At 41.8% G+C, this 134254-nt stretch overlaps 3 protein-coding genes across 3 annotated transcripts in view; 2 read left to right on the top strand and 1 right to left on the bottom strand.

The window, feature by feature from the left end:
- LOC135991600 (guanylate cyclase soluble subunit beta-2-like) overlaps positions 1–13316 on the bottom strand; it is a 16180-nt gene extending 2864 nt beyond the window's left edge. Inside the window, exons 1-12 of the mRNA XM_065640339.1 lie at positions 13219–13316; positions 12299–12393; positions 11951–12111; positions 11470–11569; positions 9715–9935; positions 9525–9630; positions 7795–7898; positions 6068–6284; positions 3793–4113; positions 2875–3023; positions 483–629; positions 50–204 (exon numbers count right to left, since the gene is read on the bottom strand). Coding sequence (XP_065496411.1) covers positions 50–204; positions 483–629; positions 2875–3023; positions 3793–4113; positions 6068–6284; positions 7795–7898; positions 9525–9630; positions 9715–9935; positions 11470–11569; positions 11951–12111; positions 12299–12393; positions 13219–13316 — 1874 coding nt within the window. The remainder of the gene's footprint in view (positions 1–49; positions 205–482; positions 630–2874; positions 3024–3792; positions 4114–6067; positions 6285–7794; positions 7899–9524; positions 9631–9714; positions 9936–11469; positions 11570–11950; positions 12112–12298; positions 12394–13218) is intronic.
- Positions 13317–35426: 22110 nt separating this feature from the next.
- CUL3 (cullin 3) lies at positions 35427–92704 on the top strand. The gene is made up of 16 exons (XM_065640254.1): positions 35427–35914; positions 56149–56346; positions 63478–63591; positions 70626–70786; positions 72074–72188; positions 73484–73712; positions 75321–75466; positions 78323–78499; positions 79530–79700; positions 81123–81230; positions 82686–82810; positions 83144–83240; positions 84254–84388; positions 89464–89650; positions 91379–91524; positions 92234–92704. Exons 1-16 carry the CDS (start codon positions 35849–35851, stop codon positions 92363–92365), a joined length of 2307 nt encoding a protein of 768 aa, XP_065496326.1. The 5' UTR covers positions 35427–35848; the 3' UTR covers positions 92366–92704.
- Positions 92705–105067: 12363 nt separating this feature from the next.
- FAM124B (family with sequence similarity 124 member B) lies at positions 105068–111106 on the top strand. Its single transcript, XM_065640248.1, has 2 exons — positions 105068–105948; positions 108965–111106. The coding sequence occupies exons 1-2, from the start codon at positions 105220–105222 to the stop codon at positions 109574–109576; spliced, it is 1341 nt and encodes a 446-aa protein (XP_065496320.1). The 5' UTR covers positions 105068–105219; the 3' UTR covers positions 109577–111106.
- The last annotated feature ends 23148 nt before the right edge of the window (positions 111107–134254 follow it).

Below are 134254 nucleotides of genomic sequence, written 5' to 3'. Positions count from 1 at the left end.
TTTCTTAGCACAGCTTTGAACAGGAAAAGTTTCCATCATAGTTACTCACTGATAGGCACTGGAGCTTAGATGAATTTTATTCGGGACACCATGACTCTCCATCCGGGAAGCTATATTCACCGTGTCTCCAAACAAGCAATAACGAGGCATCTTTTCTCCAACAACTCCAGCCAAGACAGGACCTGTATGGATCCCAACTCTAATCTTTACAAAGACATAAAACACCCCCCAAAAATGTCACTTGTTATTTAACATCTTTCTTAATGCTGTCCAATCACCTAAAAGCTCATTCTAAACCAACACTGGACACCAATGAAATATCAAATATCTACAGGGAGAGGCTCTTCAAGAAAAATGTGCCCGTGTGGACCAAAGTCACAGTGTAGTTCGAGGCAGCTCTTTGATGTCCTACTGCAAAACCTTGAACAGAAGCCCAACCCAAGAAGCAGACAGACACACACATCTTTGTGTTAACAGCTCACCTGGATAGGATTTCCGGAAACCGGGTTCTGTACTCCTTTAGCTGCTATTATAATCCCCAAGGCGAAGTTAGCAACTCGCTCGGCATGGGTGGGAACAGGGACAGGGACGCCACCTACAACCATATAGGCATCTCCAATTGTCTCCACCTTTAAGTGAGAGGGACAAACATATGAGCATGCTATATATATCTGGCTAAGGTTAGTGCTTTGCTGTTCATGGCTCTTCTTAACTGCACTGACTGCCCCTGCGTCCAAAAGATGTTTCCAACCACCAAAAAGCTCTAGCATGTGTGAGTTTCCTTTACACGGAGATCCTTTCTTTGACTCCATATTAAAAACTGCAATGCACTCTGTCCCTGCTTACTTGACCCATTTCAGATATCAGTATGAGACCCTAAGGAGTAAGGGGTGCTGTGAAAGTGTCAGATTTCTTGTCTTCCACTTACTCGGGGCAGACCTATATGCACAAAGAACTATCCCCAGGCACAGATTCCTGTGACAGAAGGTTATCCAATAGCTGGATGAAATTAATTAGCTCTAATTCACAATGGGTGTTAAAAACATGTTTCTTTTTTAAAAGAGATTTATTTTTTGAAGATCCACAATAAAGCAAGGGAGTCTGTTCACTGGTGACTGTTATTAAGGGGTTCACATGAATTTAAGAAACCTCCAGTCTCCAGGATGGCAGAGAATACAAAGTGTGAACTAAGCAGATCGGGAGCATCCTTCCTTACAACCAGCTGTTTTCCCACAACGTGCTGCAGCTTGTGAGACAAATGCTGAAGGGTTTGTCCTTCTTCAGGCATCCAGTCTCCTTGAAGTGCATGTTAAGGTGCCTGAGAAATACTTTGGGGTTTGGCCCCATAACAGAGATTTTGCTGGGAATAGAATAGGCCTATTTGAAACCAAGAATTCTCGAATGTTTAAAATTAACCATAGAAGACTGTTATACAGTAAGGAAATTTTCTAAACTGCTCTCATGAGACTTCTTTGTTACTTTTACCATCAGTAAATAAGACAGTAATTTAAATTAGATTAATCGGATTTCTTAAAAATGAACACCAATAGGAGAGCGGGAACATAATTTCGTCTTTGGGTTTTTTCATTAACATAATGACTTTAAACTGTTCAGCACATTAGTCAAGAAAAATGTGTTCCTGTACACGCCTTCTATCATGATAGTCAACCCCATAGTAATGCCAGTAATTTTCTATAACGAATTTAAAACAACTGTAAAAAGCTATTTATGCAAATAGATACCCTAATTATTTTTCAGCTGTGGTAGGAGATTTAATTTAACAAGATCTTTTTGTAACTTCACATGTTTATAAGCTTGGGCCAAGTTTCTTTGATTGATCTCAATATTTCACTTCCTTCTCAATTCCCTGAAATAGTAATCTCGTCCTCTCTCTCTGTACCCTAGTAACCTCCTTCAATATTAATAGGAGTTATATACAGGCATCAAAAGGAGATTATTATAGTGACAGATAATTTGCTCATGATTTATGATTTAGATAGAATATAATGCTAATTTATCCTAAAATCTATGCGCCATATCTTGAATGCTTCAATTATTGAATACAGTTTCCTTGCCAAGGCAGAAATTCTTCTGATTTCCCAGTACAATTTACTGCTTGCCTTGCCGGAGCAAGGAATGAAGGAGATTTGGATTTCAAACTTTACTATTTCTGCCTTCCTAAATATTTAATGTACAAGGGACAGACAAACTGAGGACTTGTTCTTCAGTTCATCAAATCTGGGTAGCTCTGGAAATGTTGATAATGCTATTATTATATGCTAATCAGGGTTCTGATCTTTCCAGCAGGTTTTGGAGACAACACATACACTACAGTCTAGATCTAATTAATGCTCTTTGGGGTCAGCAGGAGATCTATACCATTACCTAAGATCTCCATGAAGCAAAACAAAGTCTAGGTATTATCCGGGTATTGTTTATAATGTTATTTCCCAACAAAGGAGACAAAGACATAGTGACCAATTTCCAACAGGTTAAATTAAAAGAACTAGGATAATTATTCAAATTGGTCCATAAACTAGGATGTCCTGTCATGTTGGGTAGGCATTTCAGAGTGGAAAGAGAGATGTATGAAAGAACAGCCATTCTGGTGGTAGTGTCGTGAAAAGAGATTCTAGCCCATGCTAGAAGTTACATTCCAGTCAAAAAAATTTAAATATATTTAATCACACCTCCACCTGGTTTTTAGTTTCTCTGTGCGGCCACTACAATTACACAATATTTTACGGTTTATCAAAAATCATGCTGGGCAAGAAGATTTAAGTGCATTTAAAAACAAACAAGCAAACAAACAAAAAACAGCCCAGCAAAATATTTTCTAGAGTATTTCTACAGCCTGTATCAACCAGTACATACCTTGTACACATCATGCACTGTGGTCAGTCTGTCAAATCGTAGGTACATTGAATTTAACATGAGAACTATCTGAATAGGCTCACATTGGGCACAAATGTTGGTAAAGGTCACAACATCGCTGAACAATATGGTGCACTCCTTGAACTCTCCTGTGGGCAGAAAGGCCAGTAGTGAGTACTTGTAATGGCTGGGTAATCACAACATCTGTTTGAGACCTGTTTGCAAAGATTACTTTCTCATCATTGTTTTAGGACATGCAACCTACCAGTTGTAATACTCATATCATACAGGTGCTGATACAAAAGAGAGATATCAATATAAGAGTATATCTAACGTAAGAATCATCACACATCTCAAACAATTCAGACATCTGAATACATCTCTTTGTCCACCCACATTCAGGATATACTTAGCTCTTTAACCCTAACTTCATATATGTTCTTACTAAAGGGAATTTAAGATTATTCTTGCTTGCTATCCCTACTAACAATGGGAATCTTGATGATTCTAGGTTTACAGATAGCACAGAGGAACTGAAAGAATTTTCTAGGAAAGACCAGTTTCTTTATTCCTTTCATTTTTGAGCCCTCATTTCCATATATGCCTCCATTAAAAACAAAATCTCAGTTTACTGCTGAAACACTGACTTTTTTTTCCCTGAACGGGCAGCTGCTGCCACCTTTTACCTCCTAGGGAACAATTTTGGCAAATAGCTTCCAAAGCTTTGTTTGAAAGAATAGTCTACTCCTTATTATCAGTGACATGAAGGGTCTATGGTCCTCCTCCTACCCATGAGTGTCACCAAGCAGAGACTGCACTCCACAACAGGGGTGATGGGGCTGTGCCAGCACCCCGGCCTCTCCATCCACATCACCTGGTGCACAAATCATGCATCACAAATGGTTCCTGTTCATTCACCTGCCTCAACTCGCTTCCCCTCTTTCAGCTGGTTGGCCACATGCTGAGGAAGCATGGCATAGAGCAGAGCTTCAGTCTTCTTCTTCTCATCCTCCAGGTGCTTCGACAGTATCCGCAGCTCTTCCTTCTTCCTCTCCAGCTGGTTAGAGAGCTCCATCTCTGCCAGTCGCTGCTGATTGAGAAGAATCAGATCCCTGGTCACATCGTGAGGTGCAATATCTGCAATATGCATCTGTCGCTCCTCCAGTTCATGCAAAGTGCGAAGCAAAGGTGAACAGAGATAGAGCATGCACTGCAGGGACTCCATCCAGATCATCTGGCCTGTTTGAAACAAGTGTCGGTAAGAGTTTTCAGCAGCTTGGACTTTCACATGATGCTCGGTATTACTGATGTTAATTTTAGGGGTTGATTTCTAAGGACAGTGCCTCTTTGTAGTGTCTGGGTCATCACAGGAATCATCCTGTTTCCTGGAATTAGAGGTGGACTTGTTGGAGGAGGTACACTAGGCAAATAAAAAGAAATTCAGGACCCAGAAAGCAGTCCCTCACTCATTGCAACTGCTAAGCAGAGCCCAACCACGCTTCAGGTCCCTCCTCTTCAAAAGGAACCCCAATGCTCACAACATCTCTCCTCTCCTCTCTTCTCTGTTCTTGAGCTGTTCCTGAATCTAGTCACTCGTGGACAGGGGACCTGAGACTCACAATGATTACGTGAAACATTTAAAATCTAATTTCACAGTGGGTAAAATATGGGCCCAGTAAAGTGAACAGAGCTTCCCTTCTTGGAAGCTGGAGCTCTCAGTCTAAACGCTAGTCTAAATAAGCAGGCACAAAAATGCCTAAAAGGATTTTTGGTGGGGAATTGAGTTTTTGTTTTCTTTGTTGAGATTTGGTTGAGTTTGATTTTTTTTTTAAATGTATTTTATTACTATTATTATTATTCTTTATTTGCTTTGTAAGTATCCTTGGTTTCTGAACAACAACCCAGGAATTTCTCTCTCTCTCTCTCTTTCTCTCTCTCTTTCTCTCTTTCTCCCCATCCCCAGGGCAAATGGATGAACACCTTGAAAACTAACAGGATTGGAGCATCAGAGATACTATGCGAATTAACCCTCATGGCATAATAGAAAGTAAAATGACACCTGTAACTAGTTAAAGTTACTTGTTTTGGTAACATGACTTTTTTCAAGGTCTCCCTAAACTCCTATTTTTTTCCGAATCTCAGGAATACCAGATTTGATGCTCATTAAGTAAAGGTGAAAGAAGAGAAGGGAAAATTAGGTCATATTACATAGTTCAGAGGAGCAAAATTGAGGTCACAGAATACTTAAAACAAATGTTATTATAGTTAATTACACAAAGCAGAGAGTCATTCCATACTCATTCCTCTCAGTAAAAAACAAAACAAATAAAATATCTTTTTTTGCTAAAATAATTTTAACTGGTAAACTCCTGCGTAATGTTGGGGGGTTAAGATAGAACTCAGAATGTAAAAATGCGACTAGGGAAAAAAAAGCACAGCTAACTAATCTATTTTTATCTGCATTTGAAACACAGACAATAGCAAATAACTCCCCTCAGAGGCATAAATTAAGAATGAAACGTATTCACATTTTAGGAATCAAAATGTACAAAGGCACAGGGGAAGGCATTGCTTTCCTCCAGCTGCAGCAATGTTATCGGGATTTCGTCTTGAAGCGCTGCCCGCTGCCCCTTGCCTGGCAGCCGGGACCTGCGCGCAGCAGGAGTCGTGCTCACCTTCTCGTTATCATCTGTGTGTGCCCACGATGCAATCCCTGAGCTGTGAACTGGCATTGCCTCTGCTGGGCAACTGCGTTTAAAATGTCGTTGCACGTACAAAGCCGTAATTTTCTTTGGCAAAGAAAACTCTTAGCAGTGCAGAGCGATTCTGTGTCAGGTGCACAGGCTGATGTGTAGAGCTATGGGGAGGTGGGGCACGGACATTGCTTGTACACAGCTCAGTGCATCCCTGTGCTGAGCCCGGTGGCTTCCGCCAGCAGAAGCTGAAGGCTGGCACTGTGTCCCTGCCACCACATGTCCCCAGTGAAGCAGAAGGTACTAGCAGAATTTGTCTATAAGAATCTTAAAGTACTCTTTCTCTAAACAGAACCACCTAATCCTCTCCTCACTGCACAAAGACAAGGCCATTTATAGGACTTGTGTGAAACCAGGAGTCCACAGAAAGGCATTAGTTCAACTCCAGCATAATTCCTGATTTAATATGAGCACTTATGCTATTGAAAACAGAGAAGTACCTCTCAGCTCTAGCATTGGCCGTTGTTTCCATGATTCTGGCATCATCTCTCTTCTAGTCTGGAAAACAAATTGGCTGTTGATGAATTTCTGAATGCTAGAGATTGTGAAGGGTACCTCTGGATGAACGATACTGAAATAGTGATCCAAGCAGATGCCCATGGTCTGAAGGCCAGGTACAATCTTCTGAATGCTCACCCCAGCTTGCTTCACTCTGAGCTTAAAAAGAACATATGGACAATGTGTTAAAATTCATATCCTGTTTGGGTTCAGGCCAAGCTACAGCTGATGACTGTTCATACATTTACGCACACTTAGCTTTGCTACACTACATTACTTATTTCTGAGCAAAGTTTCTATCTTATTAGTGTATTACTGCAAAACTCTGAATGTCCTTCATGGCAAGACAAAACCCCCAGAAAGGAATGTTTCTATCCAAATGCTCCTCCATATCAATTGTTACAATCAAATCAGAACAAAACTATCTGCTATTACCCTTGCTTGCATTTGCATAGGCATGACAGCCTTACAGGTAGCTGGAGGAGAAAATTAGAGATACCAGAGTGTGTCCTGCATTCCAAAAAGAAAACAGCTGTAGCACAAAATGTCTTGGCAAATATTAATTTTGTAATGGATGCCATGGGTTACCTTCTCTTAACCATTGCTGTGTAAAGGTTTAGTCATTCTCTTTTAGCCTTATAACCACATATAAGCTCTTAAGTCCTGTAGAAATGTCCCCCATGCCTTCACTGCTTGTCATCAGAGCTATTGAAGCTCTGACCTAGCTACCAATAATGGGTGCAGGGCTTGCCCTTTTTCCACACTAGTAATTTTATCACATTATGCTGGCTGTATCTCTTGAAAGGTTTAAAACTCTGAACTTCGGTTAATGTGGACAGTGGCACAAAGCAGATTGTGGTCTAGAATCTCATCAGTGTGATGCCAAAACACATTCCCTGAGTGGCTGTGTACAGCTTTCTTCCGCTGTCCCTTTCTCAGCTTCTCTTTTCTTTGCTCCTGTCTTAAGCCAATATTCTCTGCCTGGAATTAGGAGCAAGAGGAACTGTAGCTTGGTGGGAGCCCAGGCTAGTTGGAGAGCAGCCACAGAGCAGTCCCTGCGAAGGAAAAGGCAATTCTATTGCTGCAGAGTATGTGTGCACAGCAGAGGCGACTCAATCCTCCCCTGGAAGATAAAGAGATTTTGGGGTCCTGTTCCTACTAAATGGGGTCACATGCTGCCCGATTGAGTAGGTAGCTATGTTTTTGAAGCAGAAGCTTGTAGGAGCAGACTCAGGATACACAGAGAGCCCCAGCTCCAGCAAAGCTGGGTTGGGGACTGAGAGGGTGGCTAGCAATCAGTACAAGAGCAGCTTAAAGGATGGGTTGTGTCTCTGGCACATCCAAGGATAGGAAGGTGGCCAGAAGCCTCGGAAAATTATGTTCCATGTTTGGCAATGGATAGACTGCTGCAATAAACCTTATTGGCATATCTGCAGCTGTTTCAGATGTGGTAATCTCAATAAATTCAAAGGAGTTTCCTATCTGAAATAATCCAGATCCAGTTGTTACAAGTGACTTTTATTGCATATCTTTGTACAGAGCACTTCTGTAAATGAGGGTGCTCTGCATACAGAGCACATGCAGCAATGAAGTGTAGGACAGTCAAAACAGAAGAAAATTATTATATGGCTTATGCAAACAAAATGCCCTTATCACATGCTTGTCCTACCTCTTTGTCAAAAACCATATGAAAAGGAAGTCCATTGCAAAATGTTTTTGTGTCAATCCAGAGGCTCTTAGGATAAACAGGATCAAATCCTCTCAGGAGCTTACCTATGGGAAGATAAAAGTCTACTTTTCAATCCTGTTGCACCCCATAAAATCAGTCAGCACTACTTTTTAGCACTCAGTGAGACAAGACCATACATCATAACGAGCAAAGACAAATTAAACAGTGTCTGGGTCCAGAAATGTGCATACGTCTGTGCTAAATGTTCTATAGTTTAAGACACAGCTTATTAGCAACTAATCTGACTTGGCTGAGCCTTTAAAACTTCACCACACAAAAAGCACAGAGCATTAGATGCATGAAATTATGTGGAAAGAATAAGAATAGATGAACAACTGTGCATGCTTCTGCTCTATGCATTTGCAGATGTCACAGCAAAATAACACAGCTATATCCCACAAAAATGTACCCAGAAGTGGTTTTAATATACTCTGCTAGCTACTAAGTAACACAGAGAAAAACCCAGCATGATCTGGGTTTGAGTCTCCTATAGTCAGTCTGTAGCACAGAGACCAAACTACTGTTTGGTTCCTATTTTACTTACCCCGAATTTTTTTTCAGGATGGTCACAAATCTACAGAGAAGGTTTTGCTTGCTAGAGAACAGGTATTCTTGTAAAATGAATAGAATGGGTAAAACAGTCAAAAGCGCCCATCTGACTGAAGCACCCAAAGCCTTTGATCTTTGCACTATAAACGTGGATTCTCCAGTAACCCACAATAATCAAAAGGATGATTATTTCAAGTGATCTCTCTCCACTGGACAGTGGCTATGACAGGCTAGTAAATCAGTAAATCCCGCTTGATAACAAATGCTTGAGTCACTTTGGAGACTGGTGAAAAAGATTACAAATTTAGGACCCAACTTTTAGACCTCTTACTGCTTCAGAAGTCGAAGTAGGTTTTTCATCTTTCAAAGTCTGGCTCTTGATAACCACTGCATTTATTGTTAAAGGATTTTTTTTAAGTAATAATGCTACTCTATAATTTTATTTTGAATAGATATTAATTTCTTACTCAATATATCTGCTCTTGTAATGCATGTGGCATTGCACCAGTAGATATCAGTTTTTCACTCTTCTGAGAATTCAGGCATCTTGGCAGAGGAATGAGAAGACCCTAACTGCAAAAATCCTTCCATTTTATAAACATATATAAACAAGAGATTATAAACGTATAATATATAAAGATATAAAAGGAGATTGCTAGATTAGGATGGGATTTTTGGTAGTGGAGAGTGTGATTTGGCTTTCAGAATTTACTACCGTTGATAACTTTGGAAAGGAGTAGCAGCTATCAAGTTAAAAAATATTCTTTCAAAATCATAATCTTAGACCAAGTGACATGCAAAGGAAGTATCAAATGTACCACACAATGACATTTTATAGAATAATACTTTTCAGAAGAAAACCCTGTTTAAGAGACAAAAGTGACAGGTCATATTCCATTTAAGTATCTGTCATTACTAAGCATGCTTATTATCTGCAATTTTTCTTTTGATTACCAATGTCTAAACAAAAGAAATTTTACCAGAAACATTTCGAAAAGACACAGAGGAAATATGAATGGTAACTTCAAAATGGATGGGTGGGTGGAGATAGGGAAGCTTACTGACTTTCTTATTGTGGAGACTCAGAAATGATGACAAGCTCTCCCTGAATGATCTCTCACCTTTTCCTAATGTGATTATTCCTCTTATTGTTTTCCAGTGACTTTTCTTGACAGGACAAACAGAGCTTCCTCTGTCTCTAATTGTATTCTTGGCTTTTTCAAGGTCCTGTTGAAATAAAAAATCCAAAGGGAAATTAAAGAGTGTTTTTATTTTAATCGTATTTGAATAATATAGTAATAATGAACATACCTCTGTATTCAGTGGGTTTTCAATTTGTTTTTCACAGTCAGCAAGATATTGAGGAGAGGAAGAAAATGTCTTTCTTTCCTTGTATGAAAATACAGGGTTTTGAGTGACAAGAAAAACAATATGTTCTTTTTTACCAGTTCTTTCTTCTTCCTCTGTTTCATTGACTATTTCCATTGAAATCTCAATGTTAAAAAAATCCAGGGCTGCTGCACCGATGATTCCTGAAGGGGAAACAAGAGACGACATTGCCAAGAACAAATCCTTTCAATTTTCACTTTTAGAGGGCCCACAGTGGAATTTCACTATTTCAGAAATCACTTTTCTAAAGGACTACAGAAGAAAAAATCAACCTGCTGTTACCTGTGTTGTTGCTACCATTGGCATGGTAAGAATATGTGCATAGGAGATAAGCTTTAAAGTTACTGTTTCTTTTGTTTTGTCTGATGACAAATGCTTATTTTCACTAGAAAAAGCTCAGCAGGATATCTGAAGAATGTGTCCAAGTAGTCATACATAGCAATAATATGAATTTCCATTAACCCAAAAATGCAGGGGGTCTAAAGAGATCCTGCTATAACAATCTATTTCATAGAATCATAGAATCATTTTGGTTGGAAGAGACCCTCAGGATCATCGAGTCCAACCATAACCTAACTCTAGCACTAAACCATGTCCCTAAGAACCTAAACCATGTCCCTAAGAACCTCATCTATATGTCTTTTAAACCCCTCCAGGGATGGTGACTCCACCACTGCCCTGGGCAGCCTGTTCCAATGCCTGACAACCTTAATGTGAAGAATTTTTTCCTGATATCCAATCTAAACCTCCCCTGGTACAACTTGAGGCCATTTCCTCTTGTCCTCTCATTTGCTACCTGGGAGAAGGGACCAACACCCTCCATGCTCCAACCTCCTTTCAGGTAGTTGTAGACAGCGATAAGGTCTCCTCTCAGCCTCCTTTTCTCCAGGCTAAACAGCCTTTCAGTCATTCAAGGATATTTTCTTTTGAAAGGAAGGAAATATCTTTCGTGAAGCTGCACAATCAGTCCTCTGAATTCTGCATAGTTATTAGGCAAAATACTGGACAATGACATGAAAAGCTCTGTCTGAAATTCCAAGTAGTTCTGTGCTTCAATAGGAATACGAAATGAGGTTTGACAAAGGGGGAAGTTTTGATAAATTTCTAAATTCAGCAGCATCTATCAAAGAAAGGAATGTGATCATCTTTTACAGACTTGCAGCTATTTAACCCTTGCATGAGTACAACCGTGGTGATTCCTATAAATGCTGGAAAAAGATTAAGTTTTGAGCAGGGTTCACAGACTGCATGTACTGCAGGAGTATTTATTACTTGATGGATATATGTCTTCAAATCGACTATAAATGGTACTTCACTGTAATTTAAGGGGCATGAGTTACCGAGAACTAATAAACAGGTAGACACAATACGCACCAAGAACTTTAATTTTTCTTCCAGGAAAGGACTTATATAAGAATTCTATAGGTGGAACAGACACTTAGTATCGTAAATCTTGATGAAGCCACCGAGGGCTAGGAGTGATCTGGCGGTCAGGGAAACACCAAGGTCAGATGTCTGGTAACTCAACTCTACTAGGTTTCAATTCCATGGCCAGTCCTCATCTGAAAAAAATACTCTAAAATGGGAGCAAAGTATATCTACAAATATATTATTATCCTGTATAGATATATATATAGTATTACCAGCTGATCTGTACTCTGTATTCTATCTGATTACCTGGCACAATATGGCACAGACCTCTTCTATCTGAATAGTAATGTAAATGCATTGACCCGTCTTCATTCTTTTCTACTCTAAAAGATGGGGCATTCATCTCCTGAGGAAAAACAAACAGAAACAAAACTTCAATATCTTTTGGTGGTGAATCCCACTTGTACAAAAGCATTCCATGTCTTAATAAAATAAGCAGTAATCTGAATAAGCTGAAATAATCTTAAAAAAATGTTAATTTGTGAAGGAAAAACTACTATGCTTTAGAGAAAATGTACTAAATAATATCTAATATTGAAGAATACTCAGAAAAAAAACATTATAAAAATTGTGGTAACATTTTAAAGTAATCCATCTCAGGACATATGAGAGCCTGTTATAGCATCTTTTTCCATTATTCGTTCACACATATGAGATGCTGTTCCTCCTGTTGCAACGTCTGGTGGAGCCCACCCATACCTGCTCAGTAATTACTACTGAAACTTGCCTGGTAAGAAAGGGACAAGTAGCTGTGCAATGAATCCAGGTTCTCTATGAACTCGTAGAGATTTCCACCCAGTGTCCTCAGCATGTGGTCATAGCCTGAGCGTTTACAGAATTCAAAGAAATATGCTCCAAACTCTCTCAGAACCATGTCAGCAGGAACACCTAGCAAAATAAAGATACCTTAATGAATAAGAAAGTTTTGGAAGTTCTTGAAATTATGTCAGGAGGATTAAGAGTGAATGCAGAAAATTTGCACCACAGGGAGGGCATTCCAAACAACACAGGTGACTAAAATCTGGGCTGCAGTCTCAGGCTTGACCCAGGATGGTTCATTTTTGAGGCCTAATACCTAATATTTTGCAGGCTTTGTCGACCAGCTGCATTGTGATCTCGTCTTTGTAAACCTCAAAAGTCAAGAAAGAATCCTGGACTCCGGCCTGCAGTCTGCAACAGAGAAGACGATATTCTTGTCTCAGCAGTGCTGTAAATATAATATGCTTGGGTGACCCAACCAACATTCATTAAACACGGTTTGTTGTTAACCCACTCCTTCACCTCCTTCAGGCATTATGTTAGAACATGCTACTTCCCCTAACGGTTTGTGTTGTTTTAACATGGCTGAATGGTGGTATCCACCCTTCCATTTCTGCTATTTCATGTTGTGGTATTATGGTAAACTCTTTCAAGAGCTGTGGGGAGCTAGAGCAAGTGGAGTTTTAGTTTGTCTTCTGGTCTACTGGCTTGTTCAGTGTGGCTAAAATATCAAGCTCTTTGGTCTCCAGACTTGACCAAAAACTTGCTGAATATTTATACTGGCTTCAATGGCTACTATATGTATGTATATAAGTACCATTTTTATATCTTTATCTCTTAGCAAATGCCACAAATCTCATAAAGTAAAAACAGAAGTTATATATTTAGCTGCTTTTCTGAAAGTACTGTAATTAAACTGACTTCATATCAAGGATGACATCTTTTCAGTGTAGTTACTTTTCAATATTGTCACAGTGAGACAGTGAGTCTATTGCACAGTTATCTATAAGACTGTCATCCTTAATTATCTGAGATAACACATTAATTGGGACAAATGAGTATCAGAGCATGAAGTGTTCCAAGGTAAGAAACTCTTGCTTTTGCCCTGTTAGTTACTTCTAATAATTACTTGAGATACACATCAGCTGTCACTTACCAGTGAGAAATTCTAATCCTCTGCTGCTAAATTTCTGAGCATTTTCTTTCAGTACTCTACATTTATTGGGAACACATTACCTTAATTTTTCCCATGTTTCTTCACCATACTTTTCAACCACCAAAGACTTCAGGCATGTATTTATAAATCCATACTGCAAAAGCAAATACATGAACATGGAAAAGACATACTGATTTTCAAAATGCAGCCCAAATGCCACCTCTTTGTATTTAAAATTCCACTGCTAATTTTATATTGCAAAAGATAATCATATTTGACAGCCATTATATCTTTCAGTAAACAGCATGGCCCTTTATCTCAGCATCTCACAGGCCTCCAGCGAAACAGAGCAAACAGACTCGATCCTGTTCCGCAGACAAGGACCCGAGGCGCCGGGTCCGGAGCCGGTGTGCCGTGCGTGCCGCCTGGAGCGCGGCCCCGCGGCGGCCGGAGCAGCGGCCGTGCCCGGCTGCGGCACCGGGCGGGGAGTTCGGCTGTGCCGTGACTGTTGTTGTTGGCGTTAGTGCCGGCAAACCGTCCACCGGAGATGGCGGAAAATAGGTTAAAAGAATAAGCGTGAGTAGCACCATCGCAGCAGCCTAAGAACGGTGCGGTCCAAACCCCCCAAAGCAATGCGGGGCGGTGAGGCTGGCGGGGCAGGCAGGTCTCTCTGCCGGCTGGTCTCTCGGGCCGGGAGTGAACGGCACGAGCTGTCTATACGTCCGTCCCCGGCAGGAGCTGTCTGTACGTCTGTCCCCGGCAGGAGCTGTCTGTCCCCGACACCAGCTGTCTGTCTGCACCCGCCAGCAGCCGTCTGTCCCGACTCGCCCCCGCTCCCTTCCCGGGGCTGGAGGAGGGTCCCAGGTGCCCGCCTGACCCTGCAGGTCCCCGCAGCCCGGCCCGGGAGCCCCCGCGCCCGCCCCCGCCGCTCTCTCACCATCCTGCCGCCGCCTCGGGCCCCGCAGCCGCCCCGGCTGCCGCCGCCGGCTCCCGCCGCGCCGCCCCGCTGCCTGCCCGGGGGCGGCGGCGCGGCCAGGCCCGGCCCCGCTGCTCTCGCCCCCCGCTGCCAGGGCGGTCGCAGCCGGTGGCCGCAGGCAGGAACGCGGAACACAGGGAGCTGCCCGGGCAGGCGCGCTTCAAGGCTCCTTCTCCCGCCTGCCTGGTGTTCAGCAGAGAACGCGCTTTTTCTGTAGCTGCCTGTGCGGCAGGAATTTGGAGTGATGCTGAACAGCATCTCAGCAAAGTGGCATCGTTGCCACGTTTGCAGGTTATGGCAGTTTCCTAATCCCAGGTCCCTGTTGCTGGAGCCTGTGGCATGGCCAGGTGGGACGTGGTGTGGTCAGATCCAGCTGGACGCGGCATGGTGCTGGCAGGCTCACCAGGTCCTGAGCGTCCGAGGCCCCACTGGGGCGAGCAGCCGGGAGGGTGACAGGAGAGGATGGTGTCTCTTGCCAAGTTTTCCTTAAAACAGCTCTTAGCAGAGCAGGAGCAGTAACGGTGGAGTCAACAACTACACTTGCCCAAGGACAGGAGGTTTGTAGGGAGAAGCAGCATCTTTTGTTCAGCTGCTGAGCCCTGCATTGCTGTCGTAGGCCTGATGAGAAGCAGGAGCTGAAGCCAATTGCACTCAACTGCCCATCGTCCAGGCTGCATCTCCAACTGCCTGGCCTGTCTGAGAGGAACGGACAGCAGTAGGGATGTCAGCAGGAATACAGTGATTGGTTTTGGATGCAATGAATTAATGAGGTTTGGTGCCGGGCAGAGTTATCTCATTTCCCAGGCTTATTTTTGAAAGAATTACTTGTAGGTCACTTTGGAAAGTGAATCCTGAGAGGACATGATGGAGGACTGTTTTGGGAAAAACGCTCTTCCTTGATAGGATGAGTTTCTGCCCTCTGTTGGCCAAACACACATAGGCAGCCCTGGGGGTGGTGACAGCCCCGTGTCACCCACCTGGTTGCTGCGGTTTGGCACAGGGGGTGTGGGACGCTGCAGGGGACCATGTGCTGAGCCAGCACTCTGTCCATCTGGCAGCGAGGGGTTTGCTTGTGCTGTCGCAATCCCGCACTATTGTGCCCATTGATCTGTCTCATCATTTAGTCCTCTTCACAGGTGCTATACATATTCAGCAAGCACATCAAAACTTGGTGGTAGCCCTACACTGGCAATAGGTGCTGCTTTTTTAATGAACACAGCCCTCTCACCAGCCCTGTGCTGTCCCTGTCTTGCTAGAGCCACCCCTGTACTCCCCTCTTCTATGCCACAGACACTGGTGACACTCGACCTCACTGATCAATAAAGCAGCTTTCTTTTCAAAGGCTGGTCAGAGCCAGGCTCAGGAGAGGACTAATGAAAGTCCATGGCAAAAGGGTGAAGATACCCTTATTTCAGTTGCCTTAAAAACCATGTGTCAGTTTCACACCCTGGCTCACTGCTTTATCACAGCCTGCAAAAAACCTAAAAATAATTGGCTTAGGAGTTCATGACTGTCAGTGCATACATACAAATGTAACTCACTACAAGGTTACTTGTTTTTTTCTTAATTTTAGCCACATAAATCTCCTGTTGATATGAATGCAAATAATTTGACACTAGAAATGATAAACCAGGAAGATAAAACTAAAGGAAATGGAAGAGGAATAAACACACCATCATCTACGAATTGTATGGGTTTGCCTATTGCCTTCAATTTATAAATTAATTTTTATTTTATATAAATAAAACTAATTTTCAGGTTTATAAAACCTCAGTCACTGGAGAGATTTGCAAATAAAGTAAGTAGTATCTTCAAGTACTTTAGTATCTTTCATTTTTCTTATTGTATGCGTAACACCTAAGTAAGCAATCCAATGATTTTTAGTAACAAAGACTAGCAGCTATCAAAAAGGTTTGGAGATGCAAGCCAGATAAGCTATCCAAAATTCAAATTAATACCTGTATACTAAATCTATATTGAACAAGGCAATTCATACTGGAATCGAATTTATCATTATTGCTGTAGCCCTTTTTTGGTTAGTGAATTGATCCTACTATTTTTTCAGGTGTGTTTGTTGTCATGAGAGAAAACTGGATAAAGAATCAAGTCAAGATTGTTTGTGTGCAGGTCGCTGGACTGCTCGTCCTTCGCAGTCCACGGCCCATGATGGGCCCTTGGCCACCTCTGTCATCTCCAGCTGGATAACAAAAGCCTTCCAAGTAAGAGAACAGAAAGCAAGAGAGAAAAGTTTATAATACACTTCTGATGTGACTATTTTAAAGATGTAATCAGTGCTTCCTAGAATTTTGACCAGCAGCTATTTCCGTGTATAATCACATCTTTAATGAAAGACAGAACAGCCGACATGTTTCTGTACCTCAGCCCACCCTGTGTAAAATGAAGACAACAACACTCCCCTTCCCAATCTGTTGTTGTGCTCCTGTGACAGTGATTATGGTCTCTCTTGGTGCAGCGTGTCTGGGTCTCTCAGTCTATGCTGGACTCCGTTGCAGATGTCTGGCGCTGACACAAATTGTCACCTGCTGCAGGGGCAGCAGAGCAGGTGTATTCAGGTGTGGAAAGGCGAGGTTGGAGCAGGATGTTTTTAGTTTCAGAGAGTTTCTTCCTTCCCAGAACACATCGGGTGGATGGGGACAGGTTGGGACAGAGTTGTGCGCTGGAATTCTCCTGGTCTCTGTCCTGCGAGGCTGAGTCTCGCCGCGAGGGCACAGGATACCTGCAGTTGAAGTAAGTCTGAAAAGTCCTCCAAGGGCTTCGCCTGTGCCCAGCCTGTTCTTCCTCCCATGACCAGGTCAGTGTCCCGTGCTGAGGATGGGGTCAGCTACTGATCAGGTGTATCCGTTCCTTATAAATTGCTAAAAGCCATCTGTCTGGAAGCCGAACAAGCAGCCTAAGGACTGTGCTGTTAACCCTGTAAAATTTTGCAACCTTCCTGGCAGTTTGTGAGACTGTTTTATATTTCTTCCCCCTCTGTGGCAAAAGATCCATTAATTCAGAAAGGGGCTGCTTTGGCCTTGCAAAAAAGGTACTCATTCATACCTGACAAAAATAATTGTAGCAAGACCCAATTTCCCCTGGCCTTTTGTGGTGCTCGTACCCAGCTAGTACTGAACAGCACTCCTGAGCTCTATGTAGTTAAGCAAAAGAAAAGGGCTATCTGTAAAAAACGTATACGCTATTTTTTCAACTAGATGAGAAGTGAAAATATACAATATTTATAGCTTCTGCTTACAGCCTTGGAGAATGCAGCCATAGGCTTTCATAGTCTGTGTATGCAAGGACATCTTCCTTTTTACTTACTTTTTTCTTCTGTTGTGTGATTATTAGCAACAATGCAAAGCCATATGTTAGTTGCCATGGTGGAGGGGCTGCTCCCATAACTGTCTGAGCAGAGCACATTCTAAACATTGCAGTCTGGAGCCCAAAATACCCCAGCAGTAACTGAATCCTTTCTCCTAGTGGTTGCCAGCACTCTTTCCTACTGAAGACCCCTAGGACGCAGTCCTTTTTAGCATACTTCCTTCAAATGCAGCCTCACATCCGCTGTTCATATATCATGTATTTACATTTGTCTTGAATTAGTCTGCACAGTGGCTTTTTAGTGACTTTTTAGTGAAGAGAAAAATAATCTGTTGTTCTACCAATGGGAAGAAAAAAGGAAGTTTTATATATATATGTATGTACTGGTAGGCTTCCAGTACTTCACGCTACCAAACCAGGAGGACAGCTGATGTAGAGTCTAGATTAGGAATAAAAATAAACACAGAAGATGTGCTGCCCTGCATAGTTTGAATGGCTCCAGGTTTTGAAATATGCACTGTAAAACCCCAACAGTTGTATTTGAATTCTTATGAAAGACCCTGGCCAAAATTTCAATGTAATTAATGTAGTCTAACTCAACAACAGTGAAATTGTACTAGTGCAGGCTCTACTCTCACGAAAACTTTCAAACCCCCAACTCCTCTGGTTATCTGTTAAGCAGGAGATGGGAGGCTGGGTCAATAGTATTTAAATTGGCTTTGCAAAACTGTCAGCAAAAGTTACCGGCTGGGGTCTACAACTGATGCACAAATGCCCTTTACCACACTGACAGGGAGGGAATTGAAGAAACTAAGTATTTGCTCCAAGAGCTGGATGGGCTTTGGTGTCATCTCCCCTCCCTGGCTTTCCACCTGTGCTGCCGTGGACCTCCTCTCGCCCGGTGTGGGACCTGCCCTGGGCTTCCCTTCCCGGGCACTCAACAACTCTGAGCTGGGGAAGCTGGGGCTGCAGCCATGAAAATATGTCATGCAAAGGAGAAACAGGCCCTGTGGGTACCTTTGCTGTGTGAAACTTTCTGGTTCAAGTCTTTGTGCATGTTCCTCTGGGTATTTTCTTTAGCTTGCCTCTTGTATCGCTACTTAGATTCAAGAGCTATCATCCAATATCTTTTCTAAATAGAAAATAGCTCATTGCTTGTATCTTTTGCCTCCGATTGCTAGTTAATGAAATTTGTTCCAGCTTTAACATCACTGCAATGAGCTACAAAGAATCATTTGTCTCCATTGCCTGGTCCAGGCTGGCTTCTGCTGCAGCTCACAGACGGCACAGTTATCCAGGAGACTGGAAGAATGCAGTCAAGACTAATGCAAAAATGGGTAAAAGCCAAGGCTCATCAATCTTTGATGCTGTGCTATTACTCCAAGCCACATAGCTCGAACATATTAGCATATGGAGCTGTTTGCTTGTTTTCTGGCATCTTGTTCCTTTGGAAAGTACCTACAAACTTTCAGGTGCTTGTGTTAAATGAAGAAATAGTGTACTACCAGCCTATACAGGCTGTGCTGTTAAACAAGGTTGTATCTGAGGTGGTCTGTGATAGATTTCTCTTCCAGCATCCCTTCCCTGTGCTTTGGTCTTTCAGGTACTATTCTTGTAATCTATCATCTGCTGTGCAACTCAAAGAACTCCAAGGGCCCAGTTCAAGAACCCAAAGCAATTTAGCAGCACATCCCAAATAATGTCAAATGACTAACTCGTAAATGCTGGCACTAGCTTTATTTGGCTTTAATATTGTGAGAAATTGCTGCTTTACCTTTGGAAATGACAATCCAGCTATCCTCCATTGTGACATATTTAGTATCTGGTGTTTTGGTCTTAAGAAGTGGACCCAGGTTTCCTGTGGCTGTGGGTCTTAATTAGACTTGTAACTGTTAAACTGCAACTCTTATTGTATATGCTGATGGTTTTGCTTTCTTCTTCTCTGAGTTCTGCCCCAGCCTCCATCATATCCAGCCTTGTTCAAATCAAACAGCTCTTCTAGTGAGCTTTCTCCTTGGCTACCCTTTCTTACCAAAATACCTATCACAGGTGCTCTCTTGACGCTTTAGATGTAACATTCAGCTGCCTTGCTGCTTTTACTCCTCCAAGTAATATTTTGCAACAGTATTAATAATACAGCATGCTTAGGTTTCTCATACCATTATTAGCAAATACATGTTTACTCTAGCTTTCCTCATTTGAACTGACTCTGTGAACTATATCCCGTGTTATATTAATACCTGTGACTGAAAAATACTTGGATCCCTTCTGCGCAAAGGTGAAGTTTAACATACTTGTCGATGGGTACAGTGTGTTCTACAGATATAGGAGGGGCACAGGCCCAGCACAGTCTCACTTTTCAGAGGACTACAGCTCTCATAGTCCCTGAGAAGAATTGGACCTGAGCTTTGATTGCAGCACACTTTGGGAAAAGGAAGAAGTATACAAAAAATTACCGTTGCTTAAGCAAGAGAAGTATAGTTTGTAAGTAATTAGCGAGTGCTAAATAGGGAGAAGCAAATTCTTCTGGAAAATCCAGGTGGAAATCTGTGATGGTAATATGAGAGAGGTCCAAAGGGCTGAGAGAAGCAGCTAAGGAGCTCTAAGGAAACTCTGTAGATTTGTTAAGTAGAAAGGCTATTAAACAGGAGGTTTTAAATGTCCAAGCAAGGATGGCTAATGAGTTAAAAGAATTTAAGTTCTGAGGGAGGAATTTAGATTCTAGTGAAGTGCAAGGAAGAGGAAGACTGAAATAATGAAGTGTGACCGTGGGTCTCTAAAGGCACAGTGGGATGAAAGCTCCTGTTCCTGCCGCACAGGGAGAAATGCATGATCGCGAGTGAAGAAGGCGATAGGTGGGTTGGTAGAGCAGCTTTATTTTTGGTAATGGGCTTTACGAGGGGTAAGGGCTAAACTGGAGAATTAAAGTGACCTGTCTGTCTGTGGCAGGGTGCGTCGGTGAGGTAAGAAACTCAGACAGCTGATAGCAAGTAGTAAGAGGTAGTTGAAGGTGGCTTTGTGTTTTCTGCTTCTCCACCTACAACTGTAATCTCCTTTTGATCTCTCCTTTCAAAACAGGAGTTGTTGGTGATGATCTAACCAGCACCTGACTCAACAGCCACTTGTCCTCAGAGGGCTGGGCAGGGATGAGGGCAGTGGCATCGTGTGATGGGGGAGTGGCTGTCACCCTGGCAAATCCCTTTGGAGGATTGCCCCAAAGATCTCCATAATTTTTCTTTCAGCCTTAAACCACGTCCTCCATCCAATCAATGATGAACAAATTTGAAAGGCACAGTCTGTTGAGATTATGTGCAGCGCGGAGCAGAACTAAGCTCTACACTACCAAGAAAACCTGAGGAATGATCCCTCTGATGCACTTTATGCTGTTTATTGTGTATTTTGTCTTCCCCTGTATCTCCATACAATTAATTTCTATTGTAATGCAGGAAGCTCCTTCCCCGACAAATCAGAACAAGATAGCTAAAACAGCTAGCATTAGATGTTTAAAAATATTCACCCCAAAGTTTAAATTGTTGGTCTGACTTCTGCTGTGGCTGATTTCACTAATCCTTGGGAATGCAAAGTATCTTTCTGTAAACTAGCAAGAGCAATAAAAGGCCTTACTAGCCCAGGCTAGCTACTGAAAATGCACTGCACCTTTTTAGTCTGTTTATAATGTACTGCGGCTATCCAATAGCTCTTACAGGTTAATTTGGGGACAATAGCAGTCCTTGGTCTGGTTTTATATTTGTGCATGGTTTTGCACTGATACGAATACTAGGTATAATGCAACTGAGATTTTGATGTTTTTAGTATCGAATGTAGAGCTATGTATATTTGAGATTTCCAGCAATTCCCTTTGAGATTGATTTTTCCTTTGACAATTTGTTTTGCTAAACACAGTGTTTTCCATTCTTGATTTGGACCATCTTGGTTTAATAAAAATGGTCTAATATAGTGTGTCTTTGAGTGGGGCTAGGGAATAAACATATCTAATTTTAAGATGAATTATTCTGTTGAAAGGCTATTTTGTTTAGAATAAGAATATGTATCTGTGTCCCTCTCTAGTTCACTTGAACCAGTTTTGCCCCAGAGGGATGAAGCAGTTTAGTTGTAGCTACAAAGAACTTGACAAAGTCTGTAAAAGCTGTCCAAGAAGTAGGATAAATACTTTGAGCTCAGTTCTAGGCCACAAATAGGATCCAAACTGGGCAGTTAGTGTGTGTCTGTCCCACGCCCCAGTGTAGATTTGTCATATACTTGGAAGCTGGCATTGTCCTCACCACGGACACAGCATAAAGCTGCCCAAATCTGCACGTTGTTGGCCTTTTAAATAATTGTTTGCAACTGCAGCTAACCCCTTACTGCTGCGTGAGTGCCAGCTTTGCACCTTTTTTTCCTGACCAAGACTGCTGCATTCACTGCTGAAAGCAAGGGAAATCCAAGTTCTGGTCTTCCATGGAGGGAGGAGACGAGAGCTAGGGTGGGACATGGCTGTGGAATTAGTGAAGTGGGATGATATGTATATCACATGTGAAACAGAACCTGTACTGCAATATGAACTACAGCTCAGCGGCGCAATGCTAACTTTGGCTGCATGGAATAATATGGAGACAGCAAACTCACTGGGTTCGGTTTGCGTGGCCAGCAAGCACGCTGTACTTTGTTCGTGTGCATGTGAGTGTTTCAAAGTGTGCAGAACCACACTGCTGCTGGAGCGGTCTGTCCTCTCTGCTGCATGCACGGCAGTGCTGCAGCCCCTCACAGAGCATGCTGTGCCTTTGCTCGCCTCCTTTGGTGCTGCTTGGAAAGTTTCCCCCTTTCTCTCCTCCCTTCTTTTTCCTCCTCTGACAGAATAGCCCTCTGGCAAAGGGAAAGCTGAGTCTTTCTGAAGCACTGCAGTGCAAACAAACCAGCTCCAAATGAAGCTTGACTGGGAAAATCTGTGCCACCCAGCACAGTGACCGGAGCATGCAGCGTGTGTGAGCTGCTAGAACGGGCTGCCAGGCTGGGGAGGGGCCGAAGGACCAGGCATCCTCACAGTCCTTTGCCAGTAGCAGCATTTGTGCGAAATAGATTAAAACTGATTTGTGAATTAGTTTTAAAATATTAATTTCTTTTTGCCTGATGGGCCTGTATGCTGTATAAAGTAAACATCAGTTACCAGAGCACGCAGTACCACCTCTTCAAACCTCATACAAGTGACACTTGTAATGCAGGTGAATGGTTGTGTCCACATTTTCCTCAGGGAGAACAGAAAAACAGTGCAATGTGCAACAGGGTATAGGGGAGATGATCCAGCATATAACTCCAGAGCTGCTGGCCATCAGGTCTGTACTCTGGACTTCCTTTTGTTAGCTGAAATAAGCAAGTAGAAACGTAAAACTGGAGAGGTGTGACTTTCTAACTGAGAAGCAGAACCACCAAGCAGCTAACTGGGAGGAGACTAGCTCCAACTTGTCCGGCTGTTCTCTCCCAACAGCTTGCCTGATGGTGTAATACATTAAAAACAACAGTAATCCTGCTGTCCAGTAACATGTATAGGCTAGTCACTATAATCTTAACTACAGCTGAAAGCAGAGATGCAGGAAGCAATATCACAGGCAAAGCCAACCCAAATCTATATCCAACAAGTCTTTCAAAGGATTGGCCATTGAGATGACAGACTCTAAGTTATATTGACTTCCACTGCTTACCAGACTTCTGTTTGCTGCCCCAGAGCCAACAGCTTCATTCCTTGTTTTGTCCTGTGGCAACATCCAGATACCAAAAATTGTAATGCAGTTTTATGTATGGAACTTGCTTAGGTCTTCTAGGGCAACACATCTTCTCTCGCCTCACCTGTAAGTATGGGCATTAAAGAGAAGATATCATTGCCTGCTTCCACAGCTAAAGTGAGAGAATCGTTTGAGAGCTGTTTGAACAGCCATCCAGCACCAGAGCACTTTGTGGTCAAAGGAATCCTGAAGAATCTTTCAAATCCACAGATGTCACCAAAATATAATGAAGACGCAGGATCACCCAACAGAGCTCTTGATTCATAGGACTAGAAATGATGAGCACCAGGAAAGTAATAGATTTTACTGGGTAATCTATGTGTTTGAATGCACAGTCCTTCAAGCCAAGTCATTCTCGTAAACCTGAGAAATCCTTGAATGACAATTTCTGCCATTGCCCCAGGTCTTCCTTAAAACACAGAGCAAAATGCTCTGCATTCTACCCATGATGTAATACCAAGGAAAAAACACGACGAGCGAAAATCTCGCTGTAATAGTTAAATTCCTGCCAACCTAAAGTAGACATATTTTTTTTCCTTATGGCTGCAGAAATGAGACCTTGGATGAAGCTTCTCTCAGCAATGAGTCTGATCCAGCACTGTGTACATCTGACAGCCAGCTCGGCACCGCCTCGCCACGGGCAGCAGCTGGGCTCCAATGGATTTCACGTGTAAGTAGGCCTGAAAGGCATATTAATTTTTAATTAAACATTTAAGTTTCAAGTTTAAAAGGCCTCCTTAAGATATGTGTCAGTAATATGTATGCTACTATGAATGAGGAGGTAGGTCTTAAGCTATGTATTGTTGGTAAGCAAACTAAAACTCTCTACTGAGAATAAAAATATGTATGTGTGTATATATAAAAGTATATTTTTAAAGCTAGACATCTGGCACAAATGAGGCTTTTGCGGCACTGAGAGCCTCCTGCCTTGCTCTGGTTTGCATTCAGCACTGCGGCAATTTCGAAGCCCTGGCTGGGGCAGCTGTGCAGGGGAGGAGAAGTCACAGACACTGGTGCAAAGAGTTTTGATCAGAAGGGAAAAACCTAAAAATAGTGTCATAAGAAAATGCTGACAGGCATGGAAAGAGCTTGGCAGAGTTATGTAAAGGATTGGTTGGTATGGCATAGATTTCTATGCAGGGAAGGCTGACTTGCATTTTTTTTTTGGTGGCAAATATCCTGGAAAGAGAGGAGAAGTAGAAGAGGACATGAAGAGACAGAGTGTTAATGGTTTGGGCTCCGGAGAGATATGACTAGAAAATTAATTTTCCCTGTGGAAAAAATTGCGTCTATTTCACCACGTTTTTTTCAGCTATTTAGCCCTTTTCAGAACATTCTGGCCTCCTAGCAAGATTTTTAGGAGTTTGGCAGAAGGTATGCAGAGCCAGACTCTCTTCTTTCTGGATGCTTTCCTTCAAATACTAAAAGGCAACTCTGGAATATCATAGCATTTCTTCTTATAGGCATCTATACAAGTTTTCTTGTTAGTAAGCACCATATGTCACTCTTTAAACAGCCCAGTACTGTATCTGTTGGGACCTGAGTGTACGTGGTAACACCACAGCTCCTGTAAATGATGTATCAGCTACACATTACACAAAACTTCGGTAAACAAGTCACTTCTTCTAATAATTTCTCTCCCTTTCAGAAATGCATTTATATATGTGTTCTCTTAACCATGGTGAAGAAGTGTTTGGAATATGTTATTAAGGGTAACAGATGTATTTGAATAAGGGCTTCTTCGGATGTCTGACTGTTCAGTGGATAAGTCCTTGAAGTCAGGGCAATTCTGAAATGTGAAAACAGCATTAAATATATATTAAAAAAACCAAACCAAACCAACAACAAAAAAGCCACTCTCCTTGAGTGAAAATCTACAATGAAATGAATCGCCCTTTTAATTCTTCACACTTCTCTCCTACAGCAACTGGGCCAACATTAGGCTGATTTATGGGGCTTGTGAAATGATCTTTAGAGCTTTTCACTCTGATCAAAAATCTTCCCAACTCCTAATAGTCCAGCTGGCCCAGAGGCAAAGCGAGGGATGTCTTCATAGATCCTTGGGATGTGTCCAAAAATGCAGACTTTCTTTTAGCAATGTAAGTGTGTACAACTCTTTGGCACTTCTCCAGCCACTCACTTAAACTTGACCATGTATTGAGCTCTTGGTGTGAAAGAAATATACGTCTTTAAAAGTTAACATGAAAAGGATTTCTGTTTGTTTAATTTAGATGCTGGCATTCTGCCACATGCTTTTTCTAGTCGGTAGTAGCAGGGAACCTCAATCTCCAGCAGGTCCTGAGAACAGCTAGGGGCACTGAGTACACAAGAGGACAGGATTTACACCTTTCCATTTGGCTCGGTCTGCCTAATTTGGCAGAAGGAAAATCTTTGGCATTCCTGGTTTTAAGAAATTTGCAAACTAAGTGACATTTGCTGAACCGTTGCCTGATGTCTAAGAGATGCTGACTGTGATAACATTTCAGCAATGAAAGGGCTAAAATAGCACAAGTGTTGCTCCTGTTATTTTAAAACACCTCGGGACTATCCTAGAATTTACTTGCTTTTATCTCCCTGAACAATCTGGTACTAGAGACAAGGTTCGCAGTTAACATTCATCCCACATGTATTTCATTAATGCACACATTTGTTAAATTCTTGTTCTGCTAAGATGCCCACTTGATTTAAAACATAAAATAAAATTGGAAATATTTGAGGAGGAGGATTCTTGAAGATCTTTATCTAAGATGAACCCAAACCCTTGCAAGTTGATTAAGAGCCTTTTTAAAGGCAGCCGGATTGATGGCACAGTCACAAAAGGACACTGGCCTTCTTTGGGGGAACTCTGGGTGCCTAGATCAAAGATTATGTTCTAGGAAATGAAAGGAAAAAAGAAGGGAAGTGGGCTCCAGGGCGAGAGGGGTGTCAGGAGAGGCAGCGACCACGGGTGCTGCAGTCCCGGTGCTCCTCCGATGCCCCAGAAGGGAGCCAGTCCTGCTGCTGCACCTCGTGAACTTGAAGGAAATGTTTGCCCAGTGACTCAGGGAACAGGGGCTGGACCTTAGTGATAAACAGGTAAACAAATGGGAAGTGTTTCTAATGTATGTGCATACGGACAGTTGTCCTGCATACTGGAAATGTCAGACATATCCCTTGCAACGGCCTTTAAAGTAAAATCGAAGGAAAAGTTAAGTAATATTGATAAAAAAATGAAATCATATAATTTTGAAAATGCCAGAATATGGTGATTATTTTGTATTTGCATCTCCTTTTTTTTTATACTGCAGTCCTGAAACCAACAGACAGTAATGAAGCATGTAACTGAATCCATATTACCAGTTGAAAAGGGTTTCTGATGATAGTACGTGCCTATCCCTAGCTGTTACAACTCCTCACTTAGAAGAAACAGAATAGTGGGAAAGGGAGATTATAGTTAAGCAATTTGCAGGATTTTTTTTAATTCCTCCACTCCCAGCTGGTCATGGCAGGATTCCTTTGAACTGAGCAGAAGAAAATTATATTCCAGAGAGAATTCTTATTGCCTGACTTAAATTTACTACTAGTATTCTCTTTCCATACTAAGCCAGAAGTGTTTTACAGATTCAGATCTTCTTTACAGTGGTGCCAAACTTCCTGTTTGCTCAAATTAAGGAATATAATGGGTATGTGCAATAAAAAATTATTTTCAAGAATGCTAGGCGCAACATAGCTCATTTGAGGAATATAGCTTGCCTTATGTTATACGGCAAAATCTGCAGACTCTCTGACAGCATTTTAAATTGAAGAAGTGATTTTAGTCATGACATGAATAAAACATCCCCTGGACAGGTTGCTGGAGCCAAATATGCCTTGAGATCTGGCCACAACTGATTTCAATCCCTAGAAAGAACTTGGGTCAGAAATAGATGCTAAGAAATGTGATTGCCAACCTGAGTACCACCTGGAAAAGCTGTTACTGTTTGTTCGGATATCTATTTTTTTTTTCAGCACAGCAGGCTTGTGTAAAGTACATCAGTAACAATGAACTTTTGTTAATATACACTGCATTTATGTTGGGAAGATTTTGCCACACCTCTGATACACCTAACCTGAGAAAAATGCTCTTGCATATAGATCTTTTTTCTAGTATACATAGCTCTTAATCCATTATGATCTTGGTTTTTTTGTCGTTGTGTGTGGTGTTTGTGGTGTTTTGTTTGTTTGTTTTTCCCTGCATTTTGTCTTTTAATGTCTTGAGAAACTGCAGCCATTTCATGACAGTGGGTCTGTGCTACCCAGTATTAACATACCATGCCCTCTCACCAGGACACTATTTATTTAGGCATTTCCTGAAGGTAAAAAAACCCCAACTCATTGGCATCAAAAGCTTATCCTTACCTTGCATTTGTGTCATGTCGATTCAAAAAGCCAGGCTCAGTACACGTGGGCCTGATTGACCAAGCCCACTGGACTCTCGGCACAAGAGACATATGCATACATAGGTGATCTCGTGCATGTCCACAGCAGGTTCGAGATATCAAGTATGTGATTATTTTTTTTTTCTCTTTTGCTTTAGGCCTCCTTTCAGACTGAAAGTCCAAGAACCATCGTCTCATTCCTGAAAATACACTTTCCTTCCCACCAATACACCTTCCTGACCGCCACAGCGTCCTCACAACCTGCCTTATCTATGTCATTTGCAAGCTTTTTTGTAGAAGACTGTGGTTTTTTGTGTGCTTGTCTGGTGCTGGATGAGTCTTGTTTGTTGACTGTTAGATAAGAGTGTAGTAAAGATAGCAGCAATAATCTTACCCTTTAAGGAGGCATCTTGTCTGAATGTAGTGTCATGCTACAAAATCTGTTAAAAGATCACTTTCTGCATTGAACTCAATCTTGTGAGTTGAAAGCTGTTTAACGGCCAAAGGACAGTTGTGTTTTTCATGGATGTTTCACATTTTTTATGCACAACTAAAGAGATAGACAGTTGTACTGTGTAACGTGCTTAAATATTTGGTGGTCATGGGCCACTACCACTTCGCAAACACCTTTAACTCCTGAAAGTCTTGCTCCTTCTACCTCCAGTTTTGCATTTTCACCATAGCCAGGAGTTACCACTGGCTCAACTCTGCCAAAAAGTTGTAGCCAGGGGAATAAATGCATCAGACAAATTCTGCTGGGTTAGTTCAAACAGCTTTGTCTCGGGCAGACTAGGAAAACAGCAGCACAATTCCAATTCATGGAGCTACAGGAAGAGCCCTGTTTTCCAAGAATGCCCATTTCAGCTGCCTGGCATCTTTAGCCTGCAGAACCAGGGCTGGAAGAGGATGTTTACCAGAAGCCTCTAAAATAACGACTGTTTTCTGAGGCTACAGTCACGCAGTCATTGTAGAAATGGCTTTGTGACACTTGAAGATGTCCATTCCCACCCATAAACTGGAAATTACCCTCTTCCTCATACAGCTCAGATGTCAGAATAAATCATCTGGGCACTCCTCATGTGTTTCAGTGCAAAGGCAGCAGGTTAGTAAGTGTTGCTAGGAGTGATGTAGATTTACCCACCTGACTTTCCACTGGAATTTAAACACTGATTTTTTTTTTTTTAATTTTTTTTTTATACAGTCTTCTCCACTATGCAATAGGGCTGACTGTACAGCTGCTGTGGAGTGATGACAAACATCTGGATGTCAGTCACATGTTAAACTGGCACAGCTGCTTCTCCCATAAGCACCTGACTCGATACTGAAGGTTAGTCAGTGTGCTGCCCAAGGCTTTCTCTGGCATTGTAAAGGACCTGGGAACTATGCAGCTACAGCTGGCTAGACAATTCTCCTGTGCAGAAGTAACATTTAAAATTATGCATATTTTTTAGGAGGAGGAAATTCCCACATGGGAAACCCAGAATTTTTACCTGAATGTGAAAAGGCCACAAATGTACAGGCATTTTAAGTATGTAAGCTGACCAATTCTTCGTCACTTAGCCAACAGGAAACGTCAAAATAGCTGAGGCATGAAAGTCAGTAACAGCCACAAATAAAGTAACCTCTGGTAAGTGTAACTGTGAAAGCTTTGAAATGTGTTTCTCTCTCAGCTTTCAAAGCAACTTCCTCCAGTCCCAAAGAAACCGAATTGGTGCTAAGAAATTAGATCTCATAAAAATAAAAAATTGTCAGCCATCTCAGAGCGTACATTCTCCACCAGCATCGTGTGCCACAGTAAAGCAGTGGGTGAGTGCCACCAAACAGCTGTATTACCTGCCCCCAGCTGTGCACAGTGCTGAGAGCTGCCAACAGTATCTGTATGGAAGTGAGCGACTCAGTAAATCCAGAGCTTCTCTTTTGGAAGAAAGTGGCGTTAGCTAGTCCTGACAAAACTCACCCTGTTTGGACTCTGACTTGGTCTTTAGCAAGTTACTGAGCTTCATTTGACAAGTCGAATAATGAAGGATCTGTCGCATCTGTAGGTAAATAGTATTAAGGAATAATTACCTTTGGTGTTGCATTGTTTTTGATCTTGCTTCGCTCTCCAACCATTTTGTTGAGCTGTCTTTTCCTACTTGATTTAAATGCCAGTACTCTCAGAATGCACTTTCCCACATGGGTGCTTTACACACCAAGATCAGGTCACCCCTAACCTTTTGGTAGGTGTTTGTGTAGCATGACGGTACTAGCGCAAACCTTTTAACTTTCATTTGGGTTTGTGCACAGTATTTTCTTCCGTGGTTTGTAACAGAAACTTTTTTTTTTTTTTTCTGAAAATTTGCCTTGAATGTTTTGAAGTGTCTGGCTCTTTCAGGCCATCTTCTGACACACTATGTACATGCTTGTTCCCCTCTAAGAGCAGATTGTTGTGACGCGGTAGGAAAAATTTCTGAACCTGAAACATTTGTCTAACCGCACCATTGCAGATTTCACTGTTGGTTGCAGCTGCTGTGGCATGGATTTTTTTTTTTGTAATGTGAGTGTTGCACCAAAGTTTTGCTCTGACCCAATCTCCTGTCACACTACTGAAAGCCTGTAAAAACTCTCAACTTGACAGTGAGGCAGTGGTCTCATGGCTGGAAAATGGGGCTGGAACATAAGAGTCTGCCTTTTCTCAATTTGACAGCGTTATCTGTTCTAGCAGTAGCGGTTTAGTGAGGACACGGGAACTGACGCTGTCGCCTTGTGCTGCTGAGGTCCTTGTTGGACAGAGACCAAGGCAGGGTGTGAAAGAGGCTGCTGGTGCAGTAGTTACAGCAATTCTGCCATAAGAAAAGCAGCAGCGCAGGTGAATTTCAGGCCATCAGTTTGTTGGTGTATTTTGCAGTCATATTGTGCAAGATGACTGTCAAAGGCATCCATTAGAGATGTGAGTTTGCACTTGAATTGAGACTTGGCTTCGTCTGTTAAGGACTTCAGTATTATTCCAGCAACCCTGAAATGGGTCAGGTACTGAAAGGGAAGCCAGTGCTGGTTGGACAGCATTAATTTGGGTTATTATGTGCATTGTCTGGTTAGACCTGTTTTTAAAATGTGCCACTACATGATGCGCTCATTACAGCAACCTCCCCATCTGCTGCCCGTCCCCAGCTTGCAGCCAGGAAACAGTCCCCTCGCGTCCGCCTGCGCAACAGGTTAATATTGGCAGGAGAGTCGGCTGCTGGGATGGACAGTGACACACACAGCCCTAAGGGAGAGCAGGGGTTAAGCTGTGCACATCAGCAAGGGTTTTGTCTGTTAAGTTAGGTCAGTAATAGTGAAAAAAACAGGGTTGAGATAGTACCTCAACATCTCTTTTTCTTCCTGCTTGCAAGAATATTTAAAAGTACTGTAGTCTGTTTTAATTGTGAAACTGTTGGGCTGTTTAGGCTGCCATATTTTAGCATTTACTCTATTTGTGGTGGCATTTAAATGCAACAGAAATTAAATTTAAACACAACCCAGCCAAATGTTCTAAGCAATGAGTTTCCATGAGGGAACAAGCAAATAACTTTACGCTGCCTGTTTTCCTTCTTGCTTTTTAACTCCACAGCCTCTCACTTCACCCCTGGCCTCTCAACCACCCCCACTGCCTCCACCGTGTCAAAAATCCCCCAAACAACCAACAATAAAACCCAACTGTGCTCCTTTTTAAAGAAAATAGTATTTACATTATTTCTGTAGAAGGAAGAAAGGAGAGTAAAAGCAGCCTCCTAAATTACAGATCTATCTGATACGTAGGTAGCTTTATTATGTTGAATTATACCTCTCCCTAAAGTCCTCTGAAGCAGTGATGGAGGAAGATAAAACTAAAACTTTTCTTCATCCAGGACATGCAGGAAAGTCTCAAAGTGAACAGAAATAATGTGAAACAGTTTGCCTTGAAATGGTTCTGCTTCTTTGAAATGTAATAGTGCCCTGGTAAATTATGTTTCTGAATATTTATCATGTTTTTACAGGACCCTATTGTCCCTATTCCTATTGCAATCTATGAACTTTGTACATAAATCAGTCAGTTACTCTTCTGATTTGCAGGGGAGGGATTAAAACCCTAAAAGTATACATATGTCTGGTGGTCCTGAGCTTTGTCGTTCTTTCAGTGATTTAATCTGTTTTTGGCAGAAATACTTTTGGCAGAATCCTCAATACGATTTATTCGAAACACCCTATGGTTCATTCATTGGATGCTTGTTTTGCTGGTGCATATCTCTGTGGTGTTACCAAAACAAATATACATTTTTTTCCTCAGGTTGTAGAAATGGTGTTGAAAAGAATTATTTGTTTACTGTATCTCCCAAAACAGTAACATGGGAAAGTGAGGGAACTGTCTTATACATACGGTTACTGTGTCAAATATCATTCATGCAAATCTGAAAGCAACCGTCACATGCAAAGTGATGCAGGCACTTAATGGGGAAAAAAATAAGAAAAAAAGAAAAAAAAGTAAAGCTCTCCCCTGATATTTGTCTTTAAAGGGAGAGAACTTACTGTTTTTCCCACCACAATATGCAAATGCCTTTTTTTTTTCCTGCCTGTGTTTGCAGTCAGGCATTTAGGTGCTCCGCAGACCAGGATGCGGTCGTTCTGTTTCCTGTGCGGTAGAGATTTTTTTTTTTCTTTGTGCTTGTGTATTTCAATGGTCAAATATCACTGACGGTTGCAGGAGTGAGGGAATATGTAAAGAAGACCTGAAAATATCTGTGTATAAGTCCTTGGAAGTGGTGCTTACTTAAAAAAAACCCCAAACCTTTGTTCCTGGCTTTGGTGGAGCACAATCAAACCTTGCCAAGGAAAAAGTCGCAATTTGAAATAAAGAAATCATATTATCATAGGTACATAGAGAATATTTTTCTGTACGTTAAACTAGAGCCACATTCTGCTTTTAAAGGCCCAATGACAGAAATGTAAATTTAGATTCATTCTAATGTAATGTACTCTTCACATTCTTCTAAAATTTCTGCCACCCTTCACATGATTAAGGTAAGTGCTAAATCAGATTATAAAATCAGTGTTTAAATAATTAAAGATTTGTTGCCGCCTTCAAGATACATGTCAATAAAGACAGTCATCCTTGTGCTGACAGAAAGATGGCAAAACGTCATTCAGGTGGAAATATTCTGTGTGGATTAGCAGGCACCTGAGCAACTTCCACTATTAGTTAGTGATATCATCAATGTCTTAAGTCAGAGGACTGATAGGACCTCAGAAAAAAACAACCAGTAAATGACAGTTTTGGATAATCCTGAACTCCTCTCTGCACAGCGTAAGCAATGTTGGGGGCCTTCATACCTCTGCATGTTGTTGTGGTTGGTGTGAGATGTGTTTATGGCTGCTGCAATGCACAGATGTGAACTTTCCAACAAGGGCGACCATTCTTCTGCACAAAAACCGCTTCTTCACTGCCGAACTAACAGAAGATACACGAGATAAGTATGGGAGAGAGCCGAGATGACCTAATTAAACAATACGGTGGCCTACTCTTCCTATGCTAATCTGTCTTTCTCCACCTGCCTGTCCTCTTTCTGGTTTTGACCCATTATAAGCATTCAACAAACCTCTAAGTCAGTTCTTTGTGTAAGCTCAAAGGCTAATTTTTAGCAAAAAAATTAATTTTGTACATTATGTATGGAAATAGAAAATTCGCGCTGATAATAATTGTCTCCACCTTGGACAGTCACAGAACAGACCTCAGACATGCAGGGAGGAGCTACTGGTCAATTTCCATATAGCAAATGTCCCCACTGGGTCATAAATCTGCACAAAAAGAAGGCTCAGACTGCAAATTCAGCTTTTAGTAATAAAGCTAGAACTAGCAATATACTTACGTTAGTGTGTTAAAGCTATAAACTCATAGTGTAAAATAAAGCTACTTGACATGTGAATTGAGATGACTTGGTAGGAGAGCAGTTTTACTTTTTGTTGAGCAGACTGTGCCTGACTGAACAGTGTCTGAGGGTGAGTCAGCACTTTCCCAACTTTTAGATAAAGATGTGCATTAGTCGCAACTTAGATGAAGAGAATGCAAGAGTCTGGTGGTTCAGGGCAGTAATGGATAAAGTAAAAGTTGTTCTTTTTCTTCTTTCTTGAAAGAAGAAATGCCAGTTCCTCAAAAACAGCTTGGGAGGAAAGTTTTGGTTTTTGAAAACCCGCACTAAATTTGTCGAAAAGTATTCCTGTAACATTTTAAAAACTAAAACCTCTCTGTTTCACTACAAATTTGCTTATTACTTTAGAGTCAAAACTAAACCTTTTCAAATGACTTGATCTTAACTGTCAGGAATGGAAAAACACCCCAACATATTAACATAAGAGGCTGTCCTTATTTGCCAAAGGAAGTACTTAGGAGGAGAATGAAGATTGAAATGATATTGAAACAATGTGGAAGCCATACTCTTCATATTATAATAACAAATGGCAATGTTTCCCTTCTCACCTCACCTTTGTTTCATCTGCAATTTGACTACACTGTAATTTTGAAAAGGACAGGTTCATATTGCATAGTCATGTTGCAATCATTGTTTATTGTGTTGCTGTTATATAGTATCTTCTCTAGGCGTATATGCTTCAGCCTGATCAGGAGATTAAAAAAATATGTCATATAGGAACATGCACGGTCCCAATGGGAGGTGGTTGTAGAACTTAAAAAGAGACAAAACTGGTGAAATTACTGTCACAGAAGGTAAGCCAGCTCAGAGAAGGTAAGTTGCTTCTGCGCCCCGAGGGCATGTGCTGCGTGTAGAAGACAGTGATGACAGAGGGCAGTGGAGCTGGGTGCAAGAGCTCCATCAGTCACCTGGTGCCCCGGTGTTTTGAGTCCAGTTTAAGAGTCACCTAAAAGAAATTCTCTTCCTGGCCATGCCACGTCCTTCCTCTGGGGGATCTTGAGCAAGGCGTGTTTTCACCCAGATTTCAATTTCATCCACAAACTTTTCAGTCGGTCCCCTGGTGACCGGGACACAGATTTTTTTCATCTGGCTGACGAGCCCAGCTTTCAGAGGTTCTGTGCAGGTACTGACTCCCAGCATCTGCCATTTTCGAAGCGTTCTTCCCTTGTACAGCGCCTGCCCCTGAATGACCCACATTAAACTCCGCGCTCAGGCCGGCATAGCCCCAGGTACCACCCTCGCTCCCGGGCACGCACTGCGACCAGACCAGCACAGATGCGCAACTGCCCGGCGCCGCGCCCGCCGGTAACCCCGGCGGTGCCGTGATGCAGACGGGCGGAACGGGCACCCGGGAGACTTCGAAGCGGGAGGGACAGGGCCGGAACGAGCTGTCTTCGCTTCGGCAGCCGTGCGCAGCAGGTGGCCGCCGGCACCCGGCGGGCGCTGTCGCGGGGGTCCCTGCCCGCTGTCCCCGAGCGGCTCCCGCTACGGGCGCTAAAACCTGCGCCGTACCCCAGGTGAAACATGTGCCACAAGCGCAGGTGCGGGATATCGGAGCGTGGTAAAATGCCAAAAAAAACCCCCACACCCCACCAACGCAAAGGAAACCCGAAGCGCCCCAAATAAAGGCAGCTGCGCCCGCGCCGAGCGCCGCCTCCGCCCGCCGCGCCGCCCGCTGCGCTTCGCCCCGCCCCGCCTCCCCGCGGCGTCGCTCTCCGCCAATCAGCGCCGCCCTTTCCTCCCGCGCGCCTTCCCCGCTCTCCCCTCTCCGCGGCGGTGACAGCTCGGGGCCGCCCGGCCCCGCCCGCCGGAGGGGGCCCGACCGGCCGTCTCGCGAGAGCGGCGGAAGCCTCGCGAGAGCGGCGAGGCCCCCTCCCCTCGCCCCCCGCAGGCGGCGCTCCGCCCCGCGGCCCTCCCGCCGCCCCCGCCCGCCGCCGCGGCCGGATCTGTGTCTCGCTGCTGGCTGGGCGGTGGGAAGGGAAGGCACAGGAAGGGGGGGTGGGGGGGCGCTCGGCCCTGCGCACTGAGCGATGTTTGTCCGCCATCGCGGCGGAGGAGGAGGGTGAAGGAAGCGCCGCCGCCGGAGCGAGGGGCCTGCGCCGCCGCCTCGCCCCTCGCCGCCGCCTCCCCCGCCGCTCCCCCGCCTCGGCCCGGCCCGGCCCGGCCCTCCCGCCCTCCGCGCAGCCCCGGGGGCCGCAGCCCGGAGTGAAGGTCGCCAGCGGCCTCCCCCGGCCCCGCTCCCGCGGTCCGCCGCCCCGCCGCGCGTCCCCCGGCGCTCCTCCGCACGGGAGGCGCCGCCGCCGCCGGGCCCGAAGATGTCGAACCTGAGCAAGGGGACGGGCAGCCGGAAGGACACCAAGATGCGGATCCGAGCCTTCCCTGTGAGTACCGGGCCTAGGCCGGCCTGAGCGGCTGCGCCAGGCCCCGGCCTCCGCCTGCCCGCAGGCCCCGCGGCCTCGCTGCCCCGGCAGCCGCGCCGTGTGCCCGGGGCTGCGGGGCGGCGAGCCGGGCCGGCCTCGGGCTTCGGCGGGGGCCGCGGGTGCGAGCGGTGCGCGGTGAGCTGTCAGCCGGCCGGCGGCCTCGGGCACCCCCCGTGCGAGCTGTGGCGGGAGGAACGTGCGGGAACCGAGGCTCGCGGAGCGGGGCTGCCTGCCGCACGGCCGGCGAGAGGAACGGGCCCCGCGGTTATCGCCCCCCTCATCAGTCAAGCAGTCAGTTTTGAAAATCCACGGACAGCACTGGGGGGAAGGGGGGGCTGGTTTCTTTGTTTTCAAGGAAGAGGCCTCAGAGAAGCAGTCGGAGGTTATAAGCCGACATCAACAAAATCAGTCAGCCTCGGCAGGGAGGGGGGGTATTTATTTATGTCTTCTGGAGAGTTTCCTGTTGGTGGATTTATTTCACTCTCTGCTCCGTAAAAGAGGCTGTAAGTCATATGATTATAAGATTTAGGTGGCACAATGCCAGCTGTTCAGAAGATGTTACTATAAACATCTAGGTATAGGTAACTTTCATGCGTGTTTGGTAAAGCCATGAGCGTGCTATCCCTTTGAGTTTCCGAGGGGAATGAGCCAGTTTATTAATTTATACTGCCATAAAGCTTGCTGTGTTTTGACATTTGGTTCAATTAAAGCCTACAACAGAATAACAACTGCAATACTATTAATGGTGCTGAGAACGAGAGAAGTAGAAAAGCTTCAGTCTGCCAGAGGATGGCCAGGAAGCGTGTATGTGTTCATCAGTGTGTACGTTAAAAAAGATACTTAGTTGAGTCACTGGCTTTTAAGGCTTAGCGTTAACTTTTTGATGCTGTGTCTGATCCCAGTAGGTAGTAGTGTAGAACTAGTGCACCTTCCTTTATAGAGAAACTGGACATACCTGTTTATCTTATGTCCCTGGCAAGGAATATGTCAATATATTTGCTTCATCAAAACTCTCTGATGAAATTAGAGAATTCTTTATACTCTGAGCAGTAGACTTAACCATAGCAATCTGATTTATACACCTTTTCTCTTACTTTTTCATGTACTTTTAGTAATTGACAGTTGCATTTAATTGCAAAAGTCAACAGCAAAAAACCAGGCTGTGAAATTATAAATTTTAGCTGATGAAAGGGTTTTGGTCTCCAAATGGCATTTATTTCTTTGAACAGCCTTTTCCAAGATTGTCAGCTTTGTTGGAATGTGTTGCATTATAGGAATAAAGAAAACAACTTACTGCAACATGGCCTGGGCTTTAGTAACAAGTGCTGGAAGAACTTGTACAAAAACAAACCATGACAAATTCAATATGTATGTTTTATAACAAACTACACCAAAAAATAGCAGTCTTTTAATTTGATAAATAGATTAATGTATCCAAAGTGTGAATAAGTAGATATTGGTCAGCTGACAAAGGCAGACTTAACAGGTGGATAAACTTTAGTTTGTATTTTACTTTTTTCACCACTTTTGTAAATGAACATGTGAAATTGGTTTGGCAGATCAAGAATGCTTGTACAGGAGCCTGTTCTTACATAAAGTTAAACAGTGTCATTAGGTTGTTTTCTCCCGAAACGGTTTTTGCTATCATTGTCTTTCTTCTCGGTTGCTTAAAGAACGTCTAGGTTAAAAGCAAGTTTGTTTGCTTGGTTTTTAATTGTCTTCTCCCTAAAATAATTCAGTAAGTAAGGAGGCTTCAAGGCCTACAGATCTTAAATGTTTGATGATATCTACTGATGGCTTTTTTTTTTTTTTGACGGTGTTCCCTTCAATAGATTGTATTTTTGAAGACAATTTGTTGATAAAGTGTTTATAGAAAAGAAGCCTGTACTTGGTTGAGAGATTTGGAGGAGTTTCTCTTTCGTAATTGCAGAAGGCAGTAGCCATGGTTCATGTAAAAACCACAAATTTTGTGGAGGCCTAAGTGGTTGTATAGCTTTAGTCCTGCAAATAGTGCCAGTGACTGCAGTGGGATTATTCACGTCAATGAAGTTACATTTGTGTGTTGGATAGAGTCTATATTTAGAAAGTATAGTATTTGTACTTCAACTTCTGATCTTCACTCTTCAATCTCAAATTTGATGGTTTTGCACTTCAGTTCTGAATTAAGAGTCCTTCCAGAGGTGACTTTGTAGGCTGCTTCGATTTATCTTCTTATTCATCATCTTTCCTCCGCAGGTCTGCCTGTTCTAGATTAGTTTGCTTCTTGCATAGAGGTAGCTATTTACTATTATATTAAACTAAAAGTAGCCAAGTCGGAGAGGTAAGGTTCCTGGAACATAGCAATGTTAGGGTAACTTTCTCCACGTATGTTCTGTCTCTTTAATACTTTCTACTTTTCATAGTATTTTTGATATTTCTGTTGTTATATTTTAGACTAGCTAAAGAAGAGAGAGAAATTTACAAGATATTACTACTCCCAAGTTTTCTTTTTCTACCTTACTAGAAATTAACTAGAAATTGATGAAAACATTTTAAAACCACCAGGGTTGCACCTAGAGATCTTAACGTTTTGGAATTAATTTTATTCTAGATTTCTTTATTATTTCTTGTAATTGGTGGCAGATTATCTGTTACCCCAAGTGTCCGTTAATATTTGCTAGCTCCTGGTATGTGCTCTGATGTGCTTTTTCTTACCTCAAGGGCAATAACTTGGAGTATTGGCCATACTGTTTTGCTGAAGTTGGTTGTAGAGCAATCAAAAATAGTTGAGAGAAGTAGTTTTCTGTACATTTAACTCATTTTTCTGTTCATAATAGAAAAAATGCATTTATTTTCCTAATTTAAAAACCGACTTATTTTTAATAAGTTTCTTGTGTTCTCCTGTTGGGCTTGACTTAAAGACAGTGATAATCTTTGCATCAGAAGTGGTCCAGATGAGAATGCATTCTTTTTTGAGACTTCAGACTTGGGCATTTTTTTTTAAATCTAGAAAGAATACTAGAAAGAATTTTTTACGAAAGTTTACTGTATGGTCAGTAGAGCAAACTGATGAGGTTAGGCTTATACACTTAAGTAACCTTGGGTACCAGCGTAGATTTCCACTGTGCTACTTTTAACACCTTTGTAAGTATATGGCTGTTCTTTATCTGTATGAGGTCTATCCAAATAGTGTTCGGAGTCACGTTAGAGTTAAAACAAGAGATGGAATACTGTAAGAGGGCTTTTGCATGAGTGTACGTTCTTTTTTTTTTAAGCAATCTTTAAACTTTTTTATTTCAAATTCATATACACTGCAACGAATAGGAATGTTGTGGTTGGGCATTAAAAATAACGAAATAATTTTTGAAATCTTGAGTAAATGTCAGTGATTTAAGTTGGATATAGTTTATAAGTTTGGGGGTTTTTTATTATTTGGAGGAGTGCAGTAGTATTTTTGCTGAATACACAGTATGTGCATTATGTGAAAATGCAGGTTTAATACTCTTACAAAACATGAATCAGTTTTGCCTGGAGAAGTGTTGGGAGTTGTTTTCTTCCCTTCCCTGGTTTAGTTTAAAGTACTCTCAGGGTCTCAAATTGGCTCTCCTTGTTTAACTCAGTGAGCCTGTTACTGCTGGCTAAAGGAACACTTCAAAAGCTCTCAAATAAGCTTGCACCCAATATAATTTTAACATTATTTAATTGATCTGTGAAAAGTGGTCCCAAAGAATGCTAGATTTACACTTCACTTTTGCAGAGATGTGATGTCTATAATGGAGATAGAGCGTGTATAAATTATGTTTCCCGCAAGTGTCTTTGAACTTATTTGCTGTAACAGTTTATCTAATGGAAAATAGTAGCCTTAAGTGTGTTTCAATGGAAAAGTTGTGCAAAGTAAAAAATATGCATTTCTTATCTAAACAAAGAGTATGTGAGAATTCAGAAAGCATTATGGGAATTCATTTTCAAAATACATACAAGTAATGTTAAGCCGTGTCGAATGAACTTTTTTGGAAGAACTCATTCTTATCTCAGTGCAATATGTCAGTTGTCACCATAGAATTGGTTGGACAGATGTTTCTGAAAACCAGCATGACCTGATGTAGGTTATTTGGTTTGATCTTTATAGTTGGGTTTGGGGGGTTTTTTTGATTGCTTTTAATCATTTTCATTTCCTGCAGAGCTATCTTTCCTCTCTAGAGCAGGCTACAAAATAGTGTTTTGCCAGTTCTCAGAACTATTCCTGTGGATCAGTATTACATGGTTACATGATGAGTTCTGGAAAGCATTTAGAGAGATCCCGTGCATACACTTGGGATAGAATGAGTCTTTCAAGTATGTATATATATGTGTGTGTGTATATATTTAAGCTTCACTGATTCATTTTATTTGAAATACTTGCGCCCAAGAAAATTCTCACTTCATCCGATCTGCAGAAAGGCAGACAGCCTTGAGTTTCTTTCAACCCCATTTATCAGTTGATGTTGCTTCTTCCTCAAGTAAAGTTCTGTAAACTTAGAAGTAAATGGCTTCAACTCTACCATGAGAAAGTGTTAGTGCTCATATTTTCATTACCACTGCTCATTCTCGTCAGATCTAACAGCCACTTGTTTTAGGCTTTGTGTAGGCAGAAGACATATTTTTTCTTTTTTTCTCAGGGAATGCTGACTGCTTCTGTGGTTTGTTTTGAATCTTGGGGAATTGATGATGCAAGTTGAGATGAGGTTTGTTAAATTTATGCTTCAACCTATAATGCGTAGATATGTCAATTGAAGTTGATAATAAATTTTGTGTCTTGAACATCTTACAACAGATAGACCATATAAAACAGTGGAACTATGGCTAAATTTTTACATGTTCAGATTATGTAAGCGATACGTGTATTTCTGCTCTGGCTTATAACCTGTAGTGCACGTGTGCTGTATTGGTGGGTGAGCGGAGAGGCACGGAGGATGGGAAGAGGATAGAGCTGGAGGGTGGTTTACTGCAGGCTCTTCTAGCTTTGATTAAAATAGTGCAAACCCACTGAGTTTAAGATCACTTAGTTAACTTAATGTTTTACCTGCTTCGCTTTGTGAGTCTTGATTACTTTATATTCTCAAACATATTTATAAGAGCATCTTAGCTATTAATCCATACAGTTTATACAGTAGTAATAAATCAATGTTCACAACTTAGAATTCTGGTAGCTTTAAAACCTAGGAAAAAACAACAATAACAACAAAACCAAACCAACCAAACAAGAGACCAACAAACTAAACCACTGTTTATTTTATTCTAAGGAAAAAGGGGGTGTTTTAGTGTAAATTACACAAAAATACAGATATACTTGCTGTTTACTGGGCAGTTAATCTTATGAAGACCTTCCAGTCTTCACAATTTTTTTTTTTTTTTTAAATCAAGTACTGTGAGCAGACTGAATGCCATAATGTTACATGTAGAATTTTTAAGAGATAACAGTAATTCCAGAGTAGACTTTAAATAGTTGTAGGTGGTTGGTTTTCTTTGACACCCTGTACATATTATCTTTTAGTTGTGGTCTAACCTAATCTCATTAGAATTCCTGAGTTCTGTAGATGTTTGGGGTTCAGTTGCAAATTTTCTTACTTCTCCTTGTTAGTTGGGTCTTAAGTTCTGAGCAATGATTGTTCCGGTTGGTCTGAGTTTTGAGCCGGTGCCTCTGCATGGTACTGGAAAGACAGCTGCTCGTTATGGATCTTGCCTGTATTTGAAACTTTCTTGATTTTCATGCAAGAATATAAACTAACAGCATTAGTATTCTGTTAAGACTTTTATACTGGCTAATTCAATCTGAGTTTTTTCAAGTGGCTTGGTAGTTTTCTCCACCTCCTCATTCTTGTGCTGTATAGTAGTGTGTTATTAAACAGGAATTACTATTTTTCCCTGGTAGTGGTAGGTAAAAGAGCTTTATGAGAGCTGCTATAAAACTGACCAAGTGTTTCTGGTATTCTATATTAAGAGTTACAATAATAGTAAGTAACATGAAAGTAGAAGTGTTTTCTAGAAAAAAAGTTACAATTTTTCCAAATGTTTCTTTTGAATTTTTTTTCTAGACAGGTGTACACAGCATAGGTGGCAACATTTATCAGAATTTCGGATATGTATTCTGAAGTCTTGGGCTTTGATCTGTAGGACAGGTAGTCTTACTGCAGGTGCTTTTTCATTTTCATCACCAGGACTGATCTGCAGTGTCTCATAATCTCATTATATGTGGCGAAAACATTTTGTGATAGACTAGGGCAGATTTTCTTAAGATAGTTTGATTCAGCCCATTCATAAAAAGCACAGTGATTCTGTTACAGTCTTGTTCTTGACCTTGTCTGTCACTGGATATTATCTTTGGTTTCTAGTAGCTATACATGTGGAAAAACAACTCTTGAGAAGAAGTGAGCTTGTATTTCTCATTCTGAGCCAGTTTTTGTGGAAACAGGGCGTAGAAAATACTGTAGTGGAATTTTTTTTTTTGTCATATGATTTTATTTTTCTGAAGTTCAATTAAAGCCAGTAGAATTTTTAAATCACTAATGGTTCTTTTGTGAGGGTGCAAGTACTGGTATATCAGCAGAAGTAAATACTGTTAGATGACTTAACAAAAGAACTTCCATATCAACATTTTTAACATAAGCATTTGAGGGAAGGAAAAAAGTGCATTTAATACCTGAGTACAGCAAGGAGGACAGCACTATAATAAACATTTACATTTGAATGGTGCTTGCTGTGGAGCTGCCTAGATTCTTTAATTAGTTGCGCACAAAATTAGTGTTTGAGGGCTGGAGACTGTCTTGCCTGTAGTTTAAATAAGGTGTAATAGTATGCAAAATGTAGGCAGGTAACTTGCTTTGTTTGTTTATGCTTGTGGATGAGGTGCATTTGTGGAAATGCCAATTTTTGGTTTAATATTAATGAGAATAAACATAAATGAAGACAGTAATAATTTAAATTATACATGGGAATGATATAAAGTAGGAGTAGCTTGTATCATCAAAAATTCATAATATTCATTTCATGTACAGCATGTAGTCTGAGTGGGTCTGTTTCTTATGTTTTGTCTGTGAAGAATCTTTATTGAGATACTTTTTACTTTCACACTACATTTGTTTTTAAAGTGTTGGTAGCATCTGAGTAGACCTATTTTTTTATATTATATACATGGATATAATTTCCATGTGTAGCTCTGGGTTTGTTTTTCTGTTGCACTCATTTCAGTGTTAGTCTTGCTCTTCCAGGCACTGCTGCTTTGTGCATCTGATCATGGTGTGTGCACTATCTGGTGCAAAAATGCCCCAGGGAAAGGTTATTGTCAGCATGCAGGGGTATTGATTATCTGTAAATGTGTAAGTGATTTATTACATGTATCTTCTTTCCCTTCCCTAAGCAAGCTGAGAAAAAAATTACCTTGTGTTGGCCTCCATCTACCATAAAATTTTATCTTTTATTTATGATAAAAGTTCTCAAATTGTTATGCTGTTATCATTATGGAGAAGTTTTCATCAAGCCCAAAAAGCCTCTAAAGGCCCTTGTCCTCCCCCGCGCTTTTCTCCTTTCATCCCCCTCAAATCGTTCATTGAGTTCCTTATTTTGAAATGGCTTCAGGAAATCTGTCTACAACCTGTATAAATTGGTGTGTATTTCACAGCTTTCCTCTTTAAATAGTGTTGATTTTTTTAACAATTGTAAAATATTGAACTACTTGTAGATTAACTGGAAAAAAAAAAACCAAACCGCAGAAGCGATTCTTGTGGGGTTTGCATTGAAGTTGAGTGCGCAAGGAGCAGGCCATTTGTGGTTCAGAGAAGCTTCCTGAATCCAGGTCACTGAGGCTGGGAAGTTAATGAGGTGATGGATTTTTTTCACTTGGAGAGGTGATACCCTGAGGCGACTCAGTGCCGTCCGCAGAAGGTACAGATGTGCAGAACAGCATTGCTCTTTTGCCTGGCAGGTACCTGGGATGGCAGCACGCAGCATCTCTGATATGCTTTAAAGTCATTATAATGTTAATAGCATACAAATCATCAATATAAAAGATTTTCCAAAAAAACCCCACAAATTTGCCTCTTTCAAAATTAATACTGTTATTTCTACTTTGTAGTGTTGAAATGTTGGTCTTAAAGCTAACAGAAGTACAATCACTTACTGAATCAAAGCTTTAAATGGTTTTGACTTAGGAGCAGTGTGAATAGCAGGCTGGAGTGTAGTTGTGCTGCTTCTGCGGACAGTGACCCCTCGTCTGTTATGACAGTTTCAAAACAACGTTACCTGGAATGTTGCAGCCCTGTGCGCCTGGATTTTAGAAGGAGATGAAGAGAGTCAGGGACCTAATTACCATTGAAATTTGAGAGTTCCAGCAATTTTTAATGTTTGCTAGTAAATCTTGTTCTCCTTTCTGCTCTTAAGTAAATTGACAGTAATTCCAGTGGAAGAGGAATGAGCCACATTCCTCCTACTGCAGAGTAAGGAACCAGCTATCCCAAGTAGGCTGCTTTGAGGAAATTTGCAGTCAAAATTACTTTGTGGTAGTTTGCTCATAGTCCTCAGATTTTGAAAAGTGTTCCCTTGGCTGTTCTGAGATTTTATTGCAGTGGAATGCTAAATGACTTTAATGATATTTTTAGGATCTGACCCTTTTTTGTAAATGGGGAAAGGCATGCCCAGTAGTTTATAAAATTTTGTGCCACCGTTTCCACTATATTTTTACCTTTGACAAGAGCCTGTTTGACAGTGACAGACACACAGCTGAGCTACTGAAGTGCAGAACTATGTGTTTCTCCATACACCTACTAGACCTCCAGGATCCTGCTGGCAGATGAGAGGGATAATTCACTCCCAGAAATTCAGCTCTTCCTCATGCCACTTCTGCTGTTATAATTAGGTTCAAATATTTTAACACCAACTTTAAGATAAAAACCTTAAAGCTATTGTACTTCTTTCAGGAACGTATTTCTTGCTGTTACACAAGCCTTACAGATATTTTTTTTTCCATAACTTTAATTTAAGGAAACTTGTCTTACGGTTGCTATTTCTGAAGCGAGTTGAGAAGGCTCTGCTACTTCTCATTAGTCTTCAAAATATTGATATTCATTTTTAGTCCTTTGGGCAGGAGAGAGCAAGTATGCAGATTTTTGGTGTCAAAGCTGCGTATTTATTGCTCTGTTTCATTCAGAATGGATTTTTCTTGAGTTAAGCAGTTCTGACCTGATATACTTTTTTTTCTGCCGCCCCCCCCCCCCCCCGAGGTGTTGTTTGCACCTTAAGGAATCAATGCAACTACTAAAACAAATCCAAAACTTACTCTGTTACCTTGCAGAGTTAAACATGAAAGATCAGACTTTCTGAAGTGTAGATTTAGATCTAGACTTCAGCTCTAACAGTTTGCAAATTAGTAAGAGAATTTTCAGGAGTATAGATAGTTGTTCCTTACTATTGGTGGGTTGGAATGTTCTTAGGAAATAAGTAGTTTCATTATAGGTGTTTTATAATCCTCCTCCATTTTCAGGCACTATAGTAATGAGTGCTGTAGAAATGTCATTGAATGTTTTTAAAAGAACCTTGGCTAATAATACAGGCAATGTTGCTATTTTGGCTGTATAAGCACTTCCATTCTATAGCAGTAACAACTATCTTTTGAACTAGAACTTCCTATATTTAGCCTCTTACCAATTCAGTTCTTCTAGAAGCTTGAACAACACTAGTTAATTGTTATCTTTTCAATACAACCTTTTTTAAAAAATGTTTCATAACCTGATGGCAGGAGGGCAGAAGCTTGCACTATGACAGGGGGAGATTTAATCATTTACAGATAATGCCTTCTGGTATTTGAAAAGACATATTTGTCTGCAGATGCTAGGGGGAAAAAAAAGGTAACTTAAAAAGGTGGATTTCTGTATTTTTAATTAAATACTATTCTGCTATCCTATTTGGGCAAAGCATGTTTTTTACAATGACGGTGGTGAAACACTGGCCCAGGTTGCCCAGAGAGGTGGTGGATGCCCCATCCCTGGAGACATCCCAGGCCAGGCTGGTTGGGGCTCTGAGCAGCCTGATCTGGGTGAAGATGTCCCTGCTCATGGCAGGGCTTGGGACTAGATGCCCTTGGAAGGTCCCTTCCAACCCAAAGTATTCTACGATTCTGTGTAATTCTAGTGTAATCAGTAGCATCTTTGAAAGCTTATGTTGCAAAGAAGTTAATTTGGGGCTGTTTTCTTTGGTTTTCCCCAGTATCCAGCTCTGTGAGAGGGCAACATCCTTCAGTCCTTGCTGACTAAAGCATATGTGTATTTCAAGGGGTTTGGGTCTTGTGGAAAACAAATAGTAAGACAGATGAGTGTATAAGAGGCAAAGCTAAGCTTTGTATAAGTGATCTCAGATACAGTATTTACTGACTTTTGATTATCCAGTGTTGTTACTTAACTTACTGATACAGTTTTAATACAGAACCTTGCAGACTGGTCTGTGTGAATCCATAAATACCAATAAGCGAATGAAAAATGAGGCTGGTGAGCTATCATTCAGTTTTCATTGCCCCTCATAGACAAGTAATAGTCTACTTTTATCTGTGTTTGTGAGAGTTCTGGTTTTGTCTGTATTGAGAGTGACTTTGAAGGTACGTTTTGTGAGTTGAGCATCTTAAATTGCAAATTGAACTCATAAGTTGATTTTTAGACAGTATAACATAGTTTGTGGATTAACCTTAGTGGACTTGTGGGAGAGGAAGGTAGGTGAGTCTTGTCCACGGACTTAAATGTGTTGTGCAAGAGTCTGCATCTCTAATAGAAAAATTGAAAGAATTGGCAAATCAAGAGAGTCTCAGTGGTATTACAGAGTAGTGAATACACATGGACCTTGCTTTGAGTGAAATAGCTGCTGTTCCATACTATGGTTCTGCTATTTCCTACTGACTAGATATGTTGTCTCGTACAGGTTGGGATATGCTCTGAAACCGTTTTATGAAAGGCTGTTGACCTTAGTCTTTGTGTATATGATGCATTCTTTAAGTTGCTCATTAGTAGTTATGAACACTTAGCATGAGTTAGTGTTGAGAAAGTGTACAAAGGTCTGTAAATGAAAAGATGTCTATGTCCACAGAATCAGCACTGTGTAATTTTGTGTTTCAGTGTATGTTCAGTTGTCTGCCTCTCCAGATTGTCTCCATTGTTTTGGCATTTTATAAAGTAATTAAACAAAGTTTTAGATTATCTTTTGCCTTGTGTTTATTCAGTAACTGGCTGCGCAAATTTACATAGTTCATAGTCACAGTTTAGATGAAACAGGTGTTTGGGAGGAGTTGTTTTGCTCATGTTTTGCCCTTTCCTCCAGGATATTATGTTCCACAGATTTGCAAGACTGAAATTGAGGAGGGGCATTTGGGAAAAATGAAGAAATGGCATTAAATAAAAGCTGAAATCTAGAATGACCGAGAGATGCTGGCAGTTCAGGATTAGTCTCATTCTTCTGAACTGGTTCCTAAAATATGAAAGAGAAATGAGTCTCTGATCTTTCTTTAAATTTGTTCAGTCTCCTAAACATGTCAAAACTGTTGCTGTGGTACGACATTTTCTATTAAAGACTTGTTTTAAATTTTCTATGTAGAGCGTTAAATTGCTATTATGTGGTGAAGCTCCTGTCAGGTCTACCTATAATGCAAACAAATTTTACCTTTTGAGAGGAGGAGCAAATCTTTTTTTCCTGGGCTTTAGGTTTACTAGAAAAGTACAATACCCACCAACTAAACCCCTTCCTCTTCCAGCCCCTACCCCAAAGCAGCAATTGCTTTGTGATGAGACCAGCAGTGCTGAGGCAATGCCTTGGAGGTAGATGCAATCTGTCAATCACTGCGCAGGAGGTATGACCCTATCTTTTAAGGAACAATCACTTTTTAATCTACTTACCTCTTCCGCTCCGTGCTGGCAGAATAGCATTTCATTGTTGCAGAACCCATTTAAGCAAAGTGGAGAAGGAAAGAGTTTTACCTAAAATCCTGCAGCCCTTGGTTGTTTCAGTTGACAAAGAGGATTCCCATTTTTTGACTTAATTGCATGTTCTACGTCCTTCTGCTGTGTAAAGCCTGACAGAGCTGAGAAGCGGAGGTGGATATTGTGATTCCTGCATTTCTACTACTAACTGGGTATTGTCATGGAGCCCTGTCTATTCTACAGAGGCTTGAGCCTGTTTTGGAGTCAGACTGGAGTTGATTTTTCTCTTGGCCTTTATGGGATTACTGTCAGCACTGGTTACTCAGCTCATCTTCTGAGCCTGGAATGGAACGTGATACAGACCATGAAAATTCCTTGCAGGAGCAATCTGGAGAAGTTTAGTGTAGAGATTACTCATGCAAGCAAGGGTAAGGCTTGAATGTCAAAGAATGAGTGAAGAACAAAACACAGATATTAAAAACCGTGTCGATATTTAACGTTGCAAATGATAACTGGCAGATGCCATAAGCAAACTATAGCCATAGATTCCCCACCACCCCACACACCCTCTGAGGGAGTGTAATAGTGTAGTAGGCATTTCCTGGCACTCCTAGGATCATCATCTCCAGTTGTTGTTGTAGGTCACCTAGGAGCAAAAGTATAGTTATTAGGACAAGTTTTGGTAGCACATTGCTATGACTTTCCTGTGACTTTTTCAGCAGATGGCCGAAGTGGAGTATTAGCCTGGATGCAGAACAGCAGTAGGTCAGAGTGTCCCTTACTTTCTTCATGCTCCTTCTCTTAGCTTCCAGTCATGTTTTTTGGTGTGCAACAGTCAACCTATTCAGATAACACTACTGAGGAATTTGTGCCTGGTGGTTTTAGTTGTTCAGAGATTAGTTGTTTTTATTTGTGAGTGTGTGTTACGGAGTTGTTTGCATGTTGACATACAGATGTTTCTTAGGCAATGAGGTGTTGCCAATATATCCTCTTCCAGATATGCTCATTGCTACACAGTGACGAAAACTTCAGAATTCAGAAAAGTACAAATATTGAGCTCTCCATTTGTCGTTAATAGGAGTACATTTTATCTGCTCTGTAGTTGAAGAATATGTAGTTCCATATCTTAATATGCCATTTTTCAGAGATATTCTTGGAACAAACACTAGACAATATATCTCTGTCATTGTCTTTTAAATTAATAATATTCGAAGAGTTTGTAAAAATTCAAGTAGTGATTAGGTTCTGAGGCAGGAAGTGTTCTGCTCTTGCCCTTTTCTGGATAACCTCAGCCAAGCTTCATCCAAAAAGAAGGATCCAGGCTAAGGATGCTGAATTATTGTGTAACGGACTATTTAATACCATCTTGATGAATGCCCCGTCTTGAAATGAAAGTGCCTGTTAGTTCTGACAGCCTCCCTTGCCTGTTGGACTGTGGGTCAGGACCCCTGTGGCAGCAGTTTTCGATGGCAGTAGTCAGCCCCTGCTCCTTTTGTCTGCCAAGGGGTAGGAACTGAGGGAGTGAGAACATGCTGCAATTACTAGGTGTAAATGTTTACTCCCAGAGTTGCTAGCCAACTTTAATTGTCAGTATCGACTCACTTCCTTCAAGGTAGACAGCATAAACACTTGCATTCTGTAATTTCAGTTGATTCTCACTGCAGTGCTCTGGGGTATTAGACCTAAAGGATGTCATGGAAAGGAATGAGGCAGGTGATGGTTGTGTTTTTGGAAAATTTTGAGAAACATTGCTCTGCAGTAATCATTTCCAAATTGATCTGTTTCACCTGGTAGCGTGCAGAATTGTGACAGACACTCTGCAGCTAGTCTGTAGAAAAATTGAGTAGTAACGCTTGCAACTCTTTTTACTAAAAAACTCCTGCAAGTGCGTTTACAGTCTGTTAAAACTTCTGAGAATTAACAATGACCTGTTTGGTCTGAGATCTTTATGATAACTTTATAGAACTTTTTCAGAAACAATTTCTGCAAGAAGGTATGAGAAGCTGTGTCTAGCTATTAGTCTTGCAAGTACTAGTTTATGTGTTTCTGCTGATTGGTGAATCTCTGTGGATACTCCTACCGAGGTTCTGTAGGACATCTGTTCCCTCTTCCTCACTTCTTTCTTAAACACCTCTTGTTTATGAAGACTGAGTAGCTACTTCCAGTAAAAGTACGCTGGTGTAAACCATCAAGAATTCAGCAGGTTCTTAGCAGTTTACTCCTGTAACTGCCTTTGCTTACAATTCACAGCACTTCAAGCATGGTTATTTAAGTAAGAGGGGCAAGTTCTGTACTGTTAAGGGCAAAATGACCAACTGACAAGAATGTGAAATGAAATTACATTCAAAGGAAACAGTGTTGTGAAAGCTGAATTGTATAGAATGGAAATTACACCCCAAAGCATTTTTTTCTGTGCAAAGTAATCTGGATTTCTATCACTAGATGTTTGATCTGCCATGAATCTGGGAGTTTTAGGGTTGTTCTTTGACTGTAGTTGCTATAATCTAGGGAACAAATGCCTGGTCCCACTGGTGACCGCAAGTATTTTGTTACTCATCTTTGTTATCCTGCAATGCATTTCGGTTGGAAGACTGGCGCTGCCAGTTTTAATAGGTCATTCTTACTCAGGGAGCCCTGGTTTCCTGGCTTCCTTTGTGTACACCAAACCACAGGATGGTTGAAGTCAGAAGGCACCTCTGGAGGTCATCTTGTCCAACCCCCCTGCTCAAGCAGGATCACCTAGAGCTGGTTGCTCAAGTCTATATCCAGGTGGCCTTTGATTATCTCCAAGGACAGAGTCTCCACAATCTCTATGGGCAACCTGTGCCAGTGCTTGGTCATGCTCACAGTGGGGAAAAAAAAAAAATCCCGATGTTCAGAGGGAATATCCTGTGTTTCAGTTTGTGCTCATTGGCACTGGTCCTGTCACTGGGCACCACTGAAAAAAACTGGCTCCCTCTTCTGTTCACCCTTTAAGTATTTATATACATTGATTTGATCTCCCCAAGGCTGCTTTAAACTGAACAGACCTGACTCTCTAAGCCTTTCCTCATATGAGGTGTGCTCCACTCAGTTATTTATCTTAGTGGTCCTTCACTGCATTCTCTCCAGTATGTCCATGTCTCTCTTGTACTGGGGAGCCCAGAGCTGGACGCAGTACTCCACATGTGTTTTGGCAATGCTATGCAGAGTCCCAACCTGCTGGCAACACTCCTCGAAATGCAGCCCACGATATCATTAACGTTCTTTGCTTCAAGGTCCCATTGGCTGCTCATCATCTTGATGTCCACCGAGAGCCCCGGGTTCTTTACTGCCAAGCTGCTTTCCAGCCAGTCAGCCCCAGCGTGTGTTAGTGCAGAGGGTTATTCCTCCACAGGAACAGGATGTTTCTCTTGCCTTTGAACTACATGGCTGGGAGATTATAATATTTGGTATTAAGTTATGTATCAATACCACAACTACTGGAGTTTAGCCGTTTGCCCCTTTTGATTTAAAGAATGCTGATAACGTTACTTGAAAGAGGTAGTGTCTGTAGTGTGAGTTTCTAGGGGGGAGACACCGAGAAGTATATTGAGGACTGTTACTAGCTTTACCTGCTGGTGTTGTGCTCTTCAGGTGATAATAGCAATAGATTGCTGACAGCGATTGTTTATTTGGTCTTGGAGATTTTAGTCAGATAGACAAACATTGTTAAAGAGTTTGTATGTATCTGATCCTGCACTGTGGCAGCACTGTGGAATGAAAGGCATTTTCAGTCCTCTGCAGACTTTTTTTTTTTTTTGTGAAACGACTGCGCTCTCATGTGCACTGATACTTTAGTGTAATTTCCTCAAGATGTACTTCTGCTACACTGAGAGTTCAGATGTTTGTGTTCAAGTTGCATCTTTGAATCATTAGCATTTGGGCAGCGGTTTGTGGAAGTTTTCCAGCTAGCAGCTCTTATGAACAGCTTTCCTGCCAATAACAGACTTGACCTCTCTCCCATTCCCCAAGAAAGGTAATGTTCAGATGAACTGGAGCACATTAACGTATTTCCTCTCTTTGGACACTGGCTTCTTACTATCTTGGTGAATCCGGGTGTGAACACTACTGAAATTACTGGGATTTTGCTTCTGAAAGCTTTCTGAACCTAAGTGGGTTTTTTTCAAAGCCCCAGCAGAAGCAATAGTGTAGCTTCTGCTTAAATCTGCAAGAATAGAAGGCACAAGCAAGGCAGCTGTATTGCAACTGTGGAGTTTACTTTTAAAATATAACCATTAGAAGAAATCTGGGACTGAGCATGGAAAAACACTTGGACTCTGATCCTGTGTTCATATTTGTGGAAGCTGAACACTTACAGGCTTTGTTGTTGATAGGGATGTAGAGAGTTGCATAAATCTTCACTGTTGGGTCAGACTGGGGAATTAGGATCACAGTTCTCTAATAGTGTTTTTAGAGTTGCTTTTGTACAGAATTCTGAAAGATTTCAAAATGTTCTAGTAGCATCACAAACTTATTTATTGCTTAGTTGGTTGGTGTGATGTGGGGGTTTTTTTGTTTGTTTTTTAATCTGCATGCGAACTTGACTTAAGGAAGGGGGATGAAAAGAGATGAACCTGTGAGTTAAATAATCCAAGGGTAGATTTAGTTATTGCAATTCTTACATAACTTTGAGGGTAATGATACAGGAAGATCTATTCAAAAGCTAAACAGCTAAACAGCTTTTCAGCAGTGGAGAGGAAATAATAAATTCTTGCTAAAGCTTTATTGCAGTGACTTACTGTTTGATAGAGTGGAGTTATTTAAAGTATTAGGAGTCTTTTTTAGAAAACACTGCTGCAAACAAGCTAGCTATGCTAGATGTTTTTTGGAAGACAGTACTCTTCTAACTTAATATCCTAGAACTTTAGCAACCTTGTTCCCACAAAACCTCACAGATATTAATCTAAAGTAAGTCAGTAGCAAAATAGGAAGCTGCACTGAGAAGCAGAGTCCTTCATGCTTAGTCTTAAAAGGTCGTAAGTTTATAACACTGTTTCAAATAATTCTGTATATTTATCCCATGGAGATATGTACTCCTTAAAATTACCTTTTATGGATCTTTCTTGTGCTTCCAGAGCAGCTTGTGGTGTGTCAATTGTTTAGTGGCAGAAAACTCTGTGTTCATGTTTGTATTTAGTGAGTTTGGAGCAAATAATGCTACAATCGTGCCTTCATTTTTTATAGCGTTTGAATTAAAAGTAAAATTAAACAGTTCACTTTTACCTTTTCTTGAACAGATCCAAATTATTTGATGTACTGATAATCTGTAACATACAGAAATGTTTACCAGCTGGCCAACCCAGAAACAGTGATGCTGTCATACCTCTTCAAACTAGGGGCTGCTGATCTACCTGTGTTGTGATTTAACCCCAGCTCACAATCTAGACCTAGGTAGCCACTTGATCATCCCCCAAGTGGGACAGGGGAGAGAACAGAAAGAGAAGGTAGAAACTTGTGGATTGAGATAGAAAGAGTTTAATAAAACAAGAAAATAACAATAATATACTGCTATTATAAATTAAATAAAAATAAAATAAGTGATACTCAGTGGAATTTCTCATGAACTCCATCTGCACCAAACAGCCAGTCCTGGGAAGAGGGAGCACCTTGGTCCCGAACAGCTGATCCCAGGGAGACAGCGAGCAAAAAGGCAGAAAGGCCCTGAGGCCACTGCAAAACGGCAAAAGGGTGAACTAACCCTGAACTCCCAATGGAACACAACTAACGAACTGTAAAACCGTAACGGAACTAACTAGCTGGGAAAGCAGTCTCCAATTATATACTGAGCGTGATGCTAATGGTAGGGAATATTTTATTGATCAAGTGGGATGTCAGTCTAGGTGCTGTCCTATCTGTGCTCTCTTCTACAAGTTTGCTCCTGCAGCTGAATGGCAAAAAAAGTCCTTGGATCACTTGACAACAGCTGAGAAATCAGTGAGATCTTACATCCTTCTCATACCAAATCCCAAACACTGGAGAAGCTACTGGAAGAAAATATTAACTCTGTCCCAGGGAAGAAGCAGTATTATCTCATTATTCTCATAGTAAATCTAGACAAAAACTGTGCTAGCTATGAAGGAGGAAAGATTGTAACAGCATGAAGAAAAATTAACTTGATTTCAGTTAAATCAGCACAATCTGTTTCACACAGCTCATACGTGTTTTGTTTTTTAATACAATGAACAAATAAATTTCAGTTGAGATAAAAAGGTTGTCATGTTGGCTGGGAGATTGTTCATTAGCAAGGCTTTGTTTGAAAATAAAACTTTTTTTTTTTTGAGGAAAACTGGAAGGCTTTTACATGGATTGCTCTCTGCAATTCTAAGTGGTTGCCTGCATTATCAGTACTTGTAAGATTGCTTCTTCAGGAAGGCTTTAAAAAATAATTTCCCTGAAGAGGTACCAATGTAGCAAATGCAAATTAAAGAGAAAATAACTGACCTTTCAATATTATACATAGCAGAATAAGCAAAAAGCAGGGGGAGACAATGTTCCACCATTTCTCTGTTACTTTGAGGTTTTGGGAGATAGGGAGCTAAGTATTTTTTAATGTGTTTCTGATTTTTGTTTTGTTTTGTCTTAGATATACAATGATATGTCTCTCTAAGTTTTAGGTACATACAGATTAGTAGGCTAGTGGATCTGGTATTAGGAGAGTGGAAAAATGTAGTGATAGGATTATTTTTATCATGAAAGTCTTTGTATTTAACCAAAACTCCAACAGACAAGGGGGATGGAGGAGTACGCATCTTGTTTTGATTTTGTTCAGCAGCATGTTACCTCCCAAGGCAGTGAATGGTTTATCCTTATTATGAGCTGTAGTTTTGTTTATAATGCCTAGAAAACTTAATATTTTGAAATTGCATGTAAAAAATGTACCTTTAATTTTAAGAAATTCTGCTAATCATTGTGTTTGATTACACATACAGGCAAATCTAGTCTTCCATGTGTTTTTTGGGTGGAAGGGGAGGGAGAAGAGAGGTAGACCAGGGCTGGTCATGATTTTCCTCTATAATGTCATACTGTTATTCTTTAGTCTTTTATTACTTTCAGCTCTTATTTTCAAGGTTGCTTTGACAGTATTGGTAGACTCAGGAACGTTTTCATTTGCCACAGTATCTCTGGGAATAGTGGCTTTTTTCCTCTCTTCAGCCTTTTTATTTAGATGTTTTTGTAAACTAAACCCAAGTTCACTTTAAACGTTGCATTTTAAATTTCTTTCAATTAAAAAGTTTTTTTCAGTTGGGTGATGAAACTTGCTAAATCACAAACTTCAGGCTATGTTGACATCTGATATTTTGTTGTTACACTAATTTGCCATCCTAGATACTGCTTTATCTATAAAGCATCATATTTTGAAGCACCTATGCATTGATAAAGCGCAGTTGTAAACTGATCTACACTAAGCACTGGATAGTAGAAGACAAAAGTTGATTTGCTGTTCTATTGAGACTATTTCTTATAAGAGTTTCTCCCTCTGAATTTTTCTTTATTGCTGTATTTTTATTTGCTGTATTTAGTGAAGTATATAGTATCTGAATAACAGATCAAGCAGATGCATATTCTGCGCAGTGCTTGATGCATATCCTGTAGCAAGTTATTAAACCGTATTTGTGCAATGGAAATATGTTCAATACAGATGTTAATTTTGGACATGTGTGGGGTTTTTCGACAACACCTGTAAGTATTTAAAGTTTAGGCACAATATTGTAGGCACATAATTCTTTAGCCATTAATACATTGCTGTAAATAAAGAATACCTAGTTAGCTCAAGCAGATGACTGAGTAAGTTTTCTAACTCTGCGCAGACATTGTTATCTTTTATTGTACAAGTTGTTTTGGGATCTAGTTAAGCAGGTCAGTGTTGCAGTATGATTTGTGAGGTGCCAAGTAGCATGTTAGTGTGGGAGGGAAATGAACTCACTATCATTGTGAACACTGGGGAGGAAGCGCAGGGAAGAGACTCGTGTTGACGATTACCTGCCTTCCCACCTGCACAGTCTCTGGAGTTCTGTGGATTTGCAGCTCTGAAGGAGAAAAGCATTAAACTTTTGCAAATAATGATTTTCATAACTATTTCTTGAAATCCTTACTAGTTTCATAAATACTTTTTTTTTTTATGAAGTCTGAGAAATCTTGTGATAATGGAATCAACAAAATGTGGCAGAAGCAATTAACTGCTCTTGGAGTTACAACTTCTTAAGATAACTTTCTGTAGTGATCTTTCTTGATTCTAAGCAATAACATGTTGTTTTATTTTTACAGATGACTATGGATGAGAAATATGTGAACAGCATTTGGGATCTCCTAAAAAATGCAATTCAAGAGATCCAGCGTAAGAACAATAGCGGTCTCAGTTTTGAGGAGCTGTATAGGAATGCATATACAATGGTGTTGCATAAACATGGCGAAAAACTCTACACTGGATTAAGAGAAGTGGTCACTGAGCATCTAATAAACAAGGTATGTCATTTTTTGAATTAAAATTCAAATGTTTTATATGAAAGAATTCTGAAGAGTTACTTAAATGACAAAAAAAAAATCTAACTTTATTATATTGCCTTGTGTTGAAATTGTATTGCTGACCTCAAAAATGGTACCTTAGAGCTAACATCAAGTTGAAATGATTTCATATTGCAGATACTGTTTGTTGTAAGTTACTGATGTGGACCATAAGAAGTATTTGAAATTGTATAAAAGGAAACAACTTTAGCTGAGGCATAACTGTTGACAGATGGGAATTTTAAAAAAATGTTTGTGGCCTTTTGGTGACATTTTCTGACCTTCTCAGAACAAATTTTGGTTTGTTTTCCAGTCAGTTTTGTCATCTGTGGAACAAAATAAATACCAGTGTAAGAACCTGTTTGTTATGGGTTGATGAACTAATTCACAAGTTAATGAGAGAGTTCTGCTAGGATTATGTTATTTAAAGAGGCGGTAGGCAATGTATAAAAACATCAGCTCAGCAACAACAAAAGTTCCGAGTAGTCTGCATTCTATCATTTCAGCCTTTTCAAAACCATGTAATTCATTCAAAATAACAGACAGAAACGTGTTTCTGAAGATGTAGCATCTGAGAAAAGGGTTCTTCACATCTCATGTTAAACCATGCAACCACCTCTTCAGTCTTTGTGAAGAAAGTTTAGGGTTGGTTAATAAGTAATTGAAAAAAAAGTTAAAATTCACTCTTTTATGAATCCAGATTGTATTTAGTGGTAGTAGCATCCTAAGTCTAGGGAAGATGCCTTATTCCTTGCAATAACATCCATAACTGCCTGTCTTTGAAAAGAGACACATATCTACTTTGATCCTATATACATGGCTGTGGGTCCAGGTGGACTATCACTTTTTTTTGGCCTGTTATTACAGCATTTCTAGAGGAAAGTTGCACACAGTCGTGTGTCTTAGATGATTACTTCTGGCTGAATTACAGAGAGTGGATGGGAGGTTTATGTGTAAATAGTGCATAATGTTTGGGGGGCTTTTTATGCTTTCTAACTGGAGTTATTGCTGTGGCACAGAAGTGTTGTTATTTCTTTTCTAAAATCTTAGTTTTCAAAGGTATGATCCAGACAAGTATAGCCTAAAACTGCTTTGAATATGGGGCTTTTTTACTGTTTGCACGAGAAGAAACATCTTGTATGAAGTGGCTAAATAATTTATGGTAGTATTCTATAATTGTAGCACATCTGTGACTCTCAAACACTTCTGTTTTCATAATCTGTGCATTTGTAATCTGTACTGTTCATAAAAAATGTGGAAAATGGCTGAAGCTTTTTGTGCTTTCTTGTATTTTGCTATGTTTACAGTCTATACTTATAATAATCATGACACAAAACATTTTATTCTTCCTAGGCTTCAGTTTAACCTGGCTTAATTTGAGGAAAGCTGCTTATCTTTGTTCCTAGATATTCTGCATATTAAAAATTATCCATATGCAAAATTAATTATTCTGAAGTGCTGGTTGTGGCAAACTGACAAAAGAGCAGAAGATCCTGTGGGTTTGTACTGTCACTGTGCTGGCTGAGAGGGTTGCACAGATACCACTGTAGAGAAGTACCTTTCTGACACTTAATGCTATTGTATCTAATGCTATAAAAAAAATTCTCCTCCAATGATCCAGTATTCTGATTTTTAATGTGATTAATCAAATTATACTTATCTGTATGGGTAACATAAAAATAGATGACCAAAAGTTTTTTTTAAAGAAAAAGGCTAACTACTGAGTTTTAGTAGTTAAATACTGTAAAGTTTAAAAAGGCTAAATAATTCAGATGCCTGATGATGCTGTCCTGTAAGTTAAATAATCACAGGAAAATATTAAAAAAATAAAAAGTGACTTATGTTAAAAAGTTCTAAACAATAAAGAAAATTTCTGTAGGCTCAAAGCTGCTACTTCTCCTTTTGGTGGTTTGCTTAAGGATGTTATGTTGAGGCAGTTATAGATGGAAGAATGGAAAAAATAGTGCATTGTTTATTAAGAATAGGATCAGTTTTGTAATGGCATCTTATGATTGTGCCATTAGTACTTGTTGTGAGATAGATAAAAAGAAGTTTTTGTTTAACCTCATACTTTATGTAGTGGAAATTGTAGAAGAATCTTGTATTTTCGGTTTCTCTTTCCAAGAGCAGTTCTCTGTTAAATGTTAAGTAGCTGACTGACAATAAATGCTCTCATCACAAGTCTTTGCAAACTTGGATTCAGAGAATCAGTGGTCGATGCTAGAGTTTAGAAGAAGGGGATTTTTCCAGCTGAATTGTTGTTCATGGAATCTGTTAACTTTTACCAAAATGAAATGTACCGAAATGCATATATTTTAGTAAAGGACTACACTCAATTCAGGGAGTGCTTCTGAGCAGCCAAACCCAAATTTTGGATTGCTGGAGTCCTGGAAACGTAATTCTCACTCGCTGTCAGCATCTGCTAGTTATCTTTCTACAAAAAAGTTACATTCCTGTAGTATTCCAGTCATGCTGGTTAATTAGGAATAGATCGGGAGACTAGGTAGAAGCAATGTATTTGTTTAGATGTTTTTACAAATAGTTTTCAAGCTTGGAAAAGGAAGTTTTTATTTTTGGTGTGGCACCGTTAAGAGCTGTATTTATACATTTGCTTATTTATTTGCTAGATAAAAGTTGTGCTTACTCAGCATTTTTATTAGAAAGAAGTCAAACACTTTAGAGAAGAAAATTATTTAATTTCTTGACAAGAAAACATAATATCATGTGTCGTCTTTGCAGCCTGTTTAATTGTAAATAAAATGATAGGTGCAAACATGATCAATACAGAATACAACCATGCCAGCAAGTTCCTATCAAGTGTGCTCGGTTTGGAACTTGCAGACCCTGATGGTTTGCAGTGACAGTCGCCAGGTTCTGGCTACTGATGAAGGCAGCAGTAAGCCAGGAGTCAGCTGTTGTCAACCACCTCGTTTTTACTGCAGGGTAAGGACATGCTAAAACTTGTCTTTGCCTGTGTATTGACATCATTATTAAAGTATAGTACTTGTAGAGTTGAATTTTAAAATACTGTTGAATAAGAAGTACTGAAACCTTTCATCTTAATTCAAGCATTTAATTCCTGTGCATCTGGTATTTCATTGATTTCTGCCTTTCTTGTTCTTTGGCAATCTTGTAGCTTGATGTGGTGGTTCTTTCTTCACACTTCTCAAGCCTGGTCTGTTACTTCTTCAAACAAATGTTGTAAAAGTGTTTTTAAAAAAGAAATACACAAAGTTTAATTTACAGCACTCTAAACCACTTGATGATAAGCAACAGCACTTGTGTTGGAATAAAGGAATCTTAAGTTAAAGTTTAAAATTTTGCAGGATAATATTTTTTTAAGTTTCCATCATTTTAATGAATGCTTCGTAGTCTAGTGAAATCTAAAGCCATGACATGCAATATAGCATCTATATTCTGCAAATTGTGTGTGTGTGATAAAGGAATTGATTGATTTGTTGACTAAGATCAATACAGTTTTGTTGTTTTTTCTGTGCGGTGTACGTCAGAGATTCAGAGATGTGAAGGACTGTCCTAAACTTAAAAGGACTGAAACATGCTGGTTTGGGGAGATCCTGGAACATTGCTGAAGGAAGAGATGCTTGGGGTGTTCTCATGTCCTATAAGAATTTTTGATCTCACCAAACATTTCTGTTGCTGGCATGCCAGGATGCCTTGCGACATGGTGGGTTTTGCTGCACAACTGGTGGAGTTTGGTAGCAGCAGTACATGCTATTTCAGTAGAATAATAAAGGCAGGCAGGCAGGAAAGCCTGCGGTGGGGGGGCACAGAGCCAGTCGTTGAGTGCAGAAGGAATTGTATGGGGTACCTGTGCAGAAGGAGTGGGGTGAAGGGAGCATCTCTGCTTTGGGGCTTGTAAAGGTATATCTGGAATCCTTGGCAAGCTTTAAAATTTGCTGTTGTGGTGTTACAGGAGGAAGGGGAGAGAGAAGATGGGAATCTCCTACAAGGAGTTTGAAATAATTTCCATGACATCTATGAAATAGGGAGGAATGACATGAGGAGTCATGTAGGAGATGAATTAATTAGTGAACATTAGGGTACTGTAAGACTGATTGACAATGGATAAAGTGTTATCTGCCTTTATCTTTCCTTAATCTTTCCTTATCCTTTTCCAAAAGGATAGCAGCTGCAGTGGTGAGCAGACATTTCTGCTAAAGTAATAGTTAATCTGTTAACTTAGTTGGAACTCTAAGATTTTGGAAAACTTATCTTTTGGACTACTTAGACTTCCGTAGAAGATAAACTCGGTAATAAAATTTCTGAGACCTTGATGCCTTAGTTTAGAAAGTGCTGTCTATGCTGCTGCTCCCCACAGAAGGTTCTGGCTGTCCTTACAGTAGTGGAAATCACATAACTGAACTATTTGTGTTGCTGTGTCAGGCCAGGCACTGTAAGAGAGAAAATACTAGGCCATAAGTCTGCTTTGTGTATACTTTATAATAGAGTTATTTAAAGAAACTGAAAGCTTATGCCAACAAACTATTCCTAAGAGATTGGCAGTGGAGGGTGCTATATTTCCTTAAGAGCTATATCCAGTATAAAATACAGTTGAGCCTGAAGTTATATACAGGATTTCATTCTTGCGAATATAAGAAGACTTTACCTAGTTTATGAAGCTGTTAATTTATTTTTGAGACTGTATGTAGACAGTCCTATTTAAGTTGGATATGCCTGCCAATTTACTGCATAACTGCAAAGATTGCCATAGAAATCACTGCAAGCTCAGTTAATTGGAAGTAGCGTTCTGCTGATAAAAATGTTTGAAATTTTCTTAAGGCTTTGGAACAGCAGCAGCCACGTCTCTGAAGGGCTTTCTTATCTGTAGAGGAGTGTGGATATCCAGGGTTTTTTACTACAAGTCACTTATTCCACTAGAGTGGTTCAACTCTGCACCTTTGCATGGCTAAGATGTTTTGTGCATTACAGTAGTTTTTCTGTAATGTTTTTGTATTCATGGCCCATGCAAAAAATATGTTCAATGCTGATTAACTGGACAGATGTTATAAGCAATAATTTGGTTGGCTTTAGTAGTAACTAGAAGAACAGCTTCCCGAACCTGTCTGCAGCTTAAAATAAACCTAGAAGAATGTCATTGAGAGGCTTCACAGAGAGACTCTTAGAGTAGTTTTGTTGTACAGCAGCCACTCCTGGATTTATGGCACGTTTCCAAAAAGCCACGCATCATACTGTGTGGAGCAGAGGTGGCACAGATCTGAGCATCCCTGTGTCTGCTCGCAAGCATGTTGTCATCGCTACCTGGTGGTAGCACCGCCTTTTGCTACCAGTTGGTGTGTGATTTGGCACTGACTGGTCTAGTGGGATTATTGTGCCGGATGTGTGTAATTATAAAGGCACAGTGCCCCTGTGTTATTAAAAAAAAATAAAAGAAAATAAAATTCTAGTCCCTGAAGAGTTCTGTGTTGGCCTGGTGCACTTAGGTAAAATTGATCAGTCCTTGCCCTGGTTATCAGTGCTTGTAAACTAATCATGCTTTTAGTTTTGCTTTCATAAATTTTACTGGTGTGGGTAATCTACCAAATAACGTTCCCAATATTTTTCCATGTTGACTAAAGAAGTGAAAGCAACCATGTTATATTTGTCTCTCTTGTTCTGGGAGATTCTGAGCATTCTTTACAAGTATGGCTGGTGAAGTTTTTAATGCATATTTACATTCTTAGCTAAGAACCTCATAGATTGGGTTATGACGGGGCACGTGTTTGGGAGACCAAAGGGTAAGTGGTGATCACTATCCGAAAGAATGAGGCAGCTAAGCAGTGCTGGTTGTGACTTCTAACTGCAGATTGCGTTTTCCAAAAGCAAGGAGGAGAGGCCTTGCTTGGGTCTGGGGAGTAAGTGTTGGAAGATTTCAGAAAGCTTTAAACAACCTCCAAGACTACCTGTGTTACCTAGATTCAATAACAAGGTGAATATTACAGGGATAAGTTTCCACAGCTTCTTGTTAGGAGACCGTTGTGTTTGCATGATCTGCTATGCTGTATTTCTGGTTTGTTCATCTAAGTTTATGGAGTATATATAGTAGTGTGGCAGACTGAATTTTTTGTTATGCTGGTTTTGCCTAATAACTTGATAAAACTTAAATGACAGACTGAAGTCTGTCAGGTGGTTGCATCTGATGTTGGTGCAGCTTGTGGCTGCTGGTGACCTGTATTTTGTTTTCCTGTTTGAACTCTCTGCTGAAACTTACGCTATCGCACAGGTATAGATGCAGATCTATACATGTAAAAATACATTCTGTTCGGTTACAACAGAGGGCAGAATGTATTCTGCATGTTATGTCAGAAGTCAATTCGCATGTTTTGTTAACTGGAATTTTTTTTTTTTTTTAATGCTCCCTCAGGTTTCTCTTTTACATGAGTTTAAAGCTTGAGCACTGTAGTACTAATATCTGCCCACTGCATGAAAATTGTAATATGAAACTGGATGTTCTTTTTTTATTGGTAGGGAATAGTGTCATGAGACAAATGAATCAACTAGCAAATATGTTCGTAAAAACAATGACAACTTTCTTTTGTTCTCCAAAGTCGTCTTATTGGCAATTATGGACTATCCATATAAGAGTCTGGTCTTTACCAATTGATTGTTTCCTTTCAGAACTGTCGTTTGCTGTAACTTTATGCTATCTCAGCATGTCTTTCTACATGTTGTCATGGCCAACTTTCCACTTGTTCCTGTTCATAACATTTACTGGTACTACCCAATATTCTGACATTACTTGTGATAGTAAAGTTATCATCAATTGAAACACTATAGCATAGGAAATTAAACCTTTGAGGAGTTGTAAAAAATATTTGAGATTTCAGGTTCCTTTGAAATTCCATGTTTCATTTCTTACTTGGTTTTAGCCTGATTTTTCTTACTTGTATGAAGTGAAATATAAGATAGGGATGATCAGCACCCTTGGAAAAGCAAGAACTTCTTTGTAATATTCAAGTTTATAGAGGAGCAAGATTTATTTTATTTTATTTTTGCGTAAAGCTTGTTAAGATTTAAATTATGCAGGAGCAACTGACTTGTGTTCATGGCAATATATTTTTCTTTTTCCTTCAGGTGCGAGAAGATGTGTTAAACTCCTTGAATAACAACTTTCTACAAACACTAAACCAAGCATGGAATGATCATCAAACAGCGATGGTGATGATTAGGGACATTCTGATGTATATGGTGGGTATTCTGCTTTTTCACACATTTAACTTCATGAAGTACGTTGTCTTTAAATAAATGTGAACCAGAGAGCCGGAGGGGTAAAAAGCAAGACATGCTTATCAGTCTTCTTCCTAAGACAGCTGTCTGTCCCTTGTTTTGAATTCCCTGTATGCATGCCAGACTATTATGGGTGTGTGACAAATTATAATTGGATTCTTCTTTCAGGTCATCTCATTATCACTTGAAAAATGCATCTGAAAAATGGTTGAATTTTGCAATTCTTAAAAAAGAAGCTAAGCAGACCCGTTCTGTCAGGTTCTAGGTGTTACTTGCTGGTCTTAGTTCAGGTAGTGGTGGTTTCTTACTGTGGAAAGCATGATGGTGTAAAGCCTCTTCAGACTTCCAATGTAGTTGTTGTTCTTTAAGGGTTTGAAGAAGATAACTCGGCTTAGGTATAGTCTATGTCCTTAAATGTTAAATTCTAATTGAATCCTTTGCTGTTCATATAGAGCTTGGGTACAAGATAAAGCAATGTATGTAAATGAGAATGTGATCTTTGGTTGCATGGCTGTAATTTTTTAAAAAAAGCATTCCTTACGTGACAGCTAACGGAAAAGGCCTTTTTTGAAGAGATAGGGCTTTACATTTTTGTGTCTGGATTGTGTTATGCTCTAGGGAGTTGGTATATGTTTAAATTCTCTGAGCGGTGGGCATGCTCTGAGGATGCAGGAGCATCTATTTTTGCATAGCTTCTAGCCAGAGGCTTGAACTTCAGAAGGAAAAAAAAAAGTTACACTGGTTTTTGTTTTGGTTGGTGTTTGGGTTGGTGGTGTTTTTTGTTTGGTTGTTTTCTTTTTTAAATGTAAAATCTTTTTTTTTTCCAAAATATCACACTGAAGATAGTACTTCATGCAGTATTAGACAGTGAAGGACAGATAATGGTAGCACCTTTTTTGGCAAAAAAGGTGGTTAACTGAGGTTGTATTCTTATCTGCTGAACAACTGGGTTTAAGCTCTTGTAGCTGATAAAGATCTCATGCTATGAAATTGAACCTGTGTATATTAGCTGTGAAAGAAATCCCACTTGGTTAATAAGCTACAAAATGTTAAATAATTTAGAGGAATTATTGCAACCACATAACTTACTTTTTAAAATTTATTTACTCTTGTGGGTTTTGTGGGAGTTGGGTTTTTTTGTTTAGTTTTGTGGGGTTTTTTTGTTCAGTTGGCTTTGTGTGGGTGTGGGTTTTTTTAAGTTGGGAAAAGCCCACATATCTGAAAATAGAGACCTGGATAAAATACCTTTAGGGGCACTTAGTGATCTGTGTAACTTCTCAAAAGGAAGGCTGAGAGATTATTTTGAAGATTTACAATCTTCTCTATGAGAAATCCTGGAATTTCAAATCTGTTTGTGAAGGACAAATACAAGTCAGTTGCTGCTGGCTGCATCTGGAGAAACTCAAGAATAGGTAACAATTAGAATAATCTACCAAAACTAGTGATGAATTTTCAGAAACGTTAAAAGATGGAATCTAGAGCTTTCTAGGAGACCAGCTGTTGTGTTTTAGCCTGATGCTATGTATTATTTCAGTATAGGATGTGCTGGATGCTCCGAGCTACCAGGTGGTCAGAGTGGATAATGCAATGTTACTGGCTGCTCTTCAGTTTGGTAAATCTTTGATTCCTTACACAGTGTCAGAGAGAGCTGGCTTATCAGCTGTTCCTGCTTTAGTGTATTAACCAGTACATTGAGGACCAAGCAGTCTCCTCTTTGAGGAGGAGATACATGCTTCAATTAGCACTTTTGGAGAGAGATGAGAGCTGTTTCCAAAGTATTTTTTTGTGCTCAGGAAAGGAGTGCCTTGACTTTTGTTTGAAGTTTGCAAATGCTGTTAGAAGAGCCAGACAGTTTTCTCTTTTCCACCAAAACTCCAGAAGATGGAGACCTGCAGCATTCTGACAAGTGCAAATTGGACTTCATTGGGTTATATTTTAGATTCAGAACAGAATAACAGATAAACTTGAATGCCTCTGTAATATACAGTCTTTCATGTACTGCGTGACAGTTCTCTAATTTTTTCAAGTGGGTGTTCAGTCGAGACCTCCACTTGAATAATTATTTGCCTCCCATAGACTTTTTTCCTCCTACCAAAATGAGACCCAAGGAAACAGAAAAGACACATCCACAATAAAAAGTATTCATAATATAATAGCAAAAACATAATCATTTTTTATTTCAAAATGTGTATATAAACTTCTGAACCCTTAGGAGCACTGCCTGTTAAACACCTTTAAGGTAACATGGTTTTTATCCTGAATTTTATCTTTATTAGATAGAACCATCTGAACAAGGAGCTGATACAGTGGGCAGACTCCTTCCTTTTCTTTGACTTGGAGGGGTCAAGACAAATTGTCATTAGAAAACAGATGCTTTGATTACAAATTACAGTATAAGCCATGGTTAAAAACATGACTAGTCTCAAATTTGCAGTTTCATCTTTGTCATTGGGATGTTCGGTTGAGTCAAACATAATTCTGTTCTTGGAAAGAGACTAAGAGCAGGAAACTTCTAGCCTTGAGTATGTGTTCATTCAAAAAGCTTGAAAAAGCTGCTAGTACCACAAAATTATAAAGCAGAGGAACAGCTGTCAAAGATGAGGCCTGGCTGCTCTTCAAGAACTTCATGAAATAAGGAATTATTTCTGCTTTTATCATGTTGGGTCTGAATGAAATGTAGTTTTACAGTGATATGCTTATGTCAGTAGTTGTTTATACCTTTTATCCAAGCACAGCTAACGTAATTTACACACAAAATATTTTATCTTTAAAAAAAAAGCAAGCAAGAAAACAAAAAAAGGAAAACAAACAAAACAACACTGTATAAACTCAATCACAAGGCATTGTTAATTGCTCTGCTTGTGTTCCACCAGAGGAAGCACATGCAATTATACCAGGTTTATAAATAAAGGATAACCCAGTCCTTCTCCTCTTACCTTGTAGGCTGTGCCAGTTACTTACCCATCACTTTCAGGAAATGTACCTCTTGATACCCAACAAGCCACAGTCTGATATCAGTGAAAGTAAAACATTTAACATCCTCTTGAATTCTGATCTTACTCTCTTCAATTCTTGCTTAAGCCTAGTGATTTTACATCTTAAACTAAACTATATCTGGTTTAATGCCATGTTTATTTTCCAGCTTATTTTTACCCATTAGCTCCAATATGAGCTAAGTTGAAACAAACACCTCTCCAACCCACCTTAATCTCTTTTGTCTGTTTAATTTTGCCACATGTAAAATAAAAATTATTTCAAATAATCTTTTTTATAAAGGTATATGTTTTGTACAATGGGCTTTGTGCATTATTATGATACTTAATGACTAGAATACTTCAAGGTTTATGGTAGGATTTCATTTTGCTTGCAGAGCCTCTTCCACAAGACACTCATAAAACTTGCCATATAGTTCAATTTTAAAAAAGGTTATTACCTTGTCTCTTGTGTCATGGCTGTTTTCTGGAAAAAGTCCACTTGGTTTCAGGTCTGCTGTATAATGTAGTTCTAGTGTGAGGTTTTGCAACCTGGACTTGCACAACAAAGGCAAATCTTAACTTACTTGAGATATTCTAGATTCCACGATTGAGTTTCAAGTTTACATAGTTCCACTGTATTTTGTAGTATATGTGCACTAGCTCTTCTCCTTTTGTTTTACATGTTCAGGCTACAGTGATCAGTGTCAGAATAGCTATAATGCTCTCTGTAAATTCATGGCACTGTCTGCAGCAAGTACCGAAGCAGTGCAGTCATGTCGTAAGTGGCGCCTTCACAAAGTGAAGTCATGTGCTGCACTGGGCATATCTGGAAGTCAGTCGCACATGTGGCTCCAGTGTAGGTAAACGTACCCACAGTAGCTTTTATTTAACTACGGTATGTGACAGTAGCAGCGGAGGTGCAGTTGTTTGGTCTTCTCTTCAAGCTACATGAGCGTGAGTATTCTTAGAATGTCTTACGGAAACTGGGCTAAACTGGATTCTGTGGTGTCCCTTCTTTACTACTGACGCTTGCTAAATTTGAAGCAGTTTCAGGTATGCAAGCGCCGCAGTCACACCCCTGGCTACATTATAGGCGCATGGGTAGTGCCAGTGAAACACTGTCAGAAGTGAACTATTACTCTTGGGAATACAGCTGTGTGTTTTGCAGAGGGCAGAGCATTCCCTCCGTGTCTGTGCCGTGCACGAAGCTGGTGTCTTGATGTAGGCCAACACTGACAGATTGGCTGTGTGCGTTTTGACCTTGGGGCGTATGACTGTCATTGTTCATGGCTTACACACAAGGTAGTAGGGAAAAGTGTTTTTATTTTCAGTACTCAGATCAAAGGCACTTGCTATATAGATACACAACAGTGTCTGAAAGCTGTATCATCCAGGCAGTGCATCTATACAGAGATGGGCAAAATGCAGCTGGTGGTATTTTACACTAGGTAACTTGCTTTAGTTGAGACCAGAATTATTCTGCAATGTAAGCAGCATTGTAGTTGGTGAATAATTGCTGTCTTGAAACTCCACCCTTGTCTCCTGAGAGTTACTCTTACCTTTTAAGCGCCTGCTGCTTCTCCCCATGGGAAGTGATTGCAGTTGAGTAGCATGCAGCCTTGTCAGTCAAACCTGTTCCCAAATGGGGCTTCCTGTCTCTAAGATTATTTTCTTTTAGGCTGGGAGAGCTTCCAGTAAACAATAAAAGTGATCTGTTACCAAGGGTTAGCAAATCAGTATCAGAAACAGAAATGCTGCTACTCTAATTTGGGTATTGTAGAGTGGTCTGGCTTACTAAAGAGGCGTTGCTGTCACTTTGAGAAGAGTTTCTGGTGCAGTTACTATTTCATTTCATAATGGCAGTGTTTAGCACTGCCACAGCAGAAGCTATGCAGATGAGTCATGACCATGGCTTTAATTCATTTTGATACCCTGCTGCCTGTGCTTCAGAGGCCCAATTATTCTTTGGGAATAATATATATTTTTTTTTTTTTCTCCTCAAGTTTTGTAATATATCAGACACCACTTTTTTTTCTTTCATCTCTTTGAAAGTGTATTTTAAGCTTACATTACTTTAAAGTCACATTTATTTCTGTTCTTGATGCAAGTGTGTAAATAAGAGAGGGAAATAAATAACCCTTTTTCTAAATAACAAAAGAAAATAGAGTAATATATTCCTAAGATCTAGACCACCACATGTCACTAGACTGACTTCATGAGACCAGTTAGTAAACTTCTTGCTTTGTGGCAGAGCTGAGCTCGCTTCATGAGCCACGGAATAGGCACAGCTGACCTATTGCCATCTTGTTTTTCCATTCAATTTAAGTGCTGCCTCTGTGGAGGGAGTGGGAAATCATTCATGAGTTGTGGAACCCGGTGTTTTGCTTTCCTCTGGTCATCAAGTGGCAATCCAGCATATAATTAGTATGTGAATAAATTTGCCATGTAAATTCAACTGCTAAAATACTAAAGGGTGTGGTGTCTGTTCCTTCTCATTTTTTCTAATTGTGGAATTTATATAAACTTACAGTTTTGTAATATTTTTCCGTAGTCTGAAGCATGATTTTTTTTTTAAGTAGTTTTGTTTTCTAGGTGTTTGAGTAACTTTACATTTCAATTCTGAGTGTGGTAAAGCACTTCAGATAATAGATGGAACCAATGGAGAAGCTAATCTTTGTACTCAGTTCCAAGCATTGACCTTCATCCTGTACAGAATTTGTGGGTTTTATCATTATTATTTTGTTATAACTATCTAAATTCTCAGAAAACCTTTGTCACAGATTTCTGAGTGGGTACAAAACTCTTTTTCTAATATCATCATCCTGAGGCTTAATTGGTAGTAAAGCAGGATTTTTAGTTGTTACCCTACAATTATATTAGAGGAATGGATTGTGCCCTGAGAGAAATGAAAAAAATAATCATTGCTCATCTCAGAAATAGTTTGTAAAATCTTACAATTTTCCTGTTTTTAATGTTGTGAATACACTCATTTTCTGTCTGCTAGTAACTTTATTAGTAGTCTTCCTTTTCTAGAGAGTTGGTAAGTTGGGAGAAAGGAATAGAAAAGGGGAGACAAATGTTTGGAGCGTTTCTGCGGGCAGCAGTGAGGGGCTCAGAAGGCTGCTCAGCAGTGTCTCAACTCTGGGGTGGTGTTGGGGTTACATGGACTTACATTATATGGGCTATACTGTCTGAGGATCAGCCTCTATTTGTTAAATATAGGTAGAACAAGGCTAGTGGATGGTTAAGGAGCTTGATCCTTCCTACAGACGTATGATGTAGGGAGATAGAATTTAAATCTATATGGAAACATAAAAATTATTCTTTCTTCTGTTCCCCTTGGCGGGGATCAGGCAGTGTGTGTGCGTGTGTGATTTTAATGATATATAATGTTCAGGTTGAATGGAAGTGGTTTGGGGGGATGCCAGAGGGTGTTCAACACAAGTTCTTAGGTACAATTTTGCAGTACCAAGCCATAAATATTTGGTTGTAACTATTCTCATTTTGGCTTTACTTTTTCTTCTGTTCATCTAATGATGCTATTTCAGGAAATTTCACTGAATATTGAGGTGGCACTGTCTGCCTAAGAGGAGTGATAGGAAGATGCGTGGGAGATGGGGAAAAATTAATTCTTCTGAAAGAACAAAAAGGGGTGGATGGAAGGGGTTTGGGTAGATAAGTAAAACCTCTTTCAGATTATTCCATGAATTGTGTCAGTATTTGGAGATTCCCTGACCCCAAACAAAGAACTGTCAAGGCTGTAGATTTGTTCTGGCATGCTTTAGTCATTAATGCTGTGCTTACAGTCTTGTGCAAAGTAGTCTTTCTATGCAAATGGAGTTTTGGAAAATGGGACTGATTTTTAATTTTTAGGGTATTCACAATTTCATTTTATGAAGAAAGGAGAGAAGATTAGTTTGGTTATTTCTGTACAGTACAAATATGACAATCTCCTGCAATTTCGAGTAGCATGGGCGTACTGAATTTGAAATGTCATTGCTGCATATGCCTTCATTGTAGGACCGTGTGTATGTGCAACAAAATAATGTGGAGAATGTCTACAATTTGGGCTTGATTATTTTTCGAGATCAAGTTGTACGCTATGGCTGCATTAGGGATCACCTGCGGCAAACTCTGCTGGATATGATTGCAAGAGAAAGGAAAGGAGAAGTTGTAGACAGGTAAGATGTTTGTGAGTGATTGTCTTTTGTTGTACATATTATAATACCTGTCAGTTTTTAAGAGTGAATCAAGAACATACACAAATCATTACTTAAGGTACATTTCAGATCAAAAGTATAATTTCTCTATAATCTCGAATAACACATTTCTTTGTACATTAAGGGTTAGCCTAATGGTAAATGGGGAAGCTCATTAATATATTTTTTTTAATATTTATCTTGTGGTTTTTAATAAAACTTCTGTGAAATCTCTGCATTTCTACTTGTGCCAGAGCATTTGGTTATAAAGCGGAGTTTTGACAATTCTCTGCCTCTTGCTACTCTGTATTTCCTCCGTACTGAGAGGTGGTTTGATTTTTCTTGTACCTGTTTTTTTTTTTTAAATTTATTTTTGAAGTTTTCTTTTGTAATTCTATTTCCCTTCCTCATGTTTTGATCCCTCTGTTTCTTGGTAGTTTAGTTGTATCTCTGAGCTTTTAAATCTATTCTTGTGTTCTCCAGCCGGTTTAGTAGATGTGGAGTTTTGTGCCACATGCTGCAGATACTGCAGCTGCAGTAACTTCAAATTTGCAAATTTTCTCATGCACCTCCAGTTTCAGAGCAGCTGTTGGGTGTGGAGATATGTAAACTCCATGCTACCTTGGCTGCAGTTCTGTGACTGAGATTGCCCAACACATAATTTATGAAGAGAAAAATACTCCCTGGCAACAGCTGTGTATTGTCTCCTACTGCCAGCAAGTGGAATTTTTTTCCTGGATGCAGTTCTTTTGTTTTCGCATTTTATTGATCTGTTTCTAAGCCTAGCTAAATGCTTAGCTTGCTGATACATTTTCTTTTTTTTTTTTTTTTTTTTAACCAAACAAAAACCCAGCCAACCAAAAAACACAGAACTTTACACAGCAACTTCCATCTGTGCAATTGTTTTGAATTGCTCAATTCCAACCTACATATGCAGTTTTCAGTTTTTCTTTGAAGGAGGATTTTTTGTTATTTTCTTGTATGTCGAAATATATTATTAATAGTTTTCCCAGTTAGTACAATTTGAGACTGCTTTGCTGTCATTGTATTTAAAATATTTAATAAGTATTGTCTGCTCCTTAGTTTAGAACAAAAACAATCTTGCTCCTATAATCTTCCCGAAAACCTGTCATATACGAAACAGATTTAGGAAGGACTTTGTGTTACTATATTTTAAGTTGATACTGTGTTCTGAGTTGTTTTCTGCTATGTACTCTGTTTTACAAGCATGTGGATTTCTCAAGTTGTTAACAACTTACTTTTTGGCAGAGGCGCAATAAGAAATGCTTGCCAGATGTTAATGATTCTAGGTCTTGAAGGAAGGTCAGTCTATGAAGAAGACTTCGAGGCTCCATTTTTGGAGATGTCTGCAGAATTTTTTCAGGTACAGCAATGTTGTAATATCTTATTTAAAATGTTGTTACAACTGCTTGGAATTGTGAGAGTTTATAGTACTTTTAAGTAGTTGTTGCTTATTTGCTGAGTATGTCCATCTCAGTAAAATAAAATAAGAAAAAAAATACTAACTTTGTGGAGAAACTAATAAATTTTACAAAATTACCATCATTTGAATGTAGTTTTGAGCTATGGGTGCCAATAACATGTAAAGTAATCACCATGCTAATCTTGTGCTTGCTTTGAGCTATTTCATGCAACTTAGTCTGTTCCTGTGTTGCAGCCACAATCTTTTTGAAATACCAGTAGCATGAAAGATTCAAACTGTTGCAGGTTTTGTTTCCTTCATAGTTTCTATATTTTTGAGTTGTCATTAATAAAATGAACAGAGTAAAGGAATTAAGTGTATCCAAGTGGCTATACAGTTGTTGACCAGCCACTGAATAACCCACTTCAAATATTTCCTGAGTTGTTTTTGTGAAATAGTTTCAGGAAAAAAGCCAGTCGAATGGTGGTTGATTATAATCATGCTCATCTATTTTGGGGAGTTGATAGAAATTGTAAAAATATGTTAAAAGATATCTAGAGAAGATAATTTGTCAGTCTCCCAATTCTTATGCAGAATTGACTGTCTGTCATATCCTCTGGTCTCCAAACTTCTTTGAAAATCAGAAGCCTATATTACACAACCATTTAAAAGTCATTGCATTCTGGTTTTTACTGGTGCTACAGAAAATTAAGAAAAATAATTACTTTCATTTATGTTTTAGTTCTTATTCCTACCTTGAAAAAATAGAATCTTTCCTCCAAAAGACTATGCTGAGCAATATGGATAAAAAAAGTTTGATGTGAAATAATGTGTTCAGCATTTTCAGTAATGAGAATAATGAGAACAGATGATCTTCACAACTCATAAGTATTACATAAGCTGGTATTTGAAAGCATTTTATGCCTCTTCGCTCTCCCCATCGTTCTGTTCTCTTTGGACCTGTGGCTAAAACTCTAGTTGGTAACTGGAAATTAAATTGTCTTAGGTTGTTTTACTATGACAAGTACCATGTCCATGTTGCATGTACCTGCTTACATATGTAACACAATTAGGGTAGTAGAACCTTTATTTTGTGTTTAGCATGTATGTAAATCTTGGAGGTATAATGATCTTACTTCTTGGACATGTTGGGTTTGGTTCGAACTTGCTTATAAATGCTAATCTGAAATAACAAGTGCATTTCCTTTCCCCCCATTAAAAAAAAAGTCTAAAGTATTAATTTCTGTTAATCACAGATGGAAAGTCAGAAATTTTTAGCTGAAAACAGTGCTTCTGTATATATAAAGAAAGTAGAAGCTAGAATTAATGAAGAAATAGAACGGGTGATGCATTGTCTGGATAAGTCAACGGAAGAACCAATTGTGAAAGTTGTTGAGAGAGAGCTTATTTCCAAGCACATGAAAACAATAGTGGAAATGGAGAACTCTGGGCTAGTCCATATGCTGAAAAATGGGAAGACGGAAGGTAAGACTGCATCATATGGGAGACAGAAATGCTTATGGTACTGCTTATTGTTTTTAAACATAGGATAAGTCAAGCTTAATGTTTGTGTTCCAATGTAATTGTAAAAACAACTTGGTGGCTCTGTTTTGAAAATATCTGAGAATATTACTTCAGAGATTTATAGAGGGCTCCTAGAGTCCATTTGTATAACTTGTTTCTATCTAGTAGGAGATTCAAGTACTTTTTTGGTAAGCCAAGTATCTGTTAAGAAGAGTACAAATCTATTGGAGTGGTCTTTGTTACCTGTTTTCCATGAGCCAGTTTGTTATTTTCATTCCTCTAGTACATAGCTGTCAAAAATCCATCGAAGCGTTTGGGCCCACAGGCAGTTATTTAAAAAGTGCTACTGTAAATGACTTACTTAACAGAAATATTGTAGGACCAATTCTTGGGGAGAGAACTTTGCAGAAACAAAATTGGCTGTTTTTAAGGGATAAGAAGCAGCTTATTGAAGTGGTTGAAAAAGAAGAGCTTGGCTTGATTTGATTTTTCCCTAATAGAGGTTAATGCGGGACAGAATGACTGAATGAAAGTTACTATGCAAAGAAATAGAACATAAGTTTCTAGAATGGCATAATGAAGAGAGTGACTGTAGTATCTATATTTAGAAATCGGTGCTCATGCTAAAGCTGTGAGAACGGCGAACAGACTTGCTGCTTAGATTAATGGCCTTTGTTCGTTAAAGCAGCTTCGCAATTACTAAGTGATGGAGTGACAAAGTGAGCAAATTTCTTAGCTGTAAGAAAAGAGAATTACTGTATTGAAAAGGAAAGTGATGATACTATACTTAACATTGTTTCTTTAATATCCATTTAGGATGGCCTTCAGGCTGAGGGTACAAGGATATTGAAGAGTATTTAGAAGATACAGGGATCAGTTTAACTTTTATAGGCATTGGTTTGATTTAGTTAAATACTAGAGAGGAAATACTTGCTGCATTGTGAAGATAAGATTTCACATAAATGTACAGGAATGGATTGGAAAGCAGTGTTCAACCTAAGCCACTTACCATGATTTTAGATGGATAAAATAAAATACTATAAAATTATATGGTGGACTTTAAGACAAAAATGAACTAAACTCCAATTTTTACCAGTTTTTGCTTTGAATACAGAAACAAGCATCTCATTAGTGTTGTCGTATTTGTTTTAGCTTAGATTTTTCTTAACTTTTAAAACTGTATTTGATTTTTTGGGATGATAATCTTGGAAGCTACATTTTTAAATACCACTAGAAAACATAGTCTCACTGAAGCTTTAAGTGTACTATCCTTTCGCGCAAGCATCAACTTTTGCTGGCCTGGGGATCAGCAATAACAGATTCCATGCTACAGGCAACCTAGAATAACTGAATACAATCTTTGTTTTTAATTTTGTGGCTGCTGCAGTCAGCATGCTGGCAGGGGCAAAGGGGACATCAGAGGATTCTAGTGCCTGAGCTGTTACAGGGGATGGTTTTTGTGCCTCAAATGGCTGAACTTTTACTGTTGTCATTTGCTATGAAATGAATTAGATACAGAAGTGTAACAGACAGAGAGTGCCCTGCATAACTTCTTATTCTTGTTTCCAGACCTTGCTTGCATGTACAAGTTGTTCAGCCGTGTGCCAAATGGTCTGAAGACAATGTGCGAGTGCATGAGCTCATACCTGAGAGAGCAAGGCAAAGCACTAGTTTCTGAAGAGGGAGAAGGAAAGAATCCAGTTGACTACATTCAGGTAGTTAAAATATTTTAACTTTCTTTTCTTCCATCTTTCCCACTTTCCTCAGAGTAGCAGTTAACTACATGATTAATAAGGTGAACCTTAATATTGATTCAAAAGGGATTATTATTGAGAAGCTACCTTTATAATGTTGTTTAAAATGTACATTTTCTGAATTTTCAGACAGGCTTAGAACTCTTCTTTCACCTAAGTTGATTGGAAATTACATGCTCAGTTTTTGTGCTTTCAGTAGCTGCTTTTACTAAATAACATATTCAGGCTAATTATCCAACTGCTGGGAACTTTTTGGATTATCTTAAATGATATTTGCCTCCAGAGTGAGTTGTACATCTGCTGGCAAATAGCTTTATGGTGTCTACTTTGTTTAATTTTATGTAATGTTATTGAGACAAAAATCACATGACAGTATTTCATGGCAAGATTAACTATGATGGAGAGGTGAATGTGTTATAAATCATAACAAATGAATTCATTCTCAGTCCCCCAAGAAACAGAACACTTCCGCATGTTCAAAGATGTAAGTGTTCTTTCTTGTTCTCTGTTTCTCACTGAGAAGTGATGTGTACCATTAATTTATCAATATCACAAAATATGCTTCAGGATTGTGTGTCATCTTTTATCTCCTATTGTCTCTGAGAAGATGGCTTTAAATTTGCACATAAAATCTTTACAGAGTTCATTGAACTTTAAGGAAATATTTTTATAGATGGGAGATGTTTTATACTTAATGTGAAAAATGTGTATTCATTAAACATTAAGGTTTTTTTAAAATGTGTAGTTGTAGTCCTTGTGTCTGGTCTTTCTTGTGTATATCTATCTCTGCTGTTTTGTTTGAAATCATTAACTTTGCTAGAACTGGTTACTATTAGAAGAAGCCATTTGAGTATAAAGCCATTTTTTATTATTAATTTTCTGGCAATGCTGAAGCAAACTTCATACCAGGCTCTGACAAGAATCACCTCTCCAAGTATTGTTAAGAAGAACAAAATGCCCTTCGAAATTTATTAGGTTTCATGATTAAGTGCTGTTATGATTTAAAAAAAAAAAAGGGAGGGAGGTGTCAAATGATGTGCAAAATAAGTGTCTGGATTACTTTGAAGTAATTTTCACTCCTTTTAAATCTTGAAGGACCTGAAGAACTATCATAAAAATATACCTGAGAACGAGTTAAAAACTTGATTATAAAATTGCTATCGATGTTTTCGGCTGCAAAGGCAAGTAGCATATGAAGCTGAAGGAGACTTACAGCCACACTGCATGTTCTTTGGCAGAGCTTGTCCTCAGCCCATTAGGATGTACCCAGCCATCTCATGGCGATGTCCTAGGGAAGGGATTGATATTTGATTACTGATATACTCTCAAACAGATTTATCCTCCTCCACTTCCATTGACACGATGGAAGAAGATAAAAATACTTGAGAAACCACCTCACTTTTCTAATCTCAGCCATGTTCACCTGAATCTTTCAAGGACTTAAATGACAGTAAGAAGACAGACAAGGAAGTCATGTTAGACCATCACCAAAAATCTTCATCATAGTGCAGCACTGCTTCTGCAACATGCCATCATCAAACCCTGAGCATAGTTGGCGAGATGATTGCAAAAGCATTGCCAGGGGATTAGATTTAAAACTACTTCTAATAGTTTGAAGGGATGTTGAAATGCTCTTGTAATTTAAGGTATTAGCAGTTTCTCCTGTTTGACACCAGGTTGTTCAGGTGGTGAACTCCTGGAGAGGAGACAGAAGCTAACCTGCGTAAACAGAAAGATAGTGGGATTTACTTTGAATTTAAAATTTCTTATATGCATTAATTAGCCTGTCTAAAAGACCATTCCTTTAAGTGAGATGGTGAGCTCCTAGGAAACATTACTGCTTCTTTGAGTAATTCTTGAATGACTTCATTAAGTAACCACATATAAATAATTTCTTAAGAAACTGAGGACTTTAGTTTCATTTAACCTGGACAGTTTTTGTGGGCAGTTGTTATCCATCATAAGTTTCCCTCCCCCATGGAAAGCTGTCTTAGTTATGTCTAAATCCTGGGTGTATTTTGTATGCTTAGCAAGGTGCTTGGGTGATTTTAAGATGCTTTCCACCTTCTGCACTCAGTTATTTTAACTCTGGGTGAAGGTGGTGCAAACCCTAAAAACGATGTGAAGAATCTGATGATTTAGCTCAGAGGAAATGGTTCAGTTCAGGCTTTTGAACTTCACACAGTGTGATAACTGGAGACCTATTGCTTGTATCTGACGTTCATATGTTCACAGCAACTCTTGCAGATCATTAAGAAACCTGCAACTAAGCAACACAGAACATGTCCCTGGATTGAAATTAGAGAGGGGAGAAAAACACCTGACAGGATTAGGCCTGTCGTTGCATTGCGGTTCCTCCTCAAACTTGTTTAGTAGCTCTAGGGATGCAGTTAATGGGTGCTTAGCCTCATCTTTCATATCCTGTTTTCATGATGGTGACTTTGTCAAAATTATTTGAAATAGCAAAGGCTTAACAAGTACAACAAATACCTCCTTTAAGTTGTGGATTTAAAAATGCAGTAATCAGGCGGTTTAACAATTAAAAAACTTTCTTAATCTTTTGAGTAGCCTATTACAGCAAACTGCACCAGCATTTGACACCAACATTCTAGCCAGTTCATCTGAAAATTGCTTCTATAAGAGATTTATGGCAGCTATAGGTATTTTAAAATGGAAATGAAATTTCAGACACAATGCCAAATATAGAGACCTTTGCAGAACCTCCGACTGAAGATGTGGTCTTCTCTGCAACTTCATATATTTTTACTGTTCTACAGCTTACAACTTCAGTGAAAATGTTTTTGCTTTGTTTTAAAGGGTTTACTGGATTTGAAGAGTAGGTTTGACCGCTTTCTTCAAGAATCTTTCAATAATGATCGACTCTTCAAACAGACCATTGCGGGTGACTTCGAGTATTTCCTCAACCTCAACTCTAGGTCTCCAGAGTACCTCTCATTATTTATTGATGATAAGCTGAAAAAGGGAGTCAAGGGAGTAAGTATAAATTAAATGATCATGCTCTTTGCTGTGTAAACTTGGATGAAATGAAACTAAGCTACTGTTTCAAGAATGATTATTTTTATATTTAGATAAATGGCAATGCTGCCTTAAAAATGTATTTGTAACACATCTGAACTCACAACACTTTAGATATGAACTTACAGAAATATAAGGCACAAGGAGATCTCCAGATGTTGTGAAGCAGTGTACCTGGATTGCTTCTGGCAGATAGCCCCTCAAAAAAAGAAAAAAGGTTGGAGCAGATTCTGCAGCTCCCTTCCTTTGAAACCTAAATATAATTTTCTTGAATATAGTTTGGCACTATTCTCAATATCTAATAATTTATTTTGAAAATTAATTCACTTGGGTAGGGGAAACAGTTTGCTTCTTTTTCTATGTATCAGAGGACTAGTACCATATCTGTCTCTTCTAGCTTACATACAACCGTTTCTGCCAGTCTTAACCTCATAGCTGCTTTCATGAAGTTTTTTTATGTATAGCACCCAGAACTGGACAGGGTGGTTCAGCTGAGCCTTCAGTGGCTCTAAATAAGGCTGAATATTATTGCATGCATCTTAGGCTTTGGGAATCAAATAGTAAATTCTACTTATTTATAAAATAAGTAATCATTTTATTGGTTGTGGCACTAGACAGGCTTTGCAAAATGAATCTTAACATGTAAAAGCTTTCATTCCAAGCTAACTTTTCATACTTCTAATGCTGGTTTTCATCTATGCTTTCAAAAAATAAACTTATACAGGAACTTCTGCTATATTTATCCAGGCATTCTACCCATCCATCATCTCCTTTCTCCTTCACAATTGCTTTTCCCTTCATTTTACATCTTTCTTTCACCATTCTATTGAGTTTGTGCACTGTTCTCTTGGCTCTATCATTCACATGTTGGACCTGTTTTGTTGGCTGCTTTATAGACCATATGCTTGCTGTGAATTACTTTAAGTATTTAGATTGCTGGTTTTATCCTTCCAGCACAAGTGTCTTATACAATTTATTTCTTTTACAGCTAACAGAGCAAGAAGTAGAAACTATATTGGATAAGGCAATGGTTTTATTTAGGTTTATGCAAGAGAAGGATGTTTTCGAACGTTACTACAAGCAGCACTTGGCAAGACGACTTCTCACAAACAAGAGTGTTTCAGATGACTCTGAGAAAAATATGATATCTAAATTAAAGGTAAGACAGTATCTGCATTATTCTTACTTAATTTTTTTCATAAATATATTTTATTCTGTTTTTACATGAGGGATATATAGATAACATACATCTCGATTGCTGTTAAATACAGATTTTATTTTAAAGCCCCAACAGAAAATAAGAAAGCCTTTTCTGAATCATTTTGTGGAAACAAAAGGAAATACTGGGAAGCACCTGTGATGAGAGAGCAATATAGAAAACAAAACAGTTTGGGTTTTTTTTTTTAAATCTGATAAGACTTTCCAAATTAGAAGACAACTCCTGTTATCTAGTGACTGGATTTGAAGACAAGACTCTGTTTTATCCTAAATTTTCTGTCATTCACAGTAGAATTTTTATTGCATGAGTTATCATGTTTTAGTTTCCTCCATCTGCAGACTGGTGATAATGCTCAATTTGCTTTTGCTTAAGTAGTTTGAGATAGGAAGATTTTTTTTTTTTTTTTTTTCCCCAAATCTATCAGTATCTGGAAGGTGAAGAGTCCTTGAAGCAAGTTCTAATGCAGCTTCTTCCGAAGTGGTGCAGTAAATGGTTTGGGAACTTCAAACCAGAGTGATTTGATCCTAAATCAAACTTTACTGATCTTTATTTTTGACCTTCTTATTCTGTCAGTGAGTGCAGCCTGTTTGCATGAGATTTCTCCAAATTATCAGTATTAATTCCAAATTATTGATATTAATTCCTTCCCAATTACCTCTCCACCTCTTTTACCCTCGTGGTTTAGAAGGCACAGGGCATAAACATTTGCAAGGTGAGTCAGTGCCCTCTTTTCTTATGGATTTGCACAGTGATTAGGATGCTGAAGCTAACATGCTTGCCTTCACCATATACGTCAAAATATGTGTTAGAAATAGGTACAAAGTCCTGTATGTGCAACTGAAATGCTTGTGTTTGTGCATATGTATCTATAGACCCATATGTCTCTGATTCTCAAAAGGTCTGGTAATCTCACTTGGTAATCTGCAGGAAACCTTCAAAATTACACATTCTTAGGACAACAGGGTTTGTTGGTTTAGGGGTTTTTTTGTTTATTTTTTTAATACAAATAATGTTTATTTCCCTTTACAGTATCATGCTAAAAAGCAGGTGAAAGTGTGTGCCTTGGTCTGATAAGCTTTCACAGATACTTTTTTCTTAAGATAGGAAGATAAAAAATAAGAAAAAATACAATAATGGAGAAAAGAGAAGGAAAACAAGTTTTGGTATGTGTAGGATTAGATCCTTATATGGAATATGAAACTTACTGTAAGTTTTGAAGGTAATGCAAATGGGAATCCCAGTACCAAATGGACAGAAATATCATTTTTATGACATTTATAAATTAACTTAGTCTTGCAGTTCACATATCAGAAGCTCTGTTTTCATAATGCTGGCACAACAGGTTATTTTGTGTGTTTTTAGACTGAATGTGGATGTCAGTTCACATCTAAACTGGAAGGAATGTTCAGGGACATGAGCATCTCAAACACGACGATGGATGAATTCAGGCAACATCTTCAAGCAACCGGGGTAAGAGCATTAGGGGTCTGTGTGCTTGTCCTTTTACTGCAGTACAAACCCTAGGCCTGTATTAAGGTAGGTTTGTGGGTTTAAATTTGTTAGTACACGCCTGTGGAAGGAAGGATTTTGTTAGCATGCTCAAATTAGATCTATTTTACTGTGTTACTTATCGTATGAAATTTGCGAGCATTTCCCAAAATAGAGAAGTCAGGTGGAAGCTCGATCTGCAGTTTTGAGTGGTGCCAACTTCATTCCCTGAAATCCTGGATCAGCTGCTCCAGTATCCGCACTCTGCCCAGAGGGCCCGGCTGCCGCCTCGCCCGCCCGCGGCCGCCAGGGGGCGCGCTGCCGCCGCAGGGCCCTGCCCTGCCGTGCCCGGCCGTAGTATTTGCTACGGAATAACCTTTCTTTGGGTCTTTACATACCTTAATGAATTGCTCCTCTTAAACCTTAATGAAATTCAACCAAAGGGATTTCTGTACAAGTAGCCTGCCACGGGTCTGTCTAGATTTTTCAGAAGTTTCACAGACCCGAGTTTATTGACGTCCGCAGGCATTCAATACGCACGATACAAAAACACTTCCATAGTGCATGGAATGCTACTCTGCTATTTAGCAGTGGAAGTTTCTGAGTTCATGTGACAGGTTTTGACCTTCTAAAATATAATGTGCTCTATTTCTATGTAAGAGGTTTATGACAAGTTGGATATGGTATGCTTTGTTTTTTTGTGTCCATAACGTGTGTTCTTTGAAGGTGTTAGTTATACCTCCTAGAGCTGAAAGGAGTTCAGTTTTAAGTCTAATAATATCCAGCTTAGTTGAGATACCTAGTAAGGATTATGCCTCACTGGTAGCAAGATGTTTATCACCTAGTAACACAATTACTTTATAGATCAACACTTCAGTTGCGGAATGTTTCCTAATCAATGCTGAATATTTATAGTAATGGCGATCTTTAGGGGAACTGGCTTGGTTGTGTGTGTAAAAGCAACTGCTTACATTGCAGTCCAGAGGTAAATTGCGGGACAAGTTCCTTATGATTTAACATTAGATATTCAGTATTTACTCTCTGCTTTCAGAGAGTAAATTTTTAAACAGTTATTTTGAAAGTGATACATTTAGCAACCCAGCTTTACTGTATGTTGTCAAAAACCCATTTAGAAAGAATTGTTACGTGTATTATGAGTTCTGTTTATGATCAGACTTTTCATTCTTGGCTAAGAATTTATTTTGTTAAATTCTCTGTACTATTAAATGCCAGAGGGGAGTAATGTGGAGGATTTTTGCCATACCATCTACTCTGATAGTGATGAATTAATTTGTCTGCCTTTGTTGCAATAATGTTTATAGATATGTCTCTCTTTTTAGCCTGTGAAAATTCTGTATATTCTACACCGATATTAAAAAAATGGTGAAACACAGTCCTGTTTTAAAATAACGTATGTTTTCTTGCAATTGTCCTTAGGTCTCATTAGGTGGTGTTGATCTTACAGTGCGGGTCCTCACAACAGGTTACTGGCCTACTCAGTCAGCCACGCCAAAGTGCAACATCCCTCCAGCTCCCAGACATGCTTTTGAAATATTTAGAAGGTATGTATTAAAGCAGATTTTTAGGTAGGGGTTTTAAGAAGAAACTTTCTAAACTTACAGAGGTGTTTTACTGTTAAAGACATGCTGGCATACTGTGCTTCAGCAGTTCATGTGAAAATTAGAGAATACAATCGTCATGTTGTGAGGCTTGAGTTTTTGGGAGCTTTTAGGTGGAATTCTAACAAGAGTTAACGTTTTCAAAAAGCAAAAGTTAGAAGTTTCTTAAGAGTATCCTCAATGGCTATGCAAAGTCTATGTAACTGTTTAAAGGAGTTTCCTCTTAGCTACATAATGTGAACTATGTATTAAGTTTTCAATTCAACTGTATTACAGATTTTATTTAGCCAAACATAGTGGGCGACAGCTGACACTCCAGCATCATATGGGTTCGGCAGATCTCAATGCCACTTTCTACGGACCTGTTAAAAAGGTAAAGTATCAAGATTGTGAAAATACTGCATTGGTTTTTTTTAAAGTAAGAAAATGCGTGTTTTTAATAACTCCAGAATTTTGTAAAATAAAAGCTTACCCATTGATAGTATGAGAATAAGATGCTTTCCGTTGGTTTTATAGTCTGATTCTTCCTTTGTAGCAGTTTTGGTTTGACTTCTTTTCCCCCTCTAAATCTAATCTGAATGCATTACTCAGCATCATCTCTTTGTTACCTTGTAGAAAAGCAGTAATTTTGATCTCGAAGCGATCTCAGTGGTTTGAGTGTTTTGGGGCTTTTTTGACTGTGAATCCATCAAAAGTGAAATGAAACTTTGGAATAATTTTTGTTACTGTGAAAAAGTATTGTTAAGCCAAGTTTAGCCTGCTTTTCATGTGCAGAGTGCTAGCAGTATAGACATTGAGGATTTTAGTAGTTTATAGAAGTACAATGCTTAATGTTTATGTGTACAAGAAAACAGTTTGCTAATGATTTAGACCAGTTCTAAAATGCTAAACTAGAGGTAGTAATGGCATGATGCTTGGGAACATAGAAGGAAACGCCAAATTAAAACTCTTCATAACACAAAGTATAAATAACGTGCACTTGTGAGGATATTAAAATTGTATTACTGTAGGATAAATATTTTGGTGATTTTAAAATAAGAAAACCAGAGGGTGGGCAAGTAGTGGAACAGGTGCTGGAGAAATGGTGGAGTCTCCACCCATGGAAATGCTCAGTGTGGAGTGGACCCAGCCCTGAGCATCCTGTGATGCAGTGACCCGCTGTGAGCGGGTGCTGCGCCGTGGGACCTGCAGAGGTGCCTCCAACCTCAGCCGCCCTGTGACTCTGGGGCAGACACTGGAGAGACAATTCTGTGTATGCCACCAGGTGTGTGCTGTTCTATTGGTTGTGTAGACTGATCTGCTAGATACATATAACTTTAGTCTTGCCGAGGTAAAATATTTTGCAGTGGAAAATAATCTAATAGTAGTTTTGGAATTTTAAAATAGGAAGATGGCTCAGAGGTTGGCGTAGGAGGTGCCCAAGTAACTGGCTTAAATACACGGAAGCACATATTGCAAGTCTCCACTTTCCAGATGACGATATTAATGCTCTTTAACAACAGAGAAAAATACACATTTGAGGTAAGTGTTGTGGTTTTCTCATCTGACTTCAAATAACTGCTTCAGGCACTTAATTGCCCGCTTGAATAAACCTTCAATGATCAGGTGCCTCTCATTCTATTTGAGTGTGGATCAGGCCAATAATACTGGAAGTAGATCATTAGCAATGCACCTGGGAAGCAATCTTTGGGGAGGAAATTATTTGGGAACAGAAGTTTTCAGAAATATTGAAGAGTTATGAGTGTGGTTATTCCTAGGCCATAGAGCTATAGAAAAGCTGAAGCTGGAATGCAGCAGGTGGCTCCATTTGCTCATTTTATCTTTGGGACACTGGATTTAGAGTCCAAAGGGTGGAGAAGTGTTTGTATCCTGGCTTCTTAAATGCTGAAGTCCTTAAATTGGCAGGCTGGAGTGAGCTGTGGGAATCAAAGAACTTTTGTCCTTTGTCTGAGCTGGTGAGCCAGAAAGGACAATGAAGAAGGACCAGACAAATTATTAACAAGGCAACTACATGGACATTGCTGCGAAAGGTCGAAGTGGTGAGCTGACAGGCGATGAGGAAGGCTTTAGGAGTGGAGGAGGACTGTGCTAGGAGGTTTGAACACTGTATTGTTATTGTCAATTAAGTTTCATTTTAGACATTATCTTCTGTTTGAAAGAGCATTGGCAGCCTTGAAAAGCAGAATGGGTGCAGTTTGAAACTGAGCGTATTTCCAGGTTTTCTCATCTACTTTTGACTGTGCTTTGTATAGTAATCATTTGCCTTTTTGTTTGGATTTTGTTTTCGACTTATTTGGCTTACATCTAGCCTGTTAATAAAGAATGTTTCTTTGAAATGGTCTCAGTTGGAGTTAAGGAAGGCAGGGTTTGATAAGAGGATCTTAATAAACTATTCACAGTTCAAAAAAATATTTTAGAGCACAGAAAGTCCTGTGTGTTGTGAAATCTATTGCAGGAGCATTACGGCTTTGAGTGCTTTATCTGCAGAACACTCGAAGCGGGGGGGAAAAGGGAACTTAACAGCTCATTTTTTCTAGAAGTTGGTGATGAAATTGGGCTGGTGGCTGCCTTATTCCACAAAATTGTAGGCTTTATGAGTAGTACAGCCTCACTCGTATATGAATAAATAATACTCGGTAGAGCAGTGAAAAATATAATTTTTAATGCAGGCTCTAAGTTACAGTTTGTTTTACCAAGACCAGATGATAAATATGTCTGTGTGCTTTTAGGTTGTGTATGTTTTGTTTATTTCTGGTTGGGAGTTCTTAAACTCTGACTTTGTGTCCCACTGTAACTAAAACATGGAGAAGGCATATTTGTTTTGTTTGGTTTCTTTGGTGAAGTGTGTGGGAGTTGTATTTGACTCCAGCCAGGAAAGCTTGTGAAAACTTAAGAGTAGAATGAATTTTATCTTTGTTCATTGATTACTGGATATCATGATTAATTGCTGAGTGCTGGGCAACTGTTACTTCTCTGTCACATCGAGTTAGTACTTCTGCTGCAATATAGCATGAGCGAGGACTTGCGGTGTGTGTTTGTGTAGGCATAAAACTGTCTGGTATACAAGCGTTCCTACAGATTCACAGCTGAACAGATTAAATTGAAGTTGCCTTCACAGTTGAACAGACTTCGCTGTTTTGTGTTGTGTTTAGTGTGATTATTAATTCTAAACTTGACAAGATCTTCACAATAATCTTGCTAGCCATTAAGCCATGATATTGAGAGAAAAATGGGATAATGATGATGCAAAAGTTATGCATAAGATGCTACAGAAGCTTAAAGGATTATTGCATAGCAAAATTCCTTCACAAAAACAAATGAATTTATTGTATCCCTATACAGCAACATTTTATTTACATATGCAGAAGTACTGTTGGCCATATAGGTCTAGGTTACTTCTACTTGAATCTAAGAGGAAGGATCTTCATACAAGCCTTCAAAGAATGCTAAGTTTTACAAAGAATTAAATTTCTTCTAATCAAGTCTCATCTAATACTCAGCATATTTTTTGGTTAGTTTACAGTACATCTCGCTATTTTAAAAGGTGAAATGTACAATATTTTAAAGATTACATCAAAAATAAAGGGAAAATTTTTGGTTCTTTCTATAGATTTAACAAACAGGAAATACAAATGTGGCTCTAGTAGAAGTTATTGAATAATGCCACAAAAATGAGAGATTAGAACTTAAAACTGGTTTACCTGTGTTCTGTTTCACTGATCTCTGCTTTGGAAGACATACCAGTCGAAGTTTATAAGTAAAAATCCTTTTTTTTTTTTTCTTATCATTTCAACAAAATGACGTTTTTCCTTCTAATTTCATTCTGTACATTTTCCTTCTAATAAACTTTTCCTTGTACAGAACTGGATAGAGACAGTTCCATGACTAGAATAATCTGTTTTGTAGCCTCCAGGTAGAGGTCACTTGGTAATATTTTTAGAACTAAGATTGTGTAATTGGTACTGCTCTTGTGCACAACTAGTATGGTCTTTAAAATAAGTCATTTTTGGAGATGGGGGAAAAAACATATACGTTTTTCACTGTTACATCAAATGCCTATATAAAAATATGCTTAGAAAAATGATATGCCACAGACTGAAGGAAAAAGAGCACAGGAACATCTGTTATTCCCCATTTACATTCATAGCTACACTTTTATATCCAACTTGAAGTTTTTGCATTTTTCTGAGGCAGCACAGTGCAGTGCAGCTCTTTCTGTGGTTCTTATTTTAATGTTGGCTTATAAAATTCTGAAACCCAAATGGTTCACATACGTTAGTGGCTGAGTTGGAATCCTACAGAGTGAGGTAAAATAAACACAGGAATACATAGTGGTTAGTATAAGGATGTTTAGCTTTAAAAAAAAAATCTGATTCCATTTTAGCTCTTTGTTTTACTTTCATCAGAAGGAGAGTATATTTATTTCCTTGTAGAAGTGATTTATTTTTGAAAGGATTAACTTTAGGTGCTGGACAAAAATCAGAGTTTGGGAACCTGCATGTCACAGGCATTACATCATTCATAAGCTGGATTTGGTTTGTAGCTTTCAGGCTTTACATTTACCCAAGCCCTACAATCTTAAGTGTCACCTTCTTTTGGTTTGTTCAATTTATGCTGAATAATCCATTTCAGTAAGACTTTTCATTGTGACCATGTAAAGGATTATAGTGGTTTTGTTTTGTTGTTTGTTTTTGGTGTGGTGTTTTTTTTAATCTTGCTCTGTGCTGGGTTTGGGAAAAAAAAAATGTGTGAAGGTGACATCTGTGTCTAAATAAAGCAACAAATGAAGAAATGGTAACTTTCTGTGAGCTGCTGGGAAGAAGCTTTTTGGTACTAGCAAATAGTTAAAGTATGTGGATACACAGCTTCAAATAGGATGAATATTTCTGAATGTATTATGCTAAGAATACTCCGTAGTTTAAGAGTGCTTTATTATTTCCCTGTCGTCCGTAAGCAGTAGGTACCAAAAAAATACTGATTTTTTTTTAATATTTTAGACTTATATTTTTTTAGAAAACTTTACCTCATTCAAATGAGTTTAAACTTGTGTGAAAAACACAATTTCACATGGTTTCATATAAAGTAGACATTGTAGGTGTAATGTTGGGTCTGTAGTTGAAAAGTAAGGCATATTCTGACTGAGTCCTGCCAGAGAGATCTTATGTATGAGATGCACTCAATGACAGAGCCTGAATAGAGACCAGTACAGCCAAATTATGGCTATTGCATGTTGTCAGTGTTGGATGACCACAGAAGAGTGGCATTTTTTTCTGGATTGATTTTTAAGAACTTGAGTACACTCAAGAAATAACATCATTTAATAGAACTTTGTTGTACTCTGAAGTTTAATTTTTCTGATCAGTGTTTTAAAAAACTTTTAGCAAGTTCTTTATAGTTCTTTACAGATCTCAGCATTTCGATCACTGGGAGTTGTTACTGCTGCTTTTAGCTTGAAGGTTGTCAGTTCGACTTGTGTGCCTGGAGAATTAGGAATTTATGTGAACAGTGTTAAGAGCTTGATACTGCTCTTGGAACCAAAGGTGGGGAAGCTGAGAAAGTGGCAGCTCTTATGGACAGTTACTGTCTGAGGTTTATTTTTTCTATTCGGTAGTTTTAATCTTTAGCTGCTAGAGGTCCCTCAAGAGTCTAAATGGGAACGTGAAATCAGAGATGTCTGCAGTTTCCTCAAACTATTAATAGAAAAGGGAAGAAAATAGAGATACGACTTACGTATAGATACAAATAGAGATGAACTTACAATGAATGGGAGCTCAATAAACAAGTTAGGTTTGAGAAAACGGCGGTAGTTGGCCTACTCCTAGAGCATCTTGAGATATCGTTCTGCATCCAGTATAATTTGCTTTATTAACTGATGATCACTGGTGGCTCACCTAACGCACAGCTCTCAGCTGAACTCTGCAAGTGCTGATAGAGTTGTAACAAGTTATGTATGTTTTTACAAACGTTCTTCTTCAAAGTTCATACCTTTGCATGATGATTTTTTTTTTTTGGTATTTCCCTTGGAGAAGTCCTCGCCAATAGTAAATAGTTTCAGGTGTTTGAGGAAGGAGGTGTAATTAATCTAGAGTCTTGCTGTGTTATGGTGAAACTAGACCTTGTTTGTTCCAATTTGTAAAAATTTTATTTTCAGCAGTACTGCTGAATGCAAAAGCATTTATGCAGTTTTTCATCAGGAATGCTCACGGACATCATGGATGTTTTCTATCACTGAGTTGCTCAGAAGGTTTGGTTTCACTCTATTCAGCAAACATTGGAAACGGTGAACAAATCCTTTCAGCCTTCTCAAAAATAGCAGTGAAATGAAACAGCTGGTTATTCATTCTTCTGTTTTGAGATCATGGTGACTATATACTTGACAGAATTCACTGTCTGTACATGGACCCAGGTGGATCATTTTGCATAGTATATATTGAAACTTAGCTGCTGAATGAATTTGAACCTTTCGAGCCCCACAGCTCTCAGAGTAGTGGTATTTTGTATGCTTGAAGGACATTTAAGCAAACAGTGCTGTTGTTTGCAAAACATGATACTTACTTCTGCCATAGCCATAAACTAAGCAAGATATTTTTCTTTAGGAAATTCAACAAGAAACTGATATCCCTGAAAGAGAACTGGTTAGAGCCCTACAGTCCCTTGCATGTGGCAAACCGACACAGCGTGTTCTCACAAAAGAACCTAAATCAAAAGAAATAGATAATGGTCATATATTTACAGTGAATGATCAGTTCACATCTAAACTACACAGAGTCAAGATTCAGACAGGTAAGTGAGCTTTATATTTTACTATCTTGCAGTCCTAAAGCCGCCTTAAAATGTCAAATTATCTTTTGCATGATTTATGTCCATACAAGTAAAAGGAAGGGAGTAACACATCTTTTGTTGGTGATTAGTTGCATCAAAATGAAAACTTAAATACTGAGAAAAGTTTGGAAGTCATAGTTAAGTCTTTTACTTTACAAAAATTATCATATCTTAAAAGGAGACGTGGAAAGAGAAATAAAATTCAGATTAAATAGTAAAACTAAAAATACGCTATTGATTGACTGAGAAATAGGAAAATTGCCTTACAAGTTGCTGTACTGCTGTGAAATTGAGCGTTGTTTGTAGCTGATGATACAACAGCCTCTTCCAAGTGCCAGCTAGCTATAATGGTTTTGGGCAATGATTTGGGTTTAACAAAGAAGAGAAGCTGATGGGTGCAATACCACTTCACTAGCTCATAGCTGGTTTGTGTTATGCAGAAGTAACATTGACACCTTTTGTCTAGAAAGCTCTCTGGAAATAATTTCTGAGTTGTAGCATTGCTGTGGATGCACTTTTTTGAAAGATAAGTTCGTAGAACATCTGAAAATATTTTCTGACTTTGCAGATCTCAGTAAGTAAAATACACAGCATCACTGGCAGGGTTTTAAGTGCAATGTTGGTAATTCACGTGCTCTTTGCACATAATATAACTCGTTGGGCTTCTGCGCAGCACGCTGTGTCCTGGGATGTCAGCGTGTAAAACCCAGTGGTACGTACAGATGCAACATGGTGTGTGTCCGTCTGCACATGGGCTGGCCGCGCTGTTCTGTGCCCGTGCAGGGCGCTGCCATGGCCACACATTTCCCATGTTTGGAGAATGTTTCTAGTGAGCAGGAGCACAGCAGCCAAGTGAGGGTGTTGAGAACCCTCTGATCAGGGCACAAGGCACTTCCCTGGTGTAATGAAAAGTAAATCTTGTGACAGCTGTGTGAGGCTTAGTGGAATTCTGCTCTTTCGTTTCCACTCAACAGATGTCTGTGAATAGGGAATATGATTTGGGGTTTAAGATGAATTTAGAGCAAATTTGGTACTTGTGGTTTTATGTTGATATCTTACCCAGCAAACTTCTTACACATATCTCTTTAAAACTGATAAAAACTTGGGGCTTTTGAGTGAAGTGGGGGAAGTGGCATAGCAGTGTGGGAGATGGGCTTGGTTATAATGATGCTTGGGTGAAAGGGCAAGAAGAGCTAGACATAAGTGCAGAATAAAGCATAAACAGGAGAACCGAATACAAAGAATGTAATTGGTTTGGAGAGGATAAAGTTGGCCTATTTCTTCTGACTGGTGAATTTTTAAAGTATTTAGCTAGTTTGTGAAGTGAATTTTCAATTGTTTTTCTAATTTAATTAATGGATTATTTGCTATAATAAAGAGAAAAATGTTTAACAGGAGTGTGGGGGTTGGTGGTGCCCGTAAGCAGATTTGAGTACTGTTCAAATTTGAACATGGCAATAATTAAATAACAGATTGTTACCTTGTCAGTTGCTATGAAAATATGCCAAAAAGTGTTAATATGTTCTTGTGGTTCCTTTTCACTAAAAAAAAAAAAGAATCAAGTTTGAGAATGTCAAAACTCAGTAAAATATAACTTGATGTCTAGATGAAGTAAGCAGTGGAACTGACTCTTACACAATGAAATTAATTTTAATTTTGCTAACATACTTTACCTTTTCTTTCTTTAAGTTGCTGCCAAACAAGGAGAATCTGATCCAGAAAGGAAAGAAACAAGGCAGAAAGTAGATGATGACAGAAAACATGAGATAGAAGCTGCTATAGTTCGGATAATGAAATCTAGGAAGAAGATGCAACACAATGTGCTAGTAGCAGAGGTATACTCGTACACAGTTTTGATATGGGCTTGAGGATTCTTTTTGCTTTTTCTTTTGATAATGAAAGTTACACAGTTCTCACTAACACGATTCTGAAAGGCTTTTGAGAGATGCTGTATTTAATCCATCCCTTTTTTTTTTTTCTCCCTGTGTATCTGAAGACTTCTAAATCCTTACCCTTCAGTTTAGAATGTACTCATGGGTATATCTAATTTTCCTTCCTCCTTTTAGTGCTATTATGGTATTATCACATTCCTTAAAATAACAGTTGGCAACAAAAACCACTGTACTTAACATGAATTATTTTGTGCTTTGATCGTGCTACTGACTCTTGGGTCCAGGTTCGAGAGATTTGAGCTTTTAGCAGAGAGAGAGAGAGTCCTGCTGCTCTTAACCCCTGAGTTGTGACAGCATCAGGACTAGTACAAGTTTTCTGCTCTGTAACTCCCTCAGGGCTGTGAAATGGAGAGGATTGTCAGGTTGTGGCCGTGCCTCTGTGGAGGGTCGGTACTTTGAATCCTACCCAAAAATGAGCAAGCAATCGCTGGTGGGGGGGAACTGTCAGAAGTCTGCAGCCTGCTTCTTGGGCTTCATGCTTATAGCCAGCCCTGTCTAAATATATTTTTCTGGTTATTTGGGTCAGTTAGGATACTCAGTGACCTTACTTGCCCTGTGATCTTATATCGTTGGTTTTGATCCTATGTTTTAGGTAACTCAGCAGCTGAAGGCCCGATTCTTACCAAGTCCAGTTGTTATTAAAAAACGTATTGAAGGACTTATTGAGAGAGAATATTTGGCACGAACGCCTGAGGATCGCAAAGTATACACTTACGTAGCATAAAATGCGTTCAGAAAATTTGATTTATTCTTGGACTATACTCTTCGCATGAACTGGGAAGTTCTTTTAAATCATTAATATTAAGACGACCATCTCTTCTATTCAATTACAATACATGTTCTAGACCATTCAGATCAAGCCTTTTACTCCTTTTGAGAGTTTTCAACATCAATTGATTGAGCTTCAGGCTTTTCAACGTTATTCCTGTAGAGATCATCCTTACAATTCTTCGGGAAAATGTGAATGTGCCGCGTTTGTTTTCAATACTGTATGAAAACAGAAAAATAAAAACAAATTTAGAAAATACAGCTCATTTAAAAAAATAAAATTGTTGGAATTTCATTTCCCCAGATCTTCAGTGTTGATGTAAATGTGTTTCTGTAGTGTTGCTTAGCACTTCGCGCATTGTATAAGTTGGGTTTAAAAGAAACCACAACTGGTAAGGCAAAATTCCCAGTTATATTACTCTGCTTCAAATGTTTCTTTAACTAGCCATGTTTAATTTAAATATTTGGTAATTTTTTGAAGACCCAAGAAGACAACTTGAGCATGTTTCATTCTTCCAGCTGCACTCACTGTTCCAGCAACATGAATCAGAAACTTCTGGGGGCTCAGGAAAGACCGTAATAATTTTGGCTTTCCCTTCTGTAATTCAAGTTCTTCTCAGTTAAACTCTATATTGATTAGGTTTGTTCTGGTTTCTTTATAGGAAAAAGGAGAAGATTTTAGTGTGTATAAACTGTATAATATTTTTTGCTGTTGTACTCACTGCTGATGGTGGATTGTACAGGGCGATGTTTTTATTTCACTAAATGTAGACAAAATAAATTTAAAATAAATGGATTTAGTGTACACAAACTAATTCAAGTGTGTTAGAGTACAGGGTTGACAATCTTTTGGAATTAAATATTGTCCCCTGGGGAAATGTACTGGGATTATATTTTGTTAATAAACATCATAGATGGATCCATAGCTCCAGGGCTTCCCATCATAAGTGCATATTTCAGGAGATTAAAGTGAAGCCAGCGTGCACTATTTGTTTTTAAAAAGGCATTTAAACATGCAATAAAAAATTGTTATTGTAATGAAATGTTTAGTTCTTACCTGGAAATTTTTTCTTCTTGTCAGCATGCTGCAAAAATAGATTAAAAATAGCAGTTTAGTGGCATCATTATTCTCATAGTTAGAAATTGTTTGAGGTGTGCATTGTACTGCAGAGTTTTTATTAAACAATATTTCTCACATTCCAGTGCACATATTAGATGGTTTCTCTGCAGTAGCTATTTTTCTGTTTAAATTCAAAACAATATTTTTTTTTTTCTTGGTTCACATTAATTGCATGCATAAATACTAAAAAATACAGTTTGGCTGGGCTACCTGATATATAGAGCTGGAGCTGAAACAACAAAAAAACTTTGGTTGTAGACTATTAAGATACTGCCAGAGCATTTCTTGATGGGCTCTATGAAACAAATATGTGGTGGTGCTGTAATGTGGTGATGCCACTGGAGAGTATTTTTCATAATGGGTCCCCGGTTTCTCCCCTCTCCAGCCTGGTGAGATACAAATCCTGGCTGTTGTTCAGTAGTAGGATGTTTCATCTAAAGAGAGGGACTGGAATTGGGGTGATATTTCAGCTTGACTATTCTGAAGCTTTTTTTTAAGCAGCTATATACTGAAGTTTACTGCACAGCCCCAACATACACAGAGTAACTTGAAAGTCATTAGAGACGAGGTGGCTGAGGGACTTTCCTGACATAGTTCATCAACATTTGGCCCCAAAAGAAAAGAGCTTGGCCATCAGCCATTCTAAAAACGTATTTGCTGACTGCTATTAAAACACTTGTGTGTCTCTGTCCAGTATACCCAAAACTTTATTCAATAGAAGTGTAATCGTTTGGCCAGTGAACAATGCCAACTACAGGTTGCATGACATCTGGGGTTTGAATTGTGTCTTAAGTCAGCAGAAACATCTTCGTCAGATTGTAACTCTTTCTTCTATGTGTCAGTATGAAGGCTTTCTTTTATGCATATCTTATTCTTTAATAGCATGAATGTTGTGATAATTGCATGTTAATGCTTTCCCATGTGCTTTTCAGGGAGAAATAGATTCACAGCCTTTTTCCCAGGGAAGCTTATAGCAATATTAATGTTGCTGTCCATGACAGGGGGACTTTGTCCTTAGTGTTGAGATTGTACTTTTGCTGAGCGTTGGCCAAAGCTTTCTACCTCTGGTGGCTTTTGGAAGTGCTGAGGCTGAATGTTACATGAACGACTGCATAATTAGGTGTTTAAGGGTTTGGTGTTTTTTTTTTTTTTTACAAGCTGTGTGGGCAAGAGTGCTTGCTAAAAGAATAACAGGTGGTGATGGCTATCTTCAGTAACAAATACTAAGAGTATAGATTCCATTTTAAATTTGATAGAATTTTGAAGACCCTAATTAGGAAGGGACTTTTGATGAAGTCACCTTTTGGAAATGTGCCCTTTACCATTGAATGACAGGACCATGATACTGAGGATTTAAAGGCAGAGAATGTGAAAGCTGGTCAGAGAGAACAAGACATCACTAGGACTCTGCTTGAGGTGAGTTTGCTCGTGCCTTTACACTGTTTGTGTGCATCAGTGAGATTTCTTTTACAGTCCATAGTAGAATTCTGCTATGCCCTATCTAATCTTAATTTTGCTGACTTTCCTAGTTTTCACTTCTTTGTAATTTTGTTAAAATTTCATCAGTAGGATTGTAGTTACTTATATGAGTGTAATTATTAGTTTGATTTCTTCACGTTAATGTGCCATTAAATGCAGTAACGACATAATAAACGTGGAGTTTAATTATTTAGAACGTTTAAAAGTAGGTTTTGAGACTTATAGCTATTTAAAGATACATAGGCATGTACTTTCCTTGTAGACAAGTTTATTTTAAAGGGTTGAGAGTACTCTTCATTTACCATCATAACAAATGAGTTTATCCTATCTATCCCTGACTTAGTTCTTGCTTTTTGCAATGTTAGCTACCTTTACAGCTTTGATTTGCTCTTTCTTTCTCCTAGAATTAATCCATACAACTTCCCCATTTGCAACAGAACAAATGAACGTTAAGCATGTCTGTGAAGTGGTCTGAATCTTGGATGTGAAGATATTCCTCCCTGAAATGTCTTTCCTCGCCTCCTTTCTGAAACATAAACTTTGCCCTGTTGTCCCTGAAGCTTTCGATGTAATACTGCCTGTTCTCGTTACCTTTGCTCATTGAGCATTGGCAGCTGCCATAAGATTTTACTTTTCTGAACCTGTAAAACCAAAAGAATTGCACTGAATATTCTGGATGACTGAAGTATTTTATTCGTGTGTATTGTAAACAAATTGTTCTGTACCTGATAGGTGGTGCATATATATATATATTTATATATATATTTTTTATATATATATACATATTTTTATATATATTTATATAAATAAATATATATTTTTATATATTTATATATAAATATATATTTTATATATAAATATTTTATCGATATTTTTATATATGTAAATATATTTTTATATATGTAAATATATATTTATATATTTTTATATATTTTATATTTATATATTTTTATATATATATATGGTAATAGAGCATGTCATGATGCATGGTTTAGGCGATAAGCTTGCACAGAGGTGTGGTTCCTATTTTGTCTAAGGTAGCAAAAACTGGAACTATTGGTGGCCTCCAGTGTTATGTCCAAAACTGGCCAGAACCTTTACAGCTTAATCTAAAACTGCTCAACTCTGCTTTGTTCACCATGGTGGTTAGAGGCGAGCTGGGCTCTGATCATTAGCTCCCTGTTCCTCGGAGCCCCTGTGGTTTAGAGCGAGGATTAACAGTCTAGAACTGGGCTCCCAGAGTGGAGAGCTGGTGAGAGGCATCTTGTTTATCTCTGCACCCGGTTCCAATGTCTCTGAATATTCATTTTGATACCTTGAATAATAGTACATGGAATAACCAATGTGCTCAGTCTGAAGTATGAGTTTAATGGCTCCTCTGTCTTCTGGAATGTGTTACGTGAAAAGTTTGTAAAATGCAGAACTTTATATATATCCAACTGAAAGCTGGATAAAAGAACAGGAGAATAATTTACCTAATTTTCTGTCTTTCAGTATGTAGGGAAGTGTTCATAGAGTGTGCCCACAAACTGGATTGAGTATTTGGAATCTTTTATATGGCTTTATCCATGTTTTAACCCTGTGTCTGGCATTGCAGAAGTGAATGTTAATGTAAAGATGCTGTTTCAATTTGAAACAGTGGCACACCTTTACTTGCCTAACAAACAGCTGTGATAAACAGGCAGCGTGTGGCCCCACCACCCGTGGCAGCGCAAGCTGGCTCACGTTCTGGGGGCATGGTGTTCTCCTTCAGAGCAGCAGGTCCCCCAGGTGTACTGCGGTCCGTACATTTGGTGTGACCTTGCTGGTGCGACCAGACCCCTTAGTGCAGTCAGCTGCTGCTGTGTTTGCATCAGGATGTGCCAAGTTCATAGAACAGCTTCACGCTGTCAGGGTCTTGCTCCTTTCTTCCTTTCTCCTCCAAAACTGGAACTTTGGGGAGAGAGTCCATGAGACGTAATGCGTTTAATATAATTGAGATTAACATGAAGTTTACGGATAGGTAAAGAAATTACCTTTGAACTCACAGCAGTGATGTTTTATTAATTATTCTTTCTCCTGCTGTTCAAAACTTAGCTTTAATTCTAGGTACAACAAAGGCTGAGGAACCCTCCAACCTTAATGACTACTATACTGTTCCTCCTCTTTGAACAACAGATCTCTGCAATTCACTTAATTTGTATGCCTTATCCTTCACATGCTGGCCAAGTGTTGACGTTTGACCTGTCAGAAACCGGAGCTAGAGCGAAGGTGGTGCAGTGTATTGTGCACGCTGAGGAAATAAATGTTTAGGCAGCAGAGTGGCGGCTGCCGTGCAGGGAGGCACATCGCTGGGGAGAACAAGGGAACTGCGCGGAGCAAAACGTGTTCTGAGATTGTGGCGCGTGTTGTGGGGCCGGTGGTCAAACCTTGTGCAAAATAGGGGTTTAGTAACTTGTATTCATCGTGTATTAAGACAGTAAGAGGTGGCGGTAGGTTTGTGGCATCCTGGATGACTTCCAGCAGGAAATGAGTATTACCAGAGATACCTTTTAACAACAACAGATCAGAGTCTGCAGTACAAAACTGCTTTGAACTTCAGAAGTTGTGATACTGTGATTGTGCCCACAACACAGACGAGGCTCTGCCCGTGCTCTTGTCACAGATGTGTGAATCCGTGGGGGTCCGCGGCACGTCCCGAAGGCACTGCTGCCAAACCGCAGGGCTGTGCTGAGCCTTTGTTACTCTCATGAGGTTAGTACCTGGAGCCTCAGTGCTGATCACATTGTATTAATATTTATCCTGTATGTGGAAAAACACAGCATTGGTTCTTGCTTTAAGGAGCTTATCATTGTATTTACGTCTAAGGTGAATTTCTTTATTTTTACAACCTTTGAAATTAAGCCAGGTTTTTCAAGGACAGCCCGGCTGTTTTAGGGGAGTACACTCACACACTGTGGTTCTGCAGCATAATATTTCTGCCTCATGCCAGACTTAAGGCCATGAGGTCCAGGCAGATACTTCTGGTCCTTGGGTCTTCTGATACCAAACACAATCTGACCTTTGTTCTCATGGGTTTTGTTTGCAAAGAAGATCTTTCAAGTGTGATGGGACTGTAACTGATGCAGCAATATCTGTCTGGGTCTCCAGGCAGCCCAACGTGGCCTGCCTGCTCTCGGCAGCTGTTCATCCTGAAGCAAGAAGGCTTGTTGCTGTTTAGGAGAGACAGACCTGGTTCACCTCTTTTTTTTTGGTACTGTGGACCACAATTAGCTGCAGCCAAGATGAGGAAATTTTCTGGATAGATGATGGTCTGGGAGCCATTTGCCCCTGTTTGCCTGAGGAGGGAAGGGGGATCCACCAGTAGGTGCAACTTCCATTCACTGTTTAGGAATAGCTTTTAGCATCCCTGTTCTTGGGAGAAAAATATCACAATGGGAAGTCCTGAAGACCTCAAAGTGAGCCCCCTTTAGAGCCAGATGGTGCCTTACCATGGCCTTTGAGTTCATGTGCAGCTGCTGCTTTGCAAAGTTTGCCAGGGCATGGCCCAAACCCCAGTACCGCCTGAGTTGCTGAGACCTTGTGAGCCACTTCTGCTAATACTTATTTGATGTTTGGATATTGCTGCTTTTGGAATTCTGTTAAAGATGAAGCTAATAATCTCCTGCAGCTTGTCTGTCATAGCATTCATTATCAACTTAATTATGTAAATCTGTAATTCCAACATAATGTGGGATCCAGGCCAAGACTTTTTTTTTTTATTAGAATTTGGGGTGTATTACTTTGTATCTCAGGAGGGTTGTCCTCAGGAAAGGGAGTAATTAGAAGCCTTCACACCGCGTAAGTCTGACTTGTTCCTTAAGCTGGAGCTTGGAGTCCTTGGCGAGCTCACCATCTCCTGGTGACTTGCTCTTATTAATGCTCAGTAGGGTGTAGTTTTTCTCAGCATCTGCTGCTGACCTTCCAAGAATTTTGCCTTAAGTTGTCTTCAACAAAACAGAAAGTAAGCTGATTAAATAAACACTTCACGGGGCCCTGCGAGTGTTTTGCTTAGATGTGCCTGTTTTCTTTTTCTGGTGGGTTTTTAATTGAAGCCTATTGGCTTCTGATGTTTAGTGGATCTTGGTTTGTATATATGGAGTGCTTTGGGGTTTTTTGGAAATATTTTGACTAAACTGAAAAGTGAGGAAGAATCTATATCTGTCTAGAAGTGCCCCATAACTTGCTGAGTACACATAGCCCAGGTTTGGTTAGAGCTGAATGCAAAAGCTGCCTCAGTCAGGCTGTATAAATCCACATCTCACAAACTTTGTGTGGCTGCTGTGGGATGTCTGTAGCCAGGCAAGGATGTGCTGTGCCTTTTTAATGACCTATTTGTTACTGATAGGAAGCTATAAAGGGCAAAGCATATTTCACAGCTTTTGAGGCACGCAGTGTGCGCCCATCGCAGCCAGCCAAGGCCACCAGCCGGTAGCCATCAGTGTGGGAACCTGACTGCCGAGGCCTGAACCGTGTAGGAGTTTCTGCAAAGATGTCGTATCAGCCTGGTTTGTATCGCTGCAATGACTCCAGTGTAACAGGAGGTTTCCAAGATCCTGTTGCAAGTTGGTATGTATTTGAAAACGCAGTCCTCAGTCTAGGCTCTCCTTTTCCTGAGAGATTACTCAGCTACCAATGGTAAAAGCTTGGTTGCCTCAAAGTCTACAGCAGTTTTAGTATGGGTCTTGGTTTGGTCCGTTGCCAGTGATCTCCCTCATCTCTGTGTCTCAGTGCTGCTTGCCCAGCCTTGCACTTCCACCAAAGTCTGTGTTGCTTGAGGATAACTTACTTGCTTTACTTTCATAAATAGAGTCACTCAGTGTACACGGAAAATGTGGTTTGACCCCAGTTGTCCCTGTGATGCTGTGCTGTGCTGCTGTGAGGATGCCTGTTTCCCCAGCCGCTTCAGATGAGTGGAACCTCTCTCGGTTTAGTTTGCATTTTCTCTCCCATGAGTCCTGAAACCCCATCTTGCCTGCGCGTCTCCCAGCACAGTGTTCCTCGCAGCTGGAGTCTCAAGTCACCGTGTCCCATCGCTGGGAGAGGTTGCAGCCGCTGCTGCTGCCAGGTCGGGGCTGTGGGTCCCTGCAGCAGCCGAGGGTCAGCCCCACGGGTGGCTCTCCCAGCTGAGACAGCCTGCAGCCTCGTATTTCTTTTTTTGTGTGTGTGTGTATGTGCTTGTATGCTGATTTGCTGTGTGTGGTGGAGCTCTCTGTATTTCTGTGTCTGCTGACAGATCCTTGCTGGATTCCTACTCTTTGTTAGCTGGTTAAAAAGAAGAAACAAGAACCATTCAGGAGAGAAGTCTGCTTAAATAAACGCAACCAGGTTAGATGATTCTTTTTCCTCTTTTGGTTATTGGGGTTTTGCTTTCCTCCAAAGTGATGATGAACTGGAGTCACAAGGTTCGGAGCAAGAGACAAACTGAAAAGTTTATTGTATTCAAGACCTTCATCCTGATTTTTTTTTTTTTGGTCTAAGTACTGTCTATCTTGTAGATAATTGTCATCTAGCAGGTTAATTTAGTATTTTTGTCCTTGTTATAGGAAAATCTTGAGATTGACATAAAACAACAACCAAAAAAAAGTCTTTTAAAAGTTAGTATGCCCAAGACATTGTGTGGATTTAATGAGGCCTGCTCCTGAGATGCTGAGGTAATTCATACCCAGTCTCTCTGAAGTTAATTATGTGCTAGTATAGAAAGCCTAAATCCTTATAATGCAACTTCCTTACATAAGTTATTATGAACTTATTAAATCCTGTGATGCATCATCAGTCTTGTTGGTGTCAGCTAGACTGAAGGGCTCTAAGCACCGTGGAGGACTAGGCACATCTTAAGGCTTCATTATGAAAAGGAATTTTTAATTATTTTGCTGTGCCTTTCCTCCATAAGATTTTAAACATACAGCACATAATATTCTCTGAGGCTTCACGCAATAAAATGTTTGTTAGTTGTTTATGTTTAGACTTTATGCAGTGTTTGCTCTAGTGTATATATTGGTGGTAGATACAAATGTTTGTATTTCAGGTGAACTTACACAAAGCTGGACTGCCCCAGCAGCCCCAGGTCACTATCATGTGGGAATGGTGCTCTGACACTTTTTTTTGAGTACCATATCAGATTGGGTTTTTTTCTCCCTCCTCTCAGCAGAGTGACTTTTCACTTAAGATTGAACTGCTTTTTCTAATCTCTTAAGGAAATCTTTCTTGGCGTGTTCAGTAGGTCACTATGAATAATGTGCTTTTCCGTTTGGCAGCCAGGCTGGAAAGCTGGGGGAAGGGGAAGCGGAGAGGAAGGCAAGGACTCATTGCATTTGGGGATTGGAGTGAAACCAGCACATCCCTTTTCCTTACAAGATCCAGCAAAAGCCAGCAGTTTGTTCTGGTGACAGCCATCCCTTTCCGAGCCGAGAGCTTCCTGGCGTGTCTGAGAAAAGCCATGGATCAGGAGGTCTGAACTCACCAGGCTCGGCAGTGAGGGGAGGGATGGCCATGGCATCCTGGCTTTTACCCCGAGGCCTTGGGGGGCAAGAGACAGGAGACAAAGTGAAGGCATGAGAATACCCTTGTCGGAGGTTGGGGAGCCTGGGTTTGAGCCCTTCCCTGTCGACATTTATATGTCAAAATGAAGTGGAAGAGGAGCAGAGTGCTTCTCGGCTGGGCGGTGCTCAGCCAGGGTGGTGGGGCTGCCCCCCGAAGAGGGGTTGACGTAAGGCTGATGTTCAGTTCATCTCATGCACCTTGTGGTAGGAGCGGTGGGTACCCCTGACCTGGAGCTGCTGGAGAGTTTACAGGTCCAAGAACCGGGCCTAACGCTGTTCTGCAGGCAGCTCCTTCAGACAGAGCTCACGGGTGAGGCTCCTTCCCTGTCCCACCCCAGCAAGTGTGCTGCTCACAGAGGAGTCACAGCATGATGGCAGGGTTTGGGATTTGGCTGGTTTTGTGCATAGGCTCAGTTTCTTAGCTGTTGTAAAACCTGGTGACACTTGAAATGTATGGCAGCTGTGTCAGACCCCAGCTCTGCGCAGGAGGTGCTGGTCACCTTCAGCAGTCTGTGGGAGGCACCTGACCATCCGGAAACCAGTCCGGCTCCCGCTCCCCACAGTGGGAGCTGGAGGGAGACGTGGTGTCTGCGTCGTTTCCTAACCCGCACTCCTCCCAGCCCGCCAGCCCTCACTCTCTACAGCTGCTTTTCAAGAGTTCTCATTACTGGTACTTTATCTTCTTCACTATGATGCTGCTGCCCCCATGGGATCTGAAACAGCCAGGCTGATGTGATTCGGGTGGGAATGGGGGGCGAGAGCTGCAAGCCTGTGGTGATGGATGGGACTGCATGGGGAAAGCAGCACTCGCCAGCGCTCACTCCCTCTTCGCGCCCGTGAGAATGAGAGGTTTGCCGGTGGAGGAGTGACGGGGTCCTCAGCTCCGTGGGAGAAGGGGAGATGGAGGGCAGGTACTGGGGTGCAGGAGCAGCCCAAGGGTGATCACCGGGGAGGGAGGAAGGGTGCAGGTGGGGTGAGCCTGCTCGTGGGAGGGGAGGCCAAGTGCTCTGTGACTGAGCAGACAGACGCTCTGGGTTTTCAGAGGCATTGCAGCGTGCCCCTGAACGCGTGGCTTGGCTCCTAGCAATGCGGTAAATCCTACATCCGTGCCTGTGCTCAGTCACCTGCCGAATCCCGAAAAACTTCTGGTGTCACATTACCTTGTGGGAGGCTTAGCGACGTGTGGAGTGTTTCCTCACTTGCCTGGAAATGGGTGTTGCTATCTGCAGCTGATTCACTTGCTGCTTTTTGGGAGGGTACTTCAACCTATGGCTGCCCTTTTAGCTTCCTCATGCCATTCATAACCTTATGTATCTGTAGTGTACCCTGCTATGGTTCCTTCTCCAGGCTGGAGGTCCTCAGCTGCTTGCTCCTCTCACCAAAGTTGCTTCTTCCATTACTCCTGTCTTCCTCCTCCTGCTTTCTCCCTAAATACGCATATCCATCTTACTAAAGGGCAGCTGGAACAACACATACTATTCAAGATACAGATGTGCTGTGGATTTATAGGTTGCTGTACGATGTTTTCCATTTCCCTCCCTATTCCTTCCCTAGTAACACCGTTGTTTCGGGCTGCTGTTTTCACCTAGCTGCCTGCTTAGCCCCTGCCCACCAGCCCATGGTCCCACCGCTGTGTGCACAGGGTGAGGATGCTTTTCCCCCGCTCCATGTTCGTGTTCACTCATGTTTACCCGCTTTGACTCTCACCGGTCTCTGCTCCTTTCCCTGACCCTGAGGCGGTACGGCAGGGGCTGTGTTGTCCCAGCACGCTGCCCCCATGGCTGTGCCAGCAGCATTGCCTCTTGCCACAACAGGGACCCTGAAATGCAGCTCATGCTTCCAGCTACAAACCCAGCCACCGTGAACTTCCTTAGGTTCGGCGTTACCCTGTGCAGGCAAAATTCCCCTTTTCCTCACGTGCAGGAAGGCAGATGACTGCTTGCCCCTGCCCTGTCACAAAGAGATGAAGAACCATTTCCTTTTCCATATTTTAGTAAGATTGTGTTGTTCAGAGCTCATCTAGAGCATTTTAGTGTTTTGAGCACTTGCCCTCCTCTCTTCGTTCTCTTCCTGCAATTGTCCAAATGCTGGATTTTTTTGTCTCCCTCCCAACAGTTGTTGCTTGCTTGGAAGTGGTGTGGGTGGGTTTGCCTCTATCAGTGCAAATTATTTTTTTTTCCTCATTTTCTAGTCAGCTTTTAAATTTTTATTGCACATTGGTGTCAGTGCGGTTTTAAAGCATGAATGCATGTTTCTACAAGGGAGATTGATCTTCCGCATAAAGGAAACCAAGGCACTGCTACTTGTACCTTTAGACCTTGGAGATTTTGCTCAATTGAATATAAAGCTATATTTCAGAGTTTCGAATAACAGATTCTTATTAATGCTGGGATTTCTGCATGGTGAACCACTCCTTTGTGTGCTTGGCTGTTTGAGAGGGAAATTCGTATGTCAGCAGAGAGAGATGTGCTGCTCTGAATTAGAGCTGGATACATCGTCAGAGGCCCCAGTCTTGATTTAACTACTGGCAGCAGTAGGGACAGTTCTGTACAGAAAATGGGGGTTAACTTGACTTGTATGTATTGCTCCTGGGTTGGCAAAATAAGGAGACGAAGGGACAGTGTGATTTATTGTCTACATACTAGAAGAGGCCTGGAAAGAGGTGTATTTTTTGGCATTCCTATAGTAGTCTACACAATAAGTTAATTTAAGTATCAATATGTAAACTCAAGGAGCAAGGAAAAAAAAACCTGGAGCATTTAAGGGTGCTTATGACATGGGTATCTCAGCATTTAAAACCAAACAAACAGAAAGGTAGAGGAAAAAGAGGCTAACAGGGCACTGAAAGGGGAAGCCTGCTACCCAGCTTTTCTGCGCTGTTTGTAATAACCCAGGACCTGGTTTCCAGTGAGGCAGCGAGCTACCTGTGTAGTGCAGTGCATAACTATAATAGGAGTCAAGCTTTTTTCCCAAAGCTCCTCTTTCCTGAGACTGATTCATATCTGCCCTTATCTGTTGTGTTCACATGTGTTTGGGTTTTTTTTCTTTTGTTAGTCTGTTTTCCTTCCTCGTTTTTAAAGACTGGCTTATCTGTATGCCCCAGAAGGGTGTGACTTGCAAAGATCACAAGCTTTTTAAATGAGCTAAAGCCCAGCCTGCTGACTACAAGAAAATATGCTGAGATTTTCAAGCACGAGTGCCACATCGCATTCACAAAAGGCAGCGACTGCACCGAGATGCACACCGTGGGGCTCAGCTGGATCCTGGGTGTTCGTTTCCACCGCTGACAGGCAAGTGCACTGACACCATCATCCCATCGCGGAGAGTTACCGCCTCTGTGTTTCTGTGCTCTCCATCTCCCCTGCCCTGCGCGGTGAAGGGCAGGAGCAGCAGGACACAGAGGTGTTTCTGGACATGTGGGCTGCGTGGACACAGTGGCCAGAGTTCAAGGCTTGTAGCTGAAAAATGAGCTTTCAGCTGAGCTCTGCTGAGATGTGAGTGCCCTGGGACCTGTCACAGAATGCCTTGTCACCCCTTGTTCTGTCGCAGTCCTGGAGTGCACCCCTTGATGTTACTGAGGCTCCAGTAGCAGGAGAAGGAGAGGGAAGGCACCAATTTGTCTGGTTTTACTTTTTATCAGGAACCTTTGCAATGGATGACAGAGCAGACTCTCTGATGACTGTGCATCTTCTTGCCAATTCAGGACACTCATTGCTTCTGCAGCAAACTCTGGATCGGCTTTTGGAGTGGGTCTGCCTGGACATTCGCCTTTTCCTGGTGTCTGAGCGAGTTACCCCACTGAAATACTACGAGGGGTATCGTAAGAGAAGCTGTGGCTTTCCTGGAATATCTGTTCTCCTTTTCCTACACGAGTCCTTGGGAGAAGAACGGATTTTCCAGGTCCATGAGCAATTCCAGCGTCCGCCGTGGTGCTACCAGTGTGCCCAGATCGCCAATGGGCAGCGCCACCCCAGTGTCCCAGCTCACCAGGACTTCTACAGCCTAGACGACCACATGCCTGTGTGGGGCATCCGGCGGGTGCACTGTGGCCCCGAAATCCTGCGGGTCACCCTCTACTGCAGTTTTGATAACTATGAGGATGCAGTGAGGCTCTATGAGACAATCCTACAAAAAGAAGCAACCATGCAGAAAAGTAACTTCTGTGTCTTCGTGCTGTACGAAACCCCAAATACTGCCGTGCAGCTCTGCCTGAAGCAGCTGCCCGTCGGGGTGGCTGCCGAGCTGAAGGGGTCGTCAGCCTTGCAGTTCAAGGTGCAAGAAATGGGGCAGCTGGTGCCTCTCCTGCCTAACCCATGTGTTCCGATCAGTAACACCAGGTGGCAAACACAAGACTACGAAGGAAATATAATTCTGCTTCAGGTATGATGTTGCTTGGCTGGTTTTTTGTTTGTTTGTTGTTGGTTTTTGTTTGGTGTTTGTTTGGTTTTTTTTCTCCCAAGGAGAGCAGGACTGGTTCAAAGTGGAAATTTGCTTGTTCATGTTTTCTTTCGAATTTGTGAGTGCAGTAATTGGTATCCGCCAGTCCTGTGATGCTGTTGATAAATATAAACGCAGATCCTTGGGATGCTTTTATATCATTAAATTAATATCATTACTGCTTGCCTGAAATTGAAAGTATTAATTCTTTCTTGAACAGGCTTGTTTAACATCTTCCTTTCCCTGCCTGAATCAAATGATCATAGCAGCCTATTCTTTTTCTGATAAGCCATTATGTTATAAATGTTCTTGAACACAAGTTTGTAGCATCCAATACCAGATGTGTTGTAAGTATAGCATTGATACAACATTGCCTGCCATAGATTTTGTGAGCTCTTGAGTGAGGTGCAGTTAGGCAAAAGTGCTGAAGAAATGTGTCATAGGAAATCTCTGCCTTTTCTGTAACTGTGCAGTCCAGGGGTTGTATGAATAAAATTAATTAAAAAATTACAAAAAAGACTGTGCTGAGACAATACATAGTGGGAATTATACATCTGAGCAGGACGGTTTAGCCCAGTGTGCTTTCTTTCCATTTTAACAACTCTTCCCACCTCTGATTACCTTTTTCTTGTAATTTGGGTATTTCGATGTTTGTCCATCCTGTGTTTTCTGTTTTCCCTTCCAGAGCTCATTTGTTATAAATCAAGTTAATTATTCTGTATGGCGTATTTTTATGCTGCTCTGAACACTAATCCTCAGGGCAGCCTTTGTGTGCTTCTCATTCGGTATCACTTGATAAACTGCTTTGCCACCCACTTGGACTGGCCAAGGCCCTGAGCATCTTCACGTAGCTTCAAAGTTGGTCCTGCCTTGAGCAGGGGACCAGGCCAGGTGACCTCCAGAGGTCCCTTCCTAAATCACTCTGTGGTTCTTCCTCTGCGTATACAAGGTCTTTAAGCTGACAGATGTACATGAATTCAATGGCAGGAAATTCAGAAGCTGCTTTGGGGGCATATCTGTGCTGCACTCTGCTCCTGGCATAGGAAGCTGGGGTCCACTTGAACCTGGGGATGTGTATCTGTGTCTGTGCCCCACGTGCTTTATTCTGTAGCTCTTTGGTTTATATTGTAGACATTTATTCTAAGTACCTTGAAACGATTTATTTCCCCCTCCTGACTTTCTACCTTATTGCAAACCAGATTGAAGGGTTTGCTCATGGACTGCCACCCACATAGAGTTGTCATTCTTCCCTGAGCCTACAAGAATTCTTTTTTTGGTTTTATTGGGGAGGAGATAAACCAAGCCACCTAGGTTGGTGAAGAAGTAAATAAACCACATCCTCTCCCTTTTTTTTTTTTTTTTTTTCTGAAGTTGCTCACTGCTTACTATTCTATTCCCTGTCCTTTCTCTGAGTGTTTACAGGAGATTCCTGTTGTTCCAATTATATAAGTTTAGCCTTAAGACTTAAGTAGGAGTCTTAAATAGGAGAGCAGGACCACCTCCATGTGCTGTTTTGTAAATAAGGACATGAAAACCATCTCCAGCCTTGCAGAGGGTTAGTGAGGTGGGTACCTTGCCCTGTGCTGGTGTCCCCAGGGGCACATGCTCCACAGGTACGAGTGGGACATGCATGCAGGTCCTGATCCCATTGGCCTTGCTGGTCTGATGAGTACCTCCTCCCCGGATTAGTGTTGCTCCATGTGTTGTCTAGCTATCTAAGGAATGCCATTCAATCCAGAGCTTCCTCAACGTGTTTCTTTCCAAAAGCAGCTGGTCAGGATTTGTAGATGTGGAGGAAGTGCAGTAGATCTGATGTCTCCAAGAAGGTTTTGGGACAGGCACAGCTATTTGTGTGTGCTGTGTTTAGATTACCTGTAGCAAATCTGTTGTGTGTGTGCACTAGTCCTGAAAGCCCTCTGAGAGCTGCCCACAAGCACCACAGCATGTACATGCTGCCATCAGGAACGTCCTGAAGAGCTTGATAGGTACTATGTGGTGATTCAGGCTTTTTGTCTGGACCAGGTTTTAGCCACAGCTGTCTGTCCACAGCTGGCCAAAGATGAGTGACTGCCTCGGCAGGAGCAGCAAGAGGACATGTGTATGTGTTACACCTCACCAATACACTCCTGAGCTGCCCGTTTTAAACTCGAGGATCTTCTGAAGGCAGCCGTGGTAACTCGCAGTGACTCCTGAAGTGTTTATCTGGTCTCCACTTGACTCCATGGGAACTTTTTGTATCCACAACATACTTGGGCAGGGACACCGCCAGGTCTGCTGCCACATTCCTTTAACTGACACTGGCTCCAGCTGCCTTCACGTGATGGCTCTGCCTCTTGCATTGCACATGGCAGGGAATGGACAATACCTGTCTGTTTCTCCAGGTGGCTCAAGGTGTTTTAGCGTTTTATCCTTTCCCTCCCAAACTGTTTTTTTTTCCCAGGCTTAAAATTCCCGGCATATGTGATCGTTCCTGTACTGTACTTGCAATTATCCTTGCTGTCCATTTCAGAGCATTTGCAGCTCCATGATCCTCTGTGTCCTGCAGGTGAGGGACAGGCACCACGGTCCAGCTTTGGGACCACAGCTGCACCATGCATAACAATGTTCTCCATTTGGTTTGGAATAATTCTTAAGATTTCATTTGCTTTCTAGACCACTGTCAAGCACTGAACTGAAGCTAACATAGAGCTGTCTGTCACAGAAATTAGACTTTGGGTTATGGTCAAGTTACAACCTTCATTTTGTATGTGAAGCCGGGGTTGTGTTTCTCCACGTGCATCACTTTATCTACATTAAGTTTCATCTGCCATCACTCAGGCTTGTGTGACCCTTCTGCTGTTCTCCAGCGGGGCTCTGACTGACTCATGCTGCAGGTGATTTCAGCGCAGCGAGGCTGTTGAGAGCATCATCACTTGGTCAAGCTATGTTAATGGTGTTCTTTCCAAATTTTCTTCAACAGGTTCAAGACAGCTCTAAGGGCCATGAAAGAAATACTGGGCTTCTCCATCTGCATAGTGATGCAGGCAATGAAAAAATCCTGCAGGACTCTGTCCCAGCCCCTCTTCCTGTAAGGCGAAATAATCCTGGGCGGAGAAGCCAGGAGGTCAGAGCCACGAAGGGTAAAACGAAATCTGACCAAAGCGAAGCCCTTACTCCTGAGCAAGCCGGCGGTGACCTCCACAGGCGCTTCTGCTCTTCTCACAGTGCTCCAGCAGCCCGGTCGTGGTGGGATGTCACCTCTCTCCGCAGGCGGGCGAGCAGCAAGCTGCAGGCTTCTTTCCAGGAGAACCGGGTCCATCGACAGGCACTGGAGACCAACGTCGACACCGGGCTCACCGTGGTGAATCCTGCGAGTGGCCGCTGCCCCCTGGACCGCTTCCCCAGGGAGCTGCGGAGCTGCCTCCTCCAGCCGCCAGCGCCCAGGGACGGGGCCGGCAGGACCCAGCTGCCCTTCGCTGCAGCCAAAAGCACTAAAGGAGCAGGACAAAGAGCTCCAGGCTTCCCCTTGCAAACACCGTGGCCCAGCCCCACAGACAGAGCAGAGGAGAATGAGGAGGAGTTCTTTATATGACCGAAAACAAAGTGTGCCAGATGGACTCACCTTTTCCAAACAACAGCAGAGTGCTTTTGTGTATATCATACCTCTTTGTGCTGTGGCCACCAACACTTAACTTCCCATGCAGCGATGCTAAGGAGGCTGAGGGCAAAGCAGAAAAAATACCACTATATTTCCAGAAAGGCTTATTTTTTTTTTTTTAAATGCAGAATAGATTAGGAGTTTCTTATGCAATGAACAGGAATAAGCCGTATGACTCTTAGAGCTGTTCTAAGGTGTTAAAGTTAATAGCCAGTGACGTGTTCAGATGGGGTTAGAAGGTGCCCAAATGGCAGGATGCCCCAGCCCTGGGGCTCACCCATCCCTCGCTGGATGTGTTGGCACAAGGTAGTGGCACAGTCACGGTGGCAGTGCTGAATTTACTCTATGCTCCTTCTCGTTTCCCCTATTGTTAGTATTTTATAGAGCTATCAATGTTGTCAATTTAATGCAAGATGTGAAACATAAGAATGTTCTTTCAAAATATTTTTGAAGAAAACAATTTCTGGAGAGGCCTTTTCCCCAAATTAGCACAGCACATGCAAAAGCAAACATTTGCAGAGAATAGTTTGAGCTGTGTTTATACTCTAGTAAGACCTGCTGTTGTCTATTCATACAACACTTAGCAAAATAAGCCCAGCAACAGGCCAGGCTTTGTTAAACCAGTGTGCAGTTATCAGCAGGCAATCCTAATTGGGTTTTAATTAACAGAAGACAAGAGAAGATAAATGTCTTGAATGATAATGAAGAAGATAAATGTCTCCAGCTGAATGCTGGAGAGTAAAAAGGATATCAGAAATGAATTAATGTTTCAGCAACAGCTGCTGAAAGAACTCCCATCTTGATCAGCCGTTTTCTTTTCTCAAGTAGGAGTAATTAAATCTTGAAGGGAAAGAGACAGGAAGGGCATGACAGAAGAATGAAATTATTAAAAGAAAAGCCAAATCTGACCATATTTACCTTCCAAGCAGCAGAAACAAAGAAGTATTCTCTCCTTAAGTATATCTGAACTCTGCTTTACACAACAGTATGAATTTGTTTGGAGAGTGCCCTCTCTTTGCCTCTTCTTAGCCCATAACTCAGGTGTGTCAGGCGATGGCTTCGTGCACCCCAAGGAGAGGCAGAGGGCGATGGGTGGCAGCAGAGCTTTCCTGCAGGGGCGGTTCTGCGCACCTTTCTGGGTGTTCAGCAGGTGTACGTGTGCCCGCTGAGCACAGCCCGTGCTGCAGCCGCGGTACCCGGGCAGGTCCGGACCCCCCGCTGTGCTGCCGGGGGGCGCAGAGAATGGGGCCCCCCCTGGGTGTCAGCTCGGGCTGCGGGAAGGCCCAGCGTTTTGGGAAAGTTTGAAGGTTGGTCCGAGGAGCTGCAAGTGGCTGTAGGATTGTCCCTGCTCTGTGCCTCCATGTCTTCCCAGCTGCTGTTGCCCTGTGACACTCACATACCCTCTGATTTGGGGACCTGAAAGCTGCACAGGACACTTACAAACCCTGATGCCACATTTTCATAAGCTCTGTAAAATTGTTGACTTTTTAATAAAACATGCTGTGATGTTTTACATCTATGAGGGTGATTATTTAATCTTACTGAGCATGCTATAAACTTAGCCAGTGCTTTCCAGAGCTGGAGAAAATGTTTGGTTAACTAGGAAAGCAGCGAAGAAGAGGGGCTGCAGGCTGGCTCGCTGCGGTGTGTGCGAGAGGGGCTGGGGGGGCTGGGGAGGGGGAACGGGGTCGCAGCCTGCCAGTGGGCATGGGAAGAATAGTCAGGAACCCAGGACTGAGAGAAGTGGAATTCCTGGGGCAAACTGCTTTAAAGAGAGATTTCATGGCCTCCTCTCTGCTCTCATGCTGAAGTGACTTGAGTGTGACTATTTAACCTAGGAGAAAGAGGGTAGGAAGTCAGTATCTAGCATGGGGAAAATGCTGTATCATTTAAAACAAAAATTAAAAAAAGAAGAAAATTATACATGAGGTTCACCTGCCTGCAACAGAACACAGAAGACAAGGAATTCAAGTCAATGGAAAATTGCCCTGAAAATACACTTGTAACAGTGAGTATATGAAATCCACGTATTTTAAGTGCAGGATACACCTAGCATGAATGCTGTATTACACAGACAGATGTGGGGTCAGAGGGCACCGTTTCGCCCTGGGTGGTTTCAGTGGTGGCAAGCAAAGTTTTAAATTTTCCGTAGACTGTTCATATCTCTGCAACTCTTACTTTATGTTCTTTCTTTATGTACTATGGAATTTCTTCCAGGTTTTTTGTTTGTTTTGGTTTTTAGAAGGACTAGTAGGAGGGACCACGGGTTGGCAGGCGTCTGCTGAAGCTCTGACACAACAGGTGAACGGCTCGCAGGTGAGCAGCCACACCTGGCACCATCTGGGAACGGGGGGTGTGTGGGGTGGGCCAGGCTGGCGGTGGCCTGAGCCAGGGGCTTCTCTCCACGGCTGTCAGCCCATGTGCTGGTCCCAGCAAAGCACAGGGGGGAAAATGATCTTGGTGGAAAGCTGGCATTTTGAAAAGCTATACTCAGTGCTATGATGGCATTGCCATCCTGAATGAAGGGAAATGATGGTTCTTTACCATATGTCATGGTTTGATTTCAGGGTGACAATAAAACCGTGGCAGATGTATTGTTAACCCCCTCTCCCTCCCATTCCCCCTTCAGCCCCTCCCTCTCCCCCCTTCCCACTAAGGACAGGTGATTGGGGGGAAAGAAGGACAGGGAGAAGAGAGTTGGAAAAATCAAAAATGTTTTACCAATGCTACCAATAAAAACAGAGAAAATAATACAAAATATACAAAACCAATCCTGAAAGTCCCGGCAGCTGCTCCGGCAGATGTGGGGCTGGCACCCGAAGCCCTGGCCTGGACTCTGCAGCCAACCGGAGCTGGATTCAGTCTGTCACTGGGCCTCAGTTCGCAGGGACGACCTGCAAGGTCCTCTCCCAATGTCGGCCATAAGGAAAAGGGACGAGATCCTCATGATCCCCCACTTTTATATGAAGTATGATGTGAATGGGATGGAATATTTAGTTGGTCAGTTTTTGGTCAACTGTTTCAGTTCACTGCTCTCGTGAGATGTGCATCCATCCTTATCAATGACCTCGCATTCCATTGCTATGTCTACCAAAACATGTATCTAGCTCTCAGGAAAACTGCAGTTATTTAGAAGGCTTTAGCTGACAGGGAAATTCACTAAAAGAGAAACTTGTTTTTAACAAAACCAGGACACCATAGCTTGTGTATATAAATGTGACATAAATTACTTACTTCTGTAGAAATGACTTTTCTGTGAGCTTCAGAGTGATGGCATTATGGATGCTGAGCTGCTGATTCCTCTGATGGGCACCTCAATGGGCATCAGTCAGGGTGGTCATTTGGGTAGGCACCTGAAAAACAAGATTTTAATCTTCTGAGGCGTGTGTGTTTGTGAGGGTGGCAGGCACACTCACATCTGTCAGGCGGTGTCACACCTGAGAGTGCGGTCCTGACCCCAGGGCTCCTGCAAGCCCTGTTGTGGGTGACCCATTCCCAGGAGGGAGCGGAGATGCTGCCGTGGCGGTGCTTGGGAAGGGATGATGGGGAACAGTCCCAGCCCAAAGGGAAAGGCTGACAAAGTGGAGCAGGGTGCGCACTAAGAGCAGGAGCCGCTGGAAGCAGGAGTTGGGCAAAGCAGGAGAGCTTGCTCTGGAGTTGCCTTAACCCAATCTGCAGAGGCAGCTGCTGTTGCTTTTGCTGTTTTACCCCCTTACTACAGAAACGGTGTCTTTTGTCTCCTCTGAAGCAAGCGGAGCGGTATTCCTAAGGGATGCGTTGCTGGGGAGGAGCAGGAGTGCTTCTCACTGCCAGGATGCAGGCACAGAGGCGCGGGTGCCTCCCTCTGCTCCCCACGCCTGGCACGGTGCCACAGCACAGGCAGGAACCCCAGCAACCTGGCCGTGGTGTGGGGCTGCTGGAGTCAGCGATGCCACGGGCTTAGCCTCTCGTATCAGGGGGAAGGTGGCAAGCTTGGTTCTTTTGGGGAAGCAAATGCTAAATGCACTCTTCTTTCCTGAGTTTTGGGGCAAATTCAGCTTTCGTGAATGTGCTGGTAAATCCTGGGGTAGTCCAGTGAACACAGCCGAGCTTTCTAGGTTTACACTGTTGGGTCTGTAGTGGGAGTTTTCTCTCAGCTGAGGCAGGGTATTCTTCATCCTTGTTGGTGCTGGGCTGTGTGCTGAGGCACAGGAGAGAGAATGCTTCACAGCCATTTGGTGGAAGGAAAAAATGATGCACATACCAGAAATTCTGTGTTTGTAATGGAGGCACAAACCAGATATTGTCCCCTTAGTCAAAGAAGAGCGTGGCAGCTCCAGCTCCGCTGCAAACTGTGCCATGATGTGCTCCAGGCACCTGTGCCCAGCACACCCACAGCCTGGGCATTGCATCTCCGTTGCCATGAACTGCACAGGGAGGTGCAATCACTGACCGGTGGGCCCCTCCAGTAATCTGCATGTAGCTGTAGCAGTAATGTAAATTTTCTGCTATTGCCTCTCTGCTATATAGCTTGAGTATGGCTGGGTGCCCTGTCCTCTCACCTCTAGGTCTTCTCAGTTTGCCAGATCTCTACTTTTTTTATTTTTTTCCCCCCTTTCATTTTTTTTTTTCCCTCTTCGTTTGTGGTTTTGTTGTTATCGGTTGTTGGTTTGTGTTTTGTCTGTTTGCTTGGTTGCTTGGTTTGGTTTTTTTCGTTTTGTTTTCCAGTAACCGGGCTGTCGCGGCAGAGCTGCCGGGCCGTGCGCCGAGTGGGCTCCCGGGGGTGCGGGGCCGAGGTGCGGACGCCCAGCGCGGGGCCGGGGGGGGACCCAGCACTGCCCGCCCCCGATGCACCAGCTCCGCCTGCCGCCCGCACACGGCATCTTTCCTCCCGCGGGTCCCGCGCCCCTGGCAGCCGCCTGCTCTGGGTGTCACCCCCACCCCCGGTAGTGTGTCCCCCCCAGGGCAGCAGCAGCAGAGAGCACGGGGGATGCGGGTGCCTATTGCCCAGACCTTCCTGAAGCCGCCTGGAGGAACCCCAAGCCGTTGTCCCCGCAGCGGGGAGCGGCTCCCGCGGTCACACCGAACGGTGACATTCATACGGGCAGCGCTGCCAGCGGGGTGGGCCAGGGCTCCCCCCACCAGGCTCTGCCCTTTTGCAGCATCAGGTCTCCCGTGCATCTGAGCTCCTTATGGAGCTCCTTGCAAAACCTCTTCAGTCCCTCCTGCCTTCCAGTAATTGAGACTTTTAATCCTCACTTTCATTAACATTAAATTAACCTGATCTATAAGAAAACAATAGAGACACTAACAACAAAGAAAGCCAATTTATCTATCACTCGTTCATTTTCTCTGCCAGCAAACTAGCTAATTAAGGAGATTTGTCATGTAAGTGACAGGGGAAAATAGAGTCCTTCCTCAATGTGTTTCATTGTTTTGATGGCACACTCAGACATTGATGCTCTGCAATTTCTTTTGGCAGACACACAGTAACAACTACATGTGTAGAGAAAAATTAAGATACAGTACTGACATGCTTGTTACAAAGACATTTTGCTAAAAAATGCTATGACAGATCAGCTTTTTAGATGTAATAACAGAAAAAAGTAAATCATTACTTTTAACTGGGGGCAATTTACTTTCAAAGGTTAGAAAGATAGACTTCTCCGTTTTCATCAATAGTCGAGCACCAAAGGATCACTCTTGGGTTGTGATGAATTAATCCTGTTCATGGGATTAACGGAGGTGATGGTCCATCGTGTGACAAAGCGGGGCCTTTGCTTTGGCAGGGCAGAGCAGGAGGAGATGCAAAATGTTCCTGCGTCGCTCTGCCCTTGCTTGCGAAGTGAATGATGAAGCTCAAAGGCTTTGCTTTTTACTAGTAGCAAGCAACAGGAAACTTCAGCTGAGACCAAAGTCCAAGGAAAGGTCTGGGCTGGGAGAGGGAGGCAGAGGGCTCGGGGGCATTCCCGTAGAGAAACAGGGATCACACCCAGGTTTGGGAGGGTGTCTGGAGGGAAAAATCGATGTGTTGGGTACCAGTCAGCAGGGGTCTGTGGTCCTGTGCACTATGAGTAGGCAGTGATACTTCCACTGAATTTCTCAGCCTTCTCCTTCAGCAGACTCCTCCTGACACAGAAACTGCATTGCAGTTTGCTGTGCTGTTCTTCTAATGTTTAATTCTCATAATTTGAGAGGTTTTGAGAGGTTTCCATCTGCCACGGAGCACTTGCATTAATATTCTAATTCAGGATCTCAGTTCTGCTGCTGATTACAGGCAAGGACAGATCTGATTCTTATTAGTGTGAATTAATATTCTTTAAGAGTCCCAAAAGCTTTCTTCTCCCCTATCAACCTCCTTCAGGCACTGGCAGCCTGGCTATGCTGGGAGGTGATTAGGTTTGTAAATTTGTTCCTGCAGACTATTGGTGACACCGTTAGTTTTCTCATCTCACTTGTGCAGCTGAAATTGTGACAGCCTCACTTCTTTAATTGGGATCATCTCGAGTGGCATCTCAGCATCAGAAGGAGCCTTGTAACACAGGCCTCGTAGGCACAGAGCAAGCAGGAGCCACTGGGGCTTCTAGCTGTCACGGCTGGTAAGAAATTTATCCTCGCTTTCCAAAAATTTAAGATAGGATGAGAGATACACTGATAACTGACTGGAGATGGGAAGGTGTCCCTTGCTCTCAAGTAACCAGCTACTGTTGGCATAGCTGGAATTCAGCACCTTGGTGTGGAGGAAGAAGAGAAAATCCCTTCTCCTTGCCTGAGGTTTGGCTCAATGCTGCTCCCTTGGGAGCGGCAGGAGAGATAGAGGGAGGAGGTGGTGTCCAGGAGCATCCCAGCCCTTCTGCACGGAACTGGCTGTGACACGCTGGTGGCTGGGACCACCCCTGGTGGGGGCAGTGATAGGGACAAGTGCAGATCCCGCATCATCTCTGCATTTGGATGTTTGGGGTGGGAAGGGGCATAGTTGGAGCTGTGACTCCTTGATGCTGGCTTGCCCTGTGCCTGGGCCACCTTTGTCTCTTCGTTCACGTGGCAGCAGTGAGTGCTTCTGTTGGGCTGGGGGGACCAAAGGTCTCTGCAGAGCTCCATGCAGCCCTGAGTCACCCTCATTCCCCATGTGACAGGGAAAGACCCTGCCACCACTGCAGAGTGATACTGTACTTATGTGAAACAAAATATAAAGCTGCAGCCTAATCTCCTCTTGGATCTCACGGTTTATCCATTCCTGTCTGCTGGTGTTGTGCTGCTTGGTCAGAGGCTGCAGACACAGGAGTGTGGGCTGTTGTCAGCCTCTGGCTCGTGTCTACCATGCTCATGGCCTTCACACGAGCAACCGAATTGGGTGCTCAGGCCGTAAACGCTCATCTGTGATCCTTTCTGTGGGCTGGTTAGGACCCCCATCCTACCACTGGCCTCCCCAGTGTCCCCTGCTCTGAGCTGCCCCACCATAGCTGGAGCGTCCTCATGCCATCTGTCCCCTGAGTCCATCATCTGCAGAGGGAGTCAAGGCTGCTTTGGGGGAAAAGAGGGGCAGTTTGGAGGGCTGGGAAGCTGCAGAGGATGTGCATGGTGCTGGGAGCAGGGCTGCTGGAGCCGGGCTCCTCGGGGGAAGCAGCTGCCGGTGAGCTGGGGCGAGCACAGTGGGTCTGGTGGCACAGCCTGCTGGCTCGCTGGTCCTGCCGGCAGCTCTGTGCCCAGGCTGTCACCGAACACCCGCCTGCTCCTCTGGCCTGACCTTTTACCGTGCTGTGGGGAGACGGCTTTCCTCCTCCGTGTCCATTGTTGCCAAGAACTGAGCTGGGAGAGCAGGTATCAGGGTTAGAGAGGCCGGGGTGTGGTAACGGTTATTGCCCACTCATTTCGGCAGCGAGCCTGCCCGGCTTGTTGGACTTTCCCTCTTCAGCCAGACACCATGGCTGAGCAAAGCACTGCTGCCAGCATGTGCTGTGCGCCGGGCTGCGTGCCCCAGCGGGGCTCCCCGCCGGGGACACAGCCCCAGGGGGCACGGCCGCGTGCTCTGCCCTGCCCTTGCACGGGCAGCTGCCCGCTCCTGCCCGGCAGCGCCGCAGTGCAGCGCATGGGCTGCTCACTCGCTGGTGATGGAGAGAGGGCCTTCCCACCTTGCCTCTTGAATCTGAAGCTTCCCCGGCATATGGTTGGAGTGGAAGGGTGGTTTGTGTTTTTGCTCTTGCTTTAACTAAAATTGGCTTAAAACGCCCCAGGGATTCTCAATTAAAACAAAGGAAGGCGGTTACATTTCAGGAAACTCCACGGACTACATGAGAGATGTAATTCTGAGTGTGCAGTGAGTACAAAGGGATCGTGTTTTGGACACACCAGCAGCTGGAAGTTTTGTTTCCAGCCTGGCAGTGGATCTAAGCAAGCAGATTTTGGTTGCGTTCCTCTCCATCCCTTGTTTGTTGGTTGTGTTAGACTGAAGTATCCTCAAAGGGCAACCACATGTGTTAGGGACAGCACCAAGAGCAGCTTCCTTCAGATGCGGCTGTTGGGGAAACTGGTAATGGTCACTGGGATGAGTTTAAATGAGCATTATGAAACCTCATGCTGTAGATCAAATACAGCATTTCGTAGCATTGATATCCAACTTCCCAGGGGCTTCCTTACCCTTTGGGTATGGTAGTTGTGGTGTTGGCCTGTGTGGCCTCCTGACGGTCCAGCCAGTGCTTAAAAAGGCAGATGCTTTTTCCAGAAGTGAGTGGAGTTGTTGGGAGATGGCTATCAAATTGTGTCTGACACCACCCGAAGTGTCTCGGTGGATCAGATGCTGAACGCCGATGCCTGGGCTGTGCTAAGGGTCCTGCTGGGTTCCCACTGGCCTTGATGGGGGCTGTTCGGCCACCAGTTGGTTTCATCTGTAGGGTCAGGGGCTTCACGCTGTGGAGGGGACTGTGGTCCCCGATCTGCAGCCCAGCTTCCCAAAATCCCCAGCCCTGACCTAAGCCAGGCTATGAGGGTTTCCAGGCTGTACATGTGAGCGGGGAAAACAGGGGAAAGGGTGGAGTGGGAGCAGAAATTCCCTGACAATTTTGCTCTTGTTTTTCATCTTGACCTAAATCAGGGCTACTGGACTTCATGGAGGGACAAGCTGACTGCAGATATGCCTCATGCTGATGTTTACCAGATATTCTTCTGAGAATCATTCTGTGTCACAAGAAATTTTGCAAATGTTAGGTTTTTTTGCAAATCAGAGTGAAACCAGATTTCAAGAGGATTAAACTTCTCACAAACTTTGCGTTTTGCCTGCCTTTAGCTGCAGCTCTCTGGCAGCCTGCTTGAGGTGCTGAGATCCCTTGTTCTTCAGCATGTGGCACAAGGTGTTAAAATAGTTGAGACCAGGTACGTGCCTTGGGAAGCCAAGCATTTTATATTAAGGAAGAGTAAAACTTTACTTCTTGTAGCTGTTTTGATTCAGCAGTTGTCTTAGTGGAGACTTTTTTTGCAGTTTCATTGTTTGAATCTGGTAATAACCACTGTTGTGTTTGCAAGTTTTAAGCGAAGACAGTCCAAATGTCTTCCCAGCATATCGTTTCTTCCTGTGTCAGTGTGCCGGCTCTGTTTGCCTTCATCAGCACTGAGAGCTTTCTCTCTCTTGCTCCACTTGAGATGTAACTAAGCTGTGGGGAAGCCCTATCTTGTACTGCAGGATACAGAGTCCTCGTGCCTCCCCAAGATGATCAATGTCTCGAGGTGTCTCTCATTCAAAGAGATTACACTTGGTCTACAATTTGCTAACATCAGTAATGCAGGTGCTTGACACCGGGGTCCTTAATGGCCTTCATGTGCCATCTATGCCCTGTGTCGTACTTGGTTCCTGGGTTTAGCTTGCAAAGGAGGAGTTGTGTGGGCATCAGGGGTGTGGTAGACTTGGCAGCGGGCTCATGTGGAGGGGTCACGAGGAGCAGCTCCACTGCCGGGAGCAGGGACAGTGGTGGGAGGACGTGCCGGGGGCTGAAATCAGCCCATCTGCATGCGCCAGGACAGACTGGCCACGGCACATGCCAGGAACGGTTTCTTCTCCTCCTTGTCCACATGTGCTGCTGGCACAGCTTGTCCGCACCAAATCTGACTGGAGGAGCGCAGCACAAACAAACCTGGCAGCATCAGCCAGCATGACCCAAGAGGCAGCGCACATGGTATCTGGGAGCAGGGAGCTCCTGGATTCGGGTTTCAGGGTGGGAGCTGCCCAGGCGAGGGCTGACGTCAGCCCAGGGCCCCCTGTGACACCAGACAGCCTGGTCACCGCCAGGCGCCTGCCCGCTTGCAAAAGCTGCGTTACTTATAGTCACAAGCGTTGTGGGAAGCCACGTCCCAAAGAAAACCTTGTGTGCTTAGCCAAAAAAAAAAAAAAAAAAAAAAGGAAGGGAGGAGAGGAAGGAAGGAGGACCTGTAAAACACTTTCCTCCAATGTCTCTGATTCACAGCCCTTGCTCCACTTATCTGGCTGCTCGGTTTTACTTTCAGCTGTTTGATTCATGAGAACGTGTCTCGGGGCGTTCAGAAGGGTGTGGATTGCTTCCCGTTTCCCCGGTGACTCACGCCACCGCGGTGAGCCAGGTCACCCTCCGCAGCCCCGCTCCTGGGGAGGGCAGAAGGGATATCGAAGGGGGGGTCTGCCTGCACCCCAGAGCCGCTGCAGCGCTGCCTGGCAAGGCACCCATGCAGCGTGCTGCGGTGGGATAGTGTGCAACTTAGCAAAACCAGAGTGGGATGGGATCTTTCCAGGCTTAATTTGAGCTTTTTATTGATTTTGCTTTAACTGTGACATCTGAGGGACTCCTGTGTTTTCCGTGTTCTGCTGAGCTTTTATGACAGGAGCAAGCTCAAGTCTCAGACTATCATCAAAACCTGGTTTTGAGTTGTTTGTGAAGGAAACCATATTGACAATGAAAGTACTTGGGAAGCGTTGCAAACCAAGGCTGTGTGGAGATCTCCTCCCTCCACAGCCACCACAGAGAGCTTGGACCTCCAGGAGGTGGGCGAAGACGGAAGCGGTGGCCGCTCACGAGCAGCTGAGCCAGGGCAGTCATGGTGAATGAGTCGGGTGGCCTCCTGGGTACTTGTTTCTGTTCCTCTATTGCTATTCTGTACAGGATTTGATTTCAAGAAAATCTGTCATGGTTTTGATAGATTTGAGGGTGATTAGTTGAGAGCATTTTTTCTATAAGAATCTCTTTTGTGTTCCGTCTTGCTTGACCTACACACAGAAATGCATGTTGGCAGCCTCAGCCCATCCATCTATTATCATTAATGCTCCAGCATGTGTTTTTACTTTACGCAGGATTGCACAGCGTTGCTGATGGTAATGGGAAAGGAGATGTTATGGGCATGCAGCAGCCTCTTTTAACATCTACAACATCTTGGCCAATTTTTAAAAAGCCAAAGCAGTCACCCGTTGTATGTTCTAAAAGTTATTTGTCTGTCATCTTAAATTGTAATAATAATAATAACCTTGCTGATGCAGAGGATGTGTGGGAGAAGCAGGCCTCCTTGAAAATTTCCTATGAGGCTTTGCCAAGCTTGAAGTGATATATATATTTTCTTTTAATTTTTTTTTATTTTTTTATGACTGAAAGCCATTTCTCACAGCAGTGGGTAGCAGTTCCAGCTGCGATATATCAGTGTCGAGCACAGGACCAGGCTCTGGAGGCAGTGCAGCTCTGCACTGTAACCTTTTGCAAAGCATGTAGGAGGCAGCACAGTAATTTCCCCAGAAATGAGGGAAATGAAGCTCTGGATGCAATTGCCCTTCAGTCCAGCACAAGGCATCAGCAGAGCAGTCCTATCCCCTCCTGGTCTGGCTGTACCCTGCTCCTGCACATCTGCGGCTTGAAGATCTCTGATTTGGGCTCAGCCTTCCCTCAGAGAACCCCCAGTTCACCCAGCACCGAGACTGACAAGCTTCTTATCTTGCTGGAAAGGATGCAACGCACCAGCTTGCTCCAAAGAGGTTAAAACTTGGTAACCTCCACGGGACCCTGGAGGTCTCAGCTGCAGAAATGCGATTTAATGCTTTGAAACCAGCAGCACGTGGGGGTGAGGGCAGGAGCTGGCAGGGGTGTGGAGCAGCCCCAGCTCCAGCCACCCCTGGGACACTGTGCTGCGGCACAAAACTAATGAGGTTGTCGTAGGTGCAGCCCTGCAGTCACGGCTGGGGAGGTGCTCCTGTCCCCAGCCCCTCTCCTCGGGCTTCCAGCCTCTCTCGAAAATTACCCTGTAGAGTGTCATTTCTCATGCTTATTCTTAGCCTAATGGTGTGTATTGGGTTTGGGTTTTGGGAGTTGGAGGAAAGTCAATTCATTTGAGTTTAAAAATTCAGGCAATTGGATGTGGTTGGTTGAATTGTTTTTTCTTTCACCTTGTGCTTCATAGACATTTTGCTGGCGGGCATTCTGAGCATGAGGGCTGAAGTGATCTAAACCTCTCCAACGGGTAGGAAAATAGTATTATTCCTATTTTCTTCAGAGGGAAATGAAAATAAAGGGATTTTATACAGCTTGCTCAACATCACAGGGAGAGTCTCTTTGATAAAAAACCGATCTCTCATATCTTAATCTTACATGTTAACTGCAACAACATCCTTCTTCCTTAATCCTCCTTTCATACACTTCAAAACTTTGCACTAACAGTTTGTTTTTATTGGGCATGGCCTTGATAAGTGATTTCTTTGAACAATAGCCAATTCACTGCCTATTGTTCAGTGGTAATGAGCTGGCTTAACGTAAATTCAACTATATGCCAAGACTTTATACCTGAATAGGCATCCAGAGGTCTGAACCTTATGTCTGGTATTTGAAAAAAAAAATCCCCATTATTGTTTGGAAAGAAGGATAAGAACAATTAGGAAAAGGACAAATGCAGATGTATGGCATAAATGCAAACTTCAGTGATCTTGGGTACTCAAGCTGGTTTCTCTGTTTTCTTACCCTGTACCATCACTCCCTGTTTCAGTCTTTATAGTTCCTCCTTGTCAGAGGGACGGTGAGCTGATGATGTTGCCTTTAATCAGGGATGCTGTGGGCTGGGAACAGCTCCTTGAAGATTGGTGAGTGGTGGGTGGAAAGGGTGTTTTGGCATCTGTACGAGAAGAAGGGGCTTTTGGATGGCAGTGAAGAAGTCCTCCTTTTTTGGAGGAATGATGAGCTCTTTAGTGCAGCTTTCTTCCATCTAAAGTGGGAGCTGGGAGGCCAGCTAGACTACGGTTAAGGCACTTCTTGATTAATCTGGGCATTCCCAGACAACAGGGTATCTTGGAGGGATGTGAATGGTGGGATCAGAAATAACTCATGAATGTTTTTATTCCCATGTTCCTTATGTATTTATGTGTGTTAACGGAACTATTTCTTTTTGGTGCTTTTGGAGGTGCTTATTGCCACAGGATGCTGGAAGATCTTGGCAGTGGATGGTCCTACTTTGGCAGGAGCATTGATTGTGCTTGGAGATTAAGTTCTAGTAGCACTTAGAGTTTTTACCCTTCCCCTGGTAAAGAAGTGCATGTTACAGTTGTGTGCTGCACCGTGATTTGGATACTAGGGAAGCAGATCCTAAGATATCTTTGTTGTGCCCATCTCTTGTGGGTTTAGGTCAGTCAGATAACGTATTGTTGATGTTGCCTTTTAGCAGTGATGCAGCTGCAGTAGTTTTGCCTCCTCCTTGCTGCAGAATCCCCATGTCCACCCTTGGGTGCTCTCCTCGGCGGGCAGTGCTCCTTCCCAGGCTCCTACCTGCCAGTGTCAGCAAACACATGCTGATCCAGCAGCGCTGGGTATTGGGAATATTGGGGCTGTCCCCGCTCACGTGTTGGCCTGCAGAGTTGTGTTGTGCTGCTGTCTCTGCAAAGCGTTACTGTAACTGATTGTGTTTGTTGTTCACAAGATTTTTCTCCTGGGGTCATAGATTAGGCAGTTTTGGTTTGCTCTTTTCTCAGTTTAGTTTTAATTACTATTTGACCTCCTTGTGGCTGGTTCGCTTCTGCACTTGCTGTATTGTAGTCATTTTGCTCTGGGCTGTATTCTCAGAAAAACTAGGACATAGTCAGGGCCTTTGGTAGATGTTATGCCTGGAAGGTGGCCCAGTGCTGTAAGAAATGCTCCTGACTGAGCAATAGAAGCCAAGAAATAAAAAGCTGTGATAGTGCTCCAGTTAAAACATGGGAGTACCTCGTACAATTTCAAAGTGGCTCAGCCTGTGTCATCGCAGTACCAAAAGAAAGGTGGGACCAGAGTGCTGCTGTTCCCAGGAGATCGTTAGTTGTATAAACAATCACTCGAATTAGGAGGTTTCAGAGATAGCCTAAAACCACACTGCCTGTTTCACGTATGACCTTTGCTAGTCTAGCTGGCAGACAAGCCATCCCTCCTCTGTAGGACTTAAGTGCAAAGGACATGGTTGCAGGCTCAGTATTTATCAAGAGACAAGGCACTGCTGGACTTTTTCTAATGGGTATAGTTTTAGATCCAATGTTCTGCTCTGCTTTCTGTGCCTGTATTTGTTTAAATCTCTTCCATGTGTGTTTCCCAGAGCGATAACATCTCGGCAGCACAACCTCAGCAACAACAATTGAATTTAGCCCATCATCCTTCAAAAGCCTCTGCTGTCGGCAGCGGCCAGCGGTTCCTCCTCGCTGGGTGAGGAGCTCCTGGGAGAGCTGCCCGCAGCGACGTGCTCCGCAGCGATCGCGCTCGAGCAGCGAAGCTGGAACAGGCTGTCCGTGAAGGCAAATAGCTGAGAGTGGGTGATGGAAATGTTAAATATGGTTGCACCTTTTAAACCCTCATCTGGGTTATGTAGAAAGTAAAAATGCTTGTGCAAGGTAAACAAGTATTGTTTCTCTTAGTCCACGTTCGGAAGGGCGTGATGGTCACTGCCTCCAAATCAGAGTTGTGGGATATGCAGCAACTTACTCCAAAGCTCTTGGTTTGACCCAAGAGCTGGAAATATCCACCTGGAATAACAAAGATCTAGGTGGGTAAAGGCAATGGCAAGAGAACTTATGGTGGAGATGCCTGCTTTAATTGAGATTTACTACAGGTGATTTTATTGCCTAAATCAGCAAGGCTCCAATGTGCTTTTGTCAGTGTGACTTCTCTTGGCAAGGACTGGGTCTTCTGCTATATGTTTGTAAATTTCTTCATTTAACAGGGCTCTGATTTGCTGGTGATATTTCTATGTGATAGGTTGAATATTGAAATGTTATTGTTTAGTGCTGAACAGGCATAAACTTGCTTTTTTATCATCCCTACTGAATTTTTCTTAGAATGTTTTGAATAAAATAATAACTTGTCAGCACGACTTCATTTTTATTGTATTTGTGCATTGAATCTAACCTACAGGCAATGGTGAACTTCGCATTGGGCTGTGGAAATGCTGCTATTCTTTGTCTTGTGCTCTTTTAAACAAAGTCATCTGCAAAGTTTTCATCTAGAGGCATAAGAGACTCCCTATAAATGGATGCATATCCCAGCTTTATAAGACTTGCATATTAATTTGCTTATTTTCTGTCTGAACAAAGGATCTCAGGAACCCACAAACGTGGTCAAAATCATCTTGATCCAATTTGCTACATAGTTTTGCTTGACTGTGCAGATGTTTTCTGTGTGTTTGGCAAAAGAGGGGTCAAACTCCGTATCTGGGCCTACTATTTCTGGCAAAAACCCTGATGTTTTTAATCCTTTCTGAACATGAATCTTCTGGGAGCTTATTTTGATTTATTAACCTGATTGTTTGAACACAGAGAAACAGTCTGGAACTGCGACCTTCATTCAGGGAGGTGCATGCTCAAGCATTTCTGCTCTGAATCCCTCCAAGCTCAGAGCAAACTGTGTGAAGGACCCTGATGTGCACAGCAGGGCTCTTCAGAGGCACAGGTGAGCGTATGCATCTGCCTCTGTGAGGTCTGGCTGCTGTTGGCTCTTGTGTTCTGCATGGGGTAGTGGGAGCCGCAGCATGTGGTTACCCAAACAAAGTCTGATGGAGGGCTCCAGCTGTATCTACGTGTACCTCTCCATGGCTGAGGAACTCCAGTCCTGCCAGCATCGTGTGCGGTTCTCTGCTCTTGAGCAGCGTTGGCACAGGCTGAGCTCACCTGGAGACCATGGCAGGGCACTGGCCTTTGGGGAGTTTGCTGTCTTATCAAGAACGGTCAGGTTTTGGGAGATGTCACCCCATGCAGTTTCACTAAATAGAATAATTGGCTGAGGGAGTTGGGTCTCTTTAGTTTGGAGAAGAGGAGACTGAAGGGTGGTCTCATTAATGTTTATAAATATGTAAAGGGTGAGTGTCATGAGGATGGAGTCAGGCTCTTCTCGGTGACAACCAATGGTAAGACAAGGGGTAGTGGGTGCAAACTGGAACACAAGAGGTTCCACTTAAACATGAGAAGAAACTTCTTCTCAGTGAGGGTGCCAGAGCCCTGGAACAGGCTGCCCAGAGGGGTTGTGGAGTCTCCTCTGGAGACATTCAAAACCCGCCTGGACACCTTCCTGTGTAACCTCATCTGGGTGTTCCTGCTCCGGAAGGGGGATTGGACTAGATGATCTTTTGAGGTCCCTTCCAATCCCTGACATTCTGTGATTCTGTGATATCTTCAAGGAAGACCTGGTGATCGTCTCTTCCTGCGTGCTTTGGGAATGTGTGGTATCTTAGCATCACGTAGCTCCCATTGCCTGTTTGTCCTGTGGCTGTATCTGAGCAGTCGCCAGCACGAGTGTTATACGGACACGGCACAGAGGGACAGATGCCGTTCCCAGAGCCTTGCAGTGAAAGTGTATTTCCCCAGCGAGTGGCAGGATGACTAATACTCTGAATATCTTCTGCGGGCTCGGCAGCCTGTGTGACGAGGCAGCAGTCTGGGTGGCTATACCTTCCTTCCTGTTACTCACAGCGGTGCTGACTAATTCACACATTTCTGGCCAACGCTTTTCCAACTTGGCTGCCTCAAAGAAGGCACCTCTGAGGAGAGCGGCTGGGTTTTGGGAGGTGCTGAGGAGCCCCTGCTGCCAAGCAGAGCCAGATTTGCAATTGCTGGTCTACATTTTCTTTATAATTGCAAATTCTGTAAGCATTATCATTGCAATTGGAATCGGGTATTCTTTTTAATCCCATGCATCTGATCTGAGTGTGCTGCAAGCAGCCCGGACGGACACGGGAGCCGCAGGGATGCAGGCAGGAGGGTTCCCTGCCCATTGCGGATCTGTCGCTGCAGTGCCGACCGTGGTGCAACTGCTGCTGACGGCGTAAAGTACGTGGTGGGTGTCCAGGGGGGTGTCTGCTGGGTGCAATTAGTTAGTGCTGCTTCTGCAAGCTGAGTGTCGGAAAAGGAAACCGATGGAAACAATAACGGGAGCGGATAAACAGCCTTGTATACAGCAAACTTTTTAATTCTCCATTTTGTAAGAAATAGCAATTTTTCAGAGCCAATATCATAAACGCCCATTTTGGAGCTCTGCTCTCCACGCTGATGATGGCCAGATGTTTAGTCAAATCTGACTAACCTCTGTTTCACAAGTTCAGGCTTTTCCTGTGCTCTGGGCGAAACCCAAAGCTCACGGGTGTGATGGAGGGCTTCCGTGGGATGCAGGGGCTTTGAGACGTTTTCAAAGCTATGAGGTTGTCTGTATAAATATTGGAAAGTTGTTCTCAAGTGGCTCTCGCTATGTTTTGAGTGCTGTTCACTTCTGGGCTTTGAAAATGTGTCAGATGCAGACATCAGTAAAAATCCAGCATTGTGAGTGACACTGGAGTGAAACCTAGGGATTGGGAAAGAGAGAATTAAAAAAGCTTATCTCATGCTACTTGCGTTACGTCTTGAATACACTTCTCTCCCTCTCTTGTCCAGAGAAATCTCAGTGGCCATCACGGAGGCAGCTGTGGTTCAGACATTAGCCAATGATTTTATGTTCTGACTTAAGCAAAATTAAATTTTGGACCTTTGTGCTCTTTCCCAAAGCACATGCTGTAACTACATTTTTGATTTAGGGATGATTTGCTATGGCTTTTAATTACCAGTCTTGACTGATGTGGCTTTCTTACCTCAAGAAAGCCCTTTTCATTATGAAAGCTGTCTCCAAAGTGAGCTCCATGGGCCTGTGGGTGAAGTTCAGAGAGGCAGCAGGTCTCACAGTCTTTTCTTCTCATTTCTAACTAAGAAAAGTGGAGCCAGCGAGTCGGTGGCACGGGGATGATCACTGCCTTTGGCTCCCAGTGACAATGAGTTACCATGCAGGTGTTTCCAAAAATCCATTTTCACCCAACAATGCTCTGTCTGGTGGAAGTGGCTCTGAAGGAAGATCCATCCCCAGGCTTGGATTCGTCCCTGTTACAGTCTGATTTGCCTAATGGCCTGGACTGAGAGATCCTCAGCTGGATCGAGGCTGAGAAGGTCTGGGACAGATGCTGCATTTCATGCCTTGGTTGCCTCCTAGTCAGCATACAGCAGCACAGCGCGACGGTTTAGGCTCAGAGCTTGTCAGGGAAATTTCTCTTTTAATCCATAATGGAGGGCATCTGTCAGATTTATTCTGTTTTCACTTATGCCGTGGTGCCTACTGTGGCCTCTTTGGAGTGATAGTGTGTCTTCGTGTCCCTGTGACAATTGTTCACAGTGCAAGTGCCCCCTGGACACGCACAGAGAAAAACCAGGATATTTTAGGATAAAACTCCAATGCATAAATTTCTCCTGTAACTCTCCTAAATCACATACTTATCTATAAAATTGCCAAATATTTCCACTTTATTCTACTCCCTCTCCTTCCCACCACATTCACATCTTTTGCTGTTGTAACAAAGGTCAGAAGAGTCGGTGTAAGGCTTTTCTGTAGCGTCTGCAAGGTCTGGGTCTGTAAGCATACCTGAATTATTCTTCACCCATCTAGGGAGTCCTTAAAGTCTTAGATATTGCCTATGCACACCAAACAGCACCTTAAATTACTTTATTTTCTGATAGAGACAATTTTGGGGGTGGCATGTATGTGCTTTTCTGAGCCACCATGTGTTCTCCAGAATTAAAACTTCCATGGCTACAGCTCATTTCCAAGGCAGGAGAGCCACATCCAGGAGCTCAAACTGTAAGGTCATGGGGAGAACCCTCGGCTGCCTCATGTACTCCTCCGTATAGATGAAGATTGGCACAATGAAGCTGGCTGGTGTCTTCAGGTAAGCTAAGAAGGGCTTTAGCAAGTCAATAACTAGCTGTCTGTTAGAGAAACTTGGGGCGGAGATCATGCTGGAGAATGAATCACAAACTTGTGGACTACCCAATGTTCTCATCTAAGAAAACAAACAATTTGTTGTCAATCTGGACAAACACTGGTGGGGTTTTTTTGAGCAGGACTTGCTCTAAGCCAGTGGTGACAGCATGTCTCATCCCAGGTTGTTATAAGAAATCCTACATTCAATGCAACTCTCTTAGTAGGCTGCCTACTCATCTGCTATGAACAGAAATTATAGTAAATGCTTTGTACCATTTCCTCCCAGTATTTCACGTAACAGTGCCGGCTCTGATGGCTTGCACTGGTGTGTCCCAAATCCCAACTGTAGAAGCAATGTGCTGTTGCTGACAGCAATGCTAGCAGGATTTGAAAGGCTGGTGGTTGCTTTCCTGGCAAGTTCTTTCAGGTCTCTTGGTCTCTCTGTACCACCCTGTCCCCAAAAGGCCAGGTGATGCCTCGTGGACACAAAGGGCTGTACCGGGCAGCGAGGACCCGAGGGGGCGAGAGCTGTGGCCTTTGCCACCTTCCTCAGCAGCGGCCACCGCAGGGCAGGGACAAGCAACCTCAGTGGCCGCCCGTGTTCTCAGGCAGCGATTCCACGTGGGCCAAAACACCCCCGTTGTGCAATAGCAAGCCTTGCAGACTGCACAAGTGAAAGGCAATCTCCATGCACTTGATCGGTCGATTGATCACTGTTCCTCTGGGACACAAAAAGCTGCCTTGTAGGTCTGGCCTGGCCTCTCACCACTCCCAGCAGAGGGGAATGGAGCCATCAGGATCTGGTTTCCACTGACTTCTGGATTTACCTGTATGCTACGGAGAAGGAGCCCTTTCTGCACCTTGATGTTAACCATGGTAGGATGAGGCATTGTTTTTGCTCCTCTCTGCTTCCAGGCAAAGTTTCTGTGTGTGGGCAGTAGGAAAGGAGGTTTGTGGAGTGCTCTTCCCTCCTCGGACCCGCGTGTTGGGACGCACACTGCTCCCGCATCCCTGTTACAGGACGATGTATGAGCTGGTGTCACATGTAGCCCTCCATTTCTGTCTGTGTGTCTTCCCTAAGAAGGAGGATCTCTGTCTTAGCACTGACTGTAAAAATTAGGAAACATTGGTATTTTATAGTTTGGCAGGCATGGAAGCTGGGGCTTGACCACTGTGCCATGAGGGTACAGCATGTCCTCCCTTTCAGTGTTTAAAGTAGGTTGATTTGAATACTATAATAGATTAAGGCACTGTGGGTGTTTAAACTTTCAGGATGATTGATCACCTCTCAGAGAGAGGCAGATGGTACCATGATGAGTTCCAGATCCTTTCAATTGAGCATCTCCAGGGAAAGCTTCATGGACCAAGCTGGGGGGAGGGTGCCCTTAATTTAATTATTTTTTAAAAAACAATGTAGAATTTCAACTTAAATCCTCTTGGCTCATAAACAGCAACTCTAAAAATTGACTTATTTTAAAATAAACTGCCTGAGCCACTCTAGGTTGTGGGCGAGGCAAAAGGGCCTCAGTTCACAGCCTCCAGAGGCTTTGGGAAGGCTTGGAGCAGGTTGGATTTTGTGCCATGGTCTCACCCGAGTGCTGCTGCATGTCCCCTGAAGGGAGCCCAGGTCTTCTCCCAGACACATGGCCTTGGACGGTGACCACTGCCAGCTCCTGGGCTCTGTCAAAGGCATCCGCGTTCGTGCCCCTGTTTGGATTACCCTACTGAGGGGCTTTTGATCCCTGGAGTACGAACAAGCTTTCAGACCCACTTAAAATGTTCCAGTGGCTGTACTGACACTGTTAGCCCAGTAACTCCACTATGGGGCTGATGGTCAGTGAGCTATCATTGATCATCATTAGTGAAAAGCCATGAGCCAACTAATGAGCAAAGCTCAGCAGCTTCCCAAACATGTCCCACCTCTCTGCTACCCTCAGTTGCCTGAGGTGGGGGAGGATTGATTAGAAAGTCATTTGCCTTCTTGTTTTCTGGCATAGATTTTAACACTTCTCAGCAAATGTGCTGTGCTGCAGCCTTCCCTTCATCCAAAGCATCTTCCCTGAGCTCGGAGCAGAAGTGTCTGTCTCCGCATTGAGGGCTGTGCCTCCACGTTCTCCTTGGTCCCCGCGGTTAGCCGGGGAGATTGGGAAATCACGCGTTGGCTCCAATTCACAAACCGTTAACTGTATTGATGCTGAAGGATCTCTTTAGTTTTTTGAAGGCCGTTTCTGGGCTTTATGGTGATGTAAAGTTTCTCTGTAGCCAGCTGGCAGCAGCACCTGGGTAGAAGCCCGTGCTGTGTCACTCTTCCTTGAAGTGCAGTCCCAGCCTGCCTCGATCCCAGCTCTGTGCCTGTTTGGGCTGTCTGGCTTGACTTCTGCAATTAGTTAAATGTTGTTGTAGGTTGGAAATGTTGCCTGCCTTGGCAGTATCTGCAGTCCCTTAAGGCAAAGATGCCTGTTTATTGTTATAACGCTGTCTAAGCACAACACAGCAAAGTCCCTGTGGAAAAGAGTATTTCAGTGAAGAAGATTTTTTTTTCAAAAAGAAGTCTTGGCTGGCCTCTGGAACTTAAATACCACTGGAAACTAATACTAAGTTGTTGGGTTTTTTCCTCCATAAATCACATCTCAGAGCTTTTGTTATTCTGCTCTCGCCCTGCTGTATCTTCCCAGCGCTGATAAAGAGCACTTAGCTGCGTCTCAGGTCCCCAGGGGGTGAGCAGAGCTCCCGGGGCTGCTGGCAGGTTTCCTGGGGGCTGAACGAGCCCCATGCTCTGGCGCCCCAGCATCGCCTGAGATTGGCAGTGCTGCCCGTGGGACCGTGGCAGAGCCCGGGCTGCAGTGGTGTTTTACCAGCGCTGACGGCTCCAGCCCCGCGAGCGTGTTTATTCAGTTGTGGTGCTGCTGCTGCGCAAACCTGCGTGCACACTAACATTGCCAGCATGGTGCTGGGCTGGGAAAAATGTTGGTTAGCAACAAAATGACTTTTCACTGGCCGTTGGCTTGTCTTCACTGGGGTCCATCAGCTGTGTTTTGTTCTTTGCCTGAGCATCAGTGGTAGGACAGACTGCCTGTGTGGTCTTGTTTCTATGTGCTGGAAAATGGCGGAGAAAAACCCTAATAATCTCTCTTTCCTACTGGCCTTGGTTCTCTTTAGCACAGCTGCTGGGTGGCCAGGGCTGCACATGAGCAGGGCTGGGTGGTCGCACGGCTCCTCTCCCTCAAGGCCACGAGCTCTGTGACTCTCTAAATACCCAGCCACCAGATATGCCATCTCCAAAAGGAGCAAATCCTGTTGCAAGATGGGTTTGCATATGAATTAAAATAAGCAAATGTCCTGAAATCTATTTTGAGCTTATCTTCAGAGGAACTGGAATATCCAGTTCAGTATGAAAATTCCTGCATCCCTCAGAGTGTGAAGCGAGTGATGGCTGGCAAGCAAGAGTCTGTCTGTCGGGCTGTTTCAAGGGTTTGAACACTTGTGCATTTTTATATGGCAGAGCAAAACCATATATATATATATATATATACACGCTATATGTATAAAACCATATACATATATATGATTTGGGGTTTTTTTTCCCCTCTGGCACCCATCTTTGAAGCTTTACCCCACCTCCACTGGGGCTGGGCAGAGGAGGAGCCAGCCCAGCATTACTGTGTGCCTTCATTTCACTTGCATGGATGAGAAGATGCTAAATGGCAGGAGAATTCAGTGTTCTTATGTGCCCGGATGGGTGTATGTGGCAGTCCTGCTGCTTGGAGGGAGGAATCGCATTTTGCTGGGCCCCAAAGTGTTTGCTCATTTCTGACTACTCCAAGCCAGGTAATTCTGGAGCATTGCAATAATGTGGAATGAATGCTGAGGTCTTTTAAATTCTGTAGCTCACTAGAAAAGGCACTGATGCATCACCCTGATCCTTTCCTAATACTAACCAGCAGGGCAGCCACCAGTGAAATGGAAATATCTCTGTGTATATACTGCCTGAAGGTACAGCCTGTGCACTGCCTGTGGTAGCTGTTGAAGATTTTCCAGTAATCTGGCACATGATGAACTGGAATGATTTCTGATTTCACTCCTGAACCCTCTCATCATGCATGCATAATTTAGCAAGAATAATGAGCCAGATCATCATATCTGCTATGATACACCAGCTGATGAAGTGGCCCATCATCTCTGCAGCTAATAGCACATCCTGGTGCGAGCAGTGATTTGAATGTCTTGGCTTTTACTGAGAGCACTGAAACTTCTGAGTGGATTTATTTATCTTTTCTCCTTGCATTTGGTGTGAACTTCATGCTAATACACTTCAACTCTCTTGATGTTCCTGTCAATATTCCAGCTTTTACACCTTTGCCAGTGAGGAGCAAATGAATTAGGTTCCTAAAACTTCACAGAACTGCTGGTTTCAAAGCAATTGCTTGTAAACACATTACTCAAGGAAGACAATAACCAGAATATTAATGGTATAGGTTTACTTTCCAGAATGAAAAAATTCAGGCTTAAATATCACTGTATGTTTCATCTGTCATACTTTCCTTTTTGGGCCCTGTAACTACTATACAAGATTCTAATATTATTTAAAATTTGTCATTTTGAAGAAAGAGATATAGATTAAATATCTGCATATTTTTTTTCTCCTGCTGTGTTAAATGGCAACTGTGGAAATGGTCTTTTCTGAGGATGAGGTTTTAATAGCAGTGTACGTTATACCAATGTTTTCCTAAAAGCATGAATTGGAATTTACACTGAAATTATCATTTGATTAAAAGTGGGATTATGTGAACTCACAGGAATGACCTTTCAGTGAGGATAATTTCTCTCTCATTTCTCTGAGGGTAAGGTGGGAGGAACCCTCCTGGAAATAAAAAGGGTTGCAGTGCTATTATAAACCTCCCATCACTTTGAGAAGAACTTGGCACAATGCTTATTGAAATATAGTGCTGCTACAAGCTTGTAGAGTTACAGTGCACGCACTGCCCTTCCCTGGTGGCCTGAAAAAATCCCTTTAGACCTCTTTTTGATAAAGGTAAGTCTGAATATTGTGATTTTAAAGACTTTTAAAAGGGGTTTAAAATTTTTAAACCCCTTTGCCAGTGCTCAGCTGGGCAGGGGGATGGTAGGGGACTCCGCTGCAGCCCTCTGCTCAGCAAAGTTCTTCCACCCCACTGCTTCCCCCATGCTGTTTTGGGAACCACAGGCATCTTTTTTCTCCTTTGGGCATGTGGTTCATCAATGCTGTGCTGGAGCCTGTTGAGCCAGTCATACATAAAGAGCTGCTCTGCCTTCTTCAGTCTCTCTGGTTTTAGAGATAAGTTGTTTTTGTCCCAGCTCGGTTTGGATGCTGCCTTCAGAGCTGCTTCCCTGCCTGAGAAGACCCTGGAGATAAACTCCCCTCTGGCATTTCCCTGCT

The sequence above is a fragment of the Caloenas nicobarica genome, chromosome 8, assembly GCF_036013445.1.
Source record: "Caloenas nicobarica isolate bCalNic1 chromosome 8, bCalNic1.hap1, whole genome shotgun sequence".
Taxonomy (NCBI): Eukaryota; Metazoa; Chordata; class Aves; order Columbiformes; family Columbidae; genus Caloenas; species Caloenas nicobarica.
The sequence above is the reverse complement of the archived record's forward strand: the minus strand, read 5'-3'. Positions and strand labels throughout refer to the sequence as shown.

Excerpts from the sequence above, each read along its gene's own strand:
- CUL3 (XM_065640254.1), top strand. The coding sequence starts at position 35,849 with ATGTCGAACCTGAGCAAGGGGACGGGCAGCCGGAAGGACACCAAGATG. Across the intron at positions 75,467-78,322 it reads ATCCAGTTGACTACATTCAG|GGTTTACTGGATTTGAAGAG; the intron begins GTAGTTAAAATA and ends TTTGTTTTAAAG. Across the intron at positions 91,525-92,233 it reads ACAATGTGCTAGTAGCAGAG|GTAACTCAGCAGCTGAAGGC; the intron begins GTATACTCGTAC and ends CCTATGTTTTAG.
- FAM124B (XM_065640248.1), top strand. The coding sequence starts at position 105,220 with ATGGATGACAGAGCAGACTCTCTGATGACTGTGCATCTTCTTGCCAAT. Across the intron at positions 105,949-108,964 it reads GAAATATAATTCTGCTTCAG|GTTCAAGACAGCTCTAAGGG; the intron begins GTATGATGTTGC and ends TTTCTTCAACAG.